This window comes from Euprymna scolopes, chromosome 20 (assembly GCF_053919585.1).
Source record: "Euprymna scolopes isolate OS-2025 chromosome 20, ASM5391958v1, whole genome shotgun sequence".
Lineage (NCBI taxonomy): Eukaryota > Metazoa > Mollusca > Cephalopoda > Sepiida > Sepiolidae > Euprymna > Euprymna scolopes.
In genome coordinates this window covers 110,198,143-110,342,321 of record NC_136501.1, presented here as the reverse complement: position 1 = coordinate 110,342,321, position 144,179 = coordinate 110,198,143, and positions in this window count along the sequence as shown.

The following is a 144,179-nucleotide window of genomic DNA, read 5'->3' as shown; positions in this document are numbered from 1 at the left end:
AATAGCGCGGATCAGTAAGTGCATTAGCACCGCCTTTTCCCAGAACTGCCCCGCTAGGGAACACTGTTCCACTCGCCTGCTTCCTGGTTGAATACAACATGGTGGCCTCAAAATCCAATGTAAACAGATTCTCATTGCACCGTTCCAATAAATAATCAAATTTGTCCACATTTACACCATTAAAGATAACTACCCCTTATCACTGAGTGGCCTTAGGGCCTTGATAACTAGTGACTTTCAAGTACAAAGAAAAATCGTCCTGAGCTATATCATAATGACCTTGACCTAATAAAGATGAGATTGTAGGCTAAAATAAGATCACCGCGAAATCGTCGGCGTTTATGAAAGATAAGATTAAACAGTTTGACTCGGCTTTCATAGGACAGATTCGTCAGCTCTTCCATAACTCGCGGAGCCAGTCTTTGAACTTTCTCCAAATGTCGAAAACTTTCTCTACGTATCATCGAAAAAAGACCTGGATACTCTAACAGTGATCTAATGAGGGAGACATAAAAACGGGGGAAATAGAATAAGCATTTCTTTATTTGTTGCCTGAAAAGCATGTTTAGATGGCTTGAAGGACGAGGCAACCATAAGATCAAGATTATATCTCCTCGTTCACCTAGAGAAGCGCGCGGACGCGTGTATGATAGTTGTATGTAAATGACCGAGCCGTGTGCGAGATAATGTCTTGGCTAAGAAGAAAAAAAAAAGATATGAAAGTACGTACGCGCAGGCCAGGTATGACAACTACGTTAAAAACGTGGATGACGTCACACGTGACTGGAGAATGAATGGTTTTCTTAAACCTGAAACAGCGAATTTGCGTATTTTTTTATCTGCGGACTGTTATCCTCATCTTCACCGTTGTTGTTTCACTACGTCCCGGCCAACTCATCCTCTGGCCTTCTTCAGGTGATTAACCCCGTCAGGATAGGAATGCTGAGTCTCGTGATTTAAAAAAAATAATACTGTAACATCAAAGGCCGTAAATCACAAAGTTCTCTCTGATTCTCTCTCCTCTGGTCTTGAGCGCGTGGTACAGTGGGGGAAGAGGTAGCTGGTTACTTTTAATGCATCTAAAACCAAGCTCCTATCTTTACATCATCAATGCCCTTATCCCCATCTGGCATTAATTGAAATGGATGACTTTCGTCTAGGGAAGGCCTAATTTTTTGATAAGCTTCTTCGATTGACCATTACTCCTGACCCGAAATGGAACACGTACATCAAATCTGTTGCAAAGGTCGTTGGAAAAATGGTAGGATCCTTCTACCGCTCCAGAAGATATCTCATTGCTGATGCAATTCTCTATCTATATAAAAGCCAAGTACGTCCAATGATGGAGTACTTATGCAACATCCGGGCAGGAGCTGCTAAAAATAGCCTATCCTGCCTTGACAGCGTACAAAATAGACTTCGTTGCCTAGTGGGGGTGTTCTTTTCTCTTCCCTGAAACCAAATTCTCCCACAGAAGAGATGTTACGTACCTGTCTTTGTTTTATCGTTATTTCTATGGCAAGTGCTCGGCTAGGCTCCAATCTCACTTCCCCCCCCTCGCCAATCTTTCACGAAAAACACCCATCTAACTGAAACTACTGTCAATATTTTCCACATTCTTTATCTGTGCCTAAATAAAAACGTAGATTCCATGAACAAAGCTTCCTTCTTAAAAGTGCACGCCTGTGGAACTCTCTTCCGTTTGCCTGCTTCCCACCTGACTACAACTTGGATGTCTTCAAAGCCAACATAAACAAATTCCTAATAAACCACCCCCTTAAGTACGACACTTTATAAAATCTCCATAACTAACGATTACTACGATATTATCCCATTGATTACTGTACACGCAATAATCATTACCCCCGAGTGGCTTCCGGGCCTTGATAAGTGGTCACTACCATGTAAAAAAAAACAGCGAATGGAGTTATTATTGGATAATCCAGATCCCCGGGTATGACGTCGAAGGAAAGTCGGCCAGAAACCTCTATGTGAACGCCCAGGTATGACGTCAAAATGTGGGGCGTAGAATCCCCGAAAACTGGGTCAGCGAGATTGATCCATATTTTTAAGACAATGCATGATTGCAATGCTGACGTCATCCGGGCCAATAGAAGGACTGGCAGACAAAAGAAAGAAAAGAGATAAACCTCGAAATACAAGCAAAGCAACACATTCTTCTCCACACAGCACCCCCTCACCATGCACGCCGTTATTAATATCAAAGCTGTCATTCGGAAACCAAAAGTGTTATTTTGAATAAACAAAATATTTTTATAGCCAGCTGTGTGTGTTTTATAATCGCCAACAAGTGTATACATCGAGAAATAACAAAGGTTGATTTTTAGAATTTATATGACTTCAAAACACATTTGACGATCGTCTGCATAGAATGTATAACATTATTTCTTGTCTTAAGCTTCCTTTTGCGACGGAGTCTACAACGTGTTGGGTCTATATATACACGTGTCTAAACATGTATTGGATTATACACTTCCTAAGCAGAACAATGTCCTCACCGAAAGTAAGAGCCGAGTTTAAATAAAGACGTAGACATTCGATTCCGTTGGTATTTATATGTTTATATGTAAGTTTCAAGCCAGTATTTTTTTGTTTTTGTTAAAATTTCTCATTGTATTTTGCGCATTGCTTTCCTGCTTTTAAAAATAGATGCCGCTGTGATCTTTCGAACAAAGCTGCGTAATAAATATATTATAAGCGCGCATGAAATATGTTTCTTCGAGGTTCTAGATTTGTTTTTGTTCATTGGTAATTGACTATTAGACTGTGGAAGATTTGATTTTTTTTTTTATTTCTCGTAGTTTATATTTTTGAAAAACAAAAACAAAAACAAACAAACAAACAAACAAACAAACCAACAACAACAAAGGAATTGGTTCGTTGTACGTGCGGAAATATAGGCATTTTTTTTTAACAACCTCATTTTTTTTATTCGCATTTTTTCTTGCCAATTTACTTATATTTTCGCGGTTGTTTTCTTTATTTCTGTTTACCTTTCTCTTTCTTTCGTTCGCTACTTTTCTTTCTCTCTCTCTCTTTCTTTCTTTCTCTCTCTCTCTCGCTCACTCGTTTATTGTCTCTACTCTTTGAGTCTCTCCCCTTTCTATTTATATAAATGCACGCGAGAACTTTTTGAAAACATTCACCAAACAATTTACACGTATTTTTTTAACAGGATATATTTTAGTATTTTTTTTTTATTTTTCTCATAAATTGTCTCTCCTTTTCACTGAGTTTATTCTGATCGTTCACACCAGATAATAAATACCCATATATATATATATATATATATATATATATATATATATATATATAATGTATGCTTCTAGAATAGTGATAAATATATAATGTGATATATATATATATATATATATATATCACAGTCTAGCCGCACTGATATATATATATATATATATATATATATATATATAATTATTTTTTTACTATAATAATTAAATACCTACAGACACTAGTGTTTCATCCTTTCGGGATTCTTCAGTGCAGGGTGTCACGATTACTACCAGTCGAACGATTCGAACCCCGCGACACGAGACATCTCTGGCTCGATTAGCGGAGGCCGTATCCATTCGGCTACCATTAATCATGTGAAATAGCGTTGAATTTTAAACATTTTAATTTAAATGTTCATTACGCCATATATATATATATATATATCACAGTCTAGCGGCACTGATGAGGTCTGATACAACGAACAGGTCTGTATATCGAGAATAGTGATAAATATATAATGTGATATATATATATATATATATATATATATATATATACTAGCAGAAGTACCCGTCGTTGACTTGGTTCAAAAACAGCCTACAGAAAATGGACTGTGATTGATGAAAGTATGATAGGTTATGAAAAGGAGGGGGTTGTAAAGAGATAGGTTTTGATACTCAAAAATTTTAACCCAAGCAAAATATGATGAAAGAAAAGATAATTTTCGCGAAAATATATTTTTTATATCAACTTTGTTTCCATTCGTAGCCAAGAGTGACCAACAAAATGATGTTTCCTTACAAAGAGAAAATGTTATATATATAATAATATAGATATACAAGAAATAAATGTTACCATAGTAAATAAAATTTACTTTTATGGTAGAAAAGTTCATTGGTGTGTATTTTTAAGTAGTTTGTAAAATAATTATTTTCCTGATTCACGAACCGGTTTAAAAAATCAAAATGGCTGCGATTTTGAAATGGAGAACCCCGTTTTCAATTGAATTTCACTGAGCATTCTGTGTTAACAATTTAAGAGAGGTCCGTCAACTGAAGAATATTTATAAACTGATTTTAGTGTTTTCCGTTATTTTGTGCTTGAGGAATATTCGATTATGGCATGTGTAGTTTAAAAATTCATTTAAATATCGTTATCGCCTCAAATTTCGTTTAAATTTCACTTCGCTGAAATTATTTCAAGTAAAGAGCATTAAAAACTATTTCAAAACAAAAAAAAACATGAACTGAACTTTTATTGACTATGGTAACATTTATTTCTTGTATATTTATTTTTTTGGGTAGTGGTTTGTTGGCTTTTCTGCTAAACACTCTTACTAAATAATATCGACGAAATATCGAAAAACAAAGAAACAAAAACAGTTTTGAAAAATAATGAAGCTTTACTTACTTTAGTAAAATAACCCGAAAAAGAAAAATGGGATATTAAAAAAGTAAACACGTAATTATTTTAGTTTTTTTAAAGCAAAGAATCGATATAAATGTGAATGAGAAGAAAATGGCGCTCTTTTCAAGCAAAGCAGCTTCGTTTCAGTTTTACAGTATTGAACGGTGTAGTATGGCGCTGTCGTATTCAGGATTGTACTATGGTAATATAAAGAACACACAGAAAGGGGTGTAATCAACTGAATTCCTTCTTGTACACTGACAAAAAAAGCTTAAACTAATATATAAATAAAAATAAAAAGGTTATGCAAATGTTTTTAAAAAGACACGTAATCACGTGAGCAGGATTTTTCCTTCTTTTGAGACGATAACAAGTAATGTAATTATTTTTATTATTTATCTATTTTCGAAACAGTGCACGTGCAATTGAGAAGGAAAAGAAACAGAGTTATGTAAAATTTGTGTCGAGAATTGTCTAAAGTTCTGACTTTTTTGGCTTTCACTTTAATAAGAACGTGAATTTATAAGGTGAATTTATTCGACAAAATATGATCCAACTCCAAAAAATAAATACAGGCTAACGTGAATTAAGATTAAAGTTAAGGTGTTATTGTGGACCCTCACCCCTTTTAAAAAAACCTTGTTAAACTTTGTGACATATTTACATTCTATGGAGGCCAGGCGCGAAGGAACACCCAATAATTTCATTATACCATAATTTCTTCAAAATGAAACATAATTATAAAATATGCTTACGCAAATAGATATGAAAAGTCTTTTTTAAAGTTTGTGTCATATTTCCATGGAGTACAGGCGCGAACGCAGACCCCACAATTTTATTATACCATCCCTATGTAAGTTGAAACATACTTATCAAAGTATTCTTATGTACATCTATATCAAAAACACTTGTAAACGTTTTTTTCTTCATTTTATTATTTTCATACTTTGGGGGCCAAGTGCGAATGCAGACCCCACAATTTTTATGAACCACCGTTCTACCAGATCAAACACCCATTCCTGATCCTCGATACATTTTCTATCATTATATGTAATCAGTTTTTTTAAAATAGTCAACTATATAGGAGCCTATTCGTGACCACACACACACACACACACACACACACACACACACACACACACACACACACACACACACACATTCATCTTTATATTATAGATATAATGCATGCTTCTAGATTATTTAGAATAGTGATTTCACGGGTTAAACATTTTCATGCCTTCAAAATCTTTCATAACTCTGAAATCCATATATATATATATATATATATATATATATATATATATATATATATATATATATATATATACTAGACTACCCGTGACCTGTTGGGTCAGTATGTTATATTAGCTATGGAATTACTGTATAAACGTGACACTTGTGACGTAAAGAAAATAGTTTTTTTGTGACATAACAGAAACATTTCTATGAAAGTATATTAAAATGGAGAAAGAATATAGATAGATTTTTATGAGTCGTTCTGTTTATAATTGTTTATTTTTGAAAAAAAAAATTACAGCCATTGTATTATAAGTGCTTTGCTTATAGGTAAATGCACACTGAACAGATACGATAATACTTTAAGTTAAATTGAAATTTTGATGTATCTTATAATTTAAACGTGGAAAAATGACAAACAAACAATTGTGACGCTGAAAACGAACAAAGTAAAACGGTACGTTTTATTTTCGTGTTGATTGTTTATTTGTAACTTGAATTAAAAAAAAACATACTTCGGCGTTATTTATTCATGTTGGTAGTGTAGAAGAAAATGTATGAATGTTTTTTAAGAAAGGTGTATTAAAAATTGGGAATATATTAAAAAAAACATGGGTAAATCGCCGTTGAAAAATGCTGTTATGGTTGTCAGCAGGTTAAAGTAGATATCTTTGTAAGAAAATTGTGTTAAAATAACTTAAAATACGGAAATGAACGATGTAAAAATAATGCAGTAAGTATTAACAATTGTTTATTTAATTGCGAAAAAAAAAGACAAACTTAAAAACAATTGGGACGCTTAAAACGTACACAGAAGAACAATACGTTTTATTATCGCGCTGATTATTTGTTTGTGGACGCATGCGTTACTGGAAGTCGTAAACCGGATGTTGGGTTACAACACCTTTTACAAGGTAATTTGAGTTATATATATATATATATATATATATATATATATATATATATATATATATATAATAGCCTCTTGCGTCGATTCCGACGTATGAGCTTCCGCCACAATAACTAAGCTACTCGGAAATCAGCACAGATGATTTGTTTATAGTGGTGAAGGCTTGATGTAGAACCAACCATATTTTGGTATTTCTGCTAACATTTGTCGGTGCAGATGATTGCCACATGGTATAGTAGAAAGTAGACCACATGTTTTTACACCAGACTTTTCCTCACATCAAAAACGACCTTGTGTCACACTTTACTTTCGTGGAGAAACAAATAAATACGCATAGAATATATACCATAGTGTGTGTAGGCATAACAAATTATTATCATTTATTTGTAATTGTGACAATAAAACTTTATTAAAATGTGTATATTATGCAAGTAGCATCCTACACTGATGGTTGCGTAAGCATGAAACGCTAGTGTCTATAGATAGAAAAGAATAATTATTATTTAATTAATATTATCAAGCCCGTTTGAGAATACTTAAAGATCGGAACTAGCTGGGAAGTATAAACTAAGAAGCAGTAAACACGGATTTATGCGACGTTTGAACACTCTGGATTGTCTGATGTTCGCGCCCGAATTGTGTTTTAATAAGTTACTTATTCCATTCATTTTTGTGGCAGTTGTTTTGTGACCCCAGAGGCAAAGGTTAAGCAACTGGAGTCGTAGGTGACTTCGTGGCTGGGCTTGAATTTCCGACCTCCAAGAAACTGTCACCTCCTACACTGATGATGGCGTAATTATGAATCATTAGTGTCCCCGGAGATAATAAAATACGTATTATTTAACTTTAATGTATTCTAGCGGGACCTGTGGAAATTCCACAGTGGACTCATTCGTATGTAATATATTGATGTTGGCATTCTGTAGGTGTTCAGCATAAATGGAGATGCCATGATATTATTTTAGATTTTTTGTTAAAACCGCAAAAGAATAATAATAAGCTAGTACGAAGCCCGGTCGTAAAATACGCCGAAACATGATATTTAATTTCGTATACATTATTACAGAGTTAATGTTCTATCGATCTTTATATATCATAAAGTTGCGGTCCCCCCCCAAAAAAAATTAGCTTGAATCGAAACTGAAATAAAAACTTACGAATATATATACATATATATATATATATAACTTAAGTTGCTTAAGCCATAGTCGAAACCGAAACCAAAACGTATTGAGAATTCTTGATAAAATTATTTATACAAATAAATAGATTACTGGAGTGCTATAAATTATAATCGAAACCGAAACCAAAACTTATAAAGAATTCTTGAAAAAATTATTTATAAGAAAAATATAGATGACTATAATCGAAAACAAAACCAAAACTTATGAAGAATTATTGGTAAAATTATGTTTGACTGGAAATGGAAGGACAAGTGAGGTAAGTCACATATTAAATATCCTGTAAGATATTACATTGAGGTAATCCTTTCAGGGTGATCCTAGCCAAAAGTTAAAGCTCAATATTTAAAATAGAGCAATATATAAGTTTAGTGGTTAAAGTTAAATTCTGAAAATCAAAATATAAACACATATAATTCGAGTTGAGAATTTATTGTTTGAGACAAGGTATATACGAAGGCGTGCAATAAGTAATGCCCCTGACCTACTTCCTATAGAAGTAGAGCAACGAACCTTGGCACAGTTATTAGTCTTTCTCTACATAGGAACCAGAGTTATGCATTTCTCCCATCGTTTGATGCAGCTCTGGAGACCGTTTTGTAGAACACCTCTGGTTGGTCCTCCAACCACGACGTGACTTCAGAAATCAAGGCTGCATCATCTGGAAAACGCTTTCCTTTCAAGAACAACTTCATGACTGGGAAGAGGTGAAAGTCAGAGGGTGCAAGGTTAGGAGAGTAGGGATGGTGGGGTATATTTCATAACCACACGTCCGTGTTTCTGATCTGGCGACATGCGTGTTTTGGACCAGAGCGTTGTCCTGCAGGAGGAGGGTACCTTTGCTGATCTTGCCCCGTCTCTTGATTTTGATAGCTTACCTTAATTTCCTCTAAAGTGAAGCATAATAGGCTCCTGTAATTGTGGTACCCTTTGCCAGGAAATCTGTTATCACTACTTCGTCCTGGTTCCAGAAGACTGTGAGCATGACCTTTCCAGCGGAGGGTTGCACCCTTGCCTTCTTTGGAGGTGGTGAGTCCAAGTGCTTCCACTGCATTGACTGGGCTTTGGTCTTAGTCTTTTGAAAAACTTTGACTCATCTTCTTGGCACATCTCCAAATTCATCCTCGAGCGCTCGACGCGTTCTCGCTTCTGGAATGGTGTGAGCAACCTGGGAATCCATCTGGCAGACATCTTATGCATATGCAAATGGTCATGAATGATAGTTTCCGTAGACCCTCTACTGATCTTGACATCTTGGGCTATTTGGCGAATAGTAATGCACCAATCTCCCAAAATGGCAACCTCAATTTGACGGACAGATGCCTCATCAATAGCAGAAGGGAGGCGACCAGGTCTGGAAGCTGTTTCCACAGACTTCCGGCCATGTTTTAATTCGCGATGCCAGCGTTTTACCAGGTCATATTATGGGGCATTACCACCATAAGTTTCTTTCATTTCATCAAAAGTCTCCTGTTATGTGCAGCCTTTCAAATACAAAAACCGGATCACTGCTCGACATTAAACAAGCTCCTTTTCACACCCGACTCAATTCAAATACCTGTAAAACAGAAACCTCAATAAGTTAAGAGCTGTAATTTGCCACATAACCCCTAGAGATATAAATCATTGTACATGCAAAATTTCAGCTAGATCAGAAAACTGGAAGTGGGTCAGGGGCATTACTTATTGCATGCCCCTCGTATGGAGGGGAGTTAATGTTAATTTCCTACATTAACTCCCCTCCATATATTCCTTGTGTCAAACAATAAATTCTTAACTCGAATGATGTGTTTATATTTTGATTTTCAGAATTTTAACCATTAAACCATTAGACATGCCATAAGCGTATTAAGTTATGTTCTTTGTGTAAACAAATCAAGTTTCGGCATTTGGACGATGGCAAAACATCGTTAATTCACTACCCTCACAGTAGCAGCCGTATAGCGTAATAGTGAGGAGCCTTGACTGTGGTTTGGGCGGTCGGGTTTAGATATCTGGTTTGAAGTAGTTACCTGTCTCGCTGCACTGATGAGCTGTGGTACAGCGAAACAGTACTGTATGTGGATGACTATTGCTGGATTTGTATAAAAGTATATCAATGTACTCTGTTCCGTCTGCCTGCTTCCCACCGGACTACAACTTGGATGTCTTCAAGCCCAACGTTAACAAATTCCTAATGAACCGCCCCCTTAAGTAAACACTTCATCAAATCTCCACACTAACGTAATGTACTTGCAATAACCCTTATCCCTGAGTGGCTTCCGAGTCTTGATAAGTGGTGATCACTGTGTAAAAAAAAATGTAGCTTACAATAACGTACAAGTTGTTTTAAAATACGGAAGTGGTTCCATTAAAAGGAGCGCCTTCTGCCAGAATCATTTTTCTACATAGTCAACAACATTTTCAATGTATAAGAGGTGGGTGTAGTTTGCTTGAAGCATTGTATAGTATGTAGTTAAATAGAAGCAGGTGAAAAATTTATTTAAACAACTTATAAATACATGTGTAATAAACTATTATAAAAAAACAAATAAATAAAATAAAATATAATAAAAAATAAATAATTTACAAATATAATTTAAAGAATTGAAAAAAAACCCCTAACCATATACTACCTACAAGTTCCAAACGATGATTTGCTGCGGTACAGTTACTGCTTACAACAGCACGTTTAATCAAAGTCAAATAAATATCTGACGAAGAGATCTTTCTCGAAATATTATATAACACGGATACACCACCAGACCGACTTTCCCAGGTGACCACTGTGCAAATATAAATATATTGCGTATATGAAATATGAATATGTACACATGTATTTATAAGTTGTTTTAATAAATTTCTCACCTGCTTCAGCTTGTGTCTTTCCGTTACTTCTGCATTGTACCGCCTTCTACAACAACATTTTCAATGTACTTTTACCAGTGATAACGATGTCTGTACAGGGCGTCTATAGCGCCTTGGTCATACTAGGATTGTTCCAGAGTAAAGTCTCCTACATTTTTTAACTAAAAAAGTTGAAGAGATACGAAGACGAGAGTGGTACAATTAAAACGAGCGGCCTTTCATGCTTCTGAATTTTTTTAATACATAGTCACTTACCATTCTCAATGCACTTTTGTCAGGAATTTAATGCCGTATCTCTGCTCCTGACGTGCGTCAATCTCAGGAGTTACTTACTTAGAGTCTCACACCGTCAATATCTGCAACGGAGAGATGGAATGCATGAGTTCAGTTATCATAGCAATGAGGTTTGCACTTCCCTTAGATCTATTCGGGTGGAATAAAAATAGGAGGCATTGCTTTGAAATGACCCTCATGAATATCACAACCTTTTAATAGCCAACACATTTTTCGCGATGAAGCGGTATCATCGATATCCTGCCCATTACTGGCATAATTCACCTTGACACACCGGTTCCCTTTAGATCACTGAAGTTAAGCAATGTTGAACCTGGTCAATATTAAAATGGGTGAATATTTGAGAATTCCAGATGCTGTATGTGCTCTCTGCTTACCCCGGCAGTGTTTCCAATCGTCTAACACTTCATCTTACCGCTAAAATCAAGCAGTGCCGATTCAGGAGAGGTGTAGTTGGCCATTGCGCAACCTTTGCCGCACAATTACAAGCGCAGCTAGCCTTACAGGGCGTATCCATTGTCTCGAGATAGAACGGAAGCATTTACTGGCATGAGTTAGATTATTTCTTTCTTTCTTTCTTTCTTTTTTCTGATTCTTATTTACGCAATTTCCTTTTCCTATATATAAAATCAGTAGATGTATATGTGTGTGTCTGTCTGTAAATATTTAACCGATAACCTTATAAACTCCTGGTTACATAACACTAAAATTAACATGAAATTGTTTATAAAAAGTAAAATCTTTCTTTGGATGGATGGATAACGTGTTCACACATATATCGACAAGTTCAAATAAAAACGGTTTATTTCAAGTTGCTGACATATTTTTACTTCTTTCTGAACATGCCCAAATTCAATTCATTACTTCAAGTCGTTAAATGTTATATATATATATATATATATATATATATATATATATATATATATATATATATATATATATATATAAATATGATGGACTCTCCCGTCGATTTATATATATATATATATATATATATATATATATATATATGTATATATATATATATGTACATATATATATATACATATATATATATATATATGTATATATATATATATATATATATATATATATATATAAATCGACGGGAGAGTCCATCATATTTATATATATATATATATACATATATATATATATGTATATATATATATATATATATATATATATATTTACCCATAGTTACATCAGTAGGAGAGACGGCTAGAGCTCTAAATGTTTTGATTTCGATTCTAGCTTTTTTCTAGTACATTATCCGTTTCTTCCTTTCAATTCTTGTTCTTTTTGTATTCTTTCTTTCATATTTCGTTTTTCTATTTCTTTTTTTTTTCAATCTCACAAGTAATTCCCCATTCCCGTTTCCTTTCATCCATTTTTTTCATTATTTTTTTCTGCTATTCTTCTTTCTAGTACATTGTCCGTTTCTTCCTTTCAATTCTTGTTCTTTTTGTATTCTTTCTTTCATATTTCGTTTTTCTATTTCTTTTTTTTTCAATCTCACAAGTAATTCCCCATTCCCGTTTCCTTTCATCCATTTTTTTCATTATTTTTTTCTGCTCTTCTTTTTTCTAGTACATTGTCCGTTTCTTCCTTTCAATTCTTGTTCTTTTTGTATTCTTTCTTTCATATTTCGTTTTTCTATTTCTTTTTTTTTCAATCTCACAAGTAATTCCCCATTCCCGTTTCCTTTCATCCATTTTTTTCATTATTTTTTTCTGCTATTCTTTTTTCTAGTACATTGTCCGTTTCTTCCTTTAAATTCTTGTTCTTTTTGTATTCTTTCTTTCATATTTCGTTTTTCTATTTCTTTTTTTTTCAATCTCACAAGTAATTTCCCATTCCCGTTTCCTTTCATCCATTTTTTTCATTATTTTTTTCTGCTATTCTTTTTTCTAGCACATTGTCCGTTTCTTCCTTTCAATTCTTGTTCTTTTTGTATTCTTTCTTTCATATTTCGTTTTTCTATTTCTTTTTTTTTCAATCTCACAAGTAATTCCCCATTCCCGTTTCCTTTCATCCATTTTTTTCATTATTTTTTTCTGCTATTCTTCTTTCTAGTACATTATCCGTTTCTTCCTTTCAATTCTTGTTCTTTTTGTATTCTTTCTTTCATATTTCGTTTTTCTATTTCTTTTTTTTTCAATCTCACAAGTAATTCCCCATTCCCGTTTCCTTTCATCCATTTTTTTCATTATTTTTTTCTGCTATTCTGTTTTCTAGTACATTGTCCGTTTCTTCCTTTCAATTCTTGTTCTTTTTGTATTCTTTCTTTCATATTTCGTTTTTCTATTTCTTTTTTTTTCAATCTCACAAGTAATTTCCCATTCCCGTTCCCTTTCATCCATTTTTTTCATTATTTTTTTCTGCTATTCTGTTTTCTAGTACATTGTCCGTTTCTTCCTTTCAATTCTTGTTCTTTTTGTATTCTTTCTTTCATATTTCGTTTTTCTATTTCTTTTTTTTTCAATCTCACAAGTAATTCCCCATTCCCATTTCCTTTCATCCATTTTTTTCATTATTTTTTTCTGCTATTCTTTTTTCTAGTACATTGTCCGTTTCTTCCTTTCAATTCTTGTTCTTTTTGTATTCTTTCTTTCATATTTCGTTTTTCTATTTCTTTTTTTTTCAATCTCACAAGTAATTTCCCATTCCCGTTTCCTTTCATCCATTTTTTTCATTATTTTTTCTGCTATTCTTTTTTCTAGCACATTGTCCGTTTCTTCCTTTCAATTCTTGTTCTTTTTGTATTCTTTCTTTCATATTTCGTTTTTCTATTTCTTTTTTTTTCAATCTCACAAGTAATTCCCCATTCCCGTTTCCTTTCATCCATTTTTTTCATTATTTTTTTCTGCTATTCTTCTTTCTAGTACATTATCCGTTTCTTCCTTTCAATTCTTGTTCTTTTTGTATTCTTTCTTTCATATTTCGTTTTTCTATTTCTTTTTTTTTCAATCTCACAAGTAATTCCCCATTCCCGTTTCCTTTCATCCATTTTTTTCATTATTTTTTTCTGCTATTCTTTTTTCTAGTACATTGTCCGTTTCTTCCTTTCAGTTCTTGTTCTTTTTGTATTCTTTCTTTCATATTTCGTTTTTCTATTTCTTTTTTTTTCAATCTCACAAGTAATTCCCCATTCCCGTTTCCTTTCATCCATTTTTTTCATTATTTTTTTCTGCTATTCTTTTTTCTAGTACATTATCCGTTTCTTCCTTTCAGTTCTTGTTCTTTTTGTATTCTTTCTTTCATATTTCGTTTTTCTATTTCTTTTTTTTTCAATCTCACAAGTAATTCCCCATTCCCGTTTCCTTTCATCCATTTTTTTCATTATTTTTTTCTGCTATTCTTTTTTCTAGTACATTATCCGTTTCTTCCTTTCAGTTCTTGTTCTTTTTGTATTCTTTCTTTCATATTTCGTTTTTCTATTTCTTTTTTTTTCAATCTCACAAGTAATTCCCCATTCCCGTTTCCTTTCATCCATTTTTTTCATTATTTTTTTCTGCTATTCTTTTTTCTAGTACATTGTCCGTTTCTTCCTTTCAGTTCTTGTTCTTTTTGTATTCTTTCTTTCATATTTCGTTTTTCTATTTCTTTTTTTTTCAATCTCACAAGTAATTCCCCATTCCCGTTTCCTTTCATCCATTTTTTTCATTATTTTTTTCTGCTATTCTGTTTTCTAGTACATTGTCCGTTTCTTCCTTTCAGTTCTTGTTCTTTTTGTATTCTTTCTTTCATATTTCGTTTTTCTATTTCTTTTTTTTTCAATCTCACAAGTAATTCCCCATTCCCGTTTCCTTTCATCCATTTTTTTCATTATTTTTGTCTGCTGTTCTTTTTTCTAGTACATTGTCCGTTTCTTCCTTTCAGTTCTTGTTCTTTTTGTATTCTTTCTTTCATATTTCGTTTTTCTATTTCTTTTTTTTTCAATCTCACAAGTAATTCCCCATTCCCGTTTCCTTTCATCCATTTTTTTCATTATTTTTTTCTGCTATTCTTTTTTCTAGTACATTGTCCGTTTCTTCCTTTCAATTCTTGTTCTTTTTGTATTCTTTCTTTCATATTTCGTTTTTCTATTTCTTTTTTTTTCAATCTCACAAGTAATTCCCCATTCCCGTTTCCTTTCATCCATTTTTTTCATTATTTTTTTCTGCTATTCTTCTTTCTAGTACATTGTCCGTTTCTTCCTTTCAGTTCTTGTTCTTTTTGTATTCTTTCTTTCATATTTCGTTTTTCTATGTCTTTTTTTTTCAATCTCACAAGTAATTCCCCATTCCCGTTTCCTTTCATCCATTTTTTTCATTATTTTTTTCTGCTATTCTTTTTTCTAGTACATTGTCCGTTTCTTCCTTTCAATTCTTGTTCTTTTTGTATTCTTTCTTTCATATTTCGTTTTTCTATTTCTTTTTTTTTCAATCTCACAAGTAATTCCCCATTCCCGTTTCCTTTCATCCATTTTTTTCATTATTTTTTTTCTGCTATTCTTCTTTCTAGTACATTATCCGTTTCTTCCTTTCAATTCTTGTTCTTTTTGTATTCTTTCTTTCATATTTCGTTTTTCTATTTCTTTTTTTTTCAATCTCACAAGTAATTCCCCATTCCCGTTTCCTTTCATCCATTTTTTTCATTATTTTTTTCTGCTATTCTTTTTTCTAGTACATTGTCCGTTTCTTCCTTTCAATTCTTGTTCTTTTTGTATTCTTTCTTTCATATTTCGTTTTTCTATTTCTTTTTTTTTCAATCTCACAAGTAATTCCCCATTCCCGTTTCCTTTCATCCATTTTTTTCATTATTTTTTTCTGCTATTCTTCTTTCTAGTACATTATCCGTTTCTTCCTTTCAATTCTTGTTCTTTTTGTATTCTTTCTTTCATATTTCGTTTTTCTATTTCTTTTTTTTTCAATCTCACAAGTAATTCCCCATTCCCGTTTCCTTTCATCCATTTTTTTCATTATTTTTTTCTGCTATTCTTTTTTCTAGTACATTGTCCGTTTCTTCCTTTCAATTCTTGTTCTTTTTGTATTCTTTCTTTCATATTTCGTTTTTCTATTTCTTTTTTTTTCAATCTCACAAGTAATTCCCCATTCCCGTTTCCTTTCATCCATTTTTTTCATTATTTTTTTCTGCTATTCTTTGTTCTAGTACATTGTCCGTTTCTTCCTTTCAGTTCTTGTTCTTTTTGTATTCTTTCTTTCATATTTCGTTTTTCTATTTCTTTTTTTTTTCAATCTCACAAGTAATTCCCCATTCCCGTTTCCTTTCATCCATTTTTTTCATTATTTTTTTCTGCTATTCTTCTTTCTAGTACATTGTCCGTTTCTTCCTTTCAGTTCTTGTTCTTTTTGTATTCTTTCTTTCATATTTCGTTTTTCTATTTCTTTTTTTTTCAATCTCACAAGTAATTCCCCATTCCCGTTTCCTTTCATCCATTTTTTTCATTATTTTTTTCTGCTATTCTTTTTTCTAGTACATTGTCCGTTTCTTCCTTTCAATTCTTGTTCTTTTTGTATTCTTTCTTTCATATTTCGTTTTTCTATTTCTTTTTTTTTCAATCTCACAAGTAATTCCCCATTCCCGTTTCCTTTCATCCATTTTTTTCATTATTTTTTTCTGCTATTCTTCTTTCTAGTACATTATCCGTTTCTTCCTTTCAATTCTTGTTCTTTTTGTATTCTTTCTTTCATATTTCGTTTTTCTATTTCTTTTTTTTCAATCTCACAAGTAATTCCCCATTCCCGTTTCCTTTCATCCATTTTTTTCATTATTTTTTTCTGCTATTCTTTTTTCTAGTACATTATCCGTTTCCTCCTTTCAATTCTTGTTCTTTTTGTATTCTTTCTTTCATATTTCGTTTTTCTATTTCTTTTTTTTTCAATCTCACAAGTAATTCCCCATTCCCGTTTCCTTTCATCCATTTTTTTCATTTTTTTTTCATGCTATTCTTCTTTCTAGTACATTATCCGTTTCTTCCTTTCAATTCTTGTTCTTTTTGTATTCTTTCTTTCATATTTCGTTTTTCTATTTCTTTTTTTTTCAATCTCACAAGTAATTCCCCATTCCCGTTTCCTTTCATCCATTTTTTTCATTATTTTTTTCTGCTATTCTTCTTTCTAGTACATTATCCGTTTCTTCCTTTCAATTCTTGTTCTTTTTGTATTCTTTCTTTCATATTTCGTTTTTCTATTTCTTTTTTTTTCAATCTCACAAGTAATTCCCCATTCCCGTTTCCTTTCATCCATTTTTTTCATTATTTTTTTCTGCTATTCTTTTTTCTAGTACATTGTCCGTTTCTTCCTTTCAATTCTTGTTCTTTTTGTATTCTTTCTTTCATATTTCGTTTTTCTATTTCTTTTTTTTTCAATCTCACAAGTAATTCCCCATTCCCGTTTCCTTTCATCCATTTTTTTCATTATTTTTTTCTGCTATTCTTTTTTCTAGTACATTGTCCGTTTCTTCCTTTCAGTTCTTGTTCTTTTTGTATTCTTTCTTTCATATTTCGTTTTTCTATTTCTTTTTTTTTCAATCTCACAAGTAATTCCCCATTCCCGTTTCCTTTCATCCATTTTTTTCATTATTTTTTTCTGCTATTCTTTTTTCTAGTACATTGTCCGTTTCTTCCTTTCAATTCTTGTTCTTTTTGTATTCTTTCTTTCATATTTCGTTTTTCTATTTCTTTTTTTTTCAATCTCACAAGTAATTCCCCATTCCCGTTTCCTTTCATCCATTTTTTTCATTATTTTTTTCTGCTATTCTTCTTTCTAGTACATTATCCGTTTCTTCCTTTCAATTCTTGTTCTTTTTGTATTCTTTCTTTCATATTTCGTTTTTCTATTTCTTTTTTTTTCAATCTCACAAGTAATTCCCCATTCCCGTTTCCTTTCATCCATTTTTTTCATTATTTTTTTCTGCTATTCTTTTTTCTAGTACATTGTCCGTTTCTTCCTTTCAATTCTTGTTCTTTTTGTATTCTTTCTTTCATATTTCGTTTTTCTATTTCTTTTTTTTTCAATCTCACAAGTAATTCCCCATTCCCGTTTCCTTTCATCCATTTTTTTCATTATTTTTTTCTGCTATTCTTTTTTCTAGTACATTGTCCGTTTCTTCCTTTCAGTTCTTGTTCTTTTTGTATTCTTTCATATTTGGTTTTTCTATTTCTTTTTTTTTCAATCTCACAAGTAATTCCCCATTCCCGTTTCCTTTCATCCATTTTTTTCATTATTTTTTTCTGCTCTTCTTTTTTCTAGTACATTGTCCGTTTCTTCCTTTCAATTCTTGTTCTTTTTGTATTCTTTCTTTCATATTTCGTTTTTCTATTTCTTTTTTTTTCAATCTCACAAGTAATTCCCCATTCCCGTTTCCTTTCATCCATTTTTTTCATTATTTTTTTCTGCTATTCTTTTTTCTAGTACATTATCCGTTTCTTCCTTTCAATTCTTGTTCTTTTTGTATTCTTTCTTTCATATTTCGTTTTTCTATTTCTTTTTTTTTCAATCTCACAAGTAATTCCCCATTCCCGTTTCCTTTCATCCATTTTTTTACTTAATTTTTTTCTGCTATTCTTTTTTCTAGTACATTGTCCGTTTCTTCCTTTCAATTCTTGTTCTTTTTGTATTCTTTCTTTCATATTTCGTTTTTCTATTTCTTTTTTTTTCAATCTCACAAGTAATTCCTCATTCCCGTTTCCTTTCATCCATTTTTGTTCATTATTTTTTTCTGCTATTCTTCTTTCTAGTACATTATCCGTTTCTTCCTTTCAATTCTTGTTCTTTTTGTATTCTTTCTTTCATATTTCGTTTTTCTATTTCTTTTTTTTTCAATCTCACAAGTAATTCCCCATTCCCGTTTCCTTTCATCAATTTTTTTCATTATTTTTTTCTGCTATTCTTCTTTCTAGCACATTGTCCGTTTCTTCCTTTCAATTCTTGTTCTTTTTGTATTCTTTCTTTCATATTTCGTTTTTCTATTTCTTTTTTTTTCAATCTCACAAGTAATTCCCCATTCCCGTTTCCTTTCATCCATTTTTTTCATTATTTTTTTCCGCTATTCTGTTTTCTAGTACATTGTCCGTTTCTTCCTTTCAATTCTTGTTCTTTTTGTATTCTTTCTTTCATATTTCGTTTTTCTATTTCTTTTTTTTTCAATCTCACAAGTAATTTCCCATTCCCGTTTCCTTTCATCCATTTTTTTCATTATTTTTTCTGATATTCTTTTTTCTAGCACATTGTCCGTTTCTTCCTTTCAATTCTTGTTCTTTTTGTATTCTTTCTTTCATATTTCGTTTTTCTATTTCTTTTTTTTTCAATCTCACAAGTAATTCCCCATTCCCGTTTCCTTTCATCCATTTTTTTCATTATTTTTTTCTGCTATTCTTCTTTCTAGCACATTGTCCGTTTCTTCCTTTCAATTCTTGTTCTTTTTGTATTCTTTCTTTCATATTTCGTTTTTCTATTTCTTTTTTTTTCAATCTCACAAGTAATTCCCCATTCCCGTTTCCTTTCATCCATTTTTTTCATTATTTTTTTCTGCTATTCTGTTTTCTAGTACATTGTCCGTTTCTTCCTTTCAATTCTTGTTCTTTTTGTATTCTTTCTTTCATATTTCGTTTTTCTATTTCTTTTTTTTTCAATCTCACAAGTAATTTCCCATTCCCGTTTCCTTTCATCCATTTTTTTCATTATTTTTTCTGATATTCTTTTTTCTAGCACATTGTCCGTTTCTTCCTTTCAATTCTTGTTCTTTTTGTATTCTTTCTTTCATATTTCGTTTTTCTATTTCTTTTTTTTTCAATCTCACAAGTAATTCCCCATTCCCGTTTCCTTTCATCCATTTTTTTCATTATTTTTTCTGCTATTCTTTTTTCTAGTACATTGTCCGTTTCTTCCTTTCAATTCTTGTTCTTTTTGTATTCTTTCTTTCATATTTCGTTTTTCTATTTCTTTTTTTTTCAATCTCACAAGTAATTCCCCATTCCCGTTTCCTTTCATCCATTTTTTTCATTATTTTTTTCTGCTATTCTTTTTTCTAGTACATTGTCCGTTTCTTCCTTTCAGTTCTTGTTCTTTTTGTATTCTTTCTTTCATATTTCGTTTTTCTATTTCTTTTTTTTTTCAATCTCACAAGTAATTCCCCATTCCCGTTTCTTTTCATCCATTTTTTTCATTATTTTTTTCTGCTATTCTTTTTTCTAGTACATTGTCCGTTTCTTCCTTTCAGTTCTTGTTCTTTTTGTATTCTTTCTTTCATATTTCGTTTTTCTATTTCTTTTTTTTTCAATCTCACAAGTAATTCCCCATTCCCGTTTCCTTTCATCCATTTTTTTCATTATTTTTTTCTGCTATTCTTTTTTCTAGTACATTAGCCGTTTCTTCCTTTCAATTCTTGTTCTTTTTGTATTCTTTCTTTCATATTTCGTTTTTCTATTTCTTTTTTTTTCAATCTCACAAGTAATTCCCCATTCCCGTTTCCTTTCATCCATTTTTTTCATTATTTTTTCTGCTATTCTTCTTTCTAGTACATTATCCGTTTCTTCCTTTCAATTCTTGTTCTTTTTGTATTCTTTCTTTCATATTTCGTTTTTCTATTTCTTTTTTTCTCAATCTCACAAGTAATTCCCCATTCCCGTTTCCTTTCATCCATTTTTTTCATTATTTTTTTCTGCTCTTCTTTTTTCTAGTACATTGTCCGTTTCTTCCTTTCAGTTCTTGTTCTTTTTGTATTCTTTCATATTTCGTTTTTCTATTTCTTTTTTTTTCAATCTCACAAGTAATTCCCCATTCCCGTTTCCTTTCATCCATTTTTTTACTTAATTTTTTTCTGCTATTCTTTTTTCTAGTACATTGTCCGTTTCTTCCTTTCAATTCTTGTTCTTTTTGTATTCTTTCTTTCATATTTCGTTTTTCTATTTCTTTTTTTTTCAATCTCACAAGTAATTCCTCATTCCCGTTTCCTTTCATCCATTTTTTTCATTATTTTTTTCTGCTATTCTTCTTTCTAGTACATTATCCGTTTCTTCCTTTCAATTCTTGTTCTTTTTGTATTCTTTCTTTCATATTTCGTTTTTCTATTTCTTTTTTTTTCAATCTCACAAGTAATTCCCCATTCCCGTTTCCTTTCATCAATTTTTTTCATTATTTTTTTCTGCTATTCTTCTTTCTAGCACATTGTCCGTTTCTTCCTTTCAATTCTTGTTCTTTTTGTATTCTTTCTTTCATATTTCGTTTTTCTATTTCTTTTTTTTTCAATCTCACAAGTAATTCCCCATTCCCGTTTCCTTTCATCCATTTTTTTCATTATTTTTTTCTGCTATTCTGTTTTCTAGTACATTGTCCGTTTCTTCCTTTCAATTCTTGTTCTTTTTGTATTCTTTCTTTCATATTTCGTTTTTCTATTTCTTTTTTTTTCAATCTCACAAGTAATTTCCCATTCCCGTTTCCTTTCATCCATTTTTTTCATTATTTTTTCTGATATTCTTTTTTCTAGCACATTGTCCGTTTCTTCCTTTCAATTCTTGTTCTTTTTGTATTCTTTCTTTCATATTTCGTTTTTCTATTTCTTTTTTTTTCAATCTCACAAGTAATTCCCCATTCCCGTTTCCTTTCATCCATTTTTTTCATTATTTTTTTCTGCTATTCTTCTTTCTAGCACATTGTCCGTTTCTTCCTTTCAATTCTTGTTCTTTTTGTATTCTTTCTTTCATATTTCGTTTTTCTATTTCTTTTTTTTTCAATCTCACAAGTAATTCCCCATTCCCGTTTCCTTTCATCCATTTTTTTCATTATTTTTTTCTGCTATTCTGTTTTCTAGTACATTGTCCGTTTCTTCCTTTCAATTCTTGTTCTTTTTGTATTCTTTCTTTCATATTTCGTTTTTCTATTTCTTTTTTTTTCAATCTCACAAGTAATTCCCCATTCCCGTTTCCTTTCATCCATTTTTTTCATTATTTTTTTCTGCTCTTCTTTTTTCTAGTACATTGTCCGTTTCTTCCTTTCAGTTCTTGTTCTTTTTGTATTCTTTCATATTTCGTTTTTCTATTTCTTTTTTTTTCAATCTCACAAGTAATTCCCCATTCCCGTTTCCTTTCATCCATTTTTTTACTTAATTTTTTTCTGCTATTCTTTTTTCTAGTACATTGTCCGTTTCTTCCTTTCAATTCTTGTTCTTTTTGTATTCTTTCTTTCATATTTCGTTTTTCTATTTCTTTTTTTTTCAATCTCACAAGTAATTCCTCATTCCCGTTTCCTTTCATCCATTTTTTTCATTATTTTTTTCTGCTATTCTTCTTTCTAGTACATTATCCGTTTCTTCCTTTCAATTCTTGTTCTTTTTGTATTCTTTCTTTCATATTTCGTTTTTCTATTTCTTTTTTTTTCAATCTCACAAGTAATTCCCCATTCCCGTTTCCTTTCATCAATTTTTTTCATTATTTTTTTCTGCTATTCTTCTTTCTAGCACATTGTCCGTTTCTTCCTTTCAATTCTTGTTCTTTTTGTATTCTTTCTTTCATATTTCGTTTTTCTATTTCTTTTTTTTTCAATCTCACAAGTAATTCCCCATTCCCGTTTCCTTTCATCCATTTTTTTCATTATTTTTTTCTGCTATTCTGTTTTCTAGTACATTGTCCGTTTCTTCCTTTCAATTCTTGTTCTTTTTGTATTCTTTCTTTCATATTTCGTTTTTCTATTTCTTTTTTTTTCAATCTCACAAGTAATTTCCCATTCCCGTTTCCTTTCATCCATTTTTTTCATTATTTTTTCTGATATTCTTTTTTCTAGCACATTGTCCGTTTCTTCCTTTCAATTCTTGTTCTTTTTGTATTCTTTCTTTCATATTTCGTTTTTCTATTTCTTTTTTTTTCAATCTCACAAGTAATTCCCCATTCCCGTTTCCTTTCATCCATTTTTTTCATTATTTTTTTCTGCTATTCTTCTTTCTAGCACATTGTCCGTTTCTTCCTTTCAATTCTTGTTCTTTTTGTATTCTTTCTTTCATATTTCGTTTTTCTATTTCTTTTTTTTTCAATCTCACAAGTAATTCCCCATTCCCGTTTCCTTTCATCCATTTTTTTCATTATTTTTTTCTGCTATTCTGTTTTCTAGTACATTGTCCGTTTCTTCCTTTCAATTCTTGTTCTTTTTGTATTCTTTCTTTCATATTTCGTTTTTCTATTTCTTTTTTTTTCAATCTCACAAGTAATTTCCCATTCCCGTTTCCTTTCATCCATTTTTTTCATTATTTTTTCTGACATTCTTTTTTCTAGCACATTGTCCGTTTCTTCCTTTCAATTCTTGTTCTTTTTGTATTCTTTCTTTCATATTTCGTTTTTCTATTTCTTTTTTTTTCAATCTCACAAGTAATTCCCCATTCCCGTTTCCTTTCATCCATTTTTTTCATTATTTTTTCTGCTATTCTTTTTTCTAGTACATTGTCCGTTTCTTCCTTTCAATTCTTGTTCTTTTTGTATTCTTTCTTTCATATTTCGTTTTTCTATTTCTTTTTTTTTCAATCTCACAAGTAATTCCCCATTCCCGTTTCCTTTCATCCATTTTTTTCATTATTTTTTTCTGCTATTCTTTTTTCTAGTACATTGTCCGTTTCTTCCTTTCAGTTCTTGTTCTTTTTGTATTCTTTCTTTCATATTTCGTTTTTCTATTTCTTTTTTTTTCAATCTCACAAGTAATTCCCCATTCCCGTTTCCTTTCATCCATTTTTTTCATTATTTTTTTCTGCTATTCTTTTTTCTAGTACATTAGCCGTTTCTTCCTTTCAATTCTTGTTCTTTTTGTATTCTTTCTTTCATATTTCGTTTTTCTATTTCTTTTTTTTTCAATCTCACAAGTAATTCCCCATTCCCGTTTCCTTTCATCCATTTTTTTCATTATTTTTTTCTGCTATTCTTCTTTCTAGTACATTATCCGTTTCTTCCTTTCAATTCTTGTTCTTTTTGTATTCTTTCTTTCATATTTCGTTTTTCTATTTCTTTTTTTTTCAATCTCACAAGTAATTCCCCATTCCCGTTTCCTTTCATCCATTTTTTTCATTATTTTTTTCTGCTCTTCTTTTTTCTAGTACATTGTCCGTTTCTTCCTTTCAGTTCTTGTTCTTTTTGTATTCTTTCATATTTCGTTTTTCTATTTCTTTTTTTTTCAATCTCACAAGTAATTCCCCATTCCCGTTTCCTTTCATCCATTTTTTTCATTATTTTTTTCTGCTCTTCTTTTTTCTAGTACATTGTCCGTTTCTTCCTTTCAATTCTTGTTCTTTTTGTATTCTTTCATTCATATTTCGTTTTTCTATTTCTTTTTTTTTCAATCTCACAAGTAATTCCCCATTCCCGTTTCCTTTCATCCATTTTTTTCATTATTTTTTTCTGCTCTTCTTTTTTCTAGTACATTGTCCGTTTCTTCCTTTCAGTTCTTGTTCTTTTTGTATTCTTTCATATTTCGTTTTTCTATTTCTTTTTTTTTCAATCTCACAAGTAATTCCCCATTCCCGTTTCCTTTCATCCATTTTTTTCATTATTTTTTTCTGCTCTTCTTTTTTCTAGTACATTGTCCGTTTCTTCCTTTCAATTCTTGTTCTTTTTGTATTCTTTCTTTCATATTTCGTTTTTCTATTTCTTTTTTTTTCAATCTCACAAGTAATTCCCCATTCCCGTTTCCTTTCATCCATTTTTTTCATTATTTTTTTCTGCTCTTCTTTTTTCTAGTACATTGTCCGTTTCTTCCTTTCAATTCTTGTTCTTTTTGTATTCTTTCTTTCATATTTCGTTTTTCTATTTCTTTTTTTTTCAATCTCACAAGTAATTCCCCATTCCCGTTTCCTTTCATCCATTTTTTTCATTATTTTTTTCTGCTATTCTTTTTTCTAGTACATTGTCCGTTTCTTCCTTTCAATTCTTGTTCTTTTTGTATTCTTTCTTTCATATTTCGTTTTTCTATTTCTTTTTTTTTCAATCTCACAAGTAATTCCCCATTCCCGTTTCCTTTCATCCATTTTTTTCATTATTTTTTTCTGCTCTTCTTTTTTCTAGTACATTGTCCGTTTCTTCCTTTCAATTCTTGTTCTTTTTGTATTCTTTCTTTCATATTTCGTTTTTCTATTTCTTTTTTTTTTCAATCTCACAAGTAATTCCCCATTCCCGTTTCCTTTCATCCATTTTTTTCATTATTTTTTTCTGCTCTTCTTTTTTCTAGTACATTGTCCGTTTCTTCCTTTCAGTTCTTGTTCTTTTTGTATTCTTTCATATTTCGTTTTTCTATTTCTTTTTTTTTCAATCTCACAAGTAATTCCCCATTCCCGTTTCCTTTCATCCATTTTTTTCATTATTTTTTTCTGCTCTTCTTTTTTCTAGTACATTGTCCGTTTCTTCCTTTCAATTCTTGTTCTTTTTGTATTCTTTCTTTCATATTTCGTTTTTCTATTTCTTTTTTTTTCAATCTCACAAGTAATTCCCCATTCCCGTTTCCTTTCATCCATTTTTTTCATTATTTTTTTCTGCTATTCTTTTTTCTAGTACATTATCCGTTTCTTCCTTTCAATTCTTGTTCTTTTTGTATTCTTTCTTTCATATTTCGTTTTTCTATTTCTTTTTTTTTCAATCTCACAAGTAATTCCCCATTCCCGTTTCCTTTCATCCATTTTTTTCATTATTTTTTTCTGCTATTCTTTTTTCTAGTACATTGTCCGTTTCTTCCTTTCAATTCTTGTTCTTTTTGTATTCTTTCTTTCATATTTCGTTTTTCTATTTCTTTTTTTTTCAATCTCACAAGTAATTCCTCATTCCCGTTTCCTTTCATCCATGTTTTTCATTATTTTTTTCTGCTATTCTTCTTTCTAGTACATTATCCGTTTCTTCCTTTCAATTCTTGTTCTTTTTGTATTCTTTCTTTCATATTTCGTTTTTCTATTTCTTTTTTTTAAATCTCACAAGTAATTCCCCATTCCCGTTTCCTTTCATCCATTTTTTTCATTATTTTTTTCTGCTATTCTTCTTTCTAGCACATTGTCCGTTTCTTCCTTTCAATTCTTGTTCTTTTTGTATTCTTTCTTTCATATTTCGTTTTTCTATTTCTTTTTTTTTCAATCTCACAAGTAATTCCCCATTCCCGTTTCCTTTCATCCATTTTTTTCATTATTTTTTTCTGCTATTCTTCTTTCTAGCACATTGTCCGTTTCTTCCTTTCAATTCTTGTTCTTTTTGTATTCTTTCTTTCATATTTCGTTTTTCTATTTCTTTTTTTTTCAATCTCACAAGTAATTCCCCATTCCCGTTTCCTTTCATCCATTTTTTTCATTATTTTTTTCTGCTATTCTGTTTTCTAGTACATTGTCCGTTTCTTCCTTTCAATTCTTGTTCTTTTTGTATTCTTTCTTTCATATTTCGTTTTTCTATTTCTTTTTTTTTCAATCTCACAAGTAATTTCCCATTCCCGTTCCCTTTCATCCATTTTTTTCATTATTTTTTTCTGCTATTCTGTTTTCTAGTACATTGTCCGTTTCTTCCTTTCAATTCTTGTTCTTTTTGTATTCTTTCTTTCATATTTCGTTTTTCTATTTCTTTTTTTTTCAATCTCACAAGTAATTCCCCATTCCCGTTTCCTTTTTTCCATTTTTTTCATTATTTTTTTCTGCTATTCTTTTTTCTAGTACATTGTCCGTTTCTTCCTTTCAATTCTTGTTCTTTTTGTATTCTTTCTTTCATATTTCGTTTTTCTATTTCTTTTTTTTTCAATCTCACAAGTAATTTCCCATTCCCGTTTCCTTTCATCCATTTTTTTCATTATTTTTTCTGCTATTCTTTTTTCTAGCACATTGTCCGTTTCTTCCTTTCAATTCTTGTTCTTTTTGTATTCTTTCTTTCATATTTCGTTTTTCTATTTCTTTTTTTTTCAATCTCACAAGTAATTCCCCATTCCCGTTTCCTTTCATCCAATTTTTTCATTATTTTTTTCTGCTATTCTTCTTTCTAGTACATTATCCGTTTCTTCCTTTCAGTTCTTGTTCTTTTTGTATTCTTTCTTTCATATTTCGTTTTTCTATTTCTTTTTTTTTCAATCTCACAAGTAATTCCCCATTCCCGTTTCCTTTCATCCATTTTTTTCATTATTTTTTTCTGCTATTCTTTTTTCTAGTACATTGTCCGTTTCTTCCTTTCAGTTCTTGTTCTTTTTGTATTCTTTCTTTCATATTTCGTTTTTCTATTTCTTTTTTTTTCAATCTCACAAGTAATTTCCCATTCCTGTTTCCTTTCATCCATTTTTTTCATTATTTTTTTCTGCTATTCTTCTTTCTAGTACATTATCCGTTTCTTCCTTTCAATTCTTGTTCTTTTTGTATTCTTTCTTTCATATTTCGTTTTTCTATTTCTTTTTTTTTCAATCTCACAAGTAATTCCCCATTCCCGTTTCCTTTCATCCATTTTTTTCATTATTTTTTTCTGCTATTCTTTTTTCTAGTACATTGTCCGTTTCTTCCTTTCAGTTCTTGTTCTTTTTGTATTCTTTCTTTCATATTTCGTTTTTCTATTTCTTTTTTTTTCAATCTCACAAGTAATTTCCCATTCCCGTTCCCTTTCATCCATTTTTTTCATTATTTTTTTCTGCTATTCTGTTTTCTAGTACATTGTCCGTTTCTTCCTTTCAATTCTTGTTCTTTTTGTATTCTTTCTTTCATATTTCGTTTTTCTATTTCTTTTTTTTTCAATCTCACAAGTAATTCCCCATTCCCGTTTCCTTTCATCCATTTTTTTCATTATTTTTTTCTGCTATTCTTCTTTCTAGTACATTATCCGTTTCTTCCTTTCAATTCTTTTTCTTTTTGTATTCTTTCTTTCATATTTCGTTTTTCTATTTCTTTTTTTTTCAATCTCACAAGTAATTCCCCATTCCCGTTTCCTTTCATCCATTTTTTTCATTATTTTTTTCTGCTATTCTTTTTTCTAGTACATTGTCCGTTTCTTCCTTTCAGTTCTTGTTCTTTTTGTATTCTTTCTTTCATATTTCGTTTTTCTATTTCTTTTTTTTTCAATCTCACAAGTAATTTCCCATTCCCGTTCCCTTTCATCCATTTTTTTCATTATTTTTTTCTGCTATTCTGTTTTCTAGTACATTGTCCGTTTCTTCCTTTCAATTCTTGTTCTTTTTGTATTCTTTCTTTCATATTTCGTTTTTCTATTTCTTTTTTTTTTCAATCTCACAAGTAATTCCCCATTCCCGTTTCCTTTCATCCATTTTTTTCATAATTTTTTCTGCTATTCTTTTTCCTAGTACATTATCCGTTTCTTCCTTTCAATTCTTGTTCTTTTTGTATTCTTTCTTTCATATTTCGTTTTTCTAATTCTTTTATTTTCAATCTCACAAGTAATTCCCCATTCCCGTTTCCTTTCATCCATTTTTTTCATTATTTTTTCTGCTATTCTTTTTTCTAGCACATTGTCCGTTTCTTCCTTTCAATTCTTGTTCTTTTTGTATTCTTTCTTTCATATTTCGTTTTTCTATTTCTTTTTTTTTCAATCTCACAAGTAATTCCCCATTCCCGTTTCCTTTCATCCATTTTTTTCATTATTTTTTTCTGCTATTCTTCTTTCTAGTACATTATCCGTTTCTTCCTTTCAATTCTTGTTCTTTTTGTATTCTTTCTTTCATATTTCGTTTTTCTATTTCTTTTTTTTTCAATCTCACAAGTAATTCCCCATTCCCGTTTCCTTTCATCCATTTTTTTCATTATTTTTTTCTGCTATTCTTTTTTCTAGTACATTGTCCGTTTCTTCCTTTCAGTTCTTGTTCTTTTTGTATTCTTTCTTTCATATTTCGTTTTTCTATTTCTTTTTTTTTCAATCTCACAAGTAATTCCCCATTCCCGTTTCCTTTAATCCATTTTTTTCATTATTTTTTTCTGCTATTCTTTTTTCTAGTACATTATCCGTTTCTTCCTTTCAGTTCTTGTTCTTTTTGTATTCTTTCTTTCATATTTCGTTTTTCTATTTCTTTTTTTTTCAATCTCACAAGTAATTCCCCATTCCCGTTTCCTTTAATCCATTTATTTCATTATTTTTTTCTGCTATTCTTTTTTCTAGTACATTGTCCGTTTCTTCCTTTCAGTTCTTGTTCTTTTTGTATTCTTTCTTTCATATTTCGTTTTTCTATTTCTTTTTTTTTCAATCTCACAAGTAATTCCCCATTCCCGTTTCCTTTCATCCATTTTTTTGATTATTTTTTTCTGCTATTCTTTTTTCTAGTACATTGTCCGTTTCTTCCTTTCAGTTCTTGTTCTTTTTGTATTCTTTCTTTCATATTTCGTTTTTCTATTTCTTTTTTTTTCAATCTCACAAGTAATTCCCCATTCCCGTTTCCTTTCATCCATTTTTTTCATTATTTTTTTCTGCTATTCTTTTTTCTAGTACATTGTCCGTTTCTTCCTTTCAGTTCTTGTTCTTTTTGTATTCTTTCTTTCATATTTCGTTTTTCTATTTCTTTTTTTTTCAATCTCACAAGTAATTCCCCATTCCCGTTTCCTTTCATCCATTTTTTTCATTATTTTTTTCTGCTATTCTTTTTTCTAGTACATTGTCCGTTTCTTCCTTTCAGTTCTTGTTCTTTTTGTATTCTTTCTTTCATATTTCGTTTTTCTATTTCTTTTTTTTTCAATCTCACAAGTAATTCCCCATTCCCGTTTCCTTTAATCCATTTTTTTCATTATTTTTTTTCTGCTATTCTTTTTTCTAGTACATTGTCCGTTTCTTCCTTTCAGTTCTTGTTCTTTTTGTATTCTTTCTTTCATATTTCGTTTTTCTATTTCTTTTTTTTTCAATCTCACAAGTAATTCCCCATTCTCGTTTCCTTTCATCCATTTTTTTCATTTTTTTTTCATGCTATTCTTTTTTCTAGTACATTGTCCGTTTCTTCCTTTCAATTCTTGTTCTTTTTGTATTCTTTCTTTCATATTTCGTTTTTCTATTTCTTTTTTTTTCAATCTCACAAGTAATTCCCCATTCCCGTTTCCTTTCATCCATTTTTTTCATTATTTTTTTCTGCTATTCTTCTTTCTAGCACATTGTCCGTTTCTTCCTTTCAATTCTTGTTCTTTTTGTATTCTTTCTTTCATATTTCGTTTTTCTATTTCTTTTTTTTTTCAATCTCACAAGTAATTCCCCATTCCCGTTTCCTTTCATCCATTTTTTTCATTATTTTTTTCTGCTATTCTGTTTTCTAGTACATTGTCCGTTTCTTCCTTTCAATTCTTGTTCTTTTTGTATTCTTTCTTTCATATTTCGTTTTTCTATTTCTTTTTTTTTCAATCTCACAAGTAATTTCCCATTCCCGTTCCCTTTCATCCATTTTTTTCATTATTTTTTTCTGCTATTCTGTTTTCTAGTACATTGTCCGTTTCTTCCTTTCAATTCTTGTTCTTTTTGTATTCTTTCTTTCATATTTCGTTTTTCTATTTCTTTTTTTTTCAATCTCACAAGTAATTCCCCATTCCCGTTTCCTTTCATCCATTTTTTTCATTATTTTTTTCTGCTATTCTTTTTTCTAGTACATTGTCCGTTTCTTCCTTTCAATTCTTGTTCTTTTTGTATTCTTTCTTTCATATTTCGTTTTTCTATTTCTTTTTTTTTCAATCTCACAAGTAATTTCCCATTCCCGTTTCCTTTCATCCATTTTTTTCATTATTTTTTCTGCTATTCTTTTTTCTAGCACATTGTCCGTTTCTTCCTTTCAATTCTTGTTCTTTTTGTATTCTTTCTTTCATATTTCGTTTTTCTATTTCTTTTTTTTTCAATCTCACAAGTAATTCCCCATTCCCGTTTCCTTTCATCCAATTTTTTCATTATTTTTTTCTGCTATTCTTCTTTCTAGTACATTATCCGTTTCTTCCTTTCAATTCTTGTTCTTTTTGTATTCTTTCTTTCATATTTCGTTTTTCTATTTCTTTTTTTTTCAATCTCACAAGTAATTCCCCATTCCCGTTTCCTTTCATCCATTTTTTTCATTATTTTTTTCTGCTATTCTTTTTTCTAGTACATTGTCCGTTTCTTCCTTTCAGTTCTTGTTCTTTTTGTATTCTTTCTTTCATATTTCGTTTTTCTATTTCTTTTTTTTTCAATCTCACAAGTAATTTCCCATTCCCGTTTCCTTTCATCCATTTTTTTCATTATTTTTTTCTGCTATTTTTCTTTCTAGTACATTATCCGTTTCTTCCTTTCAATTCTTGTTCTTTTTGTATTCTTTCTTTCATATTTCGTTTTTCTATTTCTTTTTTTTTCAATCTCACAAGTAATTCCCCATTCCCGTTTCCTTTCATCCATTTTTTTCATTATTTTTTTCTGCTATTCTTTTTTCTAGTACATTGTCCGTTTCTTCCTTTCAGTTCTTGTTCTTTTTGTATTCTTTCTTTCATATTTCGTTTTTCTATTTCTTTTTTTTTCAATCTCACAAGTAATTTCCCATTCCCGTTCCCTTTCATCCATTTTTTTCATTATTTTTTTCTGCTATTCTGTTTTCTAGTACATTGTCCGTTTCTTCCTTTCAATTCTTGTTCTTTTTGTATTCTTTCTTTCATATTTCGTTTTTCTATTTCTTTTTTTTTCAATCTCACAAGTAATTTCCCATTCCCGTTCCCTTTCATCCATTTTTTTCATTATTTTTTTCTGTTATTCTGTTTTCTAGTACATTGTCCGTTTCTTCCTTTCAATTCTTGTTCTTTTTGTATTCTTTCTTTCATATTTCGTTTTTCTATTTCTTTGTTTTTCAATCTCACAAGTAATTTCCCATTCCCGTTCCCTTTCATCCATTTTTTTCATTATTTTTTTCTGCTATTCTTTTTTCTAGCACATTGTCCGTTTCTTCCTTTCAATTCTTGTTCTTTTTGTATTCTTTCTTTCATATTTCGTTTTTCTATTTCTTTTTTTTTCAATCTCACAAGTAATTCCCCATTCCCGTTTCCTTTCATCCATTTTTTTCATTATTTTTTTCTGCTATTCTTTTTTCTAGTACATTATCCGTTTCTTCCTTTCAATTCTTGTTCTTTTTGTATTCTTTCTTTCATATTTCGTTTTTCTATTTCTTTTTTTTTCAATCTCACAAGTAATTCCCCATTCCCGTTTCCTTTCATCCATTTTTTTCATTATTTTTTTCTGCTATTCTTTTTTCTAGTACATTGTCCGTTTCTTCCTTTCAGTTCTTGTTCTTTTTGTATTCTTTCTTTCATATTTCGTTTTTCTATTTCTTTTTTTTTCAATCTCACAAGTAATTTCCCATTCCCGTTCCCTTTCATCCATTTTTTTCATTATTTTTTTCTGCTATTCTGTTTTCTAGTACATTGTCCGTTTCTTCCTTTCAATTCTTGTTCTTTTTGTATTCTTTCTTTCATATTTCGTTTTTCTATTTCTTTTTTTTTCAATCTCACAAGTAATTCCCCATTCCCGTTTCCTTTCATCCATTTTTTTCATAATTTTTTTCTGCTATTCTTTTTCCTAGTACATTATCCGTTTCTTCCTTTCAATTCTTGTTCTTTTTGTATTCTTTCTTTCATATTTCGTTTTTCTAATTCTTTTATTTTCAATCTCACAAGTAATTCCCCATTCCCGTTTCCTTTCATCCATTTTTTTCATTATTTTTTCTGCTATTCTTTTTTCTAGCACATTGTCCGTTTCTTCCTTTCAATTCTTGTTCTTTTTGTATTCTTTCTTTCATATTTCGTTTTTCTATTTCTTTTTTTTTCAATCTCACAAGTAATTCCCCATTCCCGTTTCCTTTCATCCATTTTTTTCATTATTTTTTTCTGCTATTCTTCTTTCTAGTACATTATCCGTTTCTTCCTTTCAATTCTTGTTCTTTTTGTATTCTTTCTTTCATATTTCGTTTTTCTATTTCTTTTTTTTTCAATCTCACAAGTAATTCCCCATTCCCGTTTCCTTTCATCCATTTTTTTCATTATTTTTTTCTGCTATTCTTTTTTCTAGTACATTGTCCGTTTCTTCCTTTCAGTTCTTGTTCTTTTTGTATTCTTTCTTTCATATTTCGTTTTTCTATTTCTTTTTTTTTCAATCTCACAAGTAATTCCCCATTCCCGTTTCCTTTAATCCATTTTTTTCATTATTTTTTTCTGCTATTCTTTTTTCTAGTACATTATCCGTTTCTTCCTTTCAGTTCTTGTTCTTTTTGTATTCTTTCTTTCATATTTCGTTTTTCTATTTCTTTTTTTTTCAATCTCACAAGTAATTCCCCATTCCCGTTTCCTTTAATCCATTTATTTCATTATTTTTTTCTGCTATTCTTTTTTCTAGTACATTGTCCGTTTCTTCCTTTCAGTTCTTGTTCTTTTTGTATTCTTTCTTTCATATTTCGTTTTTCTATTTCTTTTTTTTTCAATCTCACAAGTAATTCCCCATTCCCGTTTCCTTTCATCCATTTTTTTCATTATTTTTTTCTGCTATTCTTTTTTCTAGTACATTGTCCGTTTCTTCCTTTCAGTTCTTGTTCTTTTTGTATTCTTTCTTTCATATTTCGTTTTTCTATTTCTTTTTTTTTCAATCTCACAAGTAATTCCCCATTCCCGTTTCCTTTCATCCATTTTTTTCATTATTTTTTTCTGCTATTCTTTTTTCTAGTACATTGTCCGTTTCTTCCTTTCAGTTCTTGTTCTTTTTGTATTCTTTCTTTCATATTTCGTTTTTCTATTTCTTTTTTTTTCAATCTCACAAGTAATTCCCCATTCCCGTTTCCTTTCATCCATTTTTTTCATTATTTTTTTCTGCTATTCTTTTTTCTAGTACATTGTCCGTTTCTTCCTTTCAGTTCTTGTTCTTTTTGTATTCTTTCTTTCATATTTCGTTTTTCTATTTCTTTTTTTTTCAATCTCACAAGTAATTCCCCATTCCCGTTTCCTTTCATCCATTTTTTTCATTATTTTTTTCTGCTATTCTTTTTTCTAGTACATTGTCCGTTTCTTCCTTTCAGTTCTTGTTCTTTTTGTATTCTTTCTTTCATATTTCGTTTTTCTATTTCTTTTTTTTTCAATCTCACAAGTAATTCCCCATTCTCGTTTCCTTTCATCCATTTTTTTCATTTTTTTTTCATGCTATTCTTTTTTCTAGTACATTGTCCGTTTCTTCCTTTCAATTCTTGTTCTTTTTGTATTCTTTCTTTCATATTTCGTTTTTCTATTTCTTTTTTTTTCAATCTCACAAGTAATTCCCCATTCCCGTTTCCTTTCATCCATTTTTTTCATTATTTTTTTCTGCTATTCTTTTTTCTAGTACATTGTCCGTTTCTTCCTTTCAGTTCTTGTTCTTTTTGTATTCTTTCTTTCATATTTCGTTTTTCTATTTCTTTTTTTTTCAATCTCACAAGTAATTCCCCATTCCCGTTTCCTTTCATCCATTTTTTTCATTATTTTTTTCTGCTATTCTTTTTTCTAGTACATTGTCCGTTTCTTCCTTTCAATTCTTGTTCTTTTTGTATTCTTTCTTTCATATTTCGTTTTTCTATTTCTTTTTTTTTCAATCTCACAAGTAATTCCCCATTCCCGTTTCCTTTCATCCATTTTTTTCATTATTTTTTTCTGCTATTCTTTTTTCTAGTACATTGTCCGTTTCTTCCTTTCAGTTCTTGTTCTTTTTGTATTCTTTCTTTCATATTTCGTTTTTCTATTTCTTTTTTTTTCAATCTCACAAGTAATTCCCCATTCCCGTTTCCTTTCATCCATTTTTTTCATTATTTTTTTCTGCTATTCTTTTTTCTAGTACATTGTCCGTTTCTTCCTTTCAATTCTTGTTCTTTTTGTATTCTTTCTTTCATATTTCGTTTTTCTATTTCTTTTTTTTTCAATCTCACAAGTAATTCCCCATTCCCGTTTCCTTTCATCCATTTTTTTCATTATTTTTTTCTGCTATTCTTTTTTCTAGTACATTGTCCGTTTCTTCCTTTCAGTTCTTGTTCTTTTTGTATTCTTTCTTTCATATTTCGTTTTTCTATTTCTTTTTTTTTCAATCTCACAAGTAATTCCCCATTCCCGTTTCCTTTCATCCATTTTTTTCATTATTTTTTTCTGCTATTCTTTTTTCTAGTACATTGTCCGTTTCTTCCTTTCAGTTCTTGTTCTTTTTGTATTCTTTCTTTCATATTTCGTTTTTCTATTTCTTTTTTTTTCAATCTCACAAGTAATTCCCCATTCCCGTTTCCTTTCATCCATTTTTTTCATTATTTTTTTCTGCTATTCTTTTTTCTAGTACATTGTCCGTTTCTTCCTTTCAGTTCTTGTTCTTTTTGTATTCTTTCTTTCATATTTCGTTTTTCTATTTCTTTTTTTTTCAATCTCACAAGTAATTCCCCATTCCCGTTTCCTTTCATCCATTTTTTTCATTATTTTTTTCTGCTATTCTTTTTTCTAGTACATTGTCCGTTTCTTCCTTTCAGTTCTTGTTCTTTTTGTATTCTTTCTTTCATATTTCGTTTTTCTATTTCTTTTTTTTTCAATCTCACAAGTAATTCCCCATTCCCGTTTCCTTTCATCCATTTTTTTCATTATTTTTTTCTGCTATTCTTTTTTCTAGTACATTGTCCGTTTCTTCCTTTCAGTTCTTGTTCTTTTTGTATTCTTTCTTTCATATTTCGTTTTTCTATTTCTTTTTTTTTCAATCTCACAAGTAATTCCCCATTCCCGTTTCCTTTCATCCATTTTTTTCATTATTTTTTTCTGCTATTCTTTTTTCTAGTACATTGTCCGTTTCTTCCTTTCAATTCTTGTTCTTTTTGTATTCTTTCTTTCATATTTCGTTTTTCTATTTCTTTTTTTTTTCAATCTCACAAGTAATTCCCCATTCCCGTTTCCTTTCATCCATTTTTTTCATTATTTTTTTCTTCTATTCTTCTTTCTAGTACATTGTCCGTTTCTTCCTTTCAGTTCTTGTTCTTTTTGTATTCTTTCTTTCATATTTCGTTTTTCTATTTCTTTTTTTTTCAATCTCACAAGTAATTCCCCATTCCCGTTTCCTTTCATCCATTTTTTTCATTATTTTTTTCTGCTATTCTTTTTTCTAGTACATTGTCCGTTTCTTCCTTTCAATTCTTGTTCTTTTTGTATTCTTTCTTTCATATTTCGTTTTTCTATTTCTTTTTTTTTCAATCTCACAAGTAATTCCCCATTCCCGTTTCCTTTCATCCATTTTTTTCATTATTTTTTTCTGCTATTCTTTTTTCTAGTACATTGTCCGTTTCTTCCTTTCAATTCTTGTTCTTTTTGTATTCTTTCTTTCATATTTCGTTTTTCTATTTCTTTTTTTTTTCAATCTCACAAGTAATTCCCCATTCCCGTTTCCTTTCATCCATTTTTTTCATTATTTTTTTCTGCTATTCTTTTTTCTAGTACATTGTCCGTTTCTTCCTTTCAGTTCTTGTTCTTTTTGTATTCTTTCTTTCATATTTCGTTTTTCTATTTCTTTTTTTTTCAATCTCACAAGTAATTCCCCATTCCCGTTTCCTTTCATCCATTTTTTTCATTATTTTTTTCTGCTATTCTTTTTTCTAGTACATTGTCCGTTTCTTCCTTTCAATTCTTGTTCTTTTTGTATTCTTTCTTTCATATTTCGTTTTTCTATTTCTTTTTTTTTCAATCTCACAAGTAATTCCCCATTCCCGTTTCCTTTCATCCATTTTTTTCATTATTTTTTTCTGCTATTCTTTTTTCTAGTACATTGTCCTTTTCTTCCTTTCAATTCTTGTTCTTTTTGTATTCTTTCTTTCATATTTCGTTTTTCTATTTCTTTTTTTTTCAATCTCACAAGTAATTCCCCATTCCCGTTTCCTTTCATCCATTTTTTTCATTATTTTTTTCTGCTGTTCTTTTTTCTAGTACATTGTCCGTTTCTTCCTTTCAGTTCTTGTTCTTTTTGTATTCTTTCTTTCATATTTCGTTTTTCTATTTCTTTTTTTTTCAATCTCACAAGTAATTCCCCATTCCCGTTTCCTTTCATCCATTTTTTTCATTATTTTTTTCTGCTATTCTTTTTTCTAGTACATTGTCCGTTTCTTCCTTTCAATTCTTGTTCTTTTTGTATTCTTTCTTTCATATTTCGTTTTTCTATTTCTTTTTTTTTCAATCTCACAAGTAATTCCCCATTCCCGTTTCCTTTCATCCATTTTTTTCATTATTTTTTTCTGCTATTCTTTTTTCTAGTACATTGTCCGTTTCTTCCTTTCAGTTCTTGTTCTTTTTGTATTCTTTCTTTCATATTTCGTTTTTCTATTTCTTTTTTTTTCAATCTCACAAGTAATTCCCCATTCCCGTTTCCTTTCATCCATTTTTTTCATTATTTTTTTCTGCTATTCTTTTTTCTAGTACATTGTCCGTTTCTTCCTTTCAATTCTTGTTCTTTTTGTATTCTTTCTTTCATATTTCGTTTTTCTATTTCTTTTTTTTTCAATCTCACAAGTAATTCCCCATTCCCGTTTCCTTTCATCCATTTTTTTCATTATTTTTTTCTGCTATTCTTTTTTCTAGTACATTGTCCGTTTCTTCCTTTCAGTTCTTGTTCTTTTTGTATTCTTTCTTTCATATTTCGTTTTTCTATTTCTTTTTTTTTCAATCTCACAAGTAATTCCCCATTCCCGTTTCCTTTCATCCATTTTTTTCATTATTTTTTTCTGCTATTCTTTTTTCTAGTACATTGTCCGTTTCTTCCTTTCAATTCTTGTTCTTTTTGTATTCTTTCTTTCATATTTCGTTTTTCTATTTCTTTTTTTTTCAATCTCACAAGTAATTCCCCATTCCCGTTTCCTTTCATCCATTTTTTTCATTATTTTTTTCTGCTATTCTTTTTTCTAGTACATTGTCCGTTTCTTCCTTTAAATTCTTGTTCTTTTTGTATTCTTTCTTTCATATTTCGTTTTTCTATTTCTTTTTTTTTCAATCTCACAAGTAATTCCCCATTCCCGTTTCCTTTCATCCATTTTTTTCATTATTTTTTTTTGCTATTCTTTTTTCTAGCACATTGTCCGTTTCTTCCTTTCAATTCTTGTTCTTTTTGTATTCTTTCTTTCATATTTCGTTTTTCTATTTCTTTTTTTTTTCAATCTCACAAGTAATTCCCCATTCCCGTTTCCTTTCATCCATTTTTTTCATTATTTTTTTCTGCTATTCTTCTTTCTAGTACATTATCCGTTTCTTCCTTTCAATTCTTGTTCTTTTTGTATTCTTTCTTTCATATTTCGTTTTTCTATTTCTTTTTTTTTCAATCTCACAAGTAATTCCCCATTCCCGTTTCCTTTCATCCATTTTTTTCATTATTTTTTTCTGCTATTCTGTTTTCTAGTACATTGTCCGTTTCTTCCTTTCAATTCTTGTTCTTTTTGTTTTCTTTCTTTCATATTTCGTTTTTCTATTTCTTTTTTTTTCAATCTCACAAGTAATTTCCCATTCCCGTTTCCTTTCATCCATTTTTTTCATTATTTTTTTCTGCTATTCTGTTTTCTAGTACATTGTCCGTTTCTTCCTTTCAATTCTTGTTCTTTTTGTATTCTTTCTTTCATATTTCGTTTTTCTATTTCTTTTTTTTTCAATCTCACAAGTAATTCCCCATTCCCGTTTCCTTTCATCCATTTTTTTCATTATTTTTTTCTGCTATTCTTTTTTCTAGTACATTGTCCGTTTCTTCCTTTCAATTCTTGTTCTTTTTGTATTCTTTCTTTCATATTTCGTTTTTCTATTTCTTTTTTTTTCAATCTCACAAGTAATTTCCCATTCCCGTTTCCTTTCATCCATTTTTTTCATTATTTTTTCTGCTATTCTTTTTTCTAGCACATTGTCCGTTTCTTCCTTTCAATTCTTGTTCTTTTTGTATTCTTTCTTTCATATTTCGTTTTTCTATTTCTTTTTTTTTCAATCTCACAAGTAATTCCCCATTCCCGTTTCCTTTCATCCATTTTTTTCATTATTTTTTTCTGCTATTCTTCTTTCTAGTACATTATCCGTTTCTTCCTTTCAATTCTTGTTCTTTTTGTATTCTTTCTTTCATATTTCGTTTTTCTATTTCTTTTTTTTTCAATCTCACAAGTAATTCCCCATTCCCGTTTCCTTTCATCCATTTTTTTCATTATTTTTTTCTGCTATTCTTTTTTCTAGTACATTGTCCGTTTCTTCCTTTCAGTTCTTGTTCTTTTTGTATTCTTTCTTTCATATTTCGTTTTTCTATTTCTTTTTTTTTCAATCTCACAAGTAATTCCCCATTCCCGTTTCCTTTCATCCATTTTTTTCATTATTTTTTTCTGCTATTCTTTTTTCTAGTACATTATCCGTTTCTTCCTTTCAGTTCTTGTTCTTTTTGTATTCTTTCTTTCATATTTCGTTTTTCTATTTCTTTTTTTTTCAATCTCACAAGTAATTCCCCATTCCCGTTTCCTTTCATCCATTTTTTTCATTATTTTTTTCTGCTATTCTTTTTTCTAGTACATTGTCCGTTTCTTCCTTTCAGTTCTTGTTCTTTTTGTATTCTTTCTTTCATATTTCGTTTTTCTATTTCTTTTTTTTTCAATCTCACAAGTAATTCCCCATTCCCGTTTCCTTTCATCCATTTTTTTCATTATTTTTTTCTGCTATTCTGTTTTCTAGTACATTGTCCGTTTCTTCCTTTCAGTTCTTGTTCTTTTTGTATTCTTTCTTTCATATTTCGTTTTTCTATTTCTTTTTTTTTCAATCTCACAAGTAATTCCCCATTCCCGTTTCCTTTCATCCATTTTTTTCATTATTTTTTTCTGCTGTTCTTTTTTCTAGTACATTGTCCGTTTCTTCCTTTCAGTTCTTGTTCTTTTTGTATTCTTTCTTTCATATTTCGTTTTTCTATTTCTTTTTTTTTCAATCTCACAAGTAATTCCCCATTCCCGTTTCCTTTCATCCATTTTTTTCATTATTTTTTTCTGCTATTCTTTTTTCTAGTACATTGTCCGTTTCTTCCTTTCAGTTCTTGTTCTTTTTGTATTCTTTCTTTCATATTTCGTTTTTCTATTTCTTTTTTTTTCAATCTCACAAGTAATTCCCCATTCCCGTTTCCTTTCATCCATTTTTTTCATTATTTTTTTCTGCTATTCTTTTTTCTAGTACATTGTCCGTTTCTTCCTTTCAGTTCTTGTTCTTTTTGTATTCTTTCTTTCATATTTCGTTTTTCTATTTCTTTTTTTTTCAATCTCACAAGTAATTCCCCATTCCCGTTTCCTTTCATCCATTTTTTTCATTATTTTTTTCTGCTATTCTTTTTTCTAGTACATTGTCCGTTTCTTCCTTTCAATTCTTGTTCTTTTTGTATTCTTTCTTTCATATTTCGTTTTTCTATTTCTTTTTTTTTCAATCTCACAAGTAATTCCCCATTCCCGTTTCCTTTCATCCATTTTTTTCATTATTTTTTTCTGCTATTCTTTTTTCTAGTACATTGTCCGTTTCTTCCTTTCAGTTCTTGTTCTTTTTGTATTCTTTCTTTCATATTTCGTTTTTCTATTTCTTTTTTTTTCAATCTCACAAGTAATTCCCCATTCCCGTTTCCTTTCATCCATTTTTTTCATTATTTTTTTTATTCTATTCTTTTTTCTAGTACATTGTCCGTTTCTTCCTTTCAATTCTTGTTCTTTTTGTATTCTTTCTTTCATATTTCGTTTTTCTATTTCTTTTTTTTTCAATCTCACAAGTAATTCCCCATTCCCGTTTCCTTTCATCCATTTTTTTCATTATTTTTTTCTGCTCTTCTTTTTTCTAGTACATTGTCCGTTTCTTCCTTTCAGTTCTTGTTCTTTTTGTATTCTTTCTTTCATATTTCGTTTTTCTATTTCTTTTTTTTTCAATCTCACAAGTAATTCCCCATTCCCGTTTCCTTTCATCCATTTTTTTCATTATTTTTTTCTGCTATTCTTTTTTCTAGTACATTGTCCGTTTCTTCCTTTCAATTCTTGTTCTTTTTGTATTCTTTCTTTCATATTTCGTTTTTCTATTTCTTTTTTTTTCAATCTCACAAGTAATTCCCCATTCCCGTTTCCTTTCATCCATTTTTTTCATTATTTTTTTTCTGCTATTCTTCTTTCTAGTACATTATCCGTTTCTTCCTTTCAATTCTTGTTCTTTTTGTATTCTTTCTTTCATATTTCGTTTTTCTATTTCTTTTTTTTTCAATCTCACAAGTAATTCCCCATTCCCGTTTCCTTTCATCCATTTTTTTCATTATTTTTTTCTGCTATTCTTTTTTCTAGTACATTGTCCGTTTCTTCCTTTCAATTCTTGTTCTTTTTGTATTCTTTCTTTCATATTTCGTTTTTCTATTTCTTTTTTTTTCAATCTCACAAGTAATTCCCCATTCCCGTTTCCTTTCATCCATTTTTTTCATTATTTTTTTCTGCTATTCTTCTTTCTAGTACATTATCCGTTTCTTCCTTTCAATTCTTGTTCTTTTTGTATTCTTTCTTTCATATTTCGTTTTTCTATTTCTTTTTTTTTCAATCTCACAAGTAATTCCCCATTCCCGTTTCCTTTCATCCATTTTTTTCATTATTTTTTTCTGCTATTCTTTTTTCTAGTACATTGTCCGTTTCTTCCTTTCAATTCTTGTTCTTTTTGTATTCTTTCTTTCATATTTCGTTTTTCTATTTCTTTTTTTTTCAATCTCACAAGTAATTTCCCATTCCCGTTTCCTTTCATCCATTTTTTTCATTATTTTTTTCTGCTATTCTTTTTTCTAGTACATTGTCCGTTTCTCCCTTTCAATTCTTGTTCTTTTTGTATTCTTTCTTTCATATTTCGTTTTTCTATTTCTTTTTTTTCAATCTCACAAGTAATTCCCCATTCCCGTTTCCTTTCATCCATTTTTTTCATTATTTTTTTCTGCTATTCTTCTTTCTAGTACATTATCCGTTTCTTCCTTTCAATTCTTGTTCTTTTTGTATTCTTTCTTTCATATTTCGTTTTTCTATTTCTTTTTTTTTCAATCTCACAAGTAATTCCCCATTCCCGTTTCCTTTCATCCATTTTTTTCATTATTTTTTTCTGCTATTCTTTTTTCTAGTACATTATCCGTTTCCTCCTTTCAATTCTTGTTCTTTTTGTATTCTTTCTTTCATATTTCGTTTTTCTATTTCTTTTTTTTTCAATCTCACAAGTAATTCCCCATTCCCGTTTCCTTTCATCCATTTTTTTCATTTTTTTTTCATGCTATTCTTCTTTCTAGTACATTATCCGTTTCTTCCTTTCAATTCTTGTTCTTTTTGTATTCTTTCTTTCATATTTCGTTTTTCTATTTCTTTTTTTTTCAATCTCACAAGTAATTCCCCATTCCCGTTTCCTTTAATCCATTTTTTTCATTATTTTTTTCTGCTATTCTTCTTTCTAGTACATTATCCGTTTCTTCCTTTCAATTCTTGTTCTTTTTGTATTCTTTCTTTCATATTTCGTTTTTCTATTTCTTTTTTTTTCAATCTCACAAGTAATTCCCCATTCCCGTTTCCTTTCATCCATTTTTTTCATTATTTTTTTCTGCTATTCTTTTTTCTAGTACATTGTCCGTTTCTTCCTTTCAATTCTTGTTCTTTTTGTATTCTTTCTTTCATATTTCGTTTTTCTATTTCTTTTTTTTTCAATCTCACAAGTAATTCCCCATTCCCGTTTCCTTTCATCCATTTTTTTCATTATTTTTTTCTGCTCTTCTTTTTTCTAGTACATTGTCCGTTTCTTCCTTTCAGTTCTTGTTCTTTTTGTATTCTTTCATATTTGGTTTTTCTATTTCTTTTTTTTCAATCTCACAAGTAATTCCCCATTCCCGTTTCCTTTCATCCATTTTTTTCATTATTTTTTTCTGCTCTTCTTTTTTCTAGTACATTGTCCGTTTCTTCCTTTCAATTCTTGTTCTTTTTGTATTCTTTCTTTCATATTTCGTTTTTCTATTTCTTTTTTTTTCAATCTCACAAGTAATTCCCCATTCCCGTTTCCTTTCATCCATTTTTTTCATTATTTTTTTCTGCTATTCTTTTTTCTAGTACATTGTCCGTTTCTTCCTTTCAGTTCTTGTTCTTTTTGTATTCTTTCTTTCATATTTCGTTTTTCTATTTCTTTTTTTTTCAATCTCACAAGTAATTCCCCATTCCCGTTTCCTTTCATCCATTTTTTTCATTATTTTTTTCTGCTATTCTTTTTTCTAGTACATTGTCCGTTTCTTCCTTTCAATTCTTGTTCTTTTTGTATTCTTTCTTTCATATTTCGTTTTTCTATTTCTTTTTTTTTCAATCTCACAAGTAATTCCCCATTCCCGTTTCCTTTCATCCATTTTTTTCATTATTTTTTTCTGCTATTCTTTTTTCTAGTACATTGTCCGTTTCTTCCTTTCAATTCTTGTTCTTTTTGTATTCTTTCTTTCATATTTCGTTTTTCTATTTCTTTTTTTTTCAATCTCACAAGTAATTCCCCATTCCCGTTTCCTTTCATCCATTTTTTTCATTATTTTTTTCTGCTCTTCTTTTTTCTAGTACATTGTCCGTTTCTTCCTTTCAGTTCTTGTTCTTTTTGTATTCTTTCATATTTGGTTTTTCTATTTCTTTTTTTTTCAATCTCACAAGTAATTCCCCATTCCCGTTTCCTTTCATCCATTTTTTTCATTATTTTTTTCTGCTCTTCTTTTTTCTAGTACATTGTCCGTTTCTTCCTTTCAATTCTTGTTCTTTTTGTATTCTTTCTTTCATATTTCGTTTTTCTATTTCTTTTTTTTTCAATCTCACAAGTAATTTCCCATTCCCGTTTCCTTTCATCCATTTTTTTCATTATTTTTTTCTGCTATTCTTTTTTCTAGTACATTGTCCGTTTCTTCCTTTCAATTCTTGTTCTTTTTGTATTCTTTCTTTCATATTTCGTTTTTCTATTTCTTTTTTTTCAATCTCACAAGTAATTCCCCATTCCCGTTTCCTTTCATCCATTTTTTTCATTATTTTTTTCTGCTATTCTTCTTTCTAGTACATTATCCGTTTCTTCCTTTCAATTCTTGTTCTTTTTGTATTCTTTCTTTCATATTTCGTTTTTCTATTTCTTTTTTTTTCAATCTCACAAGTAATTCCCCATTCCCGTTTCCTTTCATCCATTTTTTTCATTATTTTTTTCTGCTATTCTTTTTTCTAGTACATTATCCGTTTCCTCCTTTCAATTCTTGTTCTTTTTGTATTCTTTCTTTCATATTTCGTTTTTCTATTTCTTTTTTTTTCAATCTCACAAGTAATTCCCCATTCCCGTTTCCTTTCATCCATTTTTTTCATTTTTTTTTCATGCTATTCTTCTTTCTAGTACATTATCCGTTTCTTCCTTTCAATTCTTGTTCTTTTTGTATTCTTTCTTTCATATTTCGTTTTTCTATTTCTTTTTTTTTCAATCTCACAAGTAATTCCCCATTCCCGTTTCCTTTCATCCATTTTTTTCATTATTTTTTTCTGCTATTCTTCTTTCTAGTACATTATCCGTTTCTTCCTTTAAATTCTTGTTCTTTTTGTATTCTTTCTTTCATATTTCGTTTTTCTATTTCTTTTTTTTTCAATCTCACAAGTAATTCCCCATTCCCGTTTCCTTTCATCCATTTTTTTCATTATTTTTTTCTGCTATTCTTTTTTCTAGTACATTGTCCGTTTCTTCCTTTCAATTCTTGTTCTTTTTGTATTCTTTCTTTCATATTTCGTTTTTCTATTTCTTTTTTTTTCAATCTCACAAGTAATTCCCCATTCCCGTTTCCTTTCATCCATTTTTTTCATTATTTTTTTCTGCTCTTCTTTTTTCTAGTACATTGTCCGTTTCTTCCTTTCAGTTCTTGTTCTTTTTGTATTCTTTCATATTTGGTTTTTCTATTTCTTTTTTTTTCAATCTCACAAGTAATTCCCCATTCCCGTTTCCTTTCATCCATTTTTTTCATTATTTTTTTCTGCTCTTCTTTTTTCTAGTACATTGTCCGTTTCTTCCTTTCAATTCTTGTTCTTTTTGTATTCTTTCTTTCATATTTCGTTTTTCTATTTCTTTTTTTTTCAATCTCACAAGTAATTCCCCATTCCCGTTTCCTTTCATCCATTTTTTTCATTATTTTTTTCTGCTATTCTTTTTTCTAGTACATTGTCCGTTTCTTCCTTTCAGTTCTTGTTCTTTTTGTATTCTTTCTTTCATATTTCGTTTTTCTATTTCTTTTTTTTTCAATCTCACAAGTAATTCCCCATTCCCGTTTCCTTTCATCCATTTTTTTCATTATTTTTTTCTGCTATTCTTTTTTCTAGTACATTGTCCGTTTCTTCCTTTCAGTTCTTGTTCTTTTTGTATTCTTTCTTTCATATTTCGTTTTTCTATTTCTTTTTTTTTCAATCTCACAAGTAATTCCCCATTCCCGTTTCCTTCCATCCATTTTTTTCATTATTTTTTTCTGCTATTCTTTTTTCTAGTACATTGTCCGTTTCTTCCTTTCAATTCTTGTTCTTTTTGTATTCTTTCTTTCATATTTCGTTTTTCTATTTCTTTTTTTTTCAATCTCACAAGTAATTCCCCATTCCCGTTTCCTTTCATCCATTTTTTTCATTATTTTTTTCTGCTCTTCTTTTTTCTAGTACATTGTCCGTTTCTTCCTTTCAGTTCTAGTTCTTTTTGTATTCTTTCATATTTGGTTTTTCTATTTCTTTTTTTTTTCAATCTCACAAGTAATTCCCCATTCCCGTTTCCTTTCATCCATTTTTTTCATTATTTTTTTCTGCTCTTCTTTTTTCTAGTACATTGTCCGTGTCTTCCTTTCAATTCTTGTTCTTTTTGTATTCTTTCTTTCATATTTCGTTTTTCTATTTCTTTTTTTTTCAATCTCACAAGTAATTCCCCATTCCCGTTTCCTTTCATCCATTTTTTTCATTATTTTTTTCTGCTATTCTTTTTTCTAGTACATTGTCCGTTTCTTCCTTTCAGTTCTTGTTCTTTTTGTATTCTTTCTTTCATATTTCGTTTTTCTATTTCTTTTTTTTTCAATCTCACAAGTAATTCCCCATTCCCGTTTCCTTTCATCCATTTTTTTCATTATTTTTTTCTGCTATTCTTTTTTCTAGTACATTGTCCGTTTCTTCCTTTCAATTCTTGTTCTTTTTGTATTCTTTCTTTCATATTTCGTTTTTCTATTTCTTTTTTTTTCAATCTCACAAGTAATTCCCCATTCCCGTTTCCTTTCATCCATTTTTTTCATTATTTTTTTCTGCTATTCTTCTTTCTAGTACATTATCCGTTTCTTCCTTTCAATTCTTGTTCTTTTTGTATTCTTTCTTTCATATTTCGTTTTTCTATTTCTTTTTTTTTCAATCTCACAAGTAATTCCCCATTCCCGTTTCCTTTCATCCATTTTTTTCATTATTTTTTTCTGCTATTCTTTTTTCTAGTACATTATCCGTTTCCTCCTTTCAATTCTTGTTCTTTTTGTATTCTTTCTTTCATATTTCGTTTTTCTATTTCTTTTTTTTTCAATCTCACAAGTAATTCCCCATTCCCGTTTCCTTTCATCCATTTTTTTTATTTTTTTTTCATGCTATTTTTCTTTCTAGTACATTATCCGTTTCTTCCTTTCAATTCTTGTTCTTTTTGTATTCTTTCTTTCATATTTCGTTTTTCTATTTCTTTTTTTTTCAATCTCACAAGTAATTCCCCATTCCCGTTTTCTTTTAATCCATTTTTTTCATTATTTTTTTCTGCTATTCTTCTTTCTAGTACATTATCCGTTTCTTCCTTTCAATTCTTGTTCTTTTTGTATTCTTTCTTTCATATTTCGTTTTTCTATTTCTTTTTTTTTCAATCTCACAAGTAATTCCCCATTCCCGTTTCCTTTCATCCATTTTTTTCATTATTTTTTTCTGCTATTCTTTTTTCTAGTACATTGTCCGTTTCTTCCTTTCAATTCTTGTTCTTTTTGTATTCTTTCTTTCATATTTCGTTTTTCTATTTCTTTTTTTTTTCAATCTCACAAGTAATTCCCCATTCCCGTTTCCTTTCATCCATTTTTTTCATTATTTTTTTCTGCTATTCTTTTTTCTAGTACATTGTCCGTTTCTTCCTTTCAGTTCTTGTTCTTTTTGTATTCTTTCATATTTGGTTTTTCTATTTCTTTTTTTTTCAATCTCAAAAGTAATTCCCCATTCCCGTTTCCTTTCATCCATTTTTTTCATTATTTTTTTCTGCTCTTCTTTTTTCTAGTACATTGTCCGTTTCTTCCTTTCAATTCTTGTTCTTTTTGTATTCTTTCTTTCATATTTCGTTTTTCTATTTCTTTTTTTTTCAATCTCACAAGTAATTCCCCATTCCCGTTTCCTTTCATCCATTTTTTTCATTATTTTTTTCTGCTATTCTTTTTTCTAGTACATTATCCGTTTCTTCCTTTCAATTCTTGTTCTTTTTGTATTCTTTCTTTCATATTTCGTTTTTCTATTTCTTTTTTTTTCAATCTCACAAGTAATTCCCCATTCCCGTTTCCTTTCATCCATTTTTTTACTTAATTTTTTTCTGCTATTCTTTTTTCTAGTACATTGTCCGTTTCTTCCTTTCAATTCTTGTTCTTTTTGTATTCTTTCTTTCATATTTCGTTTTTCTATTTCTTTTTTTTCAATCTCACAAGTAATTCCTCATTCCCGTTTCCTTTCATCCATTTTTTTCATAATTTATTTCTGCTATTCTTCTTTCTAGTACATTATCCGTTTCTTCCTTTCAATTCTTGTTCTTTTTGTATTCTTTCTTTCATATTTCGTTTTTCTATTTCTTTTTTTTTCAATCTCACAAGTAATTCCCCATTCCCGTTTCCTTTCATCAATTTTTTTCATTATTTTTTTCTGCTATTCTTCTTTCTAGCACATTGTCCGTTTCTTCCTTTCAATTCTTGTTCTTTTTGTATTCTTTCTTTCATATTTCGTTTTTCTATTTCTTTTTTTTTCAATCTCACAAGTAATTCCCCATTCCCGTTTCCTTTCATCCATTTTTTTCATTATTTTTTTCTGCTATTCTGTTTTCTAGTACATTGTCCGTTTCTTCCTTTCAATTCTTGTTCTTTTTGTATTCTTTCTTTCATATTTCGTTTTTCTATTTCTTTTTTTTTCAATCTCACAAGTAATTTCCCATTCCCGTTTCCTTTCATCCATTTTTTTCATTATTTTTTCTGATATTCTTTTTTCTAGCACATTGTCCGTTTCTTCCTTTCAATTCTTGTTCTTTTTGTATTCTTTCTTTCATATTTCGTTTTTCTATTTCTTTTTTTTTCAATCTCACAAGTAATTCCCCATTCCCGTTTCCTTTCATCCATTTTTTTCATTATTTTTTTCTGCTATTCTTCTTTCTAGCACATTGTCCGTTTCTTCCTTTCAATTCTTGTTCTTTTTGTATTCTTTCTTTCATATTTCGTTTTTCTATTTCTTTTTTTTTCAATCTCACAAGTAATTCCCCATTCCCGTTTCCTTTCATCCATTTTTTTCATTATTTTTTTCTGCTATTCTGTTTTCTAGTACATTGTCCGTTTCTTCCTTTCAGTTCTTGTTCTTTTTGTATTCTTTCTTTCATATTTCGTTTTTCTATTTCTTTTTTTTTCAATCTCACAAGTAATTTCCCATTCCCGTTTCCTTTCATCCATTTTTTTCATTATTTTTTCTGATATTCTTTTTTCTAGCACATTGTCCGTTTCTTCCTTTCAATTCTTGTTCTTTTTGTATTCTTTCTTTCATATTTCGTTTTTCTATTTCTTTTTTTTTCAATCTCACAAGTAATTCCCCATTCCCGTTTCCTTTCATCCATTTTTTTCATTATTTTTTTCTGCTATTCTTTTTTCTAGTACATTGTCCGTTTCTTCCTTTCAATTCTTGTTCTTTTTGTATTCTTTCTTTCATATTTCGTTTTTCTATTTCTTTTTTTTTCAATCTCACAAGTAATTCCCCATTCCCGTTTCCTTTCATCCATTTTTTTCATTATTTTTTTCTGCTATTCTTTTTTCTAGTACATTGTCCGTTTCTTCCTTTCAGTTCTTGTTCTTTTTGTATTCTTTCTTTCATATTTCGTTTTTCTATTTCTTTTTTTTTTCAATCTCACAAGTAATTCCCCATTCCCGTTTCCTTTCATCCATTTTTTTCATTATTTTTTTCTGCTATTCTTTTTTCTAGTACATTGTCCGTTTCTTCCTTTCAGTTCTTGTTCTTTTTGTATTCTTTCTTTCATATTTCGTTTTTCTATTTCTTTTTTTTTCAATCTCACAAGTAATTCCCCATTCCCGTTTCCTTTCATCCATTTTTTTCATTATTTTTTTCTGCTATTCTTTTTTCTAGTACATTAGCCGTTTCTTCCTTTCAATTCTTGTTCTTTTTGTATTCTTTCTTTCATATTTCGTTTTTCTATTTCTTTTTTTTTCAATCTCACAAGTAATTCCCCATTCCCGTTTCCTTTCATCCATTTTTTTCATTATTTTTTTCTGCTATTCTTCTTTCTAGTACATTATCCGTTTCTTCCTTTCAATTCTTGTTCTTTTTGTATTCTTTCTTTCATATTTCGTTTTTCTATTTCTTTTTTTTTCAATCTCACAAGTAATTCCCCATTCCCGTTTCCTTTCATCCATTTTTTTCATTATTTTTTTCTGCTCTTCTTTTTTCTAGTACATTGTCCGTTTCTTCCTTTCAGTTCTTGTTCTTTTTGTATTCTTTCATATTTCGTTTTTCTATTTCTTTTTTTTTCAATCTCACAAGTAATTCGCCATTCCCGTTTCCTTTCATCCATTTTTTTCATTATTTTTTTCTGCTCTTCTTTTTTCTAGTACATTGTCCGTTTCTTCCTTTCAATTCTTGTTCTTTTTGTATTCTTTCTTTCATATTTCGTTTTTCTATTTCTTTTTTTTCAATCTCACAAGTAATTCCCCATTCCCGTTTCCTTTCATCCATTTTTTTCATTATTTTTTTCTGCTCTTCTTTTTTCTAGTACATTGTCCGTTTCTTCCTTTCAGTTCTTGTTCTTTTTGTATTCTTTCATATTTCGTTTTTCTATTTCTTTTTTTTTCAATCTCACAAGTAATTCCCCATTCCCGTTTCCTTTCATCCATTTTTTTCATTATTTTTTTCTGCTCTTCTTTTTTCTAGTACATTGTCCGTTTCTTCCTTTCAATTCTTGTTCTTTTTGTATTCTTTCTTTCATATTTCGTTTTTCTATTTCTTTTTTTTTCAATCTCACAAGTAATTCCCCATTCCCGTTTCCTTTCATCCATTTTTTTCATTATTTTTTTCTGCTCTTCTTTTTTCTAGTACATTGTCCGTTTCTTCCTTTCAGTTCTTGTTCTTTTTGTATTCTTTCATATTTCGTTTTTCTATTTCTTTTTTTTTCAATCTCACAAGTAATTCCCCATTCCCGTTTCCTTTCATCCATTTTTTTCATTATTTTTTTCTGCTATTCTTTTTTCTAGTACATTGTCCGTTTCTTCCTTTCAATTCTTGTTCTTTTTGTATTCTTTCTTTCATATTTCGTTTTTCTATTTCTTTTTTTTTTCAATCTCACAAGTAATTCCCCATTCCCGTTTCCTTTCATCCATTTTTTTCATTATTTTTTTCTGCTCTTCTTTTTTCTAGTACATTGTCCGTTTCTTCCTTTCAATTCTTGTTCTTTTTGTATTCTTTCTTTCATATTTCGTTTTTCTATTTCTTTTTTTTTCAATCTCACAAGTAATTCCCCATTCCCGTTTCCTTTCATCCATTTTTTTCATTATTTTTTTCTGCTATTCTTTTTTCTAGTACATTGTCCGTTTCTTCCTTTCAATTCTTGTTCTTTTTGTATTCTTTCTTTCATATTTCGTTTTTCTATTTCTTTTTTTTTCAATCTCACAAGTAATTCCCCATTCCCGTTTCCTTTCATCCATTTTTTTCATTATTTTTTTCTGCTCTTCTTTTTTCTAGTACATTGTCCGTTTCTTCCTTTCAATTCTTGTTCTTTTTGTATTCTTTCTTTCATATTTCGTTTTTCTATTTCTTTTTTTTTTCAATCTCACAAGTAATTCCCCATTCCCGTTTCCTTTCATCCATTTTTTTCATTATTTTTTTCTGCTCTTCTTTTTTCTAGTACATTGTCCGTTTCTTCCTTTCAATTCTTGTTCTTTTTGTATTCTTTCTTTCATATTTCGTTTTTCTATTTCTTTTTTTTCAATCTCACAAGTAATTCCCCATTCCCGTTTCCTTTCATCCATTTTTTTCATTATTTTTTTCTGCTCTTCTTTTTTCTAGTACATTGTCCGTTTCTTCCTTTCAGTTCTTGTTCTTTTTGTATTCTTTCATATTTCGTTTTTCTATTTCTTTTTTTTTCAATCTCACAAGTAATTCCCCATTCCCGTTTCCTTTCATCCATTTTTTTCATTATTTTTTTCTGCTCTTCTTTTTTCTAGTACATTGTCCGTTTCTTCCTTTCAATTCTTGTTCTTTTTGTATTCTTTCTTTCATATTTCGTTTTTCTATTTCTTTTTTTTTCAATCTCACAAGTAATTCCCCATTCCCGTTTCCTTTCATCCATTTTTTTCATTATTTTTTTCTGCTCTTCTTTTTTCTAGTACATTGTCCGTTTCTTCCTTTCAGTTCTTGTTCTTTTTGTATTCTTTCATATTTCGTTTTTCTATTTCTTTTTTTTTCAATCTCACAAGTAATTCCCCATTCCCGTTTCCTTTCATCCATTTTTTTCATTATTTTTTTCTGCTATTCTTTTTTCTAGTACATTGTCCGTTTCTTCCTTTCAATTCTTGTTCTTTTTGTATTCTTTCTTTCATATTTCGTTTTTCTATTTCTTTTTTTTTTCAATCTCACAAGTAATTCCCCATTCCCGTTTCCTTTCATCCATTTTTTTCATTATTTTTTTCTGCTCTTCTTTTTTCTAGTACATTGTCCGTTTCTTCCTTTCAATTCTTGTTCTTTTTGTATTCTTTCTTTCATATTTCGTTTTTCTATTTCTTTTTTTTTCAATCTCACAAGTAATTCCCCATTCCCGTTTCCTTTCATCCATTTTTTTCATTATTTTTTTCTGCTATTCTTTTTTCTAGTACATTGTCCGTTTCTTCCTTTCAATTCTTGTTCTTTTTGTATTCTTTCTTTCATATTTCGTTTTTCTATTTCTTTTTTTTTCAATCTCACAAGTAATTCCCCATTCCCGTTTCCTTTCATCCATTTTTTTCATTATTTTTTTCTGCTCTTCTTTTTTCTAGTACATTGTCCGTTTCTTCCTTTCAATTCTTGTTCTTTTTGTATTCTTTCTTTCATATTTCGTTTTTCTATTTCTTTTTTTTTTCAATCTCACAAGTAATTCCCCATTCCCGTTTCCTTTCATCCATTTTTTTCATTATTTTTTTCTGCTCTTCTTTTTTCTAGTACATTGTCCGTTTCTTCCTTTCAATTCTTGTTCTTTTTGTATTCTTTCTTTCATATTTCGTTTTTCTATTTCTTTTTTTTTCAATCTCACAAGTAATTCCCCATTCCCGTTTCCTTTCATCCATTTTTTTCATTATTTTTTTCTGCTCTTCTTTTTTCTAGTACATTGTCCGTTTCTTCCTTTCAATTCTTGTTCTTTTTGTATTCTTTCTTTCATATTTCGTTTTTCTATTTCTTTTTTTTTCAATCTCACAAGTAATTCCCCATTCCCGTTTCCTTTCATCCATTTTTTTCATTATTTTTTTCTGCTCTTCTTTTTTCTAGTACATTGTCCGTTTCTTCCTTTCAATTCTTGTTCTTTTTGTATTCTTTCTTTCATATTTCGTTTTTCTATTTCTTTTTTTTTTCAATCTCACAAGTAATTCCCCATTCCCGTTTCCTTTCATCCATTTTTTTCATTATTTTTTTCTGCTCTTCTTTTTTCTAGTACATTGTCCGTTTCTTCCTTTCAATTCTTGTTCTTTTTGTATTCTTTCTTTCATATTTCGTTTTTCTATTTCTTTTTTTTTTCAATCTCACAAGTAATTCCTCATTCCCGTTTCCTTTCATCCATTTTTTTCATTATTTTTTTCTGCTATTCTTCTTTCTAGTACATTATCCGTTTCTTCCTTTCAATTCTTGTTCTTTTTGTATTCTTTCTTTCATATTTCGTTTTTCTATTTCTTTTTTTTCAATCTCACAAGTAATTCCCCATTCCCGTTTCCTTTCATCCATTTTTTTCATTATTTTTTTCTGCTATTCTTCTTTCTAGCACATTGTCCGTTTCTTCCTTTCAATTCTTGTTCTTTTTGTATTCTTTCTTTCATATTTCGTTTTTCTATTTCTTTTTTTTTCAATCTCACAAGTAATTCCCCATTCCCGTTTCCTTTCATCCATTTTTTTCATTATTTTTTTCTGCTATTCTTCTTTCTAGCACATTGTCCGTTTCTTCCTTTCAATTCTTGTTCTTTTTGTATTCTTTCTTTCATATTTCGTTTTTCTATTTCTTTTTTTTTTCAATCTCACAAGTAATTCCCCATTCCCGTTTCCTTTCATCCATTTTTTTCATTATTTTTTTCTGCTATTCTGTTTTCTAGTACATTGTCCGTTTCTTCCTTTCAATTCTTGTTCTTTTTGTATTCTTTCTTTCATATTTCGTTTTTCTATTTCTTTTTTTTTCAATCTCACAAGTAATTTCCCATTCCCGTTCCCTTTCATCCATTTTTTTCATTATTTTTTTCTGCTATTCTGTTTTCTAGTACATTGTCCGTTTCTTCCTTTCAATTCTTGTTCTTTTTGTATTCTTTCTTTCATATTTCGTTTTTCTATTTCTTTTTTTTTCAATCTCACAAGTAATTCCCCATTCCCGTTTCCTTTCATCCATTTTTTTCATTATTTTTTTCTGCTATTCTTTTTTCTAGTACATTGTCCGTTTCTTCCTTTCAATTCTTGTTCTTTTTGTATTCTTTCTTTCATATTTCGTTTTTCTATTTCTTTTTTTTTCAATCTCACAAGTAATTTCCCATTCCCGTTTCCTTTCATCCATTTTTTTCATTATTTTTTCTGCTATTCTTTTTTCTAGCACATTGTCCGTTTCTTCCTTTCAATTCTTGTTCTTTTTGTATTCTTTCTTTCATATTTCGTTTTTCTATTTCTTTTTTTTTCAATCTCACAAGTAATTCCCCATTCCCGTTTCCTTTCATCCAATTTTTTCATTATTTTTTTCTGCTATTCTTCTTTCTAGTACATTATCCGTTTCTTCCTTTCAATTCTTGTTCTTTTTGTATTCTTTCTTTCATATTTCGTTTTTCTATTTCTTTTTTTTTCAATCTCACAAGTAATTCCCCATTCCCGTTTCCTTTCATCCATTTTTTTCATTATTTTTTTCTGCTATTCTTTTTTCTAGTACATTGTCCGTTTCTTCCTTTCAGTTCTTGTTCTTTTTGTATTCTTTCTTTCATATTTCGTTTTTCTATTTCTTTTTTTTTCAATCTCACAAGTAATTTCCCATTCCCGTTTCCTTTCATCCATTTTTTTCATTATTTTTTTCTGCTATTCTTCTTTCTAGTACATTATCCGTTTCTTCCTTTCAATTCTTGTTCTTTTTGTATTCTTTCTTTCATATTTCGTTTTTCTATTTCTTTTTTTTTCAATCTCACAAGTAATTCCCCATTCCCGTTTCCTTTCATCCATTTTTTTCATTATTTTTTTCTGCTATTCTTTTTTCTAGTACATTGTCCGTTTCTTCCTTTCAGTTCTTGTTCTTTTTGTATTCTTTCTTTCATATTTCGTTTTTCTATTTCTTTTTTTTTCAATCTCACAAGTAATTTCCCATTCCCGTTCCCTTTCATCCATTTTTTTCATTATTTTTTTCTGCTATTCTGTTTTCTAGTACATTGTCCGTTTCTTCCTTTCAATTCTTGTTCTTTTTGTATTCTTTCTTTCATATTTCGTTTTTCTATTTCTTTTTTTTTCAATCTCACAAGTAATTTCCCATTCCCGTTCCCTTTCATCCATTTTTTTCATTATTTTTTTCTGCTATTCTGTTTTCTAGTACATTGTCCGTTTCTTCCTTTCAATTCTTGTTCTTTTTGTATTCTTTCTTTCATATTTCGTTTTTCTATTTCTTTTTTTTTCAATCTCACAAGTAATTTCCCATTCCCGTTCCCTTTCATCAATTTTTTTCATTATTTTTTTCTGCTATTCTTTTTTCTAGCACATTGTCCGTTTCTTCCTTTCAATTCTTGTTCTTTTTGTATTCTTTCTTTCATATTTCGTTTTTCTATTTCTTTTTTTTTCAATCTCACAAGTAATTCCCCATTCCCGTTTCCTTTCATCCATTTTTTTCATTATTTTTTTCTGCTATTCTTCTTTCTAGTACATTATCCGTTTCTTCCTTTCAATTCTTGTTCTTTTTGTATTCTTTCTTTCATATTTCGTTTTTCTATTTCTTTTTTTTTCAATCTCACAAGTAATTTCCCATTCCCGTTTCCTTTCATCCATTTTTTTCATTATTTTTTTCTGCTATTCTTTTTTCTAGTACATTGTCCGTTTCTTCCTTTCAGTTCTTGTTCTTTTTGTATTCTTTCTTTCATATTTCGTTTTTCTATTTCTTTTTTTTTCAATCTCACAAGTAATTTCCCATTCCCGTTCCCTTTCATCCATTTTTTTCATTATTTTTTTCTGCTATTCTGTTTTCTAGTACATTGTCCGTTTCTTCCTTTCAATTCTTGTTCTTTTTGTATTCTTTCTTTCATATTTCGTTTTTCTAATTCTTTTATTTTCAATCTCACAAGTAATTCCCCATTCCCGTTTCCTTTCATCCATTTTTTTCATTATTTTTTCTGCTATTCTTTTTTCTAGCACATTGTCCGTTTCTTCCTTTCAATTCTTGTTCTTTTTGTATTCTTTCTTTCATATTTCGTTTTTCTATTTCTTTTTTTTTCAATCTCACAAGTAATTCCCCATTCCCGTTTCCTTTCATCCATTTTTTTCATTATTTTTTTCTGCTATTCTTCTTTCTAGTACATTATCCGTTTCTTCCTTTCAATTCTTGTTCTTTTTGTATTCTTTCTTTCATATTTCGTTTTTCTATTTCTTTTTTTTTCAATCTCACAAGTAATTCCCCATTCCCGTTTCCTTTCATCCATTTTTTTCATTATTTTTTTCTGCTATTCTTTTTTCTAGTACATTGTCCGTTTCTTCCTTTCAGTTCTTGTTCTTTTTGTATTCTTTCTTTCATATTTCGTTTTTCTATTTCTTTTTTTTTCAATCTCACAAGTAATTCCCCATTCCCGTTTCATTTAATCCATTTTTTTCATTATTTTTTTCTGCTATTCTTTTTTCTAGTACATTATCCGTTTCTTCCTTTCAGTTCTTGTTCTTTTTGTATTCTTTCTTTCATATTTCGTTTTTCTATTTCTTTTTTTTCCAATCTCACAAGTAATTCCCCATTCCCGTTTCCTTTAATCCATTTATTTCATTATTTTTTTCTGCTATTCTTTTTTCTAGTACATTGTCCGTTTCTTCCTTTCAGTTCTTGTTCTTTTTGTATTCTTTCTTTCATATTTCGTTTTTCTATTTCTTTTTTTTTCAATCTCACAAGTAATTCCCCATTCCCGTTTCCTTTCATCCATTTTTTTCATTATTTTTTTCTGCTATTCTTTTTTCTAGTACATTGTCCGTTTCTTCCTTTCAGTTCTTGTTCTTTTTGTATTCTTTCTTTCATATTTCGTTTTTCTATTTCTTTTTTTTTCAATCTCACAAGTAATTCCCCATTCCCGTTTCCTTTCATCCATTTTTTTCATTATTTTTTTCTGCTATTCTTTTTTCTAGTACATTGTCCGTTTCTTCCTTTCAGTTCTTGTTCTTTTTGTATTCTTTCTTTCATATTTCGTTTTTCTATTTCTTTTTTTTTCAATCTCACAAGTAATTCCCCATTCCCGTTTCCTTTCATCCATTTTTTTCATTATTTTTTTCTGCTATTCTTTTTTCTAGTAAATTGTCCGTTTCTTCCTTTCAGTTCTTGTTCTTTTTGTATTCTTTCTTTCATATTTCGTTTTTCTATTTCTTTTTTTTTCAATCTCACAAGTAATTCCCCATTCCCGTTTCCTTTAATCCATTTTTTTCATTATTTTTTTCTGCTATTCTTTTTTCTAGTACATTGTCCGTTTCTTCCTTTCAGTTCTTGTTCTTTTTGTATTCTTTCTTTCATATTTCGTTTTTCTATTTCTTTTTTTTTCAATCTCACAAGTAATTCCCCATTCTCGTTTCCTTTCATCCATTTTTTTCATTTTTTTTTCATGCTATTCTTTTTTCTAGTACATTGTCCGTTTCTTCCTTTCAATTCTTGTTCTTTTTGTATTCTTTCTTTCATATTTCGTTTTTCTATTTCTTTTTTTTTCAATCTCACAAGTAATTCCCCATTCCCGTTTCCTTTCATCCATTTTTTTCATTATTTTTTTCTGCTATTCTTCTTTCTAGTACATTATCCGTTTCTTCCTTTCAATTCTTGTTCTTTTTGTATTCTTTCTTTCATATTTCGTTTTTCTATTTCTTTTTTTTTCAATCTCACAAGTAATTCCCCATTCCCGTTTCCTTTCATCCATTTTTTTCATTATTTTTTTCTGCTATTCTTTTTTCTAGTACATTGTCCGTTTCTTCCTTTCAGTTCTTGTTCTTTTTGTATTCTTTCTTTCATATTTCGTTTTTCTATTTCTTTTTTTTTCAATCTCACAAGTAATTCCCCATTCCCGTTTCCTTTAATCCATTTTTTTCATTATTTTTTTCTGCTATTCTTTTTTCTAGTACATTATCCGTTTCTTCCTTTCAGTTCTTGTTCTTTTTGTATTCTTTCTTTCATATTTCGTTTTTCTATTTCTTTTTTTTCCAATCTCACAAGTAATTCCCCATTCCCGTTTCCTTTAATCCATTTATTTCATTATTTTTTTCTGCTATTCTTTTTTCTAGTACATTGTCCGTTTCTTCCTTTCAGTTCTTGTTCTTTTTGTATTCTTTCTTTCATATTTCGTTTTTCTATTTCTTTTTTTTTCAATCTCACAAGTAATTCCCCATTCCCGTTTCCTTTCATCCATTTTTTTCATTATTTTTTTCTGCTATTCTTTTTTCTAGTACATTGTCCGTTTCTTCCTTTCAGTTCTTGTTCTTTTTGTATTCTTTCTTTCATATTTCGTTTTTCTATTTCTTTTTTTTTCAATCTCACAAGTAATTCCCCATTCCCGTTTCCTTTCATCCATTTTTTTCATTATTTTTTTCTGCTATTCTTTTTTCTAGTACATTGTCCGTTTCTTCCTTTCAGTTCTTGTTCTTTTTGTATTCTTTCTTTCATATTTCGTTTTTCTATTTCTTTTTTTTTCAATCTCACAAGTAATTCCCCATTCCCGTTTCCTTTCATCCATTTTTTTCATTATTTTTTTCTGCTATTCTTTTTTCTAGTAAATTGTCCGTTTCTTCCTTTCAGTTCTTGTTCTTTTTGTATTCTTTCTTTCATATTTCGTTTTTCTATTTCTTTTTTTTTCAATCTCACAAGTAATTCCCCATTCCCGTTTCCTTTAATCCATTTTTTTCATTATTTTTTTCTGCTATTCTTTTTTCTAGTACATTGTCCGTTTCTTCCTTTCAGTTCTTGTTCTTTTTGTATTCTTTCTTTCATATTTCGTTTTTCTATTTCTTTTTTTTTCAATCTCACAAGTAATTCCCCATTCTCGTTTCCTTTCATCCATTTTTTTCATTTTTTTTTCATGCTATTCTTTTTTCTAGTACATTGTCCGTTTCTTCCTTTCAATTCTTGTTCTTTTTGTATTCTTTCTTTCATATTTCGTTTTTCTATTTCTTTTTATTTCAATCTCACAAGTAATTCCCCATTCCCGTTTCCTTTCATCCATTTTTTTCATTATTTTTTTCTGCTATTCTTCTTTCTAGCACATTGTCCGTTTCTTCCTTTCAATTCTTGTTCTTTTTGTATTCTTTCTTTCATATTTCGTTTTTCTATTTCTTTTTTTTTTCAATCTCACAAGTAATTCCCCATTCCCGTTTCCTTTCATCCATTTTTTTCATTATTTTTTTCTGCTATTCTGTTTTCTAGTACATTGTCCGTTTCTTCCTTTCAATTCTTGTTCTTTTTGTATTCTTTCTTTCATATTTCGTTTTTCTATTTCTTTTTTTTTCAATCTCACAAGTAATTTCCCATTCCCGTTCCCTTTCATCCATTTTTTTCATTATTTTTTTCTGCTATTCTGTTTTCTAGTACATTGTCCGTTTCTTCCTTTCAATTCTTGTTCTTTTTGTATTCTTTCTTTCATATTTCGTTTTTCTATTTCTTTTTTTTTCAATCTCACAAGTAATTCCCCATTCCCGTTTCCTTTCATCCATTTTTTTCATTATTTTTTTCTGCTATTCTTTTTTCTAGTACATTGTCCGTTTCTTCCTTTCAATTCTTGTTCTTTTTGTATTCTTTCTTTCATATTTCGTTTTTCTATTTCTTTTTTTTTCAATCTCACAAGTAATTTCCCATTCCCGTTTCCTTTCATCCATTTTTTTCATTATTTTTTCTGCTATTCTTTTTTCTAGCACATTGTCCGTTTCTTCCTTTCAATTCTTGTTCTTTTTGTATTCTTTCTTTCATATTTCGTTTTTCTATTTCTTTTTTTTTCAATCTCACAAGTAATTCCCCATTCCCGTTTCCTTTCATCCAATTTTTTCATTATTTTTTTCTGCTATTCTTCTTTCTAGTACATTATCCGTTTCTTCCTTTCAATTCTTGTTCTTTTTGTATTCTTTCTTTCATATGTCGTTTTTCTATTTCTTTTTTTTTTAATCTCACAAGTAATTCCCCATTCCCGTTTCCTTTCATCCATTTTTTTCATTATTTTTTTCTGCTATTCTTTTTTCTAGTACATTGTCCGTTTCTTCCTTTCAGTTCTTGTTCTTTTTGTATTCTTTCTTTCATATTTCGTTTTTCTATTTCTTTTTTTTTCAATCTCACAAGTAATTTCCCATTCCCGTTTCCTTTCATCCATTTTTTTCATTATTTTTTTCTGCTATTCTTCTTTCTAGTACATTATCCGTTTCTTCCTTTCAATTCTTGTTCTTTTTGTATTCTTTCTTTCATATTTCGTTTTTCTATTTCTTTTTTTTTCAATCTCACAAGTAATTCCCCATTCCCGTTTCCTTTCATCCATTTTTTTCATTATTTTTTTCTGCTATTCTTTTTTCTAGTACATTGTCCGTTTCTTCCTTTCAGTTCTTGTTCTTTTTGTATTCTTTCTTTCATATTTCGTTTTTCTATTTCTTTTTTTTTCAATCTCACAAGTAATTTCCCATTCCCGTTCCCTTTCATCCATTTTTTTCATTATTTTTTTCTGCTATTCTGTTTTCTAGTACATTGTCCGTTTCTTCCTTTCAATTCTTGTTCTTTTTGTATTCTTTCTTTCATATTTCGTTTTTCTATTTCTTTTTTTTTCAATCTCACAAGTAATTTCCCATTCCCGTTCCCTTTCATCCATTTTTTTCATTATTTTTTTCTGCTATTCTGTTTTCTAGTACATTGTCCGTTTCTTCCTTTCAATTCTTGTTCTTTTTGTATTCTTTCTTTCATATTTCGTTTTTCTATTTCTTTTTTTTTCAATCTCACAAGTAATTTCCCATTCCCGTTCCCTTTCATCCATTTTTTTCATTATTTTTTTCTGCTATTCTTTTTTCTAGCACATTGTCCGTTTCTTCCTTTCAATTCTTGTTCTTTTTGTATTCTTTCTTTCATATTTCGTTTTTCTATTTCTTTTTTTTTCAATCTCACAAGTAATTCCCCATTCCCGTTTCCTTTCATCCATTTTTTTCATTATTTTTTTCTGCTATTCTTCTTTCTAGTACATTATCAATTTCTTCCTTTCAATTCTTGTTCTTTTTGTATTCTTTCTTTCATATTTCGTTTTTCTATTTCTTTTTTTTTCAATCTCACAAGTAATTCCCCATTCCCGTTTCCTTTCATCCATTTTTTTCATTATTTTTTTCTGCTATTCTTTTTTCTAGTACATTGTCCGTTTCTTCCTTTCAGTTCTTGTTCTTTTTGTATTCTTTCTTTCATATTTCGTTTTTCTATTTCTTTTTTTTTCAATCTCACAAGTAATTTCCCATTCCCGTTCCCTTTCATCCATTTTTTTCATTATTTTTTTCTGCTATTCTGTTTTCTAGTACATTGTCCGTTTCTTCCTTTCAATTCTTGTTCTTTTTGTATTCTTTCTTTCATATTTCGTTTTTCTATTTCTTTTTTTTTCAATCTCACAAGTAATTCCCCATTCCCGTTTCCTTTCATCCATTTTTTTCATAATTTTTTTCTGCTATTCTTTTTCCTAGTACATTATCCGTTTCTTCCTTTCAATTCTTGTTCTTTTTGTATTCTTTCTTTCATATTTCGTTTTTCTAATTCTTTTATTTTCAATCTCACAAGTAATTCCCCATTCCCGTTCCCTTTCATCCATTTTTTTCATTATTTTTTTCTGCTATTCTGTTTTCTAGTACATTGTCCGTTTCTTCCTTTCAATTCTTGTTCTTTTTGTATTCTTTCTTTCATATTTCGTTTTTCTATTTCTTTTTTTTTCAATCTCACAAGTAATTCCCAATTCCCGTTTCCTTTCATCCATTTTTTTCATAATTTTTTTCTGCTATTCTTTTTCCTAGTACATTATCCGTTTCTTCCTTTCAATTCTTGTTCTTTTTGTATTCTTTCTTTCATATTTCGTTTTTCTATTTCTTTTATTTTCAATCTCACAAGTAATTCCCCATTCCCGTTTCCTTTCATCCATTTTTTTCATTATTTTTTCTGCTATTCTTTTTTCTAGCACATTGTCCGTTTCTTCCTTTCAATTCTTGTTCTTTTTGTATTCTTTCTTTCATATTTCGTTTTTCTATTTCTTTTTTTTTCAATCTCACAAGTAATTCCCCATTCCCGTTTCCTTTCATCCATTTTTTTCATTATTTTTTTCTGCTATTCTTCTTTCTAGTACATTATCCGTTTCTTCCTTTCAATTCTTGTTCTTTTTGTATTCTTTCTTTCATATTTCGTTTTTCTATTTCTTTTTTTTTCAATCTCACAAGTAATTCCCCATTCCCGTTTCCTTTCATCCATTTTTTTCATTATTTTTTTCTGCTATTCTTTTTTCTAGTACATTGTCCGTTTCTTCCTTTCAGTTCTTGTTCTTTTTGTATTCTTTCTTTCATATTTCGTTTTTCTATTTCTTTTTTTTTCAATCTCACAAGTAATTCCCCATTCCCGTTTCCTTTAATCCATTTTTTTCATTATTTTTTTCTGCTATTCTTTTTTCTAGTACATTATCCGTTTCTTCCTTTCAGTTCTTGTTCTTTTTGTATTCTTTCTTTCATATTTCGTTTTTCTATTTCTTTTTTTTTCAATCTCACAAGTAATTCCCCATTCCCGTTTCCTTTAATCCATTTATTTCATTATTTTTTTCTGCTATTCTTTTTTCTAGTACATTGTCCGTTTCTTCCTTTCAGTTCTTGTTCTTTTTGTATTCTTTCTTTCATATTTCGTTTTTCTATTTCTTTTTTTTTCAATCTCACAAGTAATTCCCCATTCCCGTTTCCTTTCATCCATTTTTTTCATTATTTTTTTCTGCTATTCTTTTTTCTAGTACATTGTCCGTTTCTTCCTTTCAGTTCTTGTTCTTTTTGTATTCTTTCTTTCATATTTCGTTTTTCTATTTCTTTTTTTTTCAATCTCACAAGTAATTCCCCATTCCCGTTTCCTTTCATCCATTTTTTTCATTATTTTTTTCTGCTATTCTTTTTTCTAGTACATTGTCCGTTTCTTCCTTTCAGTTCTTGTTCTTTTTGTATTCTTTCTTTCATATTTCGTTTTTCTATTTCTTTTTTTTTCAATCTCACAAGTAATTCCCCATTCCCGTTTCCTTTCATCCATTTTTTTCATTATTTTTTTCTGCTATTCTTTTTTCTAGTACATTGTCCGTTTCTTCCTTTCAGTTCTTGTTCTTTTTGTATTCTTTCTTTCATATTTCGTTTTTCAATTTCTTTTTTTTTCAATCTCACAAGTAATTCCCCATTCCCGTTTCCTTTCATCCATTTTTTTCATTATTTTTTTCTGCTATTCTTTTTTCTAGTACATTGTCCGTTTCTTCCTTTCAGTTCTTGTTCTTTTTGTATTCTTTCTTTCATATTTCGTTTTTCTATTTCTTTTTTTTTCAATCTCACAAGTAATTCCCCATTCTCGTTTCCTTTCATCCATTTTTTTCATTTTTTTTTCATGCTATTCTTTTTTCTAGTACATTGTCCGTTTCTTCCTTTCAATTCTTGTTCTTTTTGTATTCTTATTTTCATATTTCGTTTTTCTATTTCTTTTTTTTTCAATCTCACAAGTAATTCCCCATTCCCGTTTCCTTTCATCCATTTTTTTCATTATTTTTTTCTGCTATTCTTTTTTCTAGTCCATTGTCCGTTTCTTCCTTTCAGTTCTTGTTCTTTTTGTATTCTTTCTTTCATATTTCGTTTTTCTATTTCTTTTTTTTTCAATCTCACAAGTAATTCCCCATTCCCGTTTCCTTTAATCCATTTTTTTCATTATTTTTTTCTGCTATTCTTTTTTCTAGTACATTGTCCGTTTCTTCCTTTCAATTCTTGTTCTTTTTGTATTCTTTCTTTCATATTTCGTTTTTCTATTTCTTTTTTTTTCAATCTCACAAGTAATTCCCCATTCCCGTTTCCTTTCATCCATTTTTTTCATTATTTTTTTCTGCTATTCTTTTTTCTAGTACATTGTCCGTTTCTTCCTTTCAGTTCTTGTTCTTTTTGTATTCTTTCTTTCATATTTCGTTTTTCTATTTCTTTTTTTTTCAATCTCACAAGTAATTCCCCATTCCCGTTTCCTTTCATCCATTTTTTTCATTATTTTTTTCTGCTATTCTTTTTTCTAGTACATTGTCCGTTTCTTCCTTTCAGTTCTTGTTCTTTTTGTATTCTTTCTTTCATATTTTGTTTTTCTATTTCTTTTTTTTTCAATCTCACAAGTAATTCCCCATTCCCGTTTCCTTTCATCCATTTTTTTCATTATTTTTTTCTGCTATTCTTTTTTCTAGTCCATTGTCCGTTTCTTCCTTTCAGTTCTTGTTCTTTTTGTATTCTTTCTTTCATATTTCGTTTTTCTATTTCTTTTTTTTTCAATCTCACAAGTAATTCCCCATTCCCGTTTCCTTTCATCCATTTTTTTCATTATTTTTTTCTGCTATTCTTTTTTCTAGTACATTGTCCGTTTCTTCCTTTCAGTTCTTGTTCTTTTTGTATTCTTTCTTTCATATTTCGTTTTTCTATTTCTTTTTTTTTCAATCTCACAAGTAATTCCCCATTCCCGTTTCCTTTCATCCATTTTTTTCATTATTTTTTTCTGCTATTCTTTTTTCTAGTAAATTGTCCGTTTCTTCCTTTCAGTTCTTGTTCTTTTTGTATTCTTTCTTTCATATTTCGTTTTTCTATTTCTTTTTTTTTCAATCTCACAAGTAATTCCCCATTCCCGTTTCCTTTAATCCATTTTTTTCATTATTTTTTTCTGCTATTCTTTTTTCTAGTACATTGTCCGTTTCTTCCTTTCAGTTCTTGTTCTTTTTGTATTCTTTCTTTCATATTTCGTTTTTCTATTTCTTTTTTTTTCAATCTCACAAGTAATTCCCCATTCTCGTTTCCTTTCATCCATTTTTTTCATTTTTTTTTCATGCTATTCTTTTTTCTAGTACATTGTCCGTTTCTTCCTTTCAATTCTTGTTCTTTTTGTATTCTTTCTTTCATATTTCGTTTTTCTATTTCTTTTTTTTTCAATCTCACAAGTAATTCCCCATTCCCGTTTCCTTTCATCCATTTTTTTCATTATTTTTTTCTGCTATTCTTCTTTCTAGCACATTGTCCGTTTCTTCCTTTCAATTCTTGTTCTTTTTGTATTCTTTCTTTCATATTTCGTTTTTCTATTTCTTTTTTTTTTCAATCTCACAAGTAATTCCCCATTCCCGTTTCCTTTCATCCATTTTTTTCATTATTTTTTTCTGCTATTCTGTTTTCTAGTACATTGTCCGTTTCTTCCTTTCAATTCTTGTTCTTTTTGTATTCTTTCTTTCATATTTCGTTTTTCTATTTCTTTTTTTTTCAATCTCACAAGTAATTTCCCATTCCCGTTCCCTTTCATCCATTTTTTTCATTATTTTTTTCTGCTATTCTGTTTTCTAGTACATTGTCCGTTTCTTCCTTTCAATTCTTGTTCTTTTTGTATTCTTTCTTTCATATTTCGTTTTTCTATTTCTTTTTTTTTCAATCTCACAAGTAATTCCCCATTCCCGTTTCCTTTCATCCATTTTTTTCATTATTTTTTTCTGCTATTCTTTTTTCTAGTACATTGTCCGTTTCTTCCTTTCAATTCTTGTTCTTTTTGTATTCTTTCTTTCATATTTCGTTTTTCTATTTCTTTTTTTTTCAATCTCACAAGTAATTTCCCATTCCCGTTTCCTTTCATCCATTTTTTTCATTATTTTTTCTGCTATTCTTTTTTCTAGCACATTGTCCGTTTCTTCCTTTCAATTCTTGTTCTTTTTGTATTCTTTCTTTCATATTTCGTTTTTCTATTTCTTTTTTTTTCAATCTCACAAGTAATTCCCCATTCCCGTTTCCTTTCATCCAATTTTTTCATTATTTTTTTCTGCTATTCTTCTTTCTAGTACATTATCCGTTTCTTCCTTTCAATTCTTGTTCTTTTTGTATTCTTTCTTTCATATGTCGTTTTTCTATTTCTTTTTTTTTTAATCTCACAAGTAATTCCCCATTCCCGTTTCCTTTCATCCATTTTTTTCATTATTTTTTTCTGCTATTCTTTTTTCTAGTACATTGTCCGTTTCTTCCTTTCAGTTCTTGTTCTTTTTGTATTCTTTCTTTCATATTTCGTTTTTCTATTTCTTTTTTTTTCAATCTCACAAGTAATTTCCCATTCCCGTTTCCTTTCATCCATTTTTTTCATTATTTTTTTCTGCTATTCTTCTTTCTAGTACATTATCCGTTTCTTCCTTTCAATTCTTGTTCTTTTTGTATTCTTTCTTTCATATTTCGTTTTTCTATTTCTTTTTTTTTCAATCTCACAAGTAATTCCCCATTCCCGTTTCCTTTCATCCATTTTTTTCATTATTTTTTTCTGCTATTCTTTTTTCTAGTACATTGTCCGTTTCTTCCTTTCAGTTCTTGTTCTTTTTGTATTCTTTCTTTCATATTTCGTTTTTCTATTTCTTTTTTTTTCAATCTCACAAGTAATTTCCCATTCCCGTTCCCTTTCATCCATTTTTTTCATTATTTTTTTCTGCTATTCTGTTTTCTAGTACATTGTCCGTTTCTTCCTTTCAATTCTTGTTCTTTTTGTATTCTTTCTTTCATATTTCGTTTTTCTATTTCTTTTTTTTTCAATCTCACAAGTAATTTCCCATTCCCGTTCCCTTTCATCCATTTTTTTCATTATTTTTTTCTGCTATTCTGTTTTCTAGTACATTGTCCGTTTCTTCCTTTCAATTCTTGTTCTTTTTGTATTCTTTCTTTCATATTTCGTTTTTCTATTTCTTTTTTTTTCAATCTCACAAGTAATTTCCCATTCCCGTTCCCTTTCATCCATTTTTTTCATTATTTTTTTCTGCTATTCTTTTTTCTAGCACATTGTCCGTTTCTTCCTTTCAATTCTTGTTCTTTTTGTATTCTTTCTTTCATATTTCGTTTTTCTATTTCTTTTTTTTTCAATCTCACAAGTAATTCCCCATTCCCGTTTCCTTTCATCCATTTTTTTCATTATTTTTTTCTGCTATTCTTCTTTCTAGTACATTATCAATTTCTTCCTTTCAATTCTTGTTCTTTTTGTATTCTTTCTTTCATATTTCGTTTTTCTATTTCTTTTTTTTTCAATCTCACAAGTAATTCCCCATTCCCGTTTCCTTTCATCCATTTTTTTCATTATTTTTTTCTGCTATTCTTTTTTCTAGTACATTGTCCGTTTCTTCCTTTCAGTTCTTGTTCTTTTTGTATTCTTTCTTTCATATTTCGTTTTTCTATTTCTTTTTTTTTCAATCTCACAAGTAATTTCCCATTCCCGTTCCCTTTCATCCATTTTTTTCATTATTTTTTTCTGCTATTCTGTTTTCTAGTACATTGTCCGTTTCTTCCTTTCAATTCTTGTTCTTTTTGTATTCTTTCTTTCATATTTCGTTTTTCTATTTCTTTTTTTTTCAATCTCACAAGTAATTCCCCATTCCCGTTTCCTTTCATCCATTTTTTTCATAATTTTTTTCTGCTATTCTTTTTCCTAGTACATTATCCGTTTCTTCCTTTCAATTCTTGTTCTTTTTGTATTCTTTCTTTCATATTTCGTTTTTCTAATTCTTTTATTTTCAATCTCACAAGTAATTCCCCATTCCCGTTCCCTTTCATCCATTTTTTTCATTATTTTTTTCTGCTATTCTGTTTTCTAGTACATTGTCCGTTTCTTCCTTTCAATTCTTGTTCTTTTTGTATTCTTTCTTTCATATTTCGTTTTTCTATTTCTTTTTTTTTCAATCTCACAAGTAATTCCCAATTCCCGTTTCCTTTCATCCATTTTTTTCATAATTTTTTTCTGCTATTCTTTTTCCTAGTACATTATCCGTTTCTTCCTTTCAATTCTTGTTCTTTTTGTATTCTTTCTTTCATATTTCGTTTTTCTATTTCTTTTATTTTCAATCTCACAAGTAATTCCCCATTCCCGTTTCCTTTCATCCATTTTTTTCATTATTTTTTCTGCTATTCTTTTTTCTAGCACATTGTCCGTTTCTTCCTTTCAATTCTTGTTCTTTTTGTATTCTTTCTTTCATATTTCGTTTTTCTATTTCTTTTTTTTTCAATCTCACAAGTAATTCCCCATTCCCGTTTCCTTTCATCCATTTTTTTCATTATTTTTTTCTGCTATTCTTCTTTCTAGTACATTATCCGTTTCTTCCTTTCAATTCTTGTTCTTTTTGTATTCTTTCTTTCATATTTCGTTTTTCTATTTCTTTTTTTTTCAATCTCACAAGTAATTCCCCATTCCCGTTTCCTTTCATCCATTTTTTTCATTATTTTTTTCTGCTATTCTTTTTTCTAGTACATTGTCCGTTTCTTCCTTTCAGTTCTTGTTCTTTTTGTATTCTTTCTTTCATATTTCGTTTTTCTATTTCTTTTTTTTTCAATCTCACAAGTAATTCCCCATTCCCGTTTCCTTTAATCCATTTTTTTCATTATTTTTTTCTGCTATTCTTTTTTCTAGTACATTATCCGTTTCTTCCTTTCAGTTCTTGTTCTTTTTGTATTCTTTCTTTCATATTTCGTTTTTCTATTTCTTTTTTTTTCAATCTCACAAGTAATTCCCCATTCCCGTTTCCTTTAATCCATTTATTTCATTATTTTTTTCTGCTATTCTTTTTTCTAGTACATTGTCCGTTTCTTCCTTTCAGTTCTTGTTCTTTTTGTATTCTTTCTTTCATATTTCGTTTTTCTATTTCTTTTTTTTTCAATCTCACAAGTAATTCCCCATTCCCGTTTCCTTTCATCCATTTTTTTCATTATTTTTTTCTGCTATTCTTTTTTCTAGTACATTGTCCGTTTCTTCCTTTCAGTTCTTGTTCTTTTTGTATTCTTTCTTTCATATTTCGTTTTTCTATTTCTTTTTTTTTCAATCTCACAAGTAATTCCCCATTCCCGTTTCCTTTCATCCATTTTTTTCATTATTTTTTTCTGCTATTCTTTTTTCTAGTACATTGTCCGTTTCTTCCTTTCAGTTCTTGTTCTTTTTGTATTCTTTCTTTCATATTTCGTTTTTCTATTTCTTTTTTTTTCAATCTCACAAGTAATTCCCCATTCCCGTTTCCTTTCATCCATTTTTTTCATTATTTTTTTCTGCTATTCTTTTTTCTAGTACATTGTCCGTTTCTTCCTTTCAGTTCTTGTTCTTTTTGTATTCTTTCTTTCATATTTCGTTTTTCAATTTCTTTTTTTTTCAATCTCACAAGTAATTCCCCATTCCCGTTTCCTTTCATCCATTTTTTTCATTATTTTTTTCTGCTATTCTTTTTTCTAGTACATTGTCCGTTTCTTCCTTTCAGTTCTTGTTCTTTTTGTATTCTTTCTTTCATATTTCGTTTTTCTATTTCTTTTTTTTTCAATCTCACAAGTAATTCCCCATTCTCGTTTCCTTTCATCCATTTTTTTCATTTTTTTTTCATGCTATTCTTTTTTCTAGTACATTGTCCGTTTCTTCCTTTCAATTCTTGTTCTTTTTGTATTCTTTCTTTCATATTTCGTTTTTCTATTTCTTTTTTTTTCAATCTCACAAGTAATTCCCCATTCCCGTTTCCTTTCATCCATTTTTTTCATTATTTTTTTCTGCTATTCTTTTTTCTAGTCCATTGTCCGTTTCTTCCTTTCAGTTCTTGTTCTTTTTGTATTCTTTCTTTCATATTTCGTTTTTCTATTTCTTTTTTTTTCAATCTCACAAGTAATTCCCCATTCCCGTTTCCTTTCATCCATTTTTTTCATTATTTTTTTCTGCTATTCTTTTTTCTAGTACATTGTCCGTTTCTTCCTTTCAATTCTTGTTCTTTTTGTATTCTTTCTTTCATATTTCGTTTTTCTATTTCTTTTTTTTTCAATCTCACAAGTAATTCCCCATTCCCGTTTCCTTTCATCCATTTTTTTCATTATTTTTTTCTGCTATTCTTTTTTCTAGTACATTGTCCGTTTCTTCCTTTCAGTTCTTGTTCTTTTTGTATTCTTTCTTTCATATTTCGTTTTTCTATTTCTTTTTTTTTCAATCTCACAAGTAATTCCCCATTCCCGTTTCCTTTCATCCATTTTTTTCATTATTTTTTTCTGCTATTCTTTTTTCTAGTACATTGTCCGTTTCTTCCTTTCAATTCTAGTTCTTTTTGTATTCTTTCTTTCATATTTCGTTTTTCTATTTCTTTTTTTTTCAATCTCACAAGTAATTCCCCATTCCCGTTTCCTTTCATCCATTTTTTTCATTATTTTTTTCTGCTATTCTTTTTTCTAGTACATTGTCCGTTTCTTCCTTTCAGTTCTTGTTCTTTTTGTATTCTTTCTTTCATATTTCGTTTTTCTATTTCTTTTTTTTTCAATCTCACAAGTAATTCCCCATTCCCGTTTCCTTTCATCCATTTTTTTCATTATTTTTTTCTGCTATTCTTTTTTCTAGTACATTGTCCGTTTCTTCCTTTCAGTTCTTGTTCTTTTTGTATTCTTTCTTTCATATTTTGTTTTTCTATTTCTTTTTTTTTCAATCTCACAAGTAATTCCCCATTCCCGTTTCCTTTCATCCATTTTTTTCATTATTTTTTTCTGCTATTCTTTTTTCTAGTCCATTGTCCGTTTCTTCCTTTCAGTTCTTGTTCTTTTTGTATTCTTTCTTTCATATTTCGTTTTTCTATTTCTTTTTTTTTCAATCTCACAAGTAATTCCCCATTCCCGTTTCCTTTCATCCATTTTTTTCATTATTTTTCTCTGCTATTCTTTTTTCTAGTACATTGTCCGTTTCTTCCTTTCAGTTCTTGTTCTTTTTGTATTCTTTCTTTCATATTTCGTTTTTCTATTTCTTTTTTTTTCAATCTCACAAGTAATTCCCCATTCCCGTTTCCTTTCATCCATATTTTCATTATTTTTTTCTGCTATTCTTTTTTCTAGTACATTGTCCGTTTCTTCCTTTCAATTCTTGTTCTTTTTGTATTCTTTCTTTCATATTTCGTTTTTCTATTTCTTTTTTTTTCAATCTCACAAGTAATTCCCCATTCCCGTTTCCTTTCATCCATTTTTTTCATTATTTTTTTCTGCTATTCTTCTTTCTAGTACATTGTCCGTTTCTTCCTTTCAGTTCTTGTTCTTTTTGTATTCTTTCTTTCATATTTCGTTTTTCTATTTCTTTTTTTTTCAATCTCACAAGTAATTCCCCATTCCCGTTTCCTTTCATCCATTTTTTTCATTATTTTTTTCTGCTATTCTTTTTTCTAGTACATTGTCCGTTTCTTCCTTTCAATTCTTGTTCTTTTTGTATTCTTTCTTTCATATTTCGTTTTTCTATTTCTTTTTTTTTCAATCTCACAAGTAATTCCCCATTCCCGTTTCCTTTCATCCATTTTTTTCATTATTTTTTTCTGCTATTCTTTTTTCTAGTACATTGTCCGTTTCTTCCTTTCAATTCTTGTTCTTTTTGTATTCTTTCTTTCATATTTCGTTTTTCTATTTCTTTTTTTTTCAATCTCACAAGTAATTCCCCATTCCCGTTTCCTTTCATCCATTTTTTTCATTATTTTTTTCTGCTATTCTTTTTTCTAGTACATTGTCCGTTTCTTCCTTTCAGTTCTTGTTCTTTTTGTATTCTTTCTTTCATATTTCGTTTTTCTATTTCTTTTTTTTTCAATCTCACAAGTAATTCCCCATTCCCGTTTCCTTTCATCCATTTTTTTCATTATTTTTTTCTGCTATTCTTTTTTCTAGTACATTGTCCGTTTCTTCCTTTCAGTTCTTGTTCTTTTTGTATTCTTTCTTTCATATTTCGTTTTTCTATTTCTTTTTTTTCAATCTCACAAGTAATTCCCCATTCCCGTTTCCTTTCATCCATTTTTTTCATTATTTTTTTCTGCTATTCTTTTTTCTAGTACATTGTCCGTTTCTTCCTTTCAGTTCTTGTTCTTTTTGTATTCTTTCTTTCATATTTCGTTTTTCTATTTCTTTTTTTTTCAATCTCACAAGTAATTCCCCATTCCCGTTTCCTTTCATCCATTTTTTTCATTATTTTTTTCTGCTATTCTTTTTTCTAGTACATTGTCCGTTTCTTCCTTTCAGTTCTTGTTCTTTTTGTATTCTTTCTTTCATATTTCGTTTTTCTATTTCTTTTTTTTTCAATCTCACAAGTAATTCCCCATTCCCGTTTCCTTTCATCCAATTTTTTCATTATTTTTTTCTGCTATTCTTCTTTCTAGTACATTATCCGTTTCTTCCTTTCAATTCTTGTTCTTTTTGTATTCTTTCTTTCATATTTCGTTTTTCTATTTCTTTTTTTTTTAATCTCACAAGTAATTCCCCATTCCCGTTTCCTTTCATCCATTTTTTTCATTATTTTTTTCTGCTATTCTTTTTTCTAGTACATTGCTCGTTTCTTCCTTTCAGTTCTTGTTCTTTTTGTATTCTTTCTTTCATATTTCGTTTTTCTATTTCTTTTTTTTTCAATCTCACAAGTAATTTCCCATTCCCGTTTCCTTTCATCCATTTTTTTCATTATTTTTTTCTGCTATTCTTCTTTCTAGTACATTATCCGTTTCTTCCTTTCAATTCTTGTTCTTTTTGTATTCTTTCTTTCATATTTCGTTTTTCTATTTCTTTTTTTTTCAATCTCACAAGTAATTCCCCATTCCCGTTTCCTTTCATCCATTTTTTTCATTATTTTTTTCTGCTATTCTTTTTTCTAGTACATTGTCCGTTTCTTCCTTTCAATTCTTGTTCTTTTTGTATTCTTTCTTTCATATTTCGTTTTTCTATTTCTTTTTTTTTCAATCTCACAAGTAATTTCCCATTCCCGTTCCCTTTCATCCATTTTTTTCATTATTTTTTTCTGCTATTCTTTTTTCTAGTACATTGTCCGTTTCTTCCTTTCAATTCTTGTTCTTTTTGTATTCTTTCTTTCATATTTCGTTTTTCTATTTCTTTTTTTTTCAATCTCACAAGTAATTTCCCATTCCCGTTCCCTTTCATCATTTTTTTTCATTATTTTTTTCTGCTATTCTGTTTTCTAGTACATTGTCCGTTTCTTCCTTTCAATTCTTGTTCTTTTTGTATTCTTTCTTTCATATTTCGTTTTTCTATTTCTTTTTTTTTCAATCTCACAAGTAATTTCCCATTCCCGTTCCCTTTCATCCATTTTTTTCATTATTTTTTTCTGCTATTCTTTTTTCTAGCACATAGTCCGTTTCTTCCTTTCAATTCTTGTTCTTTTTGTATTCTTTCTTTCATATTTCGTTTTTCTATTTCTTTTTTTTTCAATCTCACAAGTAATTCCCCATTCCCGTTTCCTTTCATCCATTTTTTTCATTATTTTTTTCTGCTATTCTTCTTTCTAGTACATTATCCGTTTCTTCCTTTCAATTCTTGTTCTTTTTGTATTCTTTCTTTCATATTTCGTTTTTCTATTTCTTTTTTTTTCAATCTCACAAGTAATTCCCCATTCCCGTTTCCTTTCATCCATTTTTTTCATTATTTTTTTCTGCTATTCTTTTTTCTAGTACATTGTCCGTTTCTTCCTTTCAGTTCTTGTTCTTTTTGTATTCTTTCTTTCATATTTCGTTTTTCTATTTCTTTTTTTTTCAATCTCACAAGTAATTTCCCATTCCCGTTCCCTTTCATCCATTTTTTTCATTATTTTTTTCTGCTATTCTGTTTTCTAGTACATTGTCCGTTTCTTCCTTTCAATTCTTGTTCTTTTTGTATTCTTTCTTTCATATTTCGTTTTTCTATTTCTTTTTTTTTCAATCTCACAAGTAATTCCCCATTCCCGTTTCCTTTCATCCATTTTTTTCATAATTTTTTTCTGCTATTCTTTTTCCTAGTACATTATCCGTTTCTTCCTTTCAATTCTTGTTCTTTTTGTATTCTTTCTTTCATATTTCGTTTTTCTAATTCTTTTATTTTCAATCTCACAAGTAATTCCCCATTCCCGTTTCCTTTCATCCATTTTTTTCATTATTTTTTCTGCTATTCTTTTTTCTTGCACATTGTCCGTTTCTTCCTTTCAATTCTTGTTCTTTTTGTATTCTTTCATTCATATTTCGTTTTTCTATTTCTTTTTTTTTCAATCTCACAAGTAATTCCCCATTCCTGTTTCCTTTCATCCATTTTTTTCATTATTTTTTTCTGCTATTCTTCTTTCTAGTACATTATCCGTTTCTTCCTTTCAATTCTTGTTCTTTTTGTATTCTTTCTTTCATATTTCGTTTTTCTATTTCTTTTTTTTTCAATCTCACAAGTAATTCCCCATTCCCGTTTCCTTTCATCCATTTTTTTCATTATTTTTTTCTGCTATTCTTTTTTCTAGTACATTGTCCGTTTCTTCCTTTCAGTTCTTGTTCTTTTTGTATTCTTTCTTTCATATTTCGTTTTTCTATTTCTTTTTTTTTCAATCTCACAAGTAATTCCCCATTCCCGTTTCCTTTAATCCATTTTTTTCATTATTTTTTTCTGCTATTCTTTTTTCTAGTACATTATCCGTTTCTTCCTTTCAGTTCTTGTTCTTTTTGTATTCTTTCTTTCATATTTCGTTTTTCTATTTCTTTTTTTTTCAATCTCACAAGTAATTCCCCATTCCCGTTTCCTTTCATCCATTTTTTTCATTATTTTTTTCTGCTATTCTTTTTTCTAGTACATTGTCCGTTTCTTCCTTTCAGTTCTTGTTCTTTTTGTATTCTTTCTTTCATATTTCGTTTTTCTATTTCTTTTTTTTTCAATCTCACAAGTAATTCCCCATTCCCGTTTCCTTTCATCCATTTTTTTCATTATTTTTTTCTGCTATTCTTTTTTCTAGTACATTGTCCGTTTCTTCCTTTCAGTTCTTGTTCTTTTTGTATTCTTTCTTTCATATTTCGTTTTTCTATTTCTTTTTTTTTCAATCTCACAAGTAATTCCCCATTCCCGTTTCCTTTCATCCATTTTTTTCATTATTTTTTTCTGCTATTCTTTTTTCTAGTACATTGTCCGTTTCTTCCTTTCAGTTCTTGTTCTTTTTGTATTCTTTCTTTCATATTTCGTTTTTCTATTTCTTTTTTTTTCAATCTCACAAGTAATTCCCCATTCCCGTTTCCTTTCATCCATTTTTTTCATTATTTTTTTCTGCTATTCTTTTTTCTAGTACATTGTCCGTTTCTTCCTTTCAGTTCTTGTTCTTTTTGTATTCTTTCTTTCATATTTCGTTTTTCAATTTCTTTTTTTTTCAATCTCACAAGTAATTCCCCATTCCCGTTTCCTTTCATCCATTTTTTTCATTATTTTTTTCTGCTATTCTTTTTTCTAGTACATTGTCCGTTTCTTCCTTTCAGTTCTTGTTCTTTTTGTATTCTTTCTTTCATATTTCGTTTTTCTATTTCTTTTTTTTTCAATCTCACAAGTAATTCCCCATTCTCGTTTCCTTTCATCCATTTTTTTCATTTTTTTTTCATGCTATTCTTTTTTCTAGTACATTGTCCGTTTCTTCCTTTCAATTCTTGTTCTTTTTGTATTCTTTCTTTCATATTTCGTTTTTCTATTTCTTTTTTTTTCAATCTCACAAGTAATTCCCCATTCCCGTTTCCTTTCATCCATTTTTTTCATTATTTTTTTCTGCTATTCTTTTTTCTAGTACATTGTCCGTTTCTTCCTTTCAGTTCTTGTTCTTTTTGTATTCTTTCTTTCATATTTCGTTTTTCTATTTCTTTTTTTTTCAATCTCACAAGTAATTCCCCATTCGCGTTTCCTTTCATCCATTTTTTTCATTATTTTTTTCTGCTATTCTTTTTTCTAGTACATTGTCCGTTTCTTCCTTTCAATTCTTGTTCTTTTTGTATTCTTTCTTTCATATTTCGTTTTTCTATTTCTTTTTTTTTCAATCTCACAAGTAATTCCCCATTCCCGTTTCCTTTCATCCATTTTTTTCATTATTTTTTTCTGCTATTCTTTTTTCTAGTACATTGTCCGTTTCTTCCTTTCAGTTCTTGTTCTTTTTGTATTCTTTCTTTCATATTTCGTTTTTCTATTTCTTTTTTTTTCAATCTCACAAGTAATTCCCCATTCCCGTTTCCTTTCATCCATTTTTTTCATTATTTTTTTCTGCTATTCTTTTTTCTAGTACATTGTCCGTTTCTTCCTTTCAATTCTAGTTCTTTTTGTATTCTTTCTTTCATATTTCGTTTTTCTATTTCTTTTTTTTTCAATCTCACAAGTAATTCCCCATTCCCGTTTCCTTTCATCCATTTTTTTCATTATTTTTTTCTGCTATTCTTTTTTCTAGTACATTGTCCGTTTCTTCCTTTCAGTTCTTGTTCTTTTTGTATTCTTTCTTTCATATTTCGTTTTTCTATTTCTTTTTTTTTCAATCTCACAAGTAATTCCCCATTCCCGTTTCCTTTCATCCATTTTTTTCATTATTTTTTTCTGCTATTCTTTTTTCTAGTACATTGTCCGTTTCTTCCTTTCAGTTCTTGTTCTTTTTGTATTCTTTCTTTCATATTTCGTTTTTCTATTTCTTTTTTTTTCAATCTCACAAGTAATTCCCCATTCCCGTTTCCTTTCATCCATTTTTTTCATTATTTTTTTCTGCTATTCTTTTTTCTAGTACATTGTCCGTTTCTTCCTTTCAGTTCTTGTTCTTTTTGTATTCTTTCTTTCATATTTCGTTTTTCTATTTCTTTTTTTTTCAATCTAACAAGTAATTCCCCATTCCCGTTTCCTTTCATCCATTTTTTTCATAATTTTTTTCTGCTATTCTTTTTTCTAGTACATTGTCCGTTTCTTCCTTTCAGTTCTTGTTCTTTTTGTATTCTTTCTTTCATATTTCGTTTTTCTATTTCTTTTTTTTTCAATCTCACAAGTAATTCCCCATTCCCGTTTCCTTTCATCCATTTTTTTCATTATTTTTTTCTGCTATTCTTTTTTCTAGTACATTGTCCGTTTCTTCCTTTCAGTTCTTGTTCTTTTTGTATTCTTTCTTTCATATTTCGTTTTTCTATTTCTTTTTTTTTCAATCTCACAAGTAATTCCCCATTCCCGTTTCCTTTCATCCATATTTTCATTATTTTTTTCTGCTATTCTTTTTTCTAGTACATTGTCCGTTTCTTCCTTTCAATTCTTGTTCTTTTTGTATTCTTTCTTTCATATTTCGTTTTTCTATTTCTTTTTTTTTCAATCTCACAAGTAATTCCCCATTCCCGTTTCCTTTCATCCATTTTTTTCATTATTTTTTTCTGCTATTCTTCTTTCTAGTACATTGTCCGTTTCTTCCTTTCAGTTCTTGTTCTTTTTGTATTCTTTCTTTCATATTTCGTTTTTCTATTTCTTTTTTTTTCAATCTCACAAGTAATTCCCCATTCCCGTTTCCTTTCATCCATTTTTTTCATTATTTTTTTCTGCTATTCTTTTTTCTAGTACATTGTCCGTTTCTTCCTTTCAATTCTTGTTCTTTTTGTATTCTTTCTTTCATATTTCGTTTTTCTATTTCTTTTTTTTTCAATCTCACAAGTAATTCCCCATTCCCGTTTCCTTTCATCCATTTTTTTCATTATTTTTTTCTGCTATTCTTTTTTCTAGTACATTGTCCGTTTCTTCCTTTCAATTCTTGTTCTTTTTGTATTCTTTCTTTCATATTTCGTTTTTCTATTTCTTTTTTTTTCAATCTCACAAGTAATTCCCCATTCCCGTTTCCTTTCATCCATTTTTTTCATTATTTTTTTCTGCTATTCTTTTTTCTAGTACATTGTCCGTTTCTTCCTTTCAGTTCTTGTTCTTTTTGTATTCTTTCTTTCATATTTCGTTTTTCTATTTCTTTTTTTTTCAATCTCACAAGTAATTCCCCATTCCCGTTTCCTTTCATCCATTTTTTTCATTATTTTTTTCTGCTATTCTTTTTTCTAGTACATTGTCCGTTTCTTCCTTTCAGTTCTTGTTCTTTTTGTATTCTTTCTTTCATATTTCGTTTTTCTATTTCTTTTTTTTCAATCTCACAAGTAATTCCCCATTCCCGTTTCCTTTCATCCATTTTTTTCATTATTTTTTTCTGCTATTCTTTTTTCTAGTACATTGTCCGTTTCTTCCTTTCAGTTCTTGTTCTTTTTGTATTCTTTCTTTCATATTTCGTTTTTCTATTTCTTTTTTTTTCAATCTCACAAGTAATTCCCCATTCCCGTTTCCTTTCATCCATTTTTTTCATTATTTTTTTCTGCTATTCTTTTTTCTAGTACATTGTCCGTTTCTTCCTTTCAGTTCTTGTTCTTTTTGTATTCTTTCTTTCATATTTCGTTTTTCTATTTCTTTTTTTTCAATCTCACAAGTAATTCCCCATTCCCGTTTCCTTTCATCCATTTTTTTCATTATTTTTTTCTGCTATTCTTTTTTCTAGTACATTGTCCGTTTCTTCCTTTCAGTTCTTGTTCTTTTTGTATTCTTTCTTTCATATTTCGTTTTTCTATTTCTTTTTTTTTCAATCTCACAAGTAATTCCCCATTCCCGTTTCCTTTCATCCATTTTTTTCATTATTTTTTTCTGCTATTCTTTTTTCTAGTACATTGTCCGTTTCTTCCTTTCAGTTCTTGTTCTTTTTGTATTCTTTCTTTCATATTTCGTTTTTCTATTTCTTTTTTTTTCAATCTCACAAGTAATTCCCCATTCCCGTTTCCTTTCATCCATTTTTTTCATTATTTTTTTCTGCTATTCTTTTTTCTAGTACATTGTCCGTTTCTTCCTTTCAGTTCTTGTTCTTTTTGTATTCTTTCTTTCATATTTCGTTTTTCAATTTCTTTTTTTTTCAATCTCACAAGTAATTCCCCATTCCCGTTTCCTTTCATCCATTTTTTTCATTATTTTTTTCTGCTATTCTTTTTTCTAGTACATTGTCCGTTTCTTCCTTTCAGTTCTTGTTCTTTTTGTATTCTTTCTTTCATATTTCGTTTTTCTATTTCTTTTTTTTTCAATCTCACAAGTAATTCCCCATTCTCGTTTCCTTTCATCCATTTTTTTCATTTTTTTTTCATGCTATTCTTTTTTCTAGTACATTGTCCGTTTCTTCCTTTCAATTCTTGTTCTTTTTGTATTCTTTCTTTCATATTTCGTTTTTCTATTTCTTTTTTTTTCAATCTCACAAGTAATTCCCCATTCCCGTTTCCTTTCATCCATTTTTTTCATTATTTTTTTCTGCTATTCTTTTTTCTAGTCCATTGTCCGTTTCTTCCTTTCAGTTCTTGTTCTTTTTGTATTCTTTCTTTCATATTTCGTTTTTCTATTTCTTTTTTTTTCAATCTCACAAGTAATTCCCCATTCCCGTTTCCTTTCATCCATTTTTTTCATTATTTTTTTCTGCTATTCTTTTTTCTAGTACATTGTCCGTTTCTTCCTTTCAATTCTTGTTCTTTTTGTATTCTTTCTTTCATATTTCGTTTTTCTATTTCTTTTTTTTTCAATCTCACAAGTAATTCCCCATTCCCGTTTCCTTTCATCCATTTTTTTCATTATTTTTTTCTGCTATTCTTTTTTCTAGTACATTGTCCGTTTCTTCCTTTCAGTTCTTGTTCTTTTTGTATTCTTTCTTTCATATTTCGTTTTTCTATTTCTTTTTTTTTCAATCTCACAAGTAATTCCCCATTCCCGTTTCCTTTCATCCATTTTTTTCATTATTTTTTTCTGCTATTCTTTTTTCTAGTACATTGTCCGTTTCTTCCTTTCAATTCTAGTTCTTTTTGTATTCTTTCTTTCATATTTCGTTTTTCTATTTCTTTTTTTTTCAATCTCACAAGTAATTCCCCATTCCCGTTTCCTTTCATCCATTTTTTTCATTATTTTTTTCTGCTATTCTTTTTTCTAGTACATTGTCCGTTTCTTCCTTTCAGTTCTTGTTCTTTTTGTATTCTTTCTTTCATATTTCGTTTTTCTATTTCTTTTTTTTTCAATCTCACAAGTAATTCCCCATTCCCGTTTCCTTTCATCCATTTTTTTCATTATTTTTTTCTGCTATTCTTTTTTCTAGTACATTGTCCGTTTCTTCCTTTCAGTTCTTGTTCTTTTTGTATTCTTTCTTTCATATTTTGTTTTTCTATTTCTTTTTTTTTCAATCTCACAAGTAATTCCCCATTCCCGTTTCCTTTCATCCATTTTTTTCATTATTTTTTTCTGCTATTCTTTTTTCTAGTCCATTGTCCGTTTCTTCCTTTCAGTTCTTGTTCTTTTTGTATTCTTTCTTTCATATTTCGTTTTTCTATTTCTTTTTTTTTCAATCTCACAAGTAATTCCCCATTCCCGTTTCCTTTCATCCATTTTTTTCATTATTTTTCTCTGCTATTCTTTTTTCTAGTACATTGTCCGTTTCTTCCTTTCAGTTCTTGTTCTTTTTGTATTCTTTCTTTCATATTTCGTTTTTCTATTTCTTTTTTTTTCAATCTCACAAGTAATTCCCCATTCCCGTTTCCTTTCATCCATATTTTCATTATTTTTTTCTGCTATTCTTTTTTCTAGTACATTGTCCGTTTCTTCCTTTCAATTCTTGTTCTTTTTGTATTCTTTCTTTCATATTTCGTTTTTCTATTTCTTTTTTTTTCAATCTCACAAGTAATTCCCCATTCCCGTTTCCTTTCATCCATTTTTTTCATTATTTTTTTCTGCTATTCTTCTTTCTAGTACATTGTCCGTTTCTTCCTTTCAGTTCTTGTTCTTTTTGTATTCTTTCTTTCATATTTCGTTTTTCTATTTCTTTTTTTTTCAATCTCACAAGTAATTCCCCATTCCCGTTTCCTTTCATCCATTTTTTTCATTATTTTTTTCTGCTATTCTTTTTTCTAGTACATTGTCCGTTTCTTCCTTTCAATTCTTGTTCTTTTTGTATTCTTTCTTTCATATTTCGTTTTTCTATTTCTTTTTTTTTCAATCTCACAAGTAATTCCCCATTCCCGTTTCCTTTCATCCATTTTTTTCATTATTTTTTTCTGCTATTCTTTTTTCTAGTACATTGTCCGTTTCTTCCTTTCAATTCTTGTTCTTTTTGTATTCTTTCTTTCATATTTCGTTTTTCTATTTCTTTTTTTTTCAATCTCACAAGTAATTCCCCATTCCCGTTTCCTTTCATCCATTTTTTTCATTATTTTTTTCTGCTATTCTTTTTTCTAGTACATTGTCCGTTTCTTCCTTTCAGTTCTTGTTCTTTTTGTATTCTTTCTTTCATATTTCGTTTTTCTATTTCTTTTTTTTTCAATCTCACAAGTAATTCCCCATTCCCGTTTCCTTTCATCCATTTTTTTCATTATTTTTTTCTGCTATTCTTTTTTCTAGTACATTGTCCGTTTCTTCCTTTCAGTTCTTGTTCTTTTTGTATTCTTTCTTTCATATTTCGTTTTTCTATTTCTTTTTTTTCAATCTCACAAGTAATTCCCCATTCCCGTTTCCTTTCATCCATTTTTTTCATTATTTTTTTCTGCTATTCTTTTTTCTAGTACATTGTCCGTTTCTTCCTTTCAGTTCTTGTTCTTTTTGTATTCTTTCTTTCATATTTCGTTTTTCTATTTCTTTTTTTTTCAATCTCACAAGTAATTCCCCATTCCCGTTTCCTTTCATCCATTTTTTTCATTATTTTTTTCTGCTATTCTTTTTTCTAGTACATTGTCCGTTTCTTCCTTTCAGTTCTTGTTCTTTTTGTATTCTTTCTTTCATATTTCGTTTTTCTATTTCTTTTTTTTTCAATCTCACAAGTAATTCCCCATTCCCGTTTCCTTTCATCCAATTTTTTCATTATTTTTTTCTGCTATTCTTCTTTCTAGTACATTATCCGTTTCTTCCTTTCAATTCTTGTTCTTTTTGTATTCTTTCTTTCATATTTCGTTTTTCTATTTCTTTTTTTTTTAATCTCACAAGTAATTCCCCATTCCCGTTTCCTTTCATCCATTTTTTTCATTATTTTTTTCTGCTATTCTTTTTTCTAGTACATTGCTCGTTTCTTCCTTTCAGTTCTTGTTCTTTTTGTATTCTTTCTTTCATATTTCGTTTTTCTATTTCTTTTTTTTTCAATCTCACAAGTAATTTCCCATTCCCGTTTCCTTTCATCCATTTTTTTCATTATTTTTTTCTGCTATTCTTCTTTCTAGTACATTATCCGTTTCTTCCTTTCAATTCTTGTTCTTTTTGTATTCTTTCTTTCATATTTCGTTTTTCTATTTCTTTTTTTTTCAATCTCACAAGTAATTCCCCATTCCCGTTTCCTTTCATCCATTTTTTTCATTATTTTTTTCTGCTATTCTTTTTTCTAGTACATTGTCCGTTTCTTCCTTTCAATTCTTGTTCTTTTTGTATTCTTTCTTTCATATTTCGTTTTTCTATTTCTTTTTTTTTCAATCTCACAAGTAATTTCCCATTCCCGTTCCCTTTCATCCATTTTTTTCATTATTTTTTTCTGCTATTCTTTTTTCTAGTACATTGTCCGTTTCTTCCTTTCAATTCTTGTTCTTTTTGTATTCTTTCTTTCATATTTCGTTTTTCTATTTCTTTTTTTTTCAATCTCACAAGTAATTTCCCATTCCCGTTCCCTTTCATCATTTTTTTTCATTATTTTTTTCTGCTATTCTGTTTTCTAGTACATTGTCCGTTTCTTCCTTTCAATTCTTGTTCTTTTTGTATTCTTTCTTTCATATTTCGTTTTTCTATTTCTTTTTTTTTCAATCTCACAAGTAATTTCCCATTCCCGTTCCCTTTCATCCATTTTTTTCATTATTTTTTTCTGCTATTCTTTTTTCTAGCACATAGTCCGTTTCTTCCTTTCAATTCTTGTTCTTTTTGTATTCTTTCTTTCATATTTCGTTTTTCTATTTCTTTTTTTTTCAATCTCACAAGTAATTCCCCATTCCCGTTTCCTTTCATCCATTTTTTTCATTATTTTTTTCTGCTATTCTTCTTTCTAGTACATTATCCGTTTCTTCCTTTCAATTCTTGTTCTTTTTGTATTCTTTCTTTCATATTTCGTTTTTCTATTTCTTTTTTTTTCAATCTCACAAGTAATTCCCCATTCCCGTTTCCTTTCATCCATTTTTTTCATTATTTTTTTCTGCTATTCTTTTTTCTAGTACATTGTCCGTTTCTTCCTTTCAGTTCTTGTTCTTTTTGTATTCTTTCTTTCATATTTCGTTTTTCTATTTCTTTTTTTTTCAATCTCACAAGTAATTTCCCATTCCCGTTCCCTTTCATCCATTTTTTTCATTATTTTTTTCTGCTATTCTGTTTTCTAGTACATTGTCCGTTTCTTCCTTTCAATTCTTGTTCTTTTTGTATTCTTTCTTTCATATTTCGTTTTTCTATTTCTTTTTTTTTCAATCTCACAAGTAATTCCCCATTCCCGTTTCCTTTCATCCATTTTTTTCATAATTTTTTTCTGCTATTCTTTTTCCTAGTACATTATCCGTTTCTTCCTTTCAATTCTTGTTCTTTTTGTATTCTTTCTTTCATATTTCGTTTTTCTAATTCTTTTATTTTCAATCTCACAAGTAATTCCCCATTCCCGTTTCCTTTCATCCATTTTTTTCATTATTTTTTCTGCTATTCTTTTTTCTTGCACATTGTCCGTTTCTTCCTTTCAATTCTTGTTCTTTTTGTATTCTTTCTTTCATATTTCGTTTTTCTATTTCTTTTTTTTTCAATCTCACAAGTAATTCCCCATTCCTGTTTCCTTTCATCCATTTTTTTCATTATTTTTTTCTGCTATTCTTCTTTCTAGTACATTATCCGTTTCTTCCTTTCAATTCTTGTTCTTTTTGTATTCTTTCTTTCATATTTCGTTTTTCTATTTCTTTTTTTTTCAATCTCACAAGTAATTCCCCATTCCCGTTTCCTTTCATCCATTTTTTTCATTATTTTTTTCTGCTATTCTTTTTTCTAGTACATTGTCCGTTTCTTCCTTTCAGTTCTTGTTCTTTTTGTATTCTTTCTTTCATATTTCGTTTTTCTATTTCTTTTTTTTTCAATCTCACAAGTAATTCCCCATTCCCGTTTCCTTTAATCCATTTTTTTCATTATTTTTTTCTGCTATTCTTTTTTCTAGTACATTATCCGTTTCTTCCTTTCAGTTCTTGTTCTTTTTGTATTCTTTCTTTCATATTTCGTTTTTCTATTTCTTTTTTTTTCAATCTCACAAGTAATTCCCCATTCCCGTTTCCTTTCATCCATTTTTTTCATTATTTTTTTCTGCTATTCTTTTTTCTAGTACATTGTCCGTTTCTTCCTTTCAGTTCTTGTTCTTTTTGTATTCTTTCTTTCATATTTCGTTTTTCTATTTCTTTTTTTTTCAATCTCACAAGTAATTCCCCATTCCCGTTTCCTTTCATCCATTTTTTTCATTATTTTTTTCTGCTATTCTTTTTTCTAGTACATTGTCCGTTTCTTCCTTTCAGTTCTTGTTCTTTTTGTATTCTTTCTTTCATATTTCGTTTTTCTATTTCTTTTTTTTTCAATCTCACAAGTAATTCCCCATTCCCGTTTCCTTTCATCCATTTTTTTCATTATTTTTTTCTGCTATTCTTTTTTCTAGTACATTGTCCGTTTCTTCCTTTCAGTTCTTGTTCTTTTTGTATTCTTTCTTTCATATTTCGTTTTTCTATTTCTTTTTTTTTCAATCTCACAAGTAATTCCCCATTCCCGTTTCCTTTCATCCATTTTTTTCATTATTTTTTTCTGCTATTCTTTTTTCTAGTACATTGTCCGTTTCTTCCTTTCAGTTCTTGTTCTTTTTGTATTCTTTCTTTCATATTTCGTTTTTCAATTTCTTTTTTTTTCAATCTCACAAGTAATTCCCCATTCCCGTTTCCTTTCATCCATTTTTTTCATTATTTTTTTCTGCTATTCTTTTTTCTAGTACATTGTCCGTTTCTTCCTTTCAGTTCTTGTTCTTTTTGTATTCTTTCTTTCATATTTCGTTTTTCTATTTCTTTTTTTTTCAATCTCACAAGTAATTCCCCATTCTCGTTTCCTTTCATCCATTTTTTTCATTTTTTTTTCATGCTATTCTTTTTTCTAGTACATTGTCCGTTTCTTCCTTTCAATTCTTGTTCTTTTTGTATTCTTTCTTTCATATTTCGTTTTTCTATTTCTTTTTTTTTCAATCTCACAAGTAATTCCCCATTCCCGTTTCCTTTCATCCATTTTTTTCATTATTTTTTTCTGCTATTCTTTTTTCTAGTACATTGTCCGTTTCTTCCTTTCAGTTCTTGTTCTTTTTGTATTCTTTCTTTCATATTTCGTTTTTCTATTTCTTTTTTTTTCAATCTCACAAGTAATTCCCCATTCGCGTTTCCTTTCATCCATTTTTTTCATTATTTTTTTCTGCTATTCTTTTTTCTAGTACATTGTCCGTTTCTTCCTTTCAATTCTTGTTCTTTTTGTATTCTTTCTTTCATATTTCGTTTTTCTATTTCTTTTTTTTTCAATCTCACAAGTAATTCCCCATTCCCGTTTCCTTTCATCCATTTTTTTCATTATTTTTTTCTGCTATTCTTTTTTCTAGTACATTGTCCGTTTCTTCCTTTCAGTTCTTGTTCTTTTTGTATTCTTTCTTTCATATTTCGTTTTTCTATTTCTTTTTTTTTCAATCTCACAAGTAATTCCCCATTCCCGTTTCCTTTCATCCATTTTTTTCATTATTTTTTTCTGCTATTCTTTTTTCTAGTACATTGTCCGTTTCTTCCTTTCAATTCTAGTTCTTTTTGTATTCTTTCTTTCATATTTCGTTTTTCTATTTCTTTTTTTTTCAATCTCACAAGTAATTCCCCATTCCCGTTTCCTTTCATCCATTTTTTTCATTATTTTTTTCTGCTATTCTTTTTTCTAGTACATTGTCCGTTTCTTCCTTTCAGTTCTTGTTCTTTTTGTATTCTTTCTTTCATATTTCGTTTTTCTATTTCTTTTTTTTTCAATCTCACAAGTAATTCCCCATTCCCGTTTCCTTTCATCCATTTTTTTCATTATTTTTTTCTGCTATTCTTTTTTCTAGTACATTGTCCGTTTCTTCCTTTCAGTTCTTGTTCTTTTTGTATTCTTTCTTTCATATTTCGTTTTTCTATTTCTTTTTTTTTCAATCTCACAAGTAATTCCCCATTCCCGTTTCCTTTCATCCATTTTTTTCATTATTTTTTTCTGCTATTCTTTTTTCTAGTACATTGTCCGTTTCTTCCTTTCAGTTCTTGTTCTTTTTGTATTCTTTCTTTCATATTTCGTTTTTCTATTTCTTTTTTTTTCAATCTAACAAGTAATTCCCCATTCCCGTTTCCTTTCATCCATTTTTTTCATAATTTTTTTCTGCTATTCTTTTTTCTAGTACATTGTCCGTTTCTTCCTTTCAGTTCTTGTTCTTTTTGTATTCTTTCTTTCATATTTCGTTTTTCTATTTCTTTTTTTTTCAATCTCACAAGTAATTCCCCATTCCCGTTTCCTTTCATCCATTTTTTTCATTATTTTTTTCTGCTATTCTTTTTTCTAGTACATTGTCCGTTTCTTCCTTTCAGTTCTTGTTCTTTTTGTATTCTTTCTTTCATATTTCGTTTTTCTATTTCTTTTTTTTTCAATCTCACAAGTAATTCCCCATTCCCGTTTCCTTTCATCCATATTTTCATTATTTTTTTCTGCTATTCTTTTTTCTAGTACATTGTCCGTTTCTTCCTTTCAATTCTTGTTCTTTTTGTATTCTTTCTTTCATATTTCGTTTTTCTATTTCTTTTTTTTTCAATCTCACAAGTAATTCCCCATTCCCGTTTCCTTTCATCCATTTTTTTCATTATTTTTTTCTGCTATTCTTCTTTCTAGTACATTGTCCGTTTCTTCCTTTCAGTTCTTGTTCTTTTTGTATTCTTTCTTTCATATTTCGTTTTTCTATTTCTTTTTTTTTCAATCTCACAAGTAATTCCCCATTCCCGTTTCCTTTCATCCATTTTTTTCATTATTTTTTTCTGCTATTCTTTTTTCTAGTACATTGTCCGTTTCTTCCTTTCAATTCTTGTTCTTTTTGTATTCTTTCTTTCATATTTCGTTTTTCTATTTCTTTTTTTTTCAATCTCACAAGTAATTCCCCATTCCCGTTTCCTTTCATCCATTTTTTTCATTATTTTTTTCTGCTATTCTTTTTTCTAGTACATTGTCCGTTTCTTCCTTTCAATTCTTGTTCTTTTTGTATTCTTTCTTTCATATTTCGTTTTTCTATTTCTTTTTTTTTCAATCTCACAAGTAATTCCCCATTCCCGTTTCCTTTCATCCATTTTTTTCATTATTTTTTTCTGCTATTCTTTTTTCTAGTACATTGTCCGTTTCTTCCTTTCAGTTCTTGTTCTTTTTGTATTCTTTCTTTCATATTTCGTTTTTCTATTTCTTTTTTTTTCAATCTCACAAGTAATTCCCCATTCCCGTTTCCTTTCATCCATTTTTTTCATTATTTTTTTCTGCTATTCTTTTTTCTAGTACATTGTCCGTTTCTTCCTTTCAGTTCTTGTTCTTTTTGTATTCTTTCTTTCATATTTCGTTTTTCTATTTCTTTTTTTTCAATCTCACAAGTAATTCCCCATTCCCGTTTCCTTTCATCCATTTTTTTCATTATTTTTTTCTGCTATTCTTTTTTCTAGTACATTGTCCGTTTCTTCCTTTCAGTTCTTGTTCTTTTTGTATTCTTTCTTTCATATTTCGTTTTTCTATTTCTTTTTTTTTCAATCTCACAAGTAATTCCCCATTCCCGTTTCCTTTCATCCATTTTTTTCATTATTTTTTTCTGCTATTCTTTTTTCTAGTACATTGTCCGTTTCTTCCTTTCAATTCTTGTTTTATTTTGTATTCTTTCTTTCATATTTCGTTTTTCTATTTCTTTTTTTTTCAATCTCACAAGTAATTCCCCATTCTCGTTTCCTTTCATCCATTTTTTTCATTTTGTTTTCATGCTATTCTTTTTTCTAGTACATTGTCCGTTTCTTCCTTTCAATTCTTGTTCTTTTTGTATTCTTTCTTTCATATTTCGTTTTTCTATTTCTTTTTTTTTCAATCTCACAAGTAATTCCCCATTCCCGTTTCCTTTCATCCATTTTTTTCATTATTTTTTTCTGCTATTCTGTTTTCTAGTACATTGTCCGTTTCTTCCTTTCAGTTCTTGTTCTTTTTGTATTCTTTCTTTCATATTTCGTTTTTCTATTTCTTTTTTTTTCAATCTCACAAGTAATTCCCCATTCCCGTTTCCTTTCATCCATTTTTTTCATTATTTTTTTCTGCTATTCTTTTTTCTAGTACATTGTCCGTTTCTTCCTTTCAATTCTTGTTCTTTTTGTATTCTTTCTTTCATATTTCGTTTTTCTATTTCTTTTTTTTTCAATCTCACAAGTAATTCCCCATTCCCGTTTCCTTTCATCCATTTTTTTCATTATTTTTTTCTGCTATTCTTTTTTCTAGTACATTGTCCGTTTCTTCCTTTCAGTTCTTGTTCTTTTTGTATTCTTTCTTTCATATTTCGTTTTTCTATTTCTTTTTTTTTCAATCTCACAAGTAATTCCCCATTCCCGTTTCCTTTCATCCATTTTTTTCATTATTTTTTTCTGCTATTCTTTTTTCTAGTACATTGTCCGTTTCTTCCTTTCAATTCTTGTTCTTTTTGTATTCTTTCTTTCATATTTCGTTTTTCTATTTCTTTTTTTTTCAATCTCACAAGTAATTCCCCATTCCCGTTTCCTTTCATCCATTTTTTTCATTATTTTTTTCTGCTATTCTTTTTTCTAGTACATTGTCCGTTTCTTCCTTTCAGTTCTTGTTCTTTTTGTATTCTTTCTTTCATATTTCTTTTTTCTATTTCTTTTTTTTTCAATCTCACAAGTAATTCCCCATTCCCGTTTCCTTTCATCCATTTTTTTCATTATTTTTTTCTGCTATTCTTTTTTCTAGTACATTGTCCGTTTCTTCCTTTCAGTTCTTGTTCTTTTTGTATTCTTTCTTTCATATTTCGTTTTTCTATTTCTTTTTTTTTCAATCTCACAAGTAATTCCCCATTCCCGTTTCCTTTCATCACTTTTTTTTCATTATTTTTTTCTGCTATTCTTTTTTCTAGTACATTGTCCGTTTCTTCCTTTCAGTTCTTGTTCTTTTTGTATTCTTTCTTTCATATTTCGTTTTTCTATTTCTTTTTTTTTCAATCTCACAAGTAATTCCCCATTCCCGTTTCCTTTCATCCATTTTTTTCATTATTTTTTTCTGCTATTCTTTTTTCTAGTACATTGTCCGTTTCTTCCTTTCAATTCTTGTTCTTTTTGTATTCTTTCTTTCATATTTCGTTTTTCTATTTCTTTTTTTTTCAATCTCACAAGTAATTCCCCATTCCCGTTTCCTTTCATCCATTTTTTTCATTATTTTTTTCTGCTATTCTTCTTTCTAGTACATTATCCGTTTCTTCCTTTCAATTCTTGTTCTTTTTGTATTCTTTCTTTCATATTTCGTTTTTCTATTTCTTTTTTTTTCAATCTCACAAGTAATTCCCCATTCCCGTTTCCTTTCATCCATTTTTTTCATTATTTTTTTCTGCTATTCTTTTTTCTAGTACATTGTCCGTTTCTTCCTTTCAATTCTTGTTCTTTTTGTATTCTTTCTTTCATATTTCGTTTTTCTATTTCTTTTTTTTTTCAATCTCACAAGTAATTCCCCATTCCCGTTTCCTTTCATCCATTTTTTTCATTATTTTTTTCTGCTATTCTTTTTTCTAGTACATTGTCCGTTTCTTCCTTTCAATTCTTGTTCTTTTTGTATTCTTTCTTTCATATTTCGTTTTTCTATTTCTTTTTTTTTCAATCTCACAAGTAATTCCCCATTCCCGTTTCCTTTCATCCATTTTTTTCATTATTTTTTTCTGCTATTCTTTTTTCTAGTACATTGTCCGTTTCTTCCTTTCAATTCTTGTTCTTTTTGTATTCTTTCTTTCATATTTCGTTTTTCTATTTCTTTTTTTTTCAATCTCACAAGTAATTCCCCATTCCCGTTTCCTTTCATCCATTTTTTTCATTATTTTTTTCTGCTATTCTTCTTTCTAGTACATTATCCGTTTCTTCCTTTCAATTCTTGTTCTTTTTGTATTCTTTCTTTCATATTTCGTTTTTCTATTTCTTTTTTTTTCAATCTCACAAGTAATTCCCCATTCCCGTTTCCTTTCATCCATTTTTTTCATTATTTTTTTCTGCTATTCTTCTTTCTAGTACATTGTCCGTTTCTTCCTTTCAGTTCTTGTTCTTTTTGTATTCTTTCTTTCATATTTCGTTTTTCTATTTCTTTTTTTTTCAATCTCACAAGTAATTCCCCATTCCCGTTTCCTTTCATCCATTTTTTTCATTATTTTTTTCTGCTATTCTTTTTTCTAGTACATTGTCCGTTTCTTCCTTTCAATTCTTGTTCTTTTTGTATTCTTTCTTTCATATTTCGTTTTTCTATTTCTTTTTTTTTCAATCTCACAAGTAATTCCCCATTCCCGTTTCCTTTCATCCATTTTTTTCATTATTTTTTTCTGCTATTCTTTTTTCTAGTACATTGTCCGTTTCTTCCTTTCAATTCTTGTTCTTTTTGTATTCTTTCTTTCATATTTCGTTTTTCTATTTCTTTTTTTTTCAATCTCACAAGTAATTCCCCATTCCCGTTTCCTTTCATCCATTTTTTTCATTATTTTTTTCTGCTATTCTTTTTTCTAGTACATTGTCCGTTTCTTCCTTTCAATTCTTGTTCTTTTTGTATTCTTTCTTTCATATTTCGTTTTTCTATTTCTTTTTTTTTCAATCTCACAAGTAATTCCCCATTCCCGTTTCCTTTCATCCATTTTTTTCATTATTTTTTTCTGCTATTCTTTTTTCTAGTACATTGTCCGTTTCTTCCTTTCAATTCTTGTTCTTTTTGTATTCTTTCTTTCATATTTCGTTTTTCTATTTCTTTTTTTTTCAATCTCACAAGTAATTCCCCATTCCCGTTTCCTTTCATCCATTTTTTTCATTATTTTTTTCTGCTATTCTTTTTTCTAGTACATTGTCCGTTTCTTCCTTTCAATTCTTGTTCTTTTTGTATTCTTTCTTTCATATTTCGTTTTTCTATTTCTTTTTTTTTCAATCTCACAAGTAATTTCCCATTCCCGTTTCCTTTCATCCATTTTTTTCATTATTTTTTTCTGCTATTCTTTTTTCTAGTACATTGTCCGTTTCTTCCTTTCAATTCTTGTTCTTTTTGTATTCTTTCTTTCATATTTCGTTTTTCTATTTCTTTTTTTTTCAATCTCACAAGTAATTCCCCACTCCCGTTTCCTTTCATCCATTTTTTTCATTATTTTTTTCTGCTATTCTTTTTTCTAGTACATTGTCCGTTTCTTCCTTTCAATTCTTGTTCTTTTTGTATTCTTTCTTTCATATTTCGTTTTTCTATTTCTTTTTTTTTCAATCTCACAAGTAATTCCCCATTCCCGTTTCCTTTCATCCATTTTTTTCATTATTTTTTTCTGCTATTCTTTTTTCTAGTACATTGTCCGTTTCTTCCTTTCAATTCTTGTTTTTTTTTGTATTCTTTTTTTCATATTTCGTTTTTCTATTTCTTTTTTTTCAATCTCACAAGTAATTCCCCATTCCCGTTTCCTTTCATCCATTTTTTTCATTATTTTTTTCTGCTATTCTTTTTTCTAGTACATTGTCCGTTTCTTCCTTTCAATTCTTGTTCTTTTTGTATTCTTTCTTTCATATTTCGTTTTTCTATTTCTTTTTTTTCAATCTCACAAGTAATTCCCCATTCCCGTTTCCTTTCATCCATTTTTTTCATTATTTTTTTCTGCTATTCTTTTTTCTAGTACATTGTCCGTTTTTTCCTTTCAATTCTTGTTCTTTTTGTATTCTTTCTTTCATATTTCGTTTTTCTATTTCTTTTTTTTCAATCTCACAAGTAATTCCCCATTCCCGTTTCCTTTCATCCATTTTTTTCATTATTTTTTTCTGCTATTCTTTTTTCTAGTACATTGTCCGTTTCTTCCTTTCAGTTCTTGTTCTTTTTGTATTCTTTCTTTCATATTTCGTTTTTCTATTTCTTTTTTTTTCAATCTCAAAAGTAATTCCCCATTCCCGTTTCCTTTCATCCATTTTTTTCATTATTTTTTTCTGCTATTCTTTTTTCTAGTACATTGTCCGTTTCTTCCTTTCAATTCTTGTTCTTTTTGTATTCTTTCTTTCATATTTCGTTTTTCTATTTCTTTTTTTTTTCAATCTCACAAGTAATTCCTCATTCCCGTTTCCTTTCATCCATTTTTTTCATTATTTTTTTCTGCTATTCTTTTTTCTAGTACATTGTCCGTTTCTTCCTTTCAATTCTTGTTCTTTTTTTATTCTTTCTTTCATATTTCGTTTTTCTATTTCTTTTTTTCAATCTCACAAGTAATTTACCATTCCCGTTTCCTTTCATCCATTTTTTTTCATTATTTTTTTCTGCTATTCTTTTTTCTAGTACATTGTCCGTTTCTTCCTTTCAATTCTTGTTCTTTTTGTATTCTTTCTTTCATATTTCGTTTTTCTATTTCTTTTTTTCAATCTCACAAGTAATTCCCCATTCCCGTTTCCTTTCATCCATTTTTTTCATTATTTTTTTCTGCTATTCTTTTTTCTAGTACATTGTCCGTTTCTTCCTTTCAATTCTTGTTCTTTTTTTATTCTTTCTTTCATATTTCGTTTTTCTAATTCTTTTATTTTCAATCTCACAAGTAATTTACCATTCCCGTTTCCTTTCATCCATTTTTTTCATTATTTTTTTCTGCTATTCTTTTTCCTAGTACATTATCCGTTTCTTCCTTTCAATTCTTGTTCTTTTTCTATTCTTTCTTTCATATTTCGTTTTTCTAATTCTTTTATTTTCAATCTCACAAGTAATTTACCATTCCCGTTTCCTTTCATCCATTTTTTTCATTATTTTTTTCTGCTATTCTTTTTTCTAGTACATTGTCCGTTTCTTCCTTTCAATTCTTGTTCTTTTTGTATTCTTTCTTTCATATTTCGTTTTTCTATTTCTTTTTTTTTCAATCTCACAAGTAATTCCCCATTCCCGTTTCCTTTCATCCATTTTTTTAATTATTTTTTTCTGCTATTCTTTTTTCTAGTACATTGTCCGTTTCTTCCTTTCAATTCTTGTTCTTTTTGTATTCTTTCTTTCATATTTCGTTTTTCTATTTCTTTTTTTTCAATCTCACAAGTAATTCCCCATTCCCGTTTCCTTTCATCCATTTTTTTCATTATTTTTTTCTGCTATTCTTTTTTCTAGTACATTGTCCGTTTCTTCCTTTCAATTCTTGTTCTTTTTGTATTCTTTCTTTCATATTTCGTTTTTCTATTTCTTTTTTTTTCAATCTCAGAAGTAATTCCCCATTCCCGTTTCCTTTCATCCATTTTTTTCATTATTTTTTTCTGCTATTCTTTTTCCTAGCACATTATCCGTTTCTTCCTTTCAATTCTTGTTCTTTTTGTATTCTTTCTTTCATATTTCGTTTTTCTAATTCTTTTATTTTCAATCTCACAAGTAATTTCCCATTCCCGTTTCCTTTCATCCATTTTTTTCATTATTTTTTTCTGCTATTCTTTTTTCTAGTACATTGTCCGTTTCTTCCTTTCAATTCTTGTTCTTTTTGTATTCTTTCTTTCATATTTCGTTTTTCTATTTCTTTTTTTTTCAATCTCACAAGTAATTCCCCATTCCCGTTTCCTTTCATCCATTTTTTTCATTATTTTTTTCTGCTATTCTTTTTTCTAGTACATTGTCCGTTTCTTCCTTTCAATTCTTGTTCTTTTTGTATTCTTTCTTTCATATTTCGTTTTTCTATTTCTTTTTTTTTCAATCTCACAAGTAATTTCCCATTCCCGTTCCCTTTCATCCATTTTTTTCATTATTTTTTTCTGCTATTCTTTTTTCTATGACATTGTCCGTTTCTTCCTTTCAATTCTTGTTCTTTTTGTATTCTTTCTTTCATATTTCGTTTTTCTATTTCTTTTTTTTCAATCTCACAAGTAATTCCCCATTCCCGTTTCCTTTCATCCATTTTTTTCATCATTTTTTTCTGCTATTCTTTTTTCTAGTACATTGTCCGTTTCTTCCTTTCAATTCTTGTTCTTTTTGTATTCTTTCTTTCATATTTCGTTTTTCTATTTCTTTTTTTTCAATCTCACAAGTAATTCCCCATTCCCGTTTCCTTTCATCCATTTTTTTCATTATTTTTTTCTGCTATTCTTTTTTCTAGTACATTGTCCGTTTCTTCCTTTCAATTCTAGTTCTTTTTGTATTCTTTCTTTCATATTTCGTTTTTCTATTTCTTTTTTTTTCAATCTCACAAGTAATTCCCCATTCCCGTTTCCTTTCATCCATTTTTTTCATTATTTTTTTCTGCTATTCTTTTTCCTAGTACATTATCCGTTTCTTCCTTTCAATTCTTGTTCTTTTTGTATTCTTTCTTTCATATTTCGTTTTTCTAATTCTTTTATTTTCAATCTCACAAGTAATTTACCATTCCCGTTTCCTCTCATCCATTTTTTTCATTATTTTTTTCTGCTATTCTTTTTTCTAGTACATTGTCCGTTTCTTCCTTTCAATTCTTGTTCTTTTTGTATTCTTTCTTTCATATTTCGTTTTTCTATTTCTTTTTTTTTCAATCTCACAAGTAATTCCCCATTCCCGTTTCCTTTCATCCATTTTTTTCATTATTTTTTTCTGCTATTCTTTTTTCTAGTACATTGTCCGTTTCTTCCTTTCAATTCTTGTTCTTTTTGTATTCTTTCTTTCATATTTGGTTTTTCTATTTCTTTATTTTCAATCTCACAAGTAATTCCCCATTCCCGTTTCCTTTCATCCATTTTTTTCATTATTTTTTTCTGCTATTCTTTTTTCTAGTACATTGTCCGTTTCTTCCTTTCAATTCTTGTTCTTTTTGTATTCTTTCTTTCATATTTCGTTTTTCTATTTCTTTTTTTTTCAATCTCACAAGTAATTCCCCATTCCCGTTTCCTTTCATCCATTTTTTTCATTATTTTTTTCTGCTATTCTTTTTTCTAATACATTGTCCGTTTCTTCCTTTCAATTCTTGTTCTTTTTGTATTCTTTCTTTCATATTTCGTTTTTCTATTTCTTTTTTTTTTCAATCTCACAAGTAATTCCCCATTCCCGTTTCCTTTCATCCATTTTTTTCATTATTTTTTTCTGCTATTCTTGTTTCTAGTACATTGTCCGTTTCTTCCTTTCAATTCTTGTTCTTTTTGTATTCTTTCTTTCATATTTCGTTTTTCTATTTCTTTTTTTTCAATCTCACAAGTAATTCCCCATTCCCGTTTCCTTTCATCCATTTTTTTCATTATTTTTTTCTGCTATTCTTTTTTCTAGTACATTGTCCGTTTCTTCCTTTCAATTCTTGTTCTTTTTGTATTCTTTCTTTCATATTTCGTTTTTCTATTTCTTTTTTTTCAATCTCACAAGTAATTCCCCATTCCCGTTTCCTTTCATCCATTTTTTTCATTATTTTTTTCTGCTATTCTTTTTTCTAGTACATTGTCCGTTTCTTCCTTTCAATTCTTGTTCTTTTTGTATTCTTTCTTTCATATTTCGTTTTTCTATTTCTTTTTTTTCAATCTCACAAGTAATTCCCCATTCCCGTTTCCTTTCATCCATTTTTTTCATTATTTTTTTCTGCTATTCTTTTTTCTAGTACATTGTCCGTTTCTTCCTTTCAGTTCTTGTTCTTTTTGTATTCTTTCTTTCATATTTCGTTTTTCTATTTCTTTTTTTTTCAATCTCACAAGTAATTCCCCATTCCCGTTTCCTTTCATCCATTTTTTTCATTATTTTTTTCTGCTATTCTTTTTTCTAGTACATTGTCCGTTTCTTCCTTTCAATTCTTGTTCTTTTTGTATTCTTTCTTTCATATTTCGTTTTTCTATTTCTTTTTTTTTTTCAATCTCACAAGTAATTCCTCATTCCCGTTTCCTTTCATCCATTTTTTTCATTATTTTTTTCTGCTATTCTTTTTTCTAGTACATTGTCCGTTTTTTCCTTTCAATTCTTGTTCTTTTTTTATTCTTTCTTTCATATTTCGTTTTTCTATTTCTTTTTTTTCAATCTCACAAGTAATTTACCATTCCCGTTTCCTTTCATCCATTTTTTTCATTATTTTTTTCTGCTATTCTTTTTTCTAGTACATTGTCCGTTTCTTCCTTTCAATTCTTGTTCTTTTTGTATTCTTTCTTTCATATTTCGTTTTTCTATTTCTTTTTTTTCAATCTCACTAGTAATTCCCCATTCCCGTTTCCTTTCATCCATTTTTTTCATTATTTTTTTCTGCTATTCTTTTTTCTAGTACATTATCCGTTTCTTCCTTTCAATTCTTGTTCTTTTTGTATTCTTTCTTTCATATTTCGTTTTTCTATTTCTTTTTTTTCAATCTCACAAGTAATTCCCCATTCCCGTTTCCTTTCATCCATTTTTTTCATTATTTTTTTCTGCTATTCTTTTTTCTAGTACATTGTCCGTTTCTTCCTTTCAATTCTTGTTCTTTTTGTATTCTTTCTTTCATATTTCGTTTTTCTATTTCTTTTTTTTCAATCTCACAAGTAATTCCCCATTCCCGTTTCCTTTCATCCATTTTTTTCATTATTTTTTTCTGCTATTCTTTTTTCTAGTACATTGTCCGTTTCTTCCTTTCAGTTCTTGTTCTTTTTGTATTCTTTCTTTCATATTTCGTTTTTCTATTTCTTTTTTTTTCAATCTCACAAGTAATTCCCCATTCCCGTTTCCTTTCATCCATTTTTTTCATTATTTTTTTCTGCTATTCTTTTTTCTAGTACATTATCCGTTTCTTCCTTTCAATTCTTGTTCTTTTTGTATTCTTTCTTTCATATTTCGTTTTTCTGTTTCTTTTTTTTCAATCTCACAAGTAATTCCCCATTCCCGTTTCCTTTCATCCATTTTTTTCATTATTTTTTTCTGCTATTCTTTTTTCTAGTACATTGTCCGTTTCTTTCTTTTCGATTCTTGTTCTTTTCGTATTCTTTCTTTCATATTTCGTTTTTCTATTCCTTTTTTTTTCAATCTCACAAGTAATTCCTCATTCCCGTTTCCTTTCATCCATTTTTTTCATTATTTTTTTCTGCTATTCTTTTTTCTAGTACATTGTCCGTTTCTTCCTTTCAATTCTTGTTCTTTTTGTATTCTTTCTTTCATATTTCGTTTTTCTATTTCTTTTTTTTTTCAATCTCACAAGTAATTCCTCATTCCCGTTTCCTTTCATCCATTTTTTTCATTATTTTTTTCTGCTATTCTTTTTTCTAGTACATTGTCCGTTTCTTCCTTTCAATTCTTGTTCTTTTTGTATTCTTTCTTTAATATTTCGTTTTTCTATTTCTTTTTTTTTTCAATCTCACAAGTAATTCCCCATTCCCGTTTCCTTTCATCCATTTTTTTCATTATTTTTTTCTGCTATTCTTTTTTCTAGTACATTGTCCGTTTCTTCCTTTCAGTTCTTGTTCTTTTTGTATTCTTTCTTTCATATTTCGTTTTTCTATTTCTTTTTTTTTCAATCTCACAAGTAATTCCCCATTCCCTTTTCCTTTCATCCATTTTTTTCATTATTTTTTTCTGCTATTCTTTTTTCTAGTACATTATCCGTTTCTTCCTTTCAATTCTTGTTCTTTTTGTATTCTTTCTTTCATATTTCGTTTTTCTGTTTCTTTTTTTTCAATCTCACAAGTAATTCCCCATTCCCGTTTCCTTTCATCCATTTTTTTCATTATTTTTTTCTGCTATTCTTTTTTCTAGTACATTGTCCGTTTCTTCCTTTCAATTCTTGTTCTTTTTGTATTCTTTCTTTCATATTTCGTTTTTCTATTTCTTTTTTTTCAATCTCACAAGTAATTCCCCATTCCCGTTTCCTTTCATCCATTTTTTTCATTATTTTTTTCTGCTATTCTTTTTTCTAGTACATTGTCCGTTTCTTCCTTTCAATTCTTGTTCTTTTTGTATTCTTTCTTTCATATTTCGTTTTTCTATTTCTTTTTTTTCAATCTCACTAGTAATTCCCCATTCCCGTTTCCTTTCATCCATTTTTTTCATTATTTTTTTCTGCTATTCTTTTTTCTAGTACATTGTCCGTTTCTTCCTTTCAATTCTTGTTCTTTTTGTATTCTTTCTTTCATATTTCGTTTTTCTATTTCTTTTTTTTTTCAATCTCACAAGTAATTCCTCATTCCCGTTTCCTTTCATCCATTTTTTTCATTATTTTTTTCTGCTATTCTTTTTTCTAGTACATTGTCCGTTTTTTCCTTTCAATTCTTGTTCTTTTTTTATTCTTTCTTTCATATTTCGTTTTTCTATTTCTTTTTTTTTCAATCTCACAAGTAATTTACCATTCCCGTTTCCTTTCATCCATTTTTTTCATTATTTTTTTCTGCTATTCTTTTTTCTAGTACATTGTCCGTTTCTTCCTTTCAATTCTTGTTCTTTTTGTATTCTTTCTTTCATATTTCGTTTTTCTATTTCTTTTTTTTCAATCTCACTAGTAATTCCCCATTCCCGTTTCCTTTCATCCATTTTTTTCATTATTTTTTTCTGCTATTCTTTTTTCTAGTACATTATCCGTTTCTTCCTTTCAATTCTTGTTCTTTTTGTATTCTTTCTTTCATATTTCGTTTTTCTATTTCTTTTTTTTCAATCTCACAAGTAATTCCCCATTCCCGTTTCCTTTCATCCATTTTTTTCATTATTTTTTTCTGCTATTCTTTTTTCTAGTACATTGTCCGTTTCTTCCTTTCAATTCTTGTTCTTTTTGTATTCTTTCTTTCATATTTCGTTTTTCTATTTCTTTTTTTTCAATCTCACAAGTAATTCCCCATTCCCGTTTCCTTTCATCCATTTTTTTCATTATTTTTTTCTGCTATTCTTTTTTCTAGTACATTGTCCGTTTCTTCCTTTCAGTTCTTGTTCTTTTTGTATTCTTTCTTTCATATTTCGTTTTTCTATTTCTTTTTTTTTCAATCTCACAAGTAATTCCCCATTCCCGTTTCCTTTCATCCATTTTTTTCATTATTTTTTTCTGCTATTCTTTTTTCTAGTACATTATCCGTTTCTTCCTTTCAATTCTTGTTCTTTTTGTATTCTTTCTTTCATATTTCGTTTTTCTGTTTCTTTTTTTTCAATCTCACAAGTAATTCCCCATTCCCGTTTCCTTTCATCCATTTTTTTCATTATTTTTTTCTGCTATTCTTTTTTCTAGTACATTGTCCGTTTCTTTCTTTTCGATTCTTGTTCTTTTCGTATTCTTTCTTTCATATTTCGTTTTTCTATTTCTTTTTTTTTTTCAATCTCACAAGTAATTCCTCATTCCCGTTTCCTTTCATCCATTTTTTTCATTATTTTTTTCTGCTATTCTTTTTTCTAGTACATTGTCCGTTTCTTCCTTTCAATTCTTGTTCTTTTTGTATTCTTTCTTTCATATTTCGTTTTTCTATTTCTTTTTTTTCAATCTCACAAGTAATTCCCCATTCCCGTTTCCTTTCATCCATTTTTTTCATTATTTTTTTCTGCTATTCTTTTTTCTAGTACATTGTCCGTTTCTTCCTTTCAATTCTTGTTCTTTTTGTATTCTTTCTTTCATATTTCGTTTTTCTGTTTCTTTTTTTTCAATCTCACAAGTAATTCCCCATTCGCGTTTCCTTTCATCCATTTTTTTCATTATTTTTTTCTGCTATTCTTTTTTCTAGTACATTGTCCGTTTCTTCCTTTCGATTCTTGTTCTTTTCGTATTCTTTCTTTCATATTTCGTTTTTCTATTTCTTTTTTTTTTCAATCTCACAAGTAATTCCTCATTCCCGTTTCCTTTCATCCATTTTTTTCATTATTTTTTTCTGCTATTCTTTTTTCTAGTACATTGTCCGTTTCTTCCTTTCAATTCTTGTTCTTTTTGTATTCTTTCTTTCATATTTCGTTTTTCTATTTCTTTTTTTTTCAATCTCACAAGTAATTCCCCATTCCCGTTTCCTTTCATCCATTTTTTTCATTATTTTTTTCTGCTATTCTTTTTTCTAGTACATTGTCCGTTTCTTCCTTTCAGTTCTTGTTCTTTTTGTATTCTTTCTTTCATATTTCGTTTTTCTATTTCTTTTTTTTTCAATCTCACAAGTAATTCCCCATTCCCGTTTCCTTTCATCCATTTTTTTCATTATTTTTTTCTGCTATTCTTTTTTCTAGTACATTATCCGTTTCTTCCTTTCAATTCTTGTTCTTTTTGTATTCTTTCTTTCATATTTCGTTTTTCTGTTTCTTTTTTTTCAATCTCACAAGTAATTCCCCATTCCCGTTTCCTTTCATCCATTTTTTTCATTATTTTTTTCTGCTATTCTTTTTTCTAGTACATTGTCCGTTTCTTCCTTTCAATTCTTGTTCTTTTTGTATTCTTTCTTTCATATTTCGTTTTTCTATTTCTTTTTTTTCAATCTCACAAGTAATTCCCCATTCCCGTTTCCTTTCATCCATTTTTTTCATTATTTTTTTCTGCTATTCTTTTTTCTAGTACATTGTCCGTTTCTTCCTTTCAATTCTTGTTCTTTTTGTATTCTTTCTTTCATATTTCGTTTTTCTATTTCTTTTTTTTCAATCTCACTAGTAATTCCCCATTCCCGTTTCCTTTCATCCATTTTTTTCATTATTTTTTTCTGCTATTCTTTTTTCTAGTACATTATCCGTTTCTTCCTTTCAATTCTTGTTCTTTTTGTATTCTTTCTTTCATATTTCGTTTTTCTATTTCTTTTTTTTCAATCTCACAAGTAATTCCCCATTCCCGTTTCCTTTCATCCATTTTTTTCATTATTTTTTTCTGCTATTCTTTTTTCTAGTACATTGTCCGTTTCTTCCTTTCAATTCTTGTTCTTTTTGTATTCTTTCTTTCATATTTCGTTTTTCTATTTCTTTTTTTTCAATCTCACAAGTAATTCCCCATTCCCGTTTCCTTTCATCCATTTTTTTCATTATTTTTTTCTGCTATTCTTTTTTCTAGTACATTGTCCGTTTCTTCCTTTCAGTTCTTGTTCTTTTTGTATTCTTTCTTTCATATTTCGTTTTTCTATTTCTTTTTTTTTCAATCTCACAAGTAATTCCCCATTCCCGTTTCCTTTCATCCATTTTTTTCATTATTTTTTTCTGCTATTCTTTTTTCTAGTACATTATCCGTTTCTTCCTTTCAATTCTTGTTCTTTTTGTATTCTTTCTTTCATATTTCGTTTTTCTGTTTCTTTTTTTTCAATCTCACAAGTAATTCCCCATTCCCGTTTCCTTTCATCCATTTTTTTCATTATTTTTTTCTGCTATTCTTTTTTCTAGTACATTGTCCGTTTCTTCCTTTTCGATTCTTGTTCTTTTCGTATTCTTTCTTTCATATTTCGTTTTTCTATTTCTTTTTTTTTTTCAATCTCACAAGTAATTCCCCATTCCCGTTTCCTTTCATCCATTTTTTTCATTATTTTTTCTGCTATTCTTTTTTCTAGTACATTGTCCGTTTCTTCCTTTCAATTCTTGTTCTTTTTGTATTCTTTCTTTCATATTTCGTTTTTCTATTTCTTTTTTTTCAATCTCACAAGTAATTCCCCATTCCCGTTTCCTTTCATCCATTTTTTTCATTATTTTTTTCTGCTATTCTTTTTTCTAGTACATTGTCTGTTTCTTCCTTTCAGTTCTTGTTCTTTTTGTATTCTTTCTTTCATATTTCGTTTTTCTATTTCTTTTTTTTTCAATCTCACAAGTAATTCCCCATTCCCGTTTCCTTTCATCCATTTTTTTCATTATTTTTTTCTGCTATTCTTTTTTCTAGTACATTATCCGTTTCTTCCTTTCAATTCTTGTTCTTTTTGTATTCTTTCTTTCATATTTCGTTTTTCTGTTTCTTTTTTTTCAATCTCACAAGTAATTCCCCATTCCCGTTTCCTTTCATCCATTTTTTTCATTATTTTTTTCTGCTATTCTTTTTTCTAGTACATTGTCCGTTTCTTCCTTTCGATTCTTGTTCTTTTCGTATTCTTTCTTTCATATTTCGTTTTTCTATTTCTTTTTTTTTTCAATCTCACAAGTAATTCCTCATTCCCGTTTCCTTTCATCCATTTTTTTCATTATTTTTTTCTGCTATTCTTTTTTCTAGTACATTGTTCGTTTCTTCCTTTCAATTCTTGTTCTTTTTGTATTCTTTCTTTCATATTTCGTTTTTCTATTTCTTTTTTTTTCAATCTCACAAGTAATTCCCCATTCCCGTTTCCTTTCATCCATTTTTTTCATTATTTTTTTCTGCTATTCTTTTTTCTAGTACATTGTCCGTTTCTTCCTTTCAGTTCTTGTTCTTTTTGTATTCTTTCTTTCATATTTCGTTTTTCTATTTCTTTTTTTTTCAATCTCACAAGTAATTCCCCATTCCCGTTTCGTTTCATCCATTTTTTTCATTATTTTTTTCTGCTATTCTTTTTTCTAGTACATTATCCATTTCTTCCTTTCAATTCTTGTTCTTTTTGTATTCTTTCTTTCATATTTCGTTTTTCTGTTTCTTTTTTTTCAATCTCACAAGTAATTCCCCATTCCCGTTTCCTTTCATCCATTTTTTTCATTATTTTTTTCTGCTATTCTTTTTTCTAGTACATTGTCCGTTTCTTCCTTTCGATGCTTGTTCTTTTCGTATTCTTTCTTTCATATTTCGTTTTTCTATTTCTTTTTTTTTTCAATCTCACAAGTAATTCCCCATTCCCGTTTCCTTTCATCCATTTTTTTCATTATTTTTTTCTGCTATTCTTTTTTCTAGTACATTGTCCGTTTCTTCCTTTCAATTCTTGTTCTTTTTGTATTCTTTCTTTCATATTTCGTTTTTCTATTTCTTTTTTTTTCAATCTCACAAGTAATTCCCCATTCCCGTTTCCTTTCATCCATTTTTTTCATTATTTTTTTCTGCTATTCTTTTTTCTAGTACATTGTCCGTTTCTTCCTTTCAATTCTTGTTCTTTTTGTATTCTTTCTTTCATATTTCGTTTTTCTATTTCTTTTTTTTCAATCTCACAAGTAATTCCCCATTCCCGTTTCCTTTCATCCATTTTTTTCATTATTTTTTTCTGCTATTCTTTTTTCTAGTACATTATCCGTTTTTTCCTTTCAATTCTTGTTCTTTTTGTATTCTTTCTTTCATATTTCGTTTTTCTGTTTCTTTTTTTTCAATCTCACAAGTAATTCCCCATTCCCGTTTCCTTTCATCCATTTTTTTCATTATTTTTTTCTGCTATTCTTTTTTCTAGTACATTGTCCGTTTCTTCCTTTCGATTCTTGTTCTTTTCGTATTCTTTCTTTCATATTTCGTTTTTCTATTTCTTTTTTTTTTTCAATCTCACAAGTAATTCCTCATTCCCGTTTCCTTTCATCCATTTTTTTCATTATTTTTTTCTGCTATTCTGTTTTCTAGTACATTGTCCGTTTCTTCCTTTCAATTCTTGTTCTTTTTGTATTCTTTCTTTCATATTTCGTTTTTCTATTTCTTTTTTTTTCAATCTCACAACTAATTCCCCATTCCCGTTTCCTTTCATCCATTTTTTTCATTATTTTTTTCTGCTATTCTTTTTTCTAGTACATTGTCCGTTTCTTCCTTTCAGTTCTTGTTCTTTTTGTATTCTTTCTTTCATATTTCGTTTTTCTATTTCTTTTTTTTTCAATCTCACAAGTAATTCCCCATTCCCGTTTCCTTTCATCCATTTTTTTCATTATTTTTTTCTGCTATTCTTTTTTCTAGTACATTATCCATTTCTTCCTTTCAATTCTTGTTCTTTTTGTATTCTTTCTTTCATATTTCGTTTTTCTGTTTCTTTTTTTTCAATCTTACAAGTAATTCCCCATTCCCGTTTCCTTTCATCCATTTTTTTCATTATTTTTTTCTGCTATTCTTTTTTCTAGTACATTGTCCGTTTCTTCCTTTCAGTTCTTGTTCTTTTTGTATTCTTTCTTTCATATTTCGTTTTTCTATTTCTTTTTTTTTTCAATCTCACAAGTAATTCCCCATTCCCGTTTCCTTTCATCCATTTTTTTCATTATTTTTTTCTGCTATTCTTTTTTCTAGTACATTATCCGTTTTTTCCTTTCAATTCTTTTTCTTTTTGTATTCTTTCTTTCATATTTCGTTTTTCTGTTTCTTTTTTTTCAATCTCACAAGTAATTCCCCATTCCCGTTCCCTTTCATCCATTTTTTTCATTATTTTTTTCTGCTATTCTTTTTTCTAGTACATTGTCCGTTTCTTCCTTTCGATTCTTGTTCTTTTCGTATTCTTTCTTTCATATTTCGTTTTTCTATTTCTTTTTTTTTCAATCTCACAAGTAATTCCTCATTCCCGTTTCCTTTCATCCATTTTTTTCATTATTTTTTTCTGCTATTCTGTTTTCTAGTACATTGTCCGTTTCTTCCTTTCAATTCTTGTTCTTTTTGTATTCTTTCTTTCATATTTCGTTTTTCTATTTCTTTTTTTTTCAATCTCACAAGTAATTCCCCATTCCCGTTTCCTTTCATCCATTTTTTTAATTATTTTTTTCTGCTATTCTTTTTTCTAGTACATTATCCGTTTTTTCCTTTCAATTCTTGTTCTTTTTGTATTCTTTCTTTCATATTTCGTTTTTCTGTTTCTTTTTTTTCAATCTCACAAGTAATTCCCCATTCCGGTTTCCTTTCATCCATTTTTTTCATTATTTTTTTCTGCTATTCTTTTTTCTAGTACATTGTCCGTTTCTTCCTTTCGATTCTTGTTCTTTTCGTATTCTTTCTTTCATATTTCGTTTTTCTATTTCTTTTTTTTTTCAATCTCACAAGTAATTCCTCATTCCCGTTTCCTTTCATCCATTTTTTTCATTATTTTTTTCTGCTATTCTTTTTTCTAGTACATTGTCCGTTTCTTCCTTTCAATTCTTGTTCTTTTTGTATTCTTTCTTTCATATTTCGTTTTTCTATTTCTTTTTTTTTCAATCTCACAAGTAATTCCCCATTCCCGTTTCCTTTCATCCATTTTTTTCATTATTTTTTTCTGCTATTCTTTTTTCTAGTACATTGTCTGTTTCTTCCTTTCAATTCTTGTTCTTTTTGTATTCTTTCTTTCATAGTTTCCATTCCATCTTTCTATTTCTGTCTTTTTTTTTCAATCTCACAAGTAATTCCCCATTCCCGTTTTTCCATAATTCTTACCACTAATTCATGGAACATTTTTGGAACACTAATTTCTTTCTTTTAAGAATTTTTTCAGACTCTTACCTCAAACACTTTTTAATCATCAGTTGCTCGACCAAACCAAACTAAGAAAAATGAAATAAAAAGAATTCTTCTCAACCAAAAAATAATCCGACCGCTTTTCCTAAAACCCTAATAGCTTTGTAATTTGCAAGTTTTTGATAGAATTTCAAAAAGAATATAAACGATGGCGGAACGGATAACGCGAATAGATAATAGCAAAAAGAATATCGTTAATATATTTGCCTAGAGTAAAATAGAAAAAAAAGGAATATATATATATATATATATATATATATATATATATTCTTTTTTTTTCTATTTTACTCTAGGCTTATATATATATATATATATATATATATATATATATATATGTATATATATATATATATATATATAGTAGAATCACCCAGGAATTTGTGTGTGAGCAGGATCTCCAATTTCCTTGATGCAACACAAATATGTCGAAAGCTTATAAAACAATGTTATATCACTGCGCTGGTTTTGCAAATATTTAATTGAATGTGCTCCGATAAACTCATTGCACTTGTACTTTCTCAATATATATATATATATATATATATATATATATATATATATATATATATATATATATACTCGTCAAACCGGTCTACTAGCAAAATCTCACCCTTCCGCTGGAGATGTCTGAAGCTTTTTATTCTAGAATTCAACTCACCCTTCCTGTTTGCTACTGCCTTGACTGTAATAACACGCAAAAGTTTAAATGTGATGCGAAAAGAGATTTCGCTCATATCGTTATATAGTCCACCCTAGACATCGAAGTAGTAGTTTACTTTATTAGTGGTGAACCAGGATAACAAAATAAAGGAATTAAGTTAACGTGTTCAGGGAAATGACGGTATAGTAATGCAGGAAGTAGAGAACGTAAAAAATAGAAATACTCCCAAAATATCGTGTATTAAAGCTGTGTATATACTTGGATTTTATGTTTATATACTCACTAAGTAGCGATTACGTTAGCTAGTGTGAATTTGGATAAGGGTCACCATTAGTGCATATCATGATGATATATTTGCGGGCAGAATTGTACCCAAAGACGGGTGACGTGATTCGGAGCAGAAGTCAAAGATCAAACTTCGTAGACAAAAGAGACAAACAATATTAGGCCACGGAGGATCAGTCAGGTTTTTGAACAAGAGAAAAACAAGGGGCTTTAAGTTCAGTGTTTCTGTGGGAAGTCAAGCGAATGGACGCGCAGATAATGGAAAAGTAATTAAAGTTTAATCTTCCCTCGAGCCTTATTCTGTCGCCTCGCGTATTTCTTAAGTTAGTAAGTGTTTAGGTACGGAAGAATTAATGAAAAACAAAAAATTAGAGACAAAGATATGGTTTAGAAAAAGGTATTTGTATTTATATTTCTCTATCTCGTCTATAATATAAAAGTCACTTTTGTGTGAGTTCCTTCCCCATAGTCTCGAAACGACTGAGCCTATCTTTTGCAAATTACAAACAAAGGTAATTTATATGTCTGGCAGTGTTCTTAGATACGTTTATTACAGAGATTCATCAGATAATTATCTAAAATCGAAAAAAAAATCAGATCTTAAAAATAGTCTTCCTTTTCTTATAGATATACAAGAAGAATTTTTACAAGGAAAATTTTGCATTATACCGGCCAATGCAAATAATTAGATTATTTCAATTGGCCGGTGTAACGCACAATATTCCGAAGTTAAAGCGAAAAAATCCGATCTTAAAAATATCGTCCTTTTCTCATAGATAAAAAACAAATTTTTACAAGGACAATTTGACATTAAACCAGCCAATGCAAATAATTTGATGATTTCCCTTGGCCGGTGTAACGCCAAATATTCCCAAATTAAATTCTTATTTTTTATTTTTAAAAGAAGAAAGACTATTTTTAGATGGTCAAGCCCAAATATCAGCTGACGTGATATTATAAACAAACACAGATGGAATTTGATGAACGACATTATCATTATTAGGAGGCGTTTCTATGGTGTGAGAAGTTTGACCTGTGTTTACACTTGAATTATGTTATTTAAATAAAAGTTTACTTAATGATAGAAACACTTCTAATAATCAACACATATAATCTCAATCAATAAATTACGTAACAAAAAACACTCATTTCATTTCTGTTACACAACTATATTTGAATTTTAACGGACAGATTTTTTTCCAGAAAGAATATTAACTGGCTCAAATTTTATAAACAGTACATTAACGGCTATATGACGTTATTAAAAATCTTCCTCTCCTTTTGGAAATGTCAAGCGCAAATGGAACAGCGGCAGAATTTTCACAAGAAAACTTTCAAATATTTGTACTAAGTTTATTTTGTTTTTTTTATTTCATTCCTCCAGAGGAAGTCTCGAAATAAAGACGATAAGTTGATGATCACATAACTCGATTTGTTCCTTTTTATTTATTTCTGTCTGTCTGTCTGTCTGTCTGTCTGTCTTTCTGTCTGTCTCTGTCTCTCTCTCTATATATATATTCAATAAAATAAAAAGCTATAACAAACATCTAAATGACTACTTTAAACACAGTTCCTGATTTCAAAAAAAGAAAAACTAAAAGATTCATCTACCTTACTTTTAATGCTAGGTTTATTTATGGTGTCTTTTAAATTCAATAAAAATCCTCCTAAATTTGCTGATGAGGAGACCGTGCTTACCAAAAAAACTACATATAATTGTTCTACATAACTTCATGTATACCACAATAAAAAGCACGGATTTCCGAAACGATCGTACAGATTTTGTTGTTGTTCCTTCTTATGAAACTGATTTTTAATTTCATTAAAATTTGATTTTTAAATTTAAAAAAGTTTTTTTTAATTTTTAAATTATAAATCACATTACTTAATATTGAATTAGCTCTAGGACATTTAACTATCGAGCTTATTATATATCTAAATTACAACGAGCACTTTCTATTTCCTGTATTTTAATTAAACTAGTAATTTCACTGTTACATTAAAATACACTTAGCTCTTTAGATTATTGTTCTAATCTCCTTTATATATATATATATATATATATATATATATATATATATATATATATATATATATGATTAGTTTTTTTGGGAAAAAGATATCCAGCAGAGTGCTCAATTAAAAGGAAAATCCGAAAAATAAGAGCGTATTTATGTTGTATTTTGTGTGCAGAAAGTGGTTAGATGAGAAAAGTCATTGGTACCGTCGGTTTCAAGCCCGATAATTAGGACTGTTTTAGATATCCATATCAAGCTCTCTTCAGCCAATACTCATCACATTAAGAGAGCTTGTATATGGATATCTAAAACAGTCCTAATTATATGGCTTGAAACCGACGGTACCAATGACTTGTCTCATCTAACAACTTTCTGGGCAAAAAATACAATATATATATATATATATATATATATATATATATATATATATATATATATATATATACGTTTTCATTTTCTATATTTATATAATCTCTCTCTCTCTCTCTCTCTCTCCATTTTTCAGTCTTACCAATTACGACATCAGCACATGTACAATAGGAGGGCTATCCTAATACTGCTTTACACATTATAACCTGCCTCAATTGCTCTAATCTTTTAGGAAGAACTACGGGGTATTGCTATTGTTAGCTGACGACTTCCCTCATCGGATGTAGTTTGCGAGCGAGTGCGTTATCTGGTCTGTTGATAATTCTACTTAAAATGCATACATTTATTTCCCAAGGCGTTGTGCGAAAGAAATTTGCAAAAAACTAATAATAAAAAAGTAAGCAAAAAGTCAATAAAAAAACACTGACGGTTTAGGAGCGAGGCACAATTTGTTCGAAAGTTATATTAACGAGGCTAAAAATACGCTAAAATGTTTCAAACAATAAAAACGCAAAAAGGAAAAGTAAACAGTGTGTCTACCTTAGCACCTGTGAAAATTATACTTTCTTCCAGTTGATGAATACATGGTTATTTTCTGTGTGTGTGTGTATATATATATATATATATATATATATATATATATATATATATATATATATATATATATATATGTGTGTATGTGTATATATATATATATATATTTCTGTGGAAATATATTTTCTTATAATATATACCAATCCTTATTTAAGAAGCTCAATGCAATTGCAGAGCAATATGGTGAATAAATGAAAAAAAAAAGACTATATTCCAATGTTCATGATGTTGACCATCTTATAATTTATTCCTTTAATTCAGTTGACATTTACAATTCTTCTTCAAAGACAGTCAATCAATTATTATGCCCAATTATTAGACGCCCCTGCATAGGATTAATGGACTATCTCATGACGTCACTTCCGCTGGTGACGTCACTTCCAGTATCGAGTACCGGTGCCGTTAGTGTGAGATTGGCACGCAACCAAGTTGGCCGTGTGCAAACGCCCTACCGTTGAGTAGCGGTATTACTCAACTCACTTTGCCTGTACAATTCCTATGTTCCTTCGTTTATTACCATTTAACCCCATAACAATCAATGAGTAGATCTATTATGTCCTTAACTCATCAGAAAAAATAGCAACGATCAATCCGTCAAAAGGAAATAAAGTACGTTTGACATGATTAAAAATCCGAAAATTGGAAGAGAAGCTGTAAATACCTTATAATATGTTTCCATTACGCCATTTATTTCTTTTTTCGCTTTTCCCCGGCTAAAACCCAAATATGAAGTTTAGCATGGGTTCGAATACCCTATATATTAAGTTTCATGTCTGCAGACAGAAAAAATCTAGGAGGAGTTTGTAAGGCAAAAATTTTAAACAAATATATATACGCATACATAAATATATATCGAAAGAGGTTGTGTTTACTATAACTGTTTTACAACATATATATATATATATATATATATATATATATATATATATTGTTACGGAAAACGCTGGGAACGGCGAGAGACCAATGGCCGCAACAATAGAAAAAAAAATGGGAAGCGAATTTTGTTCTTTTCTCATGTAATTAATGAGTAGATAGCATCGTCCGTATTTTGTAAAGCAAAGAAAATGTTCATTACATCAAGTTCAATGTTCAACGTGGACGGATGAGAATAAAAGATAGATAGATAGATAGATAGATAGAGAGAGAGAGAGAGAGAGAGAGAGAGAGAGAGAGAGAGAGAGAGAGAGAGAGAGAGATAGCAAAACGGTAGCTTACAGTTCGCCGACTTTATCCTGTGCACGCGTTTGGTATATTATGTCTCGTCTTGCTCGTTTCTCGTTTTGGCCGCAATTCTTCTTTCGTTTTGCTGTCGCATAAGCGCCTTTTACGAAGATTCTCGTAGTTTCCTTCTTTGATATGAGCCACGAAGCATGCGTCTTGCTCCGTCACTGGTCGATCCCCAAAGAGGAAGAAGGTTCCAAAAAATCCTCTTCCTGTTCCTCCACTGCGCATGGCAAAGGTGAGTGAAGAGGTCTTATCACCGGTGTGTTTGTTGCGGTATCAGCAAAGGAAAACTGTCGTCGTAGTTCACTATAGTTGGACTGACCATCCCTTTCTGTTCATGTCTACCCTCTCTCTCTCTCTCTCTCTCTCTCTCTCTCTCTCTCTCTGTACTTCCCTACTGTGTATCTTGTTATTTCCTCATTTCCAAATAAAAATAAATAATTTCCGCTGATAAGTTACAAAACAAAGAAAAAAGTACAAAATAATAAATATGGATGATGCGTGCTCGACTTTTAAATATTCTATAAAAACTTTCCCTATAATTATATAACAATATATACAAACGAGGAGGCCCGCCGTTGCCCGGGATTTAATAAGAATCATCGAATGTTTCACCCTCTCATATTTTTCATCATCTAAATCAGTGAACTCGCTTACCAAACATTACAGTTTATATAAAAAACAAACACTACTGTTGATTTTATATGCGCGCCATTCGCCTTGTGTGGTAATAAAACTTCTCAAGTGCACTTGTGATGTTAGGCTGTGTAAGATGTTAACTGTTCCTTCTTTCATCGGATTATTTCTATAACCAATTATCGATATTCATTGACGATATTCCGATACTAAGCCTATCTAAGAACACTGCCAGGTACATAAAGTAACTTCGTGTGAGATTTCATAAAAATAGGCTTAGCCGTTTTGGAATGCCTGGGGAACAAACTCACACAGACACACGGAGTTTTTTTTTCTGGGATTAAAACTTGATCTCTTTTCCCAACTGATCATTTGAATATGTTATGGTATATCTTTATTTTTTATTTCTTTGTCTTACTGGATTTAATGACAAGATGTTATCTAGTCTGGTAGAGTATCCAGCTTCGTTCTTTTACTTGAGTTACCATCACTTGGAGAAAGTGCATCACGATTCGTAAATGCTGTGTAGTTTAGCCATACCGAGGGGATCTTATTTGGGACGCGAATATTATTTTATTTTGAATCTTTGGTCGCGCTTTACTTCTAGGGAAAAGTACACTCATGCCAGTTTGGTCTGACAAAACCCTTAGAATACCTTAGAAACTTGTGGAGAGTGTTTCGTAGGCGCTCAAGTTCTCTCATATGTAAATTTACACACTTTAACAGTTATCATCGAGTGGGTTAGGGTTTTAATAAGTGGTGATTCTTTTGTAAAAAATTGTAGAATTATTTTTCTAATAAATATTTATTCATTTAAAATCAATTAAGTTTCGACGATATTATGTAATCTTCAGTTACACAAATAGTTTTTTCTTCATTTTCTCATGTAGAGTGAATCAGGATAGGAATTTATAATTAAAGAAATCAGTTGAACGCAGAATAATTTTTCTTAAATATTTTTTTTTTCTAAAATGAAATAAATTTGGGGCGTAGCTTCCCAAACTTACGACGAGAAAATCTCTCTCTCTCTTTCTGTCTGTCTGTCTGTCTGTCTGTCTCTCTCTCTCTCTGTATATATATATATATATATATATATATATATATATATAAGTACTTCATTTACTCAAATAAATTAATATACGACAGTATAAATTTATGCGTAAACTTACAGTATTTACTTCAACAGTGCTCAATACGTAGGTAGAGCTAAGTTGTAAAATATATATGGCGATTAAACACTGAATATTCTGCGTTGTATCCACTATAGGATTCTTCAGGCTTATGCTCAGGCTTAAGCCTGAAGAATCCGGGAGTGAATGAAACGTGCAGCTTAATCGCCATATATATTTTACAACTTAGTATATATATATATATATATATATATATATATATATATATATATATATATATATATATATATATATATATAAAATGAAAATTACAATTGAATTTACCAAAATGATCCAAGATGGTAAAATAAAAGTAAATTATAAATATTAAAGAATTATTATTTATAAAATTATCTCAGCCAGATATAAAAGCTCGATAATACTAAATAGGAAATAGAGCTTATAATATGAACAACGTTACTGGAAATAACTGACCTTAAAGGAGTCGTTTGATGATATAGTTTTCATTTTGCTGTGACGTATATTAAATACTAGACAACCCGTTACCGTTGGGTCACTCAGTGTTGAAAAATTATAGCAACATTTAATAAATCCAATAAACGTCATTTATACGACTGCTGGTTGTTGGCCCATTATATATATATATATATATATATATATATATATATATATATAATATATATACATATATATATGTGTATATATATATGTATTGATATATATATATATATATATATATGTATATATATATATAATGTTTTTATTTAACAAAGTTATAAAAACAAATATTTCTTATATGGCTAAAGCTACCGATATATTATTTTTTACATGATTCCAGGCATATACTCAAAAACCATATTGAATTACATTTACATTATTTCAATTTTCTTCTTCTTCATTAGTAGTAATAGTAGTATTAGTAGTAGGAGAAATAGTAGATTAGTAGTAGGGAAAATACATGTATTTGTAAGAGAAGGAAGAGGAGGCGTAGTAGTAGTAGTAAAGAAGAGAAGTAATAGTAGTAGTAAAAAGAAGAGGCATAGTAGTAGTAGTAGTAGTAGGAAGATAGTGCGCAAGCAAACAAGCAAACAACCAAGAACGGCAGAGTTTTAATATTATATATATAGATCGATATTTTTTTACTAACCGGCAATAAAGCGATTGGCACAGTATATATATATATATATATATATATATATATATATATATATATATATATATATATATATATATATATACTTGTTTATTGTTATATAAACATGCTCACATCCCGCTGCTACAAATAGCAACTTGTTTCAATCAAACAACAGATATCATCAGGCAGCGACTTGACTATTCAAAAGTTCAATGAATAATGGATTTTTATTTTAGGTAGGAACTCTTTAGAAGTTGGAGTTAAAAAACTTAAAACACAGGACTTTAATTAAATAAAAAAGTAAAAAGGGAGAGGCAATTTAAATAAAGTTAAAAGATTACAATGGGGAGAGAGTGATTGAGAAGAGAAAAAAAGGAATAGAGACAGAAATAGAGAAAGAAAATAGAGAGAAAACAAAATAGAGAGAAAAAGAAGAGAGAATATATATATATATATATATATATATATATATATATATATATATATATATATATATATGATATGGAGAAGAAAAGAAAAAAGATATAAATGGTTATAATAAAGAGAATAAGAACTAGAAGGAAAAGGAAAGAATAATGAGATCTAGTTAAATAGAGGAAGAGAGAAAGTAAGAATTTGACAGTATATAGAAAAGGAAAAAGAAAAAGAAAAAGATCTGCGTGTCAACCAATTTATGAACAATTATACAATTCAGTAATGAAACATATTATTACAAATACAAACAGAAGATACAGTCCAAGCGTCAGAAATGAACGTGTCAAAAAAGGCAGTGAATGTATTCAGCTAGCATATTTATCCACTTACATACGTCCACGAGTAAAATCAACGCAATTCAAACATACGTCTACCATTAATTAGGCCCTTAATGCTAAATGATATAAGTTTAAAGTTTTCGCGTTTTTATTAGATAAATATATGAATAAAAGAAGAAAATAATGATAAAACAATATTAAAATTATTATTAATAACAATAAACATAATAGTAATGATAATTATAATGTAATCTGAATATATATATATATATATATATATATATATATATATATATATATATATATATATATAATTTAGAAATTCCAGTTAAGTATTTAGGTCTACCATGAAAAACCGGACTGGCTTCATTTTCTATAACATATCGAATAAAGTGAGGGTTTATTAAAAATAGAAAATATTCTGGAAATTTATTTACTTTGAAGGACATTTCTGGAAAAAAAAAACACACACACACAAATAAAAAGAGAGTTAAATTAAAAATATATGTACTTATGGCTCCAGATCCGAATATCCGTTTTGCCATTGGTTGAAAGCGGAAAGAAAAATATGTTTTTTTTGTTCCTTGTTATAAAAGTTATTAAATTGAGTCTCTCTCTCTCTCTCTCTCTCTCTCTCTCTCTCTCTATATATATATATATATATATATATATATACATATATATATATATATATATATATATCCACCACATCATATATATATATATATATATATATATCCACCACATATATATATATATATATATATATATATATCAACATCCATCTCCCTCTCTCTCTCTCTCTCTCTCTCTCTCTATATATATATATATATATATATATATATATATATATATATATATATATATATATATATATATATATATCCACCACATCATCTCTCTCTCTCTCTCTATATATATATATATATATATATATATCCACATCCTTATCTCTCTCTCTCTCTCTATATATATATATATATATATATATATATCCACATCCATATCTCTCTCTCTCTCTCTCTCTCTCTGTATATATATATACATATATATATATATATATATATATATATATATATATATATATATATATATCCACATACAGTACTGTTTTCGCTGTTTCACAGGTTATCAGCGCGCCGAATCATCAACTATTCCTACTTGGGGATTGAACCTACAACCATCACGTGGATAATCGGCAGTTCTAACCTCCGGCCCATGGAATCGGTGTTTACGAATGACCCCATCAAATGTCCATTTATATAAACACTCACCCACTGTTTTTTTTTAATGCTGGAGTTGCTTATTTATTTACAAACAAACAAACACTCGGCTTCGCTTTAAACCAATAAAGCAGCGGGTTAGAAACATTCATATATCTATATATCTATAAAAGTGAAAGTGTCTGTCTGTGTGTCTGTCTCTATCTGTCTGTCTGTCTTTCTTTCTGTCTATGTACATTTCCCTACCAGGTAACTGTCAATTTTCAGTCTAGAGACTCAAGATTTGACATAAGGGCTAGGTGGATTTGGGAAAGTCTTTAAAATCGGGTTTCAGTCAGAAATTTAGCTGTTAAGGGTTCAAAGTTCAACGATTTGACCTTTGAGAACTTTACCAAACTCCTCGGCCAATTTTGGGTCTAAAGACTTGGAATATTAGATATAGGTTACTTGGACATGGATCTAACTTTATAATTTGATTTGAGCCCCAAAAAATAAATGTTAAGTGATCACAATTGGGGTCAAATTTAAAAAAAATAATTGACCTCTGCGGTCTCTACTAAATTACTCAGCCAATTTTTAGTCTAAACATTTGAAATTTTACATAAAGAGTATTCATGGATATGGCAAGCTTTTTAATAGGTTTGCGTCAAAAATTTGAGCTCCAAGAAATTAAAGTTCAGTAATTCTACATTTGCGGTGTCTAGCAAACTACTCAGCCAATTTTGTGTCTAAACATTTGAAATTTATACATAACGGGTATTCAGACATGCAGCAAGCATTTTTACCAGTTTTGGGTCGAAATTTTGGCTGCAAAAACGGCAATATTGAAAGAGTTGATTTTTAACACATTATATCAAATTCCTCCGCCAATTGTGTGTCTAATGACTTGAAATTTGAGATCGAGGTAACTTGGACATGGGTAAAACTTTGGATTTCGATTGGAGATCAAAATAATAAATACTAAGTGTTCAAAGTTGGGGGCAAATATTTAAAAAAAATGACCTCTGCGGGCTCTATAAAATTACTCAGACAAATTTCGGTCTAAACTTTTGAAATGTTACATAAAGTGTATTCACAAGAAGGGCACGTTATGAACAGTACATAGGGCCCGAGCAACGCGGGGCTGAACAGCTAGTATATATATATGTCGATATATATATATATATATATATATATATATATATATATATATATATATATATATATATATATATACCTACACACATACACACATATATATATATATTTATATATATATAATAGCAAACAGTTAATAAAACACTTTAAAAAAGTTAAAATACACCTTGAAAAAGAGTTAAAAACATATTTAATCTGAAAAGGAAACACTTGATCAGTAGATAGTCCTTAATCCGCGGAGTTTCGAAGAAATATTTTCTTTCTCATCAGAGGGTACGAATTAGAAAAATGCTGGATCGTATTTTGCATACAAAAATATTTGATGAAACTGCAAGTAAGTCAAAGATCTTACTTGATAACAAAAAGTGAAGCAGAGGAAATAGGGTGAAGAAAAAGAGAAAAAGATGATTACACGTGAATGGATAGTCTGGTGAAAGTTAAATTATCCAATGACGGTAAAATGCAAAAATATAAATTCATATATATATATATATATATATATATATATATATATATATATATTGGTAGAGAGGCTGGTTTATATCGGTTGATAAATTAGGAAATAATCATAACGGAATAAGAAATAGTTTTTTTTATCTCTTAGGGAACGCCTGCGGCGAACGGTGAATTTAAAATCAATAAAAAAAAATAAATAATAATAACAAAATAATGAACGCACTAGTGTTCGAGGCGTACACACGCACCCCTCCTTTCATCTGAAAATGCAATGCGCGAGAGAGCCCACTATCAGCGAAGCTGGTGAAAAGAGAAGTGAGAGAAAGAAAAAGTGAAATCAACGCGGACGAATAAAAAAAGCAGTTTTTGAACTGAGCGTTCTTTTTAACGGTGATAAACGATAGCGTTCGTATACAAATATTGAGAGGCAAGAAAAAATAGAAAAGAAAAAGAGACTGCGGAGAGCAGTGAACGTTGTCAAATGGACCGGTTGTTTTGTTTACGTTTGAGCGAATAATTAATTTAAAAAAATAACAAAAATTCGCTATGAGCCGGTGATGCTTAGGAATGCCCAAAGCGCAGCGTAAACAGATTTCCCTGAAATAAACAGGAGTTGAATTCTTTCGGCCGAGAATGGACATCATGGAAAGTTCACGGCGAAGAAATTAAAGATGAATAAAAAGAGGGTTGCAACGAACAAAAATATCGTCATCTCGACGGGCGTCCCCATCCGAGAAGGAACCAAACAGGAAAAATCTTGAACTTTGCGGAGACATTATGAAACACTGAACTCCAATTGGATAAAGTTAAGTGACTATTCTGATTTCCCCATCCCGATATCCCCACTCCTTGTCTTTGGCCGAACTGTCATATCATAATGGAATGGTATATACATTTTCTCTTATATTATTTTTTTTTGGTTTGTCACCTTATTTTCTTTTCTTTCTTTTATGATGTTTCTTTTTTTATCATCCAACCTTACCCTAACCTATTGCGGTGTGATATTAAATTTAAGGATGCTGAATAAAATTCGTGTTTTAAGATTGACTATTATAGAAAACTGATCACATATAATGATAGATGTATCGAGACACAGGAATAGATATGTTTGATCTGGCATAATGATGATTCATAAATATTGTGGGGTCTGCGTACGCGCCTAGTCCACAATGTATAAAAAATCTAAAAATTAACAAAAAAGAAAACGTTTACAAGTGTACATAATAATACTTTGATATGTATGTTTTAACTTAAATAGAGAAGGTATAATAAAATTGTGGGGTCTGCGTTCGCGCATGGCCTCCATAGAATGAAAATAGGCACAAACTTTAATGAAGACTTTTCATATCTATCTGCGTAAGTATACTTTGATAATTATATTTAAGTTTGTAGAAATATGATATAATAAAATTATAGGTGTTCGTTCGCACCCGACCTCTATAGAATGGAAATATGTCACAAAGTTAAACAAAGCGTTTTAATATAGATCCATAGAATATTGTGATAAGTGTTTCAGTGTGAACAGGTATGGTATAATAAATTTTGGGGTTTATCTATTTAATTTTACTTTCATCATATTTGTCTTTGGTTTTGATACCCCAAATTCGAAGCTATCACTTTACAACCCTTCCTTTTCATAACCTATCATACTTTCATAAATCAGAGTCCATTTTCTGTAGGCTGTTTTTGAACCCAGTCAACGACGGGTACTTTTACTAGTATATATATATATATATATATATATATATATATATATATATATATATATATATATATATATGGTATCCCCAAATGATTTTATATGTTAGGAGGTCCCAAATAAAAACTTGAATCAGCATTAAGTAAAGAAAACAATTTTTATTTTTAAAATTTTAAAATGTACGTAAGATGTCATTTTATTTTAATTAGGGCAAAATTCATTTATATCGGTATTGAGGCATTCTTTTAAGGAAATGTTACTGAATTATTTGCATTTTTGCGTGCTTGATATTGGTTGATTTTTTCGTTTGAAGTCAAAAGTATTCAGCCATCGCCCCCGATCTAATGAATGATTAAAACAAGTTATTCGTTCTGAAATTTCTGCTATTCCATCCGATTGATCAATCAATTATTGAAAACTTTCGTGAGCGTCTACAATCGTATGTTAGCAAAGACGGGAAACATTTGGCCGATTTAATATTTAAGACTGTGTGAAATGATATTGCATAAAATATTTTCTTTTTTTTACTATATATATATATATGTTATATATTATTATATTTTTTACCAACAAATGCGTCAGATTATTTGGGGCACCCTGTATATCCTAACCTGGATATATAAATATTCTCATATATATATATATATATATATATATATATATATATATATATATATATATATATATATATAAGGTAAAATTAAAAGCCAAGAACAATGCAAGATATTTTTTTATATAGAGTAAAATTAAATGAAAACAAAAAGAAATAAATTTCTTTTTTTTTCACACAAATTTTAACTCTAAACAACAGTAATTTTTTTTCCTGTTGTATTCAATGGTGTTATAAATCTCAATATATTTCAGACCTATTAGTCCTTTTTCAAGAGAAGACAGCGGAAGAGTGTTCAAAATTGGAAAAACAGCTACAGAGTTTTAAAACATTTAAAACTCTGTAGCTGCTTTTCCAATTTTGAACACTCTTCCGCTGTCTTCTCTTGAAAAAGGACTAATAGGTCTGAAATATATTGAGATTTATAACACCATTGAATACAACAGGAAAAACACCATTGAATACAACAGGAAAAAAATTTACTGTTGTTTAGAGTTAAAATTTGTGTGAAAAAAAAACAAACAAAAAAAAGAAATTTATTTCTTTTTGTTTTCATTTAATTTTACTCTATGTAAAAAAATATCTCGCATTGTTCTTGGCTTTTAATTTTACCTTATAATTTTCTACAACAATGCTTCAAGCAAACTACAATCTACTTATATATATATATATATATATATATATATCATTATTTTGGGCCACCCTGTATATCCTAACCTGGATATATACATATTCTCATATATATATCATTATTTTGGGCCACCCTGTATATCCTAACCTGGATATATATATATATATATATATATATATACATATATATATATATATATATGTATGTATGTATGTATGTATGTATGTATGTATGTATGTATATATATCATTATTACTACTTCTCGGCCGAAGCTTGCCATAGCTTCATGTAGATGTAGAGCGTACATGGCCATGTAGATTGCCCTCCAAACCATTTACACTTTTTCAAAATTGTGGTGTTTTTTCTGGTGAGACTTCATTATGCACCTTTGACAGTCTTATCAAAACACTTATTGAATTGGTAACGAAACTAGAGATTTTACAGCAATACGCCCCTCATCTTAACCTAACTATTAATTTAACCTGATCTAACCCTAAAAAAAACCCTTAAACTTAATAAATAACTAACTCTAAAATAACTCTAATCTAAATATGCCTAAATAGAACCCACGATTTTAAAAAATAAAAAAATCAGATATTTGTGCTAATGATAGTGAACATTTCTCTATGAATTATGGCACCATTTTCAAATTTCAGTGTTAACAAACAAAGCTATTTCACTGCATAATCATTTCTGTTGAATCTTAGTATTAAAAGAATCATCGGGTCGGATAGAATATATAATCGATGAAATCGATTGGAATTATATTTTTAATGAAAATTGTAAAATACATCAATTATTGGCCAAAATATTACGGTTATTAAGAGAAAAAGCTGATCTCTCAAACTCCAGGAAACTCAACCTCTTGTTACCAGTCAACAATCACTGGGAATGACTTGTTTTTGTACATACAGATATTTGTCATGCCTGACATTTTGTGACCTCACATAGTTTACTAAACCAGCTTTAGATAAAAGATAGAAGAAATCTCTTACAGATTATGAATTTCAATTCTTGGAGAAATTCGGCATGAATTGCGGATCCATCTTGCTTTCAAAGGACACATTTCAATATTGCATGCTTAAAAGGCTTTTCCTAAAATTTTCTGCGTCTTTCTGTAATTACTTTTCTCCACTTATTTCGATCTGCCGTTTGAAGTTCCCAGTCGTTTGTAACAATCTTTAGCAACTTTAATTTTGCTCTCAATATATCCTTAAACATTTTCGGAGGTTTATGGTGCGGTCGCTTTTCCATGGAAAGCTCACCATAAAACAGGTGTTTCGGTATCCTATCATCTCTCATCCGCACTTGATTTTGAATGATGCTTATTTCTATGCTACTGAAATTAGATTAATTATCTATCGATCTATCTATCTATCTATCTATCTATCTATCTATCTATCTATCTATCTATAAAAGTAAAATTATCTGTGTGTCTGTCTGTGTGTGTACATTTGCTTACTAAATTACTCTGTCAATTTTCAATCGGTTTGCAGTAAGAAATTTGGCTGCACAAGGGGTCAACGTTCAACGATTTGACGTTTAAAAATTCTACCTAAGTACTCCGCCAATTTTGTGTCTAAACACTTGAAATTTTAGATGTAGGTTATTTGGACATAAACTAAATTTTTAATTTGATTTTAGCCGAAAACAATATTTGCTACGGGGTCAAAAATTGGGGTCAAAATTAAAAAACAAATCAGCCAATTTCTGGTTTAAACATTTGTAAGTTTTACATAAAGGGTATTCAGACATGCAGCAAGCTTTTTAATCAGTTTTTAGGCGAAAACTTGGCTGACAAGAGGTCAAAGTTGAAAGAATTGACCTGTACAGATTCTACCAAACACCTCCGCTAATTTTGGGTCTAAACACTTGAAATTTTAGATATAGGTTATTTGGACATGAGTCAAACATTTTAATATGTAAATATACGTATGCCCATAAAGTTATGAACAATACATAGGGCCCGAGCAAAGCTGGGCTAAAGTGCTAGTACATATATATATATATATATATATATATATATATATATATATATATATATATCCCAACTCTCTCTCACACACACTTGTATATATATATATATATATATATATATATATATATATACAAGTGTGTGTGAGAGAGAGAGTTGGGATATATATATATATATATATATATATATATATATATATATATATATATACCCACTCTCTCTCACACACACTTATATATATATATATATATATATATATATATATATATATATATATATATATATATATTCAAACAATGTGATCATTAATTATCAAAAAATTATTAACAGATACGGAAAGGAAACTGTTTTAAAAATTTAATATTAATTAAAAATAAATTCATGATATGCAATTGTAGTTATTGATTAGATTAGGGTTTGTTTAGGGTTAGATCACGGTTAAATTTATATTAAGTTTAGATATGGGTTATTAAATCTACCACTAATCTCTCCCTCTTAAATAAAATTAAAAAAAGAGTTGTCGGTCCCACTTTATCAACTAAGCTCAAGCCCCTGTCTCATCACCGCAATGTTGCATCACTGTACCAGTTTTACAAATAATGGAATGTGTTCTGATGAACTTGTTTCAATTGTACCCCCTCAACCTACATATCCCCGACAAACCCGCTTAACAACAAAATCTCACCCCTTCACTGTTGTTGTCGCTAAATTCTAGAAAGCTTTCTATTCTAATAGTTTATTCCCTCGAACAGCTAGACTTTGGAATTCCCTTCCTGCTGCTTGCTTCCCTGGCTGTACTGATATGCAGAAGTTTAAATGTAACATAAACAAATATCTTGTTAATCTTTCCTAGACATGGTCCCAAATAGTAGCTCCTTGCGTTCAAGTGGCGATATGCTTTGTAAGGGGGAAACCTGAGTAAAAAAAAAATTATTATTGTTTTACCATGTTAATTGTAGAAGAATTTAAATCGAATTCTTACTCTTAACTTAACCTAACTATTAATTTAATCTGATCTAACCCTAAACAAACTCTAACCTAATCATAATCTAACTCTAAAATAACTCTAATCTAATCATGCTTAAATAGAAGCCACAATTTAAGAAAATAAAACTGTAAATCGAATATGTTCAACAAAGAAAATTCTGTTTAAACTAAAACGATATCATATCTAAGTGTTATAAAATACTATTTGAAATTTTGGCAAAACTCGACGGACGGAGCCGCTTTTAGAATGTTTTAGATACATCAGTTATATAAAGGCCAGTTGTCCGTCAGTATGTATGTGTGCATGTCTGTATGCATGTATCTATGTACGTAGGTACGTATGTATGTATGTATGTATGTATGTATGTATGTGTGTGTATGCACGTATGTATATGTGTATGTGACCTATGTCATATGCTACTGGTACCATGTAACCCAGTACTACCTGCCTCATGGTCGGGTCACCGGCGACTAAACTGGTTCCCCCACCAGACTTGTTTGGTGAGGAGGGTAGCTAATCTCTCTGAAGGATTAAAAACAAGACCTTCCAAAGGGCGAATGAACCCTTTTTGGGGGGTCAACGGCCAACTAGCACAGTGTATATTTGTGTGTGTGTGTATATATATGTGTATTGGGGTGGAGAGGGCTCCCGTAAGCCGTGGCGAAGGCAAACTTTCTAGGAGAAGCAAATCTCTGATTTAAAAAACAAAGCGGGAGACCAGTACCCGCATTAAGCTGGTCTGCACTTTAATTTGTTGCTGGCTATCTTGCTCTTGCTTGTTGCTGGATCTCAACATTTTGAATCGAGAGAGAGAGACTTAGCTGTCGTACAAAGCTAAGACTCTGTAACATCATCTTTATATAGATACTCCCTCAGGCATTTGGGCTCATGGATTTTAAATGTTTGAGGGAGTGGCACTCGTCTGACAAGACGTTGCAATCATCATATGTGTATGTGACTTCCTAAAAAAAACTGTTTTATGGCGAGATAGACAGGGTTAAAAGACCACAACATAAGCCAAGAAAAAGGTTTAAGGATTCTCCGAAAAACTACTTGGAAATACTTGAGATGGAGGCACATAACGGAGAAGCCTAAGCGAAAACTCGATCGTTGTGGAGAAAACTCATCAGAGAAAGTTGTAAGTTTTTTTTTTTTTGAAGAACAACGTGTAGACCTTGCTGTCCTAAACCGTGTTTTAAGAAAGCAGGACGAAAAAGTAATGTCAGAGAAATTAGAACAGTAATTGAAGTACACTGCTAGGGTGCCGATAACTTTTTGTCAAAACTGGGTTTGTAAATCATCTGAAACTACACAAACAAAGACAGGAACAATAGTTTTATTAGAAGTCTTTTACAGTACATCCAGCAATGCTGCTGGTGGTTTAATCTGCAAATCTAAAAGTGGCCTAACCACCTAGCGGTTGCATCTAGAAACTTCTAACTTGGATTTTCGCTCGTATGTAGGGAAGGATATTTGCTCTGAAGCCATTTCCTATCCCGAACTTTTCCTAACTCGGGTTGCTCGTATGTTGGGGGTCCACTGTAGTCAGACTGTTTGTACCAAAACATCATTTTGTATAAAACCGTTCATGACACAAATGTAAAAATATAAATTAATAATCAAATATACTTGCTCTAAAATCACATTTATCAATTGTAAAAAATTAAATAAATTAAAAATATTGAAGTTTGAAAGGTAATTTTCGACCAAAGATTACACAGGTGTAATAAAAATAAGGCAAATTCAGTGAAGCCACAGTGACCGAATAAAACGCCCTTGGATATGCGTTTGCAGTGAAATTACCGTCTTTAGAAGGTGTTTCACAAATGATTATAAAATAATAGTCGGAAAGTGGAACGTTGTTGGTTTGAAAATTTAGTCATGTATCACTTTCTCCTAACAACCAACGATCTATAACCGTCACCCACAATGAAGTAGATTGTAATATACTCATATATGAGTGTCTCGTTATTCTCTTATTACATGATCAGCTTGTCACTGGTGCGTGACTGACCCACGTGTTACACTAAATGTCTCAGAAACGGTCCCATGATGATGTGAAGATGGGCCAGTCAATAAAAAAACATACCTGAGATGTTGGATGTGGCTGCGTGACTCCTTCTTTTCCTTGGAAAAACGTCTTGAGCTTTGATGCGATTCGGGCTGGAATCTTCGTTTTCCTCAGGGTCGCTTCATTCTTTAATGCAGACATTTATGGCAGACAAAAACACACATAACACAGGTCGCAATTTATGTGAGAATTATATAATCAACTATTTATTTTACAAAATGTATACAATATATATATATATATATTACAATATTAACATGCAATTTACAATTTATAAAATGTATACAATATATATATTACAATATTAACATGCAATTTACAATTTATAAAATGTATACAATATATATATTACAATATTAACATGCAATTTACTATTTATAAAATGTATACAATATATATATTACAATATTAACATGTAATTTACTATTTATAAAATGTATACAATATATATATTACAATATTAACATACAATTTACAATTTATAAAATGTATACAATATATATATATTACAATATTAACATGCAATTTACAATTTATAAACTGTATACAATATATATATTACAATATTTACATACAATTTACAATTTATAAAATGCATACAATATATATATTACAATATTAACATACAACTTACAATTTATTAAATGTATACAATATATATATTACAATATTAACATGCAATTTACAATTTATAAAATGTATACAATATATATATTACAATATTAACATGCAATTTACAATTTATAAAATGTATACAATATATATATTACAATATTAACATACAATTTACAATTTATAAAATGTATACAATATATATTACAATATTAACATGCAATTTACAATTTATAAAATGTATACAATATATATATTACAATATTAACATGCAATTTACAATTTATAAAATGTATACAATATATATATTACAATATCAACATGCAATTTACAATTTATAAAATGTATACAATATATATATTACAATATTAAAATGCAATTTACATATCCTACAATTGATTTTTACCATTACTTCATTAAAACTAACTAACCTTAACTAATGCTGAGGGGGTGGTGCTCCCCCTCCTCTCATTTACAGAGCAGCGGTCTGGACAGAAAGAGGTCGATGAAAAAAAGGGAATTATGGGATCGCATTTTTCTACGGCCAAATTACCATCTGACCATGAAGAGGGTGTGCGTTAACAGCTACAACAACCGGGATACTAAGATATAGTGCCACACTTTTAAACACAGCATTAATACAACATTTGGAAGTTTTGGAGTGGCCTCATGTTTTGACAAGGTTCTGGGCTTGACTTTTACTCCTATTCTTAAATGGAATACGTACATAAAATCTGTTGCCAGGGTCGCTGGAAAAATGGTGGGGCCCTTCTACTCCTCCATTAAATATCTCCCCGCTGATGCAATTCTTCATCTATATTAAAGTCAAGTACGCCCAAGGATGGAGTACGATTGTCACATCTGAACAGGAGTTGCCAGATAGATTTTATCCTGCCTTGATAGAGTTTAAAATAAACTTCGTAGCCTAGTGGAGGATTCCCTTTTCTTTTCTCTGCGACCTCTTTCCCACAGAAACGACGTTACGAGCATGTCTCTGCTTTATCGTTATTTTCATGGCAAGTGCTCGCCTGAGTTCCAATCTATGGTCCCCCTCGCCAAACTTTCATGAAAAAACATTCGTCTAGCTTAAACCACTGTCAATAATTTCCATCACTCTTTATCTCTGTCTAAACCTAAACGTAAATTCCATGAAGAAAGCCTCTTTCTGAGAAATGCACCCCTGTGGAACTCTTTTCCATTTGCTTATTTTTCTAGCTGACTACAATTTGGTAGTCTTCAAGTCTAACGTAAACAAATACTTGATGAACCGTCTCCTTAAGTAATCCAATTTTCCAAATTTTCACTACTAACGATTACTATAACATGTTCCCCTTGGCCACTGTCCACCCATTAACGCTCATCCTCGAGTGGCTTCCAGGCCTTGATAAGTGATGATGACCTCTTTGTAAAAAGAAAAAAAAGTTTAGCGTGACAGACCGGTCGAGAATCGGGTCGTTGTTGTTACGAAAAAGAAGGGAAGATGACACTTTACAACGGCGTTTCTTTTGGTTGTCGTTCAATTCGTAGTGGAACCCATTTATCACGTTTTTTTTTCTTTCTAATATCTCTCAAGTGGTTGAAAATCGTCTTATACGTTACGTCTAATTCAGAAGCAAGTTCTCGAACTGTTGTTTATGGATTAGCTTCGAGTAAAGCTCCTTATTGATCAGCGGAATTATCATTTTCAAGCCATTGGTAACCGCCACGAAATTTCTTAAACCACCATTGTAATTTGCGTTCAATAGTGATTCAGGGGGCAAGCGCTTTGATGAGATCGTGAGCTGTTTCAACAGTTAATCTGTCTAGCTTAAATTGAAATAATAAAATTGTGGGAATTTGCTTTTTTCCCCATTAAGTATTAAACGTTATATAAAAAAGACATAGTTGTTTTAAAAAGATTGTAATTAAAATTAAAATTAAATTAAATAGAGCGAAAAACAATCTTTACAATGATATATAAATTAAATGTATTATAACGAAAACTTACTTAAAAATACACCAAAATTGAAATCCAAATTAAAAATTCCGCAAGAACTTTATTCTCAACCTAATACATACAAACCGATGCCGACCGACTTACGGACATAGCTCCACCATAAATGCAGAGTCTAATTCACGAAAAATACGTTTAAAATGTAGCTCTCCACCTACGCGGAAGACCCAGAGTCTCGAATCACGAATGCGTTGCCGATAAGAAGTTTCATTAATATTTCTCGATACCGTTTGGCGCCAAAAGTCAATTACCTGCTTGGCCGCCCAGAGCCTGCTTGATCGCTCATTGTGTTTGTATGTGTGTATGTGTTCAATAAATGACACACGCACACACACACACACACACACACACACACACACACATATATATGTTGGTATGTACGTGTATATGTATTAATTTATAGCCGTTGTACATAATCTTTCCTTGTAAGGCGGTTTCGTTATCAGAACCAGTATTTTATTATTGAATGTAAACTTATGAAAATGGAAGCCGTTCGAGATTGAGTTCGAAGTGAAATTGGGACAACAATACACTCAGCTATTTTTGCACCGCTTTGTAATTTAAATCTGTTTTATAATGAAATATCAAAGACAATTTATACTATTCTATCGCTCTTATATACATGCATATATGCATATATATATATGTTGTTGTTAAACACACACACACACACACATATATATATATATATATATATATATATATATATATAGCGTGTCAGGAGGCGATGAAAAAAACAAATATAGTGCTCGATCATGGGTTTGAGAGCTGAAGATACAATATTTATTACGACACTATATATACATATTTCAAGGCTTTACCAGTGGTTTCATTGCGTCTATTATGGTTGATTCAGCGCAATGAAACCACTGGCACATCCTTGAAATATGTATATATAGTGTTGTAAAAAATATTGTATATATATATATATGTCTAGCCGCACTGATGAGCTGTGAAACAGCGAAACAGTACTGTATGTGGATGACTATATATATATATATATATATATACAATATATATATATATATACAATATTTATTACGACACTATGTATACATATTTCAAGGATGTATGTATATATAGTGTCGTAATAATGTATATACATATTTCAAGGATGTATGTATATATAGTGTCGTAATAAATATTGTATATATATATATATATATATATATATATATATATATATATATATATAGCCAGTAGAGTTTAGTTTCCTAGAAGTATACAATATTTATTACGACACTATATATACATATTTCAAGGATGTATTAATTTTATGTGAGTAAATGAAGTAGTTATATATATATATATATAAATATATATATATATATATATATATATATATATATATATATATATATATATATATATAAGAACCAAGAAAAATAAAACATGTTAAAACACTTTGAAAAAGAGCTAAAACATATTTAATTTTCAAAAAGGAAACACAAATTAAGTGGATTGTCCTTAATCCGCGGAGTTTCGGAAGAAATACTTTTCTTTTTATCAGAGGGTAGGAATTAGAAAATCGCAGACTCGAATTTTGCTTGCAAAGTATTTAATGAAACTTCAAGTAAGCCATGGAGCTTACTTGGTAAAAGTGAGAAAATAGTGAAGCAGTGGAAATGGTGGAAAAAAGAAAAATAATTTCATGTGAACAGATGGTCGAGTGTAGAGTAAAACATATAATGACGGTGAAATCCAAGAAAAGTTGGTTAAAGTTCGGTATCCAGAAGTAAAACTACAAAAGAATCGCGTTACTCGAAGATATCACCCAAAAGGCAAAATTCCAGGAAATAATTCACAATTTGTTACAAGGAAAAAAGAGTGAGTTCAATATATTATTACAATATATATCTTGCATTATATATATATCTTGCATCTTTAAAATGATATCCAAAATTTGTGTCCATAAGACAGACAGACAGACAGACAGATAGATAGACAAAGTGAGTTTTTTAATATAATTTAATATAAATTATATATAATTATTTTTTTTTTACTATAATAATTAAATAGCTACAGACACTAGTGTTTCATCCTTTCGGAAATCTTCAGTGAAGGGTGTCACGATTAACACCAGTCAACAGATTCGAACCCGGCAACACGAGCCATCTCAATAAAGACCGATGCACACACACACACACACACACACACACACACACACACACACACACAAATATATATATATATATACTCATGTGCAAAAAATGGGCCAAGAGTGAAAGAAGGAAGGAATCGATTTTTAAATATGTTTCCATGAATTTTTATTAATTTTAACTGAAAATTTCTATTTTGCAGATCATTAAAAATAAATAAATATCGCTCCTTGACAGGGTTCAAAAGAGAGTCGCAAATCTGATAGGCCCTAAACTGGCATCTAAACTTCAGCCTCTGTCCCATCGTCGAAACGTTGCATCCCTCTGCCTGTTCTACAAGTATTATAATGGTGAATGCTCTGAAGAACTGTAAGCACTTGTGCCCCTACGACGTGAACACCCTCGACAGACCCGACAAGCTGCAAAATCCTACCCCCACACTGTAGAGATCCCTAGATGTAAAAGATCTTTCTACTCCAGTAGTTTCTTCCCCAGAACTGCTAGACTTTGGAATTCCATTCCAGGTCACCGCTTCCCCAACTGTACTGACATGCATAAGTTCAAGTGCAACGTGAACCAACATCTCGCTGCCTTAATCCCTACATAGTACCCCAGTAGATGTTTCCCCTGATAGTAGCCCCCTACACCAAAGTAGCAATGTGCCTTGTTTGGGGTGAAAATGTAATAAAAAAATAAATAAATAAATGCTAAATATGGTAAAAGCGCATCTTATCATATAAAAAACGAATTGCAGGATCAAGGCAGTTCAAAATGACTTACAAGCAGATTTTTAATATTTTAAGAAAGGAAATTGTGAAAACATCTCTTTCTGTAGCGAAGCGAATTGGTCAAAGGTTCGAAGTCGAATGCTTGGTAAAAGGGAAATCTGGATCTGGTCGCCCTAGAGCATCCACTTTGAAGGACGACCACAGGCTGAAATTAAGTGTTTTGAAGAATCGAATGAAAACTTATTTTGACCAAAGAATTCAAAACAGGGGCTGGAAATTCTCTTTCTCGATATACAATAGACGAATAAAAGAAATGGGATTTTCTTCTAAAAGGTGTGCAAAGAAGCCATATTTATCTAAGAAGAACAACAATGATGGAAAGAGATTTTTCTCGTATTATGGCAAGAAAGATACAGACTGGTCCAGGAATGTTTTCAGATTAGATTAATCAAGAATTTGTCTTGTTATTGAAGCTCTCGATGCTCCCGATGCTCCCGAACGGTGCAATCGAAGAACTGAAGAAATATTTTTACCAAGTTGCATAAAAACGACAGTTAAACGAGGGAATGGAGAGGTATAATGGTAGTGGGAACTTTTACTGCAGCAGGAGTTGGGGAACTTATTAAATGTGAGAAGTCAATCAATGCAAAGTAATACATTCGAATATTAGAAACACGACTGTTTCCAAGTATCCAGAAGCTGGGAATATCTCAGCACATTATTTTTCAACACGATTATGCCCCTGCACACACTGCTAAAGTCACAAAAAATGTTTTCTGATAATTCAATTTATGTGATGATTTGGCAAGCTCAAAGCCTCGATTTAAACTCAATCGAGAATATTTGGTCCATAATATCTCGTGCATTGGCTGGAAGAACTTTTTCGAATAATGACAAACGTTGCAAAGCGAATGGAATATCATCTTCTCTTCACAGTGGTCCACTTTGGTTGAGAGCATTTCTAAAATGATTGATCTTATAAGAAATCTAAAGAGAACGCGATTCCATTCTAAGCATTTATTAAAGTAAATGTCTTGTTCTGTATTATTAGTCTCGTTTAAGTTTCCTTCTCCAATTGTTCTTTGTTCAATATAGTTTTTAGTGCAATAAAATGTATAAAATTTGTTTGGCCCATTTTTTTGCTCACGAGTGTATGTAATTAGAACGGAAGAATAAGAAGAAGAAGGAGGAGGAGGAAGAGGAGAAGGAGAAGAAGAAGAAGAAGAAGAAGAAGAAGAAGATTGGTTGGTTGTTTTTGTTTTACGGCATATCAACCCTTTTCGGGTTATTTAATGCCGAATCCAAAGATTTTGGAGAATTTTTTTTAAAATAAAATATATTTGTTGTTTTCACGTCGGTTTCTATTTAACCCATAGTTGGGACCCTAACAGGTACTACCACTCTGGATCAGAGTGGACCTGGGAGCAATGGTAATTAAAGGGTGGCTCCACACTCCCCAAAGCCCGCAAGCCGGGCCTCACCACTGGATATAGTTTAAGGTCATATCCAGGACCCCCATTGAGGGACTTTTACCCTTTGCAGGGGGGCAGTCGGCGTATTCTAATGCCCCACCGACAGGGCCCGGAAGTTTAGAAGAATAAAGTTTAATTTAGTACAAATATCTAATAACATTGCTCATAGAACTGCACATATTTAAAAAGCTCAATTGGTATATTTATCCTAGAGGTATATTAATATTGATGGTGAATAGATTAATGGTTGTATATATTTATTTAAAAAGAAAATACAACTTCGTTATATACGTGTCGTAAAATCGTATTGATCTGCAAAAGATTTAGCTAATTTGTATATTGTTTTAAACATTCATATTGATCAATTCCCAATTAGATTTTTCGGTTTCTTACCACTCGTCGCAGAAACAAAAACAAAAAACAAATAACATATACGTAAATCGCGAACAGTTAGCGAGGTGGACGAGTGGTAAGAGTTAAGGCATTTTTACCATGGGGTTCCGATTTCGAATCTCGCTAGATTCCGCCACTCTGATGATTCGTAGACGACGAAACACGCGTCAGTGTATAATTATATCTTAGAAACAATATATATATGCCGCTCCCTACATGGGGGCACCAAATTAGTTAAAGGGAAAATTATTCAAAAGGAGAAACAAGCGACATTATTTATTTTTAAATGCAGTTAAAAGATTTTATTTATTCCGAGGCAAAAATAAACCGTAAATTATTAATTCCACCAGAAAACAAAGACAACAACATGCCTACAGTGACAAACTTAAAAACAATTATTAAAGGTATCAAAAAAGTTTCCTTCAAGAGATAATTTTCTTTCTAGATCTAAATACCTTTCTTCAAAATCTAACTCTTCCAATTTTTTTTTATATCACATAATATTCATCCTTTTTTTTAAAATTCTCTTCATCATTAATACACTATTTACGTGTACTCTTGTAATGTTTGTCTAGGATTCCAATTCCGATCATAAAACAGATACGTATCGACTGAAGAGAGCTGAAGAAAGAGTGATACCGGTATATAAAACAGTCCCTTATTATCAGATTTGAAACTGACGGTTCCGACGGTTTATCTCATCTTACCTTTCTGTAAATAAAAATATAAATAATACGTTCTTATTTTCGGAATTTTTCCTTATAATAAGAATTGGTAGTGTGGCCAGTGTTAAGCAGTTTAAGCAGACGTTATCCTAGCGGTTAATTAAATTGATAAATTATATTTTAGCAAGTTTCCAAACTACTTTAAAAATAAATGTAATTTTAAAACCAAGTTCTCTCCAATTCTCTCTCCTCTGATCTTGAGCACGTGGTACAATGGGGAAAGGAGTGGCTGGTTACTTTTAATGCATCTAAAACCAAACTTCTCTCTTTACATCATCAACGTTCTGATCCCCATCTTGCATCAATTGAAATGAATGGCTCTCGTCTTGGCGAGGCTTCAAGTTTTGATAAGCTTCTTGGCTTGACCTTTACTCCTAATCTTAAATGGAATACGTACATCAAATCTGTTGCCAAGGCCGATGGAAAAAGGGTGGGCTCCTTCTTTCGATCCAGTAGATATCTCATTGCTGATGCGATTCTCTATCTATATAAGAGCCAGGTACGTTCAATGATGGAATACTGTTGCCACATCTGGACAGGAGCTGCTAGAAAGGACTTGTCCTGCCTTGATAGAGTTCAAAATAGACTTCGTCGCCTCGTAGGAGATGCCCTTTTTTCTTCGCTGCAACCTATTTCTCACATAAGAGATGTTGCGAGTTTGTCTCTGCTTTATCGTTATTTTCATGGAAAGTGTTCGACTGAGCTTCAATCTCTACCCCCTCGCCAAACTTTCACAAGACACACTCGTCTAGCTGAAAACACGATCAATAATTCCCTCACTCTTGATTTGTGCCTAAACCTGAACGTAGATTCCATGAAAAAATCTTCTTTCTTAGAACTGCACGCCTGTGGAATTGTCGGCCGTTTTCCTGCTTTCCAGCAGACTACAATAGGGTTGTCTTCAAGTGCAACGTAAACAAGTTCTTGATGAGCCGTTCCACTTGGTAACAAATTTACCGAATTTCCATTACTAACGATTACTATATTGTCCAATTGACTACTGTACACTCTTAACCCTTATCCTAAAGTGGTCTCTGGGCCTTGATAAGTGGTTATGCTTATGTAAAAAACAGAACGTAAATGATATAATCTGACTGAGAATGATGGATATGTTCCCGTCGAAAGCGCTCTCTATGAAAAAACAAACATATGGACCCAACTCATATAAGTTTGATAAATATAAAATATAAAAAGAAAAATTCGGAGATTGGAAAAATAACAATAAAAAATCGAACAAAACACTCCGTGCTTTTTAATATATACAATTAACAACGAAATAAAAACTAAAAATAAATACACCGAATTATAGCCCCCCCCCGCCGCCTCCAAACATAAGCGAACACCCAACAGGTCAATACATACTTACCAAGAAATCATCTCACCAACGTTTAAGACTCGAATTTTAAAGTAACCCCTTCCTCCCACCCCCACATATTCCCCTTCCACTCCATGTATCCCTATGCCCTCAGCCACACCAGAAATAAACTTCCCAGACCCTCCTGCACAAGTTCCTTAAACTCCAAAACTAAAACATTATCGACATACCAAGCGCCCCTCCCACCTTCCCCCTTGTTCCCTTCCTCTCTTTCTTCCGCCCTCCTCGCACGCCCCCTGACCTCATTCACTCTTTCACTCTTTCATCCCAAAATAGCGAACATTTCTGTAAAAGTCTGAGGAAGCTACAGACGGCCAAAAAAAACGGCCGAGTAGGTGAAACAATAATGTAACTTAACAGAAAGATACGTTAATAAAAAATAAAACGCATATTTGCTCTACAACAGTATTGAGCACTTTCTTCAGTTTTTATTAATTACCATTTCCACTATATATATATACATATATATATATATATATATATATATATATATATATATATATATATATATATATATTTAAAAAATGTGTATTTAAAAGAGTGTAGCCATCAACAATTGTAGGTTTTTCAGACTTTTATCATTTTTTAATATTTTAAAATATTTTTTATAATATTTTTATAACGCGTTTCAAGCCTTGTTCAACTCTGTTCAGATATTTTTATACAATTTTTTTAAGGTGACATTTTTCTCTGGCAACACTGACTGTGTTTTCCAAAAAAAAGCATCACCTTAAAATAAAACTTTATATAAAAATAGCTGAAGAGTGCTGAACAAGGCTTGAAACGCGTTATAAAAATATTATAAAAATATTTTAAAATATAAAAAAATGATAAAAGTCTGAAAAACTTACAATTGTTTATGACTACACTCTTTAAAAAATACACACACACACACACATATATATTTGTCTCTTTTTTTTCATTTTTCTTAAACTTTTTCTTCTAGGGGATGGGACATCCAACCAGATGTCTGACATTTACCCCTATTTTAGTGAGTCCAAGCAAGAGATCTTTTCAGGTTTCTAGCCGTCCCTTTCAGTGCAATCGTTTGTATTTCACTTGCACTTGGTTCACCGGGTATGCTTGCTATGTACTTTTTAAAGTTCTTTTTCATAAGCCCAGTTGCTCCTATGATGACTGGTATAATTGAAACGTCTTTTAATTTCCAATTTCGTATGTGTGTGTGTGTGTGTGTGTGTGTTGTTTAAAATATAACTATCCACTGACACGTATTTCGTAGTAAACGACTCATCTGAAATTACTGAATCTACCAGAAAGAATCCAAAACACGTGGCTGCTTGGCGTTCTTGCTCTCCTCCAACATTTTAAAAGGTCTGGAACATTTTTATTTTTTGTATTTTAATTCTTCTGGACTGACGAAATCAGATATGATTGAAACGGTCTGTACCTCGTAGCAATATATATATATATATACATATATATATATATATATATATATATATATATATATATATATATATATATATATATATATAGATGAGTGTGTATGTGTGTGTGTGGTGTGGTAGGCGCTACGTCTCAGTCTCACGCAATTTAAATGAGACATAAGCGAAATTAAGCACAAACAAAGACCAAATTCGTGCATACTATAGTAAGCGGCCAGAGAGAACATACTACGACCGGAAGTTGGGTGTTGTATATCATTAGTTGATCACATTTTATTTAATTGCCTAATATTTGTTCAACTATAATAATCTTAAAGAGGCTTACAATTATAAATTTGAAAAGGTCTGGAACCTTATTTTTTTTGTATTTTAATTTTTCTTGCCTGATGAAATCAAATATGATCGAAATGGTCTGCACCTCGTAGCAAGATATATATATATATATATATATATATATATATATCAGATGTGTTCAAAAGTCAAAACTAATGAAGACAACGAGGTTGTTAAATAGTGCTCAATAAAAAGAGCGGAATATTTCTTTTATTAGGGGTAAACAGTTACATATGGTCGCTACCAATAGCCATCTGTTTCAGCCAAAGAGACTTCATCAGGCGACCTGGAACCTCACGACACAAAAGAAAAAATAGAAAATAGGATAGATTAGAGAGAAATTAAAGAAAAATGGAGCTCTTCAAAAAAAAAGTGGATAAGAAGTTAATAAAGAACTAAAATGGGAAAAAGAGACAGGAAAAAGAAAAGAAAAGATTGAATTTGGGACTTTCAAAGATATTCAAAACTTTTTACAATAGAAAATAAATTTGAAATAAACTTAAATTAAAAATGGGTCATAATTTAATTGGGCTGTTTGTTGCACAGAGAGGTGGGGTGGGGGTCTACTTATATCGAAGGTGTCAAAGTGAGAAATATATATATATATATATATGTATATACATATATAGATGTGTGTATGTGTGTATGTGTGGGGGGTGGCGTTACCTCTAAGTCTCTGGCAATTTAAATAAAACATAAGCGAAAACACCAACAAACACCAAATTCGTGCATACTATAGTAAGTAGCCAGAAAGAGCATTCCACAACCGGAAGTTGGGTGCTTTATATCATTAGTTGATCACATTTTATTTAATTGCCTAAAATGCGTTCAACTATAATTATCTTAAAGAGGCTTACAATTATAAACTTTAATAATTTTTATTTTTTTACCGACGGACACTAATGTTTTATGATTTCGCAATCATCAGTGTAGGAGGTGATAATTTTTGATGGCTAAGGGATTTAAACCCAGTTACCAAGTCATCCTTGACTATAAGCAAGATCGTCATCTCTAGGCCGAGCATTTACACGAAAAAAAAAAAGGGAAATTAATCACCTATATGCAAGTATGATGATCTGTAATTTTTTTATGCGACAGATTCCTCTATTAGGAAATACCCTGCGTCTTCTAATCTAAAAAAAAAAAAAAAAAAGGTCGTAAGCAATTTGCCCAGAAAAATAAAGGAAATTGAACACCTATAAATGCTAAATACGAGCATAACATAAACAGTTAATGAATATTCTACGAGTGGATATTGGAATGTTGTATATCGCTAGTTGACAGCCTTTTACAAATTTCCCAGACAGGACTCATTTTTTATTACGTAAAGGGCTTATTATTATGAATATCAACAATTATTTTAATACTAACAGATACTACTATTTCATACCTTCGTCAGTGTTATTTTAATAATTTCATTGATTAGGTTGCACCATTACAGATTCTTACGATGTCACTTCCGGTAACCAGTTTCTGCTATCAAGCAGTCTTGACCTGGATCTCAGTGGGAGTTTTCCGTAAGTTTACTTTATTCTTCCAGTTGAGTGGAATCCCACTCAACTACTATATTTTTTGTATCTTCTTTAATATATATTAGGAAATTTTTCTCAAGGCCGAAACGTAGGGAGAATATCCCGCGCATATACCAAAGGAATTAATAATAATAATAATAATAATAATAATAATAATAATAATAATAATAATAATAATAATAATAATAATAAAAAGAAGAAGCAGAAGAAGAAGCAGAGGAAGAAGAAAAAGAAGAAGAAAAAGAAGAAGAAGAAAAAGAAGAAGAAGCAGAAGAAGAAGAAGAAGAAGAAGAAGAAGAAGAAGAAGCAGAAGAAGCAGAAGAAGAAAAAGCAAAAGAAAAAGCAGAAGAAGAAGAAGAAGAAGAAGAAGAAGGAGCAGAAAAAGAAAAAGAAGATGAAGAAGAAGAAGAAAAAGAAGAAGCAGAAGAAGAAGAAGCAGAAGAAGCAGAAGAAGAAAAAGCAGAAGAAAAAGCAGAAGAAGAAGAAGAAGAAGCAGCAGAAAAAGAAAAAGAAGATGAAGAAGAAGAAGAAAAAGAAGAAGCAGAAGAAGAAGAAGAAGAAGAAAAAAAAGCAGAAGAAGAAAAAGAAGAAGAAGATGAAGAAGAAAAAGCAGAAGAAGAAGAAGAAGAAGATGAAGAAAAAGCAGAAGAAGAAGAAGAAGAAGAAGATTAATTATTAGTTGCTTCCAGCATTTCAAGCCTCCACTCGTCACTTTTCCATCGCCACAGGACCATTTTATAGACAAATGCCTGAGGGAGTATCTATACAAAGATGATGTTACAGAGTCTTAGCTTTGTACGATAGCTAAGTCTCTCTCTCTCTGTTGAAAATGTTGAGATCCAGCAACAAGCAAGAGCTAGATAGCCAGCAACAAGTTAACCTGCAGGCCAGCTTAATGCGGGTACTGGTCTCCCGCTTTATGGTTTTTTAAATCAGAGATTTGCTTCTCCTAGAAAAGTTGCCTCCACCAAGGCTTATGGGAGCCTTGATCCACCCCAACACACACATACATACAAACAAACAAACACAGTGCTAGTTGGCCGTTGACTCCCCCAAAAGGGTTCATTCGCCCTTTGGAAGGTCTTGTTTTTATCCTTCAGGGAGACTAGCCACCCTCCTCACCAAACAAGTCTGGTGGGGGAACCAGTTTAGTCGCCGGTGACCCGACCATGAGGCAGGTAGTACTAGGTTACATGGTACCAGTAGCATATGGCATAACCTGACACACATAGAATACGATACAGTATATAATACATACACATATATATAATCAAAAAAACATTATAAATAATACCGTAAGGCAGGGCAAATACTGTAACCAGGGGTCAGAAAAACATCGTATACCACATCGTAACCTGAAAAAAAAAAAACATATCTTAGGCCTCCGTATCCCAGAGCTCTACCATATTAGATTTTCTGCCTGTGATCCATGAAATAAGACCTATAAAACAACGGTTCATAACAATCCAGTCATTTGACGCCTCTAGCGCCGATGCGCGACTTTTAGTTTCAGAAGAAATAGAGTTTGAAAATATAGTGACAGACAGACATATAGATTTTATATATTAGATTTCTTGCTTGTGATCCATGCAAGGAAGTGTATGATAATAGATAACATCTCACAACGACAGGGTATTGCAGCAGACAGACAACTTCGCCTGTATATGGAGAGCATTGTTTGAAAAGAAACCAAAAACATGTTTATATATTCTTGGTCTAGTTAAGAAATAAGTATTTGGAAGACATGTTTCTCTATGGAAGAAAATGGAGAAACGCAAAGAAAATGGAGAATATTTAAAATAGAAATGAGTAAGTCATGCCAGAATTGGGGGGGGGGCAAAATAGAAATAAATAACTAAAAAATAATTTAAAACAAAAATGAATGATATCCTGATTCCATTTTGTTTTGTATCGAAATCAACCCCGTGAGCCGAGCGCCAATCACGCATCATTAGACCGTTAGTAGCGTGTGAAAATATTTGCCAGGCAAAATTGGGCGTGTTTGTGTTTGTTTATTTAAATTTTCTGGGTCTAATTTTCTTTCTTTTCTTTTCTTTTTTTTAAGAAATGAAACGTCTTACACGCGATTCATTCAACTTCTTTAATTTTGGTTTTATTATAACCAACACGTACTTCTGAAGAGGAAAGACAAACTGTACATTGATTAAATAAGAAAATATGCGAGTAATATAATCGAAAAGTTATAATTACTGAATAATTATAAAAAAGAAAAACATTTCTAAAATAGGCAGCAACAATATATTCAATATTTTATTCTGGAAATAGCTCCTGACAATGCATGACTGACGCCACTTTTTTTTTTTTTTACACAGTGGTCACCACTTATCAAGGCCCGTAAGCCACTCAGGGATAAGGGTTATTGCAAGTACATTACGTTAGTGTGGAGATTTGATGAAGTGTTTACTTAAGGGGGCGGTTCATTAGGAATTTGTTAACGTTGGACTTGAACAGATCCAAGTTGTAGTCCAGTGGGAAGCAGGCAGACGGAACAGAGTTCCACAGCCGTGCAGTTCTAAGAAAGAAGCTTTGTTCATGGAATCCACGTTTTGATTTAGGCACAGATAAAGAGTGGGGGGAATTTTTCACAGTGAATTCAGCTAGACGGGTGATTTTTGTGAAAGATTGGCGAGAGGGGACCAGAGATTGGAGTTCAGACGAGCACCTGCCATGGAAATAACGATAAAACAATGACATTAAGTGTTATATAACCTGGCGTAAATAGGAATAGACTTAACTGCAAGTGGTGAGGGGAGAGTTATAGGTTAGCACTAGTGTTGAGACGATTATTCGGAATCGAGAATCGGAAAAATCGGAACGTTTTTGAGTATCGGAATCGGAAAACCTGTGCCTATTATCAGATGATAAAATCGATTATTTTAATTACCGTTTTTATGATTTGAATTTGTTTAAAACAAAACGTTCCACATCTAGTAGTGACAATACATTAAAAGAATATTTATTGTTTTTTAAACTAACAGTAAAGCTATAGATTACCCCCCCCCAGTAATAAGTGTGTTTGGGAAAATATCTGCACATTTAAACGGGTAATATAACAATTTAATAGTAAAATAGTTCGAGATTTATGAAACGTCTAATTACTTTTAGTAGTGCTCACTTACCTCCATCTACATATTCCAGTAGTCACTGATGTCCAGTTACTAGTTTCAAGTATCAGAGCCTGTCTATACAACTCGGATCAACCCGAGGCACGTCATCCTTACGCTGATCCTGATATCTTTTACCTTATATGTTAACCGTTTCTTGTTAAACAATAAACCACGATATCCTATTGTTTTTAACCGAACATCTGGGTCTGTCATCCTTCTTTGCTATTGCCGTTACCCTCTTACCCTGTGTGCGTCTTTCTTAGTTGTACGGTTGATTGGCACCTTCACACCTTTCTGTTCTCTGCAACAAGTGGTGACCCCGACGTAAAAAGTCAACCTTAGCACGTATCAACGACACACTTCAAGGTCCCCAACACGACAGCCCAACTCTTACGGAGATTCATGGAGTACCATAAAAGTCCACGGACATCACCAACAACTATGATGGAAGAAGTAGCATGAGTTCAAGACAAGTTAAGCTGCAACACGCACACTGAAAACTCAGCGACTGTAGTTCGATTCCTCACTCAAGGCACAGGGAATAAAATCAGTTTGTACAACAAACCAGTAAAGACTTGGCCCTAGAGGCTCACTTGCAAACCTCGCGCAACTGACTTCGACCATAGTGTACCACCAATCTTGGCAATTCACCCCGCAACACAAACGACGCAACCCAACCGTGTAGATTCACTGTAGATGCACATTGAGACTAAGGAAACTCAATCGATCGTGTAGACCCACTTGTACTCCCACATCACTTTCAACCTACCATACAGAGGAACATACACCAAGAATCTTCTCATAAACCCGCAGACTCAATTGCACTCATCATTCAGACAATCCTTGCAGACATATCGTACACATCTGCACGCAATTCTGATACGACTTTCCCTCACACTAGTTTACTAATTGATAAGTATTATACATCCAATGGCAGCGTCGTCTCGAATCAGCGTTCCTACATTATCAACAACATCGAATCCTCGTTAGCAGAAAACTGACACTCATCAAAACATGTCACGACCACGCGCGCTAAAAATAGCAACAACTTTTTATTTAGCAACAAAGTAAAAACACAAAACTCAATTTTACGCAACGATACAAAATAACAAGCTTCATATTTTTAGACGAAGATTTAAATAAATACTGGGAATAAACGTTACATATATTTTGCCGGTAAGAAATTCACACTAAAATAAATGATACCCATTCTTTGTTTAGCGACACCGTTACTTGCATTAGAGCCTGTACGGCACTCCATAAACTAAGCGGCTTTCAAAGCAAATCTTTCGTCTCGACCTGGGAGTAAGTTCTCTCTCGAATCTCGACTTGACACTCGTCAAATCTGCGGACCCAGTCGCCGTGGGAACCAAGGATAGCAGCAGCTGCCAAGTTGGCAGGCCCGACATTTTGAATATTTGAGTCATCTCATCTCTGACACAATGTTACCTCTCCAGGAAGTAACCGGCTCCACAAAATGAGAGCCTCCTCATTGTGCTACACTGCTTCTTTGAATAAGTTATTTTTAACAGCAGAAGTCCCAGAAAACAATATAAAGGTATTGTACTCATTTAATAAATATATATATATAACAATTGTTTTTTAAAATTTTAAATTAAACTTACGTTATAAGCCAAGTCCTTCTATTTGGATTTTGTTTCTGGCTTGAACTGATGCTAAAAAGCAAATTGCCAAACAGATTATTTTTTCGGGTAGCAGGGTGCATCTATAAGATGATTAGGCTCATTTTTAGCTAGCAGAGATACCCAACGTTACCAGGAATGTGTTACGCTATCATTACATATCAAACGTCGGGACCCACACATTGTATAAAGACAGTCGCAATGAAACAAAGACAAGGAAAGAATTCGAGTCAAATTTTTTTCAGTTGAACACTGCAAGCACTGCTAGTAAAACGCCTTATTCCCCATTTAAAAGTATTCTCGTAATTCAATGTGCATAACAGGATTGTGCCGTGTCGAATATGTTGTACTCTGTCTATGTCCGGCCATGTTTAGGGCCGCCTTTTCCTGTCGCTCTCAAACCACGTGTGTAACACACATATCTCTATCTTTCTCTGATCGAGTTAGGGTTAAAGGTGGCTTTATTTTTTTGTGATCTATTATTTCCTTCTTCCTTTCTGTGACGTCACCTCGCACAAGACCCGGTCATTTACATACGTTAGCTGTTGCTACTGCAGCGTTTGCGCTCTGTTACAAATTGCCTGAGGATCAACGAATGTTCAACGCTCCTAATACATTTAATTTTCATCGAAAACGGGTAACTCGCTTATTTTAAATCAAATCGATTGATTGTCTGCTCTAGTTAGGGACCCCCTCGCAGTGTACCGGTAGGAAGCTTCACGTGCCTGCCTGCAGTGACTTAGTCCACAATACATTGTGTTCTACATTTACTGTTGATTTTATAAAATTATCTGTAAATAACTTCAGTTGAAGTTAAAAATGGAAAAGTCAAGTATCATGGTCCAATTGTGGTCTAAACACAAATATTAATTTCAAACGCACCCCCTGTCCTATACAAGAATCTACAGTTGGTTTCACAAGGTGGACCTTTCTGCTTGTGCGGTGATAAAACTTCTCAAATTCAACTGTGAGGTGAGATTGTATAACTTTAGTCATAATCGGAGTTTATTTAATCGGATTTTTTTCGATTATCGATTTTCGACCTTTGTTGGACGCATTTCGATACAAGTTTACGTAAGAACACTTTCAGATTCATCAAGTACCTTGGAGTGGAATTTCCAAAAACTAAACCCAACCGTTTTCAAATCCATAGGGAATAAACGCTAACGCACAAAAAGTTCTTATGATGTATTAGTAGAGATTTGTAATTATGTTGTAGACTACCTAATCAAACATCACGATTGTAGCGCCATCTTTGGTCGAAGCCAATCACCATCATTTGGAGATAATGGAAACTGCACTGATATTCATATTGTATCATGCTGTTATAACCGAGAATCACATGTCTAAGAAGAATCTATAATATAAATCTAACCTGTTTGTTTAAATGTATGTATCAATATGTATTATGTATGTTTGTATGTTTGCCTAAAACTTTTGATAGAGGCGACGGATTTTCACGAGATCGGTATCGTTTTGAAGTTCGACCCTTCGGACGACAAAAAATTGGCTAAAATCATCAATTCCTTCACCCTCAACTGGGCAGTTTTCAACAGGGAGGCGCCGCTTTTGTCGCCAATTTTTTTCTGAAAATCATCCTCTCTTTTCGATTAGCTAGCCTTAATTTAAACCCTCGCCACTTTCGGTTTAGCGATGGACGCAACGGCAAAGACTTCACGTTTTTCTTTCATGTACTTTTCCTCCTTCGCAGTACGGGTTCGAGCCTGTTTGCCTAATACCACTTTTTGTTTTTGCTCAATACACACCTCAAAACACCAGGGAAACGCCAGACACCCACGCTAGTTCAATGTAAGTATCAGACTTAAAGAAAAGCATGATTAAGCGGAAATTTGTTTCATTTAAAATATTTTTTTAAACTATAGTTATATCGCAAGAATTCTTTTTCGAAATGTGTAATATAGAGTAAAGCTTTTGCGTTACATTTTTCTGCTTAAATAAT